At 38.9% G+C, this 144,179-nt stretch overlaps 2 protein-coding genes across 10 annotated transcripts in view; one reads left to right on the top strand and one right to left on the bottom strand.

The window, feature by feature from the left end:
• Window positions 1-7,051, bottom strand: part of ubap2b (ubiquitin associated protein 2b) — a 47,126-nt gene extending 40,075 nt beyond the window's left edge. For 6 of the 7 annotated variants that reach the window (XM_056463180.1, XM_056463182.1, XM_056463183.1 and 3 more), the window contains exons 1-4: window positions 6,973-7,049; window positions 5,899-6,036; window positions 5,740-5,814; window positions 216-326 (exon numbers count right to left, since the gene is read on the bottom strand). In XM_056463180.1, coding sequence (XP_056319155.1) covers window positions 216-326; window positions 5,740-5,814; window positions 5,899-5,994 — 282 coding nt within the window. In that variant the 5' untranslated portion in view covers window positions 5,995-6,036; window positions 6,973-7,049. Of the gene's footprint in view, window positions 1-215; window positions 327-5,739; window positions 5,815-5,898; window positions 6,037-6,972 lie in introns of all 7 variants that reach the window. The other variant, XM_056463181.1, reaches the window with a different exon arrangement.
• Window positions 7,052-33,044: 25,993 nt separating this feature from the next.
• adamts13 (ADAM metallopeptidase with thrombospondin type 1 motif, 13) lies at window positions 33,045-108,837 on the top strand. Of its 3 annotated transcripts, XM_056463176.1 has the most exons (30): window positions 33,045-33,280; window positions 35,775-35,841; window positions 36,013-36,281; window positions 37,609-37,771; window positions 38,654-38,787; window positions 39,868-39,951; window positions 40,028-40,152; window positions 40,622-40,768; window positions 40,880-41,014; window positions 41,366-41,516; window positions 48,692-48,796; window positions 48,940-49,088; window positions 49,849-49,912; window positions 53,005-53,131; window positions 53,212-53,360; window positions 53,485-53,605; window positions 53,698-53,778; window positions 62,983-63,164; window positions 63,263-63,410; window positions 69,431-69,560; window positions 72,964-73,159; window positions 79,662-79,767; window positions 79,865-79,994; window positions 80,066-80,254; window positions 81,650-81,854; window positions 88,559-88,919; window positions 90,421-90,567; window positions 90,652-90,828; window positions 104,453-104,634; window positions 108,391-108,837. In XM_056463176.1, the coding sequence occupies exons 1-30, from the start codon at window positions 33,170-33,172 to the stop codon at window positions 108,553-108,555; spliced, it is 4,500 nt and encodes a 1,499-aa protein (XP_056319151.1). In that variant the 5' UTR covers window positions 33,045-33,169; the 3' UTR covers window positions 108,556-108,837. The 3 variants fall into 3 exon arrangements, with proteins under 3 accessions (XP_056319151.1, XP_056319152.1, XP_056319154.1); XM_056463177.1 differs by lacking the exon at window positions 48,692-48,796; XM_056463179.1 differs by lacking the exon at window positions 104,453-104,634 and having other exon boundaries at window positions 108,391-108,528.
• The last annotated feature ends 35,342 nt before the right edge of the window (window positions 108,838-144,179 follow it).

Below are 144,179 nucleotides of genomic sequence, written 5' to 3'. Positions count from 1 at the left end.
AACTGATTTTGTATGTCTGTTTGACAAGCTCTGCGCTCACTGACGTTGACAAGATTATACCCTTGGGTATCGAAATTTGGTACCGAACAAAAATGATTTTTTCGATACTCGGGAGTATCGAGACGGTTCGGTCGGTGCTTAAAAAGTATCAAACTCGATACCCAGCCCTAATTATTACAATTACAAAAGAACTAAATTGAACTGTATAAACGCACCTTGACAGTGACCTCCTCCAGCAGAAAGTTAATAGCCCTGTTGACGTCCCCATTGCAGTCATGAAGGGCCACCATACACTCATCTTGATTTTTGCCTGTAACCTCCATGAGCTAGGACACACAATACAACACAACCAAATTCAATACAACTCTTGTACCAAAACATAAAATACACAAACTTGTAAGAGATCAAAAATAAAAGAATCTAAGGTATCATGGACGACTTACAGATGATTCAAAACAATAAGCCAAGAATTTTAGGGATTATTGAATTATATTAATTCAATAAAAAAAAGTGATGCAGTTACTGCAGTGCACCAAGAGATCACCATGAGTAACACAATAGCACAAAGTTTATTTATATTAGTAATATTTTCCAATATCCAGATACATGACATCTTGATTCTTAGGGCGTACTCACACCATGCCATCCAAACCGTGCCCAGGCCCGTTTCCTGGATCGTTTGAGAAGTGTGAGTGCTCTTAATCGGGTACGCTTTAGTGTGAGTGCAAAGCACGCTTGAGCCCGAAACTGAAGACGAGACCTGACTTTTAAGGGACTGTTTCATATGCGTTTATTAATCATTCTTACTGTTTAATGAACGCAAACTGTCGTAGTTTATTAAAGATGCAACCCCTCACTGCACGACAGCTGCACCTTCAGCAAACCTCCTAATTCCTGCAGCACGGGGACTTTATGATTGTTTATGAGCATGAAAAGTGGCTGATCTGTTCGGCGAAATCTTTGACTGCGTGTCACTGCATCCCAAACCACTAAAACTATATAACTAAAGAAAGTTCCACTGTGCTGAGTGAGAACGCTTCTGAAAAGTGCATCATCGATGACGCAATCGTGCTCAGGCCCGAATGCCATGAGAGTGCAGGCCGTTGGGGGAGACGGAAGGGGGGACAAGCATGCCTCGGCCTGGTTCAAGGCCACTGGACATAGTGTGAGTATACCCTTAGGGCACACTTACTCAGGTGCATTTCCCGTTTTCCCAGCACAACTTTTACGATCGTTTATGAGAGTCAATATAATTGTCTCCATGTCACCATCTCAAACAATCAAAGCGATTTAACTAAAGCAATCTCCATTGTGCTGAGCGAAAGCGCTACTCTTCCTGTTAAACTGAACAGTCGCATATCATCGATGACGCAAGCGTGCTCATGTTTGGTAGGTAAAGATGTAGTGTAAGCGCAGGCCATCGGGGGAGAGGGGACAACCTTGCTTCAGCACTAGGCATGGGATGATAACCATTTTCAAAGTATACCGCGGTATGGAAAAGTCAAGGTTTTAAAACCATTCATAAGGTATGCATTTACATTTTTCTGGCTTTGATTTCGTTTGTCAGATTAAATTTCAATTAATTTAAATCAAATTGAAAAATGTATGATTTGATTAGATTATTCCTAAAACGATCAATATTGATAAAACAGTTAAAACTGCCCTATGAAATGTATATTGGGGATTTAAAAACCTAATTATGTGTTGGCTATTGTTGTGTTTCTCGATCTGTGTTGACTGACTGTGGTAATAAGATTAAATCAATCAATCCATTACAAATGTAAATAATAAGAACAGCATTGTTTTTGAATGATACATTTAATGAAAGTTTTTCTATATTCTGCCTACTTCTGTATACATTTTATACAGAGAGATGGGCTCTTTTTAAAATACCATGTGTCTGAAAAAAAAAAAAAAAAAAAAAGACCAGTTTAAGCCACATGTGACTCTTATGCTGTGTTCACACCAGACACGGATGAAGCGTCAAGCGCGATTGATTTATATGTTTAGTCAAGGCATAAACGCGAATAGACATCCTGCGGTGCAATACACGCGAATAGACATACTGCAGCGCAATAGGCGAGAATGACGCGATTTCCACAAATGAAGCGGAGTGAGTTGAAGGTTTTGTGCAATTGACACGCTTAAACTCGTTTCGCTCAAGTTGAAAAATCGAAACTTCAGCGGACATTCACACCGCATTAACCAATAAGGAGCCTTCTCTTGTAGGGGTGTGATTATGACATAGCGCCTGTTGTTGGTGTCCCGAGGGGAAATCCTTTTGCAGACACCGGACAGTTCATCAAATTAGGCTCGGCTCAGTCGGAAGCACCGCTAAAAACTTCCATCACCAAAGTACAGTTTATGAAGGAGTTGATGAACTCACAAAGCTGGGTGTACTTCTGAATCTTGTAGACTCCTGCATGGCACCAAAGAATATATATGCAGTTTTTAGCCTTCTTAAAGCACATAGCAATTTTCTTAATAAAATCCATGTTAGCCATTTAGCAATGAAGCTAGAGTCACCGGGCAGACAAAAGCCCTGCCCATGATGCCAATTCGTGTCTATTGTGAAGTGAATTTGACATACAAATTAAACGAATGAAGAGTAAAATGTTCACGCGTCTGTTCAGTGTCTGGTGTAAACACGGTATTACCCTCAGTTTCACGTACAAGGCTAAAGTCCAGGCCCAAACTAAAATTAGACTGATTGCATTTACCCTAATATTTATAAATATATCGATATTTATCTTACGCAAGTTTTCACTGCCGTTTTTTGTGTGCAGTAAAGTTTAGTATGATTTTACATGTAGTGCTTGTTTTATTTTAGTTACACCGTTTCCATTTTAAAAACAATGGTTCAGCAATTAAAGGGTCCCAAAACACCAAAACACATTTTTTGAGATGTTGACAGTTATGTGTCCCACGATGCTATAAACACTATTTGGACACATATTTCACAAAAAAGTAAAAATAGTTTGTTTTTGCGTTATTCCGAACAAATTCGTTCGTCCGGTTTGAAGCAAATTTTTTAAGCTGCGTCACAGCGATTAGATCCTTGCGTGTAATCGAGCATGGAGAGTGGATGTCTACATCTGCGAGTATATCGTGACGTCTCGGAGTGTGCAGCATTAATTCATGAGAAAGACTTGGTTCAAACCAATCAGCGCGCTCTATTGTGAATGAAGTGCTACTTTTATATTATGCATGATAGCTTAGAAGAAAGTCTTTACCTGTTACAGTGTTCAGACGACAGAGAGACGGCACATTGTGTTGCCAAAACAAGTGGGAAAAACAAAAATTTGGAAACAAGGGCTGTCAATGTTTTGTTTAATTGTGCTGCAGCAAAAGGTTTTGTTTTTATTTCCGGCTATGAGAGCGCAGCTGGACTCACGTGTGGATTACAGCGCATGCGAGAGAGATACGTTTGTAAGGAACATCTTTTTACTCGAGAGCTTTTCACATCTGAAAATGGTGAAATGCGGATTTGCCACTCATCTCCTTTTAAAATTGACACGGCTCCAGTTGGTGCTGATTGTCCTGTCTCTACAGATTTGGTAGGTGCGTGTGATTGATGTTCTTTGTTTGTTCATTCAGATGGCAAAGTTAGTTCGTATCGTCAGCAGTACTCTTTCAGTTTTTAAAGACAGACCTTAGCCAAAATGATTTAGTTACTAAGTTAACAGTACATTAATATCACTGCAATATTATAGTACGATATTATAGACTGAAAGATCCTCTGTAAATGCTGCTCTCCGAATGCACCTTAATCAAACTATTACCATAGTGTAGGATTTTTGCTGCATTGTCACAGGATCGTCTATACACACACGGCTTTCTGACGCTACCTACCGAGTGCATCTATGTTACCGAGAAATACGGAGGGTTTTTTTTTCTCCCATTTACCGTGCGGTATCAAACTCTATTAAAACTACACTCTTACAGCAGTTCCTCACATACAATATCTCATTTGTCACGTGGGAGGCAAGCATGAAATGTTCCTGAATGAAAGTGAAAGTGCCAAATTGCAGTTCAAGTCGAAAAATAATTCGGCAAATAATTAAATTACTGTTGTCCATGTAAACAGTCCATGTCTTTCTCCCCTGCATCTGTGAAAATCAGCATGTGCTCAAACTGAAACTGAAAACCATTTTTATGCAAAACCTTTCCTCCCCCTTCACTCCCACCTGAACAGAGCTGGACACACCAACTTTCCTGACTTTTTTCCAAACTATAGGTGTGAAAACACCTGAGATGAGGGTTTATGGCCCGTTTCCACTGAGTGGTACGGTTCGGTTTGGTACGCTTTTATGGCCGTTTCCACTGTCAAAAAGCGTACCGAACCGACACGTACCACTTTTTCGGCACCCTTTCGAAAGGGTACCAAACACGAGAAAGGGTACCAAAAGGCGGAGCCACACGCACAGCTGAACGCTATTGGTTTACAGAGATATGTCATTCGCTTACGCAACAATCCAGAATGAAAACAAAAAAACCGCCATGTTTGAATTACACAGCGAGAGATTATAGCGGAATATAAATACATATAATAACGAGCCATGGTCGATCTGGGCTCAAACAAACCTTGTCGTCGTCTTGATGAACAGCCACAAATCCAAGAAGAAGAGCAGATTTACCCTGTGCCCCGTAGTTTTTTACGAGCCAGTCTGAGGCGCGAGCGGTTTCGCTTTCTTGCTAGCGCTCACGCGCGTCTAACATTATATCTTAAATAACAAACTTCTTGAGCTGATGACGATAATAACCTGCGCTTGATTATTGACGTGCTTTTGAAACCCGATCCTGTCAGACACTGACAAACGCGAGAGTGAAGCGCGAAGAAACAAAGGTGAAGCCGGAAAAAAAGGAGCACATTATTTTTCAGCAAACATGAACACAATGCCATGTATAACTAACTTATTATCTTCACATTTTGGACTAATATGAACCGGGAATGACGGAATTACCCTCTAACAGAGGCTACATGTGCTGCTGAAGCTTACATACACAGATAAGAGGTTTTCACTAACTGTAGGCTATAATTTCTGTTGTTTTGAACCTAAATACGGGCGAAATGTCTGCTGTGTGTAGTTCTTCTGTAGTTGGTAACATATCAGAGACTGTAAGGGTCTGTATGTGCTTATATATGTTCATTTATTTAGTAATTTTATATAATTACAGACGTTACAGTAGGCCGTTTCGCACTGTCTTTGATCTGCAGTTATAATCAACTCATGTTCATTGAAAAGTTAGTAATAAACATTTCTACACAAGTATTTATGTGTATGAAGCATCTGTGTTGTGAGAAGTGCTTCTCATATGATATGTGAACGACCCATACAGCTTTATTGTAGACATTTCCTCGAGCTAGAATGACGTCGACTGAAACTTTCTGTCATACACCACGCCCACCAAAAGGGTACCCTTCTTAGTGGAAACGCAAGCCTGATAAAGGTGACCCGTACCAAACCGAACCGTACCACTCAGTGGAAACGAGCCATTAGTGGCCCTTTAAGGTCCCACCTAGGCTATTGCTAAAATCCAGAATCAGTCAAACTCTAAATCTTTAGCATCATATTGTCTTATACTGAATTGCCCAATCTTGTAATTCGTCTGTTACATTACGTTTTATGTCATATTTAAAGACCGCTCACAAACAAAAACATCTGTTAACAGACCGAATAAGGGAAAAAAGATCAGGTCACAATGTTACAGACTACTGGTGAATTTGGTTTTGTTCACCTGCTGGACTTTTCTCTCAAAATCTGCATCTTTTTTGTCGATCATCTTGGCAAGCCGAATCTGTTCTGCTGTGGCCTAGAGACAGAAAAGACAGTTACATATCTATTCAAGTCAAAGTTCTCAAGCCCGTCCACTCCCATGATGACATGGATTGCTAACCTGAATCTGTTTCTGTGGCTGTGAGGTGTGTGTGGTTTGTGGTAGGGCTCTGTCCCGATTGCCCTTGGCAGCATCAGTGCCCACTGAAGTCATCATAAACGGTATATACAAAATAATGTATGTACAAAATAGAAAAGTCTGGAGGAGAAGGGAAAACAGAGACAAATGATCACACACACACATAACTACAAGAAAGACGTTTGTGTAAGAGGTCAGTAACAGGTGCAACAGGACTGTGGCAAGTTTAACTCTCAGCACAGTGCTTCCCATGTAAGACTATCGCCTCTCTATCTGCCCTGCACTTAAATATAGCCATGCAAATGTAGTCTGGACTGGTGTCCACTTACACGCCCACCCAAAGCCCACTTTTGAAAAAAAAAAATAACAACATATAAACAGCACATCAATCTTAAAAGTCACACACCGCCAACAATACGAAACTAAAAGAAAATGCCAGAAATAATTATCTTTTAACTTTTTAAAGCCCCTATTCTAATCCAAAACTTGGGCGAGTTATTGCGAACGCGCGGTTCGGCCAAAAAAGCTAACTAACATATAGATTATACCTTCAACTGTTTAAAACAACGTAAAAGACTGATGGGAATAGTCAACAATAAAGACTGCGTTAATGATTTGAATTCGACGAGATTATCGTGACGAACTGAAACACATCACGTTAAAGTTAACAGTTACAACATAACGTAAGCAACCGAGAAGTGGCCCATAGCAACATACAAGCAAACTCGAGCGAGTTATACAATTATTGTTGTGTAGTTTTAACGCGAGTTACAGCACAGCTGCGGGATGTTTATACAAACGATGTACGTTTGGCTAGGGCTAAAACATACATAAATGTTTAAACAAGCAGAAGCTAATACACTGGGCTAACTGTTTAGTATACACCACGCCGCGCCACTGCTAATGCTACGAACAACAGACTTCAGCGCATCTGATGCCAATTATGTACCGAAATCAAGTAATGTACAAATGTTGTCACTTGCCAAAATCAAATAACAGATATTTCATGAAGTCGGATGTAACGGCTTTGTTTTATTTTTTCGATATCAGACGTACCCTCTCCGGTCCCTCAACGCTGTGTTTTTACCTGCCCACCGACCGCACGCGTTTCCCCCTCACAGCGGCGTGAAGCCTGCTAGAGAAGGCCAAACTATTTTCAATATAAAAGTTCAGACGCCATTGATAAAACAAAAGTCTTTACTTGTAAACAATAACAACAAATATTGACCACATTTAGATCGTGCTAGTATTTTGTATTTATTTTTTCAATTGTATGTTTTTTTTTTTTTTTTTTTTTTTTTTTTTTTTTTTTTTTTACAATTTATACGTTTAGTATTTATTTTTTAATTCACTGAGGTAAACAAATAATGCGCTTTCATACAGCAGTTAAGTAAATAACGTCACCCCTCATAGTAGTGTCATTATATTAGTCCAATCTTGATAACTGATATTATTTTCTCTAGTACCATACTGATTAATCTTTATTTGCAGATGGAGTTTTACGGAAAATGGAAGGAATGTTGATCACATTAAATTAAAGATACAGGATACAATTAATGTGGTTGAAAATGGTCCTACTCGTGGGTATTTAAGTTATCAGGATAAAAAAAATTAAATACCTAATATTTACCAAAAAATACAATACAATACAACACAAAATCAATAGAATTGAAGTAAGATTGTACAGAAAATAATCAAGCAAGATATGGTTTGGTTTAAAACTTACTTGGACTGAACATATTAATAACAAATGTTGCAAGGTCCTAAATCTTTTATTTAGATCCGAATGGGAAGCGGGTAGAAATGCAATGAAAAATGTGCACATAGTATTAATCCGATCAGTATTTGGAATTGGAGTTTTGTATATGGTTTTGCTGCAAAAAAACAAAAACAAAACATCACTTTAAAAGTTAGAAATAGCTCAAACCCAAGCAGTTAAATTATGTTGATGCCCTGCATGTGGAGATGGGGAAATGCCTATGTGTATCTATTGGAAACAGCTTATAATGAATTATTGGGCAAATTAAAGAGGACATACAAAGGATAACCCATTCACCAAGGTACTAATTCCCATGTCGAAAGAGTTAGAGAGCAAAGAGTAAATGTTTTTCATTGAGCTCATTGAGTTCAGAAATCATTCATTCATACAGTCATAGGGTTGTTATTGCCTCTAGATTCTTCAGTATCTGTTGATTTAAATCTACTGAAAAATATCCACGTATTTAAAGATACAGGATGTAAAGTATTACATCACTATTTCAATCTGGGTGGAGTGCTGGAGCCCTAGCAAAAGGGGGACAGGAGACAGATGATGATGGTTTAATGTTTTATCCCTTCAGAATGTGTCACTTTGCATGCTCCAGTATTATATAGTTCTCATATTAACAGAGGTGGTAATATATGTGGTTTAATTTGGAATTATTCAAGTAAAATAATAGAATCTGTCTGTATAGTAACACATATATTCATCTCAGCATAGGGTACATCTTAAATTAGCATGAATATAAAATATGGTGCTAAATATAGGTGCTAAATATAGGCAGGGGAAACAGCGATGGGTTAGTCCTTCACATTCTTTTAGGGTGCTTTCACACCTAGACTTTTGCTTCGGAACCTGTCTCGTTTCCCCAGTTAGTGCGGTTCGTTTGGCATATGTGAAACCAGCAATCGCGCTCGGATCCGCGCCAAATCAATAGGTCTGAGATCGCCTGAACGAGGTGGTCTCGGCTCGATTGAAATAACGAACTCTGGAGCGGATCGATTGTAGTGAGAAAGCAAAACGATCCAAGCCCGGCTATATCACAGTGTATTATGGATATGTAATAAGCATATTTGGCTATATGAAGAGGGAATTATGAGTAGGGCGAGATGTCATTCCTACCGGTAAATGTACGTTTCATGTCAGATACGAAAGTGAAAGCATGCTGAACTATTAAGAGATCTGTTTATCCGTTAGGAAAATTGACTGAACTCCAGTCTTGATTTATCTGTTATTTCTCTCTATAATGTAAAGGCTATAATGCATAATTCTAGCCAAGGGCTCTGTATGACATGCTCTTACCATTTATACTTGGTGACGATGTCTTTGGGTGTCACCATTCAAAATTAAAGCACAGCTTTCCGCTTACAATGTCTTGTTGCTCATTGCCATAAATTAAAATAAGGATGCATGACAGCTGAGCGGGACTCTGCAAAATAAACTGTGAAACTCTGACCAATGTGAGGAGAGTTTGTTTGTTTGTCAATTTGCTCTTGTTTATTGATTCCTCTTGTCTGCTTTCCTACCAGTTCGTCATACGTTGTACTTCATGTTCTTGCTATGTCTTGTCCTGAGCTTCCCTGCCAGCCCAGCCAAGTCTGTTTTTTGTCTTTTGTCCAAGCCGCCACTCATTTTAATTAAGAAAATATTTGTTTATGACAACTTTTTATTCATATCACACTTTAAATAAAGTCATAGTATACGCAACAATCTCTGGGCTTGCTGCATCACAAATACCAAAATTTTAACAATTTATAAAAAAATGAATCACTTTCTGGCCATCAGATATTAGGCATGAACATACATATTGCGATCGTGATTTTCGAAAGTATTACAGCGCTTAGTAAAAGTTTATTTTTGTGGCAACAGAGTGAGAGAAAAAAGATTCACGTTTGATGTCAAAACAAAAAGACTATAAACTGTATGGAAAGGAAATACCTGATAAAAACAACAAATCTAAAGCAACATCAACATGCCAGAGAATCATCTCGAAATTTACGCAAAGGTAAACTCGATCTTTTTTTATTTACCCAAGTGTGTGCTTTTGCCAGTGTTGGGCAAGCTACTTAGTAATATGTAGTGAGCCAAGCTATCTACATTACTTAAAATGTAGCTTAACTATAAAAGCAACACCCTAGGAAATGTAGCAAGCTAAGCAAAAAGCTACTTTGCAAAAGTAGCTTAGTAACATTTAAGCTATTTTTTTATTCATTCATTCATTTCTGTTGACTCGGAGAACTTCCATTAAACTGATAGAGAAGCAGGGTTCAAACTAATCAGTGTTTAATAACAGCAGGCACAGAAAACACACAGCAGCTTCACTTAGTATCGACGCACATACATACTGAATGACTGTGTGACAGAGTGAGAGCGAGGTAGAGGGGGAGGAGCTACACAGAACAATACAGATCCCATATACGCACTGTCATAAGGATCAATGCACTACATCCCCTTTTCTAAGCATACATATAACACTTTGAGTTTCAAATGCATTTACATCAGAATTCTTTTCAAACTGACATAAATTCACCATGCAATGGAATGTGCACCTTATCGAACAAGTATACCTACTTAAAACGTTGGCAATAACTATAATGAACATTTGTGCATTGTGATTAATAAACTGTGAAACATATTGCACGTTAAACTGACATTGTTGATTAATGTAACAATGAAAAATAATGAATGTACAGTTTATGTGTACTTTGGTGTATAGCGCTTCAGTCTTTGTATTTTGAGTTTGGGCATACGGTGCGTCCTGACCGTGTCCTATAAGGACAGGTTCTCGTTTGTGTGTGTGTTTGAGAAGTTAGTTGACCTGTGGTGGTTTGAGTGTGTGCGACAGGTATCTTTGGGAGTGTAACTTCACTCTTGGTTGGATCTCCAGGTAGTTGGTATCCATCATCATCATGCTGATGTGGTTCTGGCTCTTTCACAGATAGGAGATGTATGCGGTTTCTCCTATATTCCTTTCCTCCAGACATAACAATGTAAGATCTTGGTTCACAGCAGATTTCCTTCACAACTCCTTTGCGATCATATCCATGAGGGGTTTGCATTCTCACTGTTTGTCCTTTTGAGAGTGTGTTTAGTCGTTTAGATGTTTTGTCATAACTGCGTTTCTGACTCATCCTTCTTTTTTTCAGTTGTGCATGAATGTCGTTGGACGAAAGGGGAGAGGGTTTCAACAAAGGACTGTGAAGTGGTAGGGTAGAACGGGTTTGTCTGGACATTAGTCTCTGAGCTGGGGAGCCTAGTTTTGAATCTCTAGGAATATTTCTCAGATTCAACAGGTTGAGACAGACGTCCGTACCATCTCTTTTTGATTTTTCCATGAGCTGTTTGGCACTACGAACATCGCGTTCTGCTAGGCCATTAGATTGAGGATAGTTTGGACTACTGGTTGTATGAGTAAAGTCCCAGGCCAAAGCAAAATCATTGAACTCACTGCTCACAAACTGTCGACCATTATCTGTTATGAGGGTTTGAGGTGACCCATGGACAGAGAAATGTCTCTTCAGCTTTTGTATGACGCATGTTGAGGTCATGTCTCGTAACAGATCGATCTCGTACCAGCCTGAATACGAGTCGACGAGAACCAGGTATGGATGATTGTTCCATTCAAATATATCGGCTGCTACGGTTGACCATGGCAGGCTTGGAACAGTATGCAGTTTCTTAGGTTCTTTTTGCTGGTGGGGTCTGGTACTATTGCAGATGGCACAGGATGTGGTGTAAGCATCAATGTCTTTTGTCATAGTTGGCCAGAAAAAAATGCCACGTGCACGTTGTTTGGTGGCTTCAGCTCCAGGGTGACCCCTATGCACGATTTGAGTGTATTGTAACTGTAGTGTTTCAGGTATTATCACTTTGTGTCCTTTCCACACGAGTGAGTCATCCGTGATCAATTCATGTCTGTATGGGTAAAACGGCCACAGTACTGGTGGAAGACTGTGTAGTTTGTTTGGCCATCCATGTTTAATCGTGTTTGCAAGCAACTGTAGGGTGGCATCACCTGTTGTGTGGAGTTTAAGTTCATCCAGGCGTGATGATGAGATGTTGCAAATGTTCATTACCTCAAATGTGTGTTTGTCCTCTGGATGCTTATGTGCAGATGTTTGTGGGGCTCTAGATAGAGTGTCCGCTATGTACATGTGCTTTCCTTTTTTTGTATTCTTTGGAGTCTGGCAGGAGTGCTGTGGATTGGGCGTTTGGTGATTGTCACCAGAGGTTGGTGGTCAGTTTCAATGGTTACTGGTTTGCCATAGATGTAATCATTAAACTTGGTGCAGGCAAACACCACAGCGAGGAGTTCCTTTTCAATTTGCGCATAGCGCTGTTCAGTATCTGTGAGAACCCGTGAAGCATAAGCTATGGGCTTGTTGTCTTGTAGACACGCTGCACCTAAACCAAATTGCGATGAGTCGCATGTTAAGGTAACAGGGTTGTCAACATTGTAATATGACAAAACAGGAGGGCATGTGAGGCAGTTCTTTAGGATGTTAAAACAATCTTGGTGCTGCTGCAACCAACACCATGTTGTGTCTTTGTGTGTCAGCTGGCGGAGGGGTGCAGATATGTCACTGAGGTTTGGGATAAATTTGCCCATGTAATTAACCATGCCGAGAAATCGCATGAGAGCAGTGGCATTAGCGGGTACTGGCATTTCAGTGATGGCTTTGATTTTGGATGGATCTGCATGTAAACCGTCGCTGCTGAAAATATGGCCTACGTAGCTCACCTCCTTCAGCCTGAATTTGCACTTTTGTGGATTGAGTCTGAGATTGACTTGTCTAGCTCGTGCAAGCACTTTCTCCAGGTTGTCATCGTGTTCCTGTATTGTGCGTCCGCCGACTAGTATATCGTCAACAATCACAGCGCAAGGGTATCCAGCGAAAATTTGCTCCATTGAGCGCTGGAAAACCTCACTAGCCGAGTTAATGCCAAATGGCATTCGGAGGAATCTATATCGGCCAAATGGGGTGCTGAATGTTGTTAGCAGTGATGATTTGTGATCTAAAGATATCTGCCAAAACGAACTCTTTGCATCAAGTACTGAGAAAACAACAGAATTTGACATCTGTGTTGCAACTTCCTCCACTGTTCTCATTGGGTGGTGTAGTCGTTGTATTGCCATATTCAGATCTCTAGGATCTATACAGATTCGGATGCTGTTGGAGTCTTTTTTGTGAGCCGCCACCATGGAGGACACCCAGTCAGTTGGTTCTGTAACTGGTGTGATGACATTAAGATCCGTCATTCGTTGAAGTTCTTTTTTGACCTTATCCTGCATTGCGACTGGAATACGTCTTGCGGGACGAACAGCTGGGGGTACATTAGGGTCGAGCTTTATGGAGTATGTGACAGGTAGTTTACCTACTTCATCCTTGAAAAGATCATCATACTTAGTCAGAATTGTGTCTGTGAATTCATCTTGGCTGTATGTGTTTGGCTGATGAACTTCTTTGTTGAGTGTTAGAAGTTTCATGCATATGCAGTCAGACAGACCCAGTAGTGGCTGTGCAGAATTTTGATGACATAAAACAGTAAGTCATAGGATTAGTTGGCTAGACTGCATGGTAGTATAACTGTACCAAGTGTGTGTAGCTCGTTGCCACCATATGCTATCAGTTTTGCTGTGCTTGACATGCTGAGCTTTTCTTGTTTTCGTAAGTGCTGAAAGGTGTGCAAGTCCATTACATTACATTTAGCTCCCGTATCAACTTTTAGTTCCACTGATTTACCATGAACGTGCACAGTGCTGTACAGTTCACTTTTATGTGCTGCATTAGCTGTGGAATAAACATTCTCATCAGTCACTCCATAAACAAAGAATGATTCACTTTCTTTGCTACTTGACTGCTGTGGTTCAACATTGTGGACTGTTTTTGTGAAACGTCGCTTTGTTGTGTTTGATTGTGTGGACCTGCAGCATTTTTTGAAATGGTTCCACTTTTTGCAACTACTGCACTGTTGGCCAAAGGCTGGACACTTATCTCTTTTAGCTGGGTGATCACCACCACAGTTGTTACAGTTTCTTATGGCTGTTGGGCCTTTGCTGCTTTCTGTGTGCTTTGGTTTATAACGTTTGTTCTTTCCTGTGAATGCCTGGTGCACCGCATGGACAGTGGCAGATGTCCTTTGGAGTGTTGCTAGGTCTTTAGTGTGTTGTTCAGTCTGTTCATATATCTGACATGCTGATATGGCTTTATTTAAAGTCAGTTCTGGATCACGCAGCAGTGATTTTCTCAGGATATCACTTTGTATGCCACAGAGCAGCCTGTCACGAATAAGCTCATCCTGTAATGCTCCAAATTTGCAGCTTTTCGCTTTAATTTTCAAATCGCTAATCTAGGATTCAAAAGTCTCACCATGTCTTTGTGATCGCGTGTTGAACTTGTGTCGTTCCATTGTGATGTTTACATGGGGAGCGCAAAGCTCGCGAAACTTTCTCTTTAAACACTCAGGGTCTTCCCTGGTATTGTAATAATGCTGTCATTTTCACCGGGTACTCTCATCTCTTGTGCATAAACAAAGGACCGTTCGCGTTCAATGGCTTCGGGACCCGCGAGGTTGAGCAAAATGAAAGCTTGTGTACGAGGTGATTTGTCCCCGTGAGCTGCTGCAATGAAGATATCAAACTCTTGTTCGAACATACGCCAGTTTTCAGCAATATTTTCATTGAAAACGAGAGGGTCTGGTCTTTGGAATTCCCCTGCCATTGTTGCTTTGTGCTTAGGTTTCGTTTACGTAGCTTAGCCGCTAGTTAGTTACTCATGATTCAAGAGAAATGTGTGGAAACTTTTCCAGCGTAGACAAAACTCACTTTCGCGTGCAGTTGTACTTCTGACACCATGTTGACTTGGAGAACTTCCATTAAACTGATAGAGAAGCAGGGTTCAAACTAATCAGTGTTTAATAACAGCAGGCACAGAAAACACACAGCAGCTTCACTTAGTATCAACGCACATACATACTGAATGACTGTGTGACAGAGTGAGAGCAAGGTAGAGGGGGAGGAGCTACACAGAACAATACAGATCCCATATACGCACTGTCATTAGGATCAATGCACTACAATTTCCTTTTCAGCTTAGTCCCTTTATTAATCCAAGGTCGCCACAGCGGAATGAACCACCAACTTATCCAGCACATGTTTTACACAGCGGATGCCCTTCCAGCTGCAACCCATCTCTGGGAAACATCCATACACACTCACACTCATACACTACAGACAGTTTAGCCTTCCCAATTCACCTGTACCACATGTCTTTGGACTGTGGGGGAATCTGGAGTATCCGGAGGAAACCCACGCAAACGCAGGGAGAACATGCAAACTCCACACAGAAACGCCAACTGACCCAGCCGAGTCTCAAACCAGCAACCTTCTTGGTGTGAGGTGACAGCACTACCTACTGTGCCACTGCGTAGCCACATACATAGTACAATTACATAATATTTCTACGATTAAGAAAATGACTTTCAACTCAGAATGTGGAACTCATGTTTTATTGATCATGCAAGTTATTATTTTATAAAAACATTTTTTTATATGACTAAACAGGTATGAGGATTACTCCTGTGCATGTGCCAACCCCTCAGCTTCAATTCATCTTTTTTTTCTATAGAGCTTTTACAATGTAGATTGTGTCAAAGCAGTTAACATAGAAGTTCTAGTAAATTGAATTACCAGTCCAGTTTTCAGAGTTCAGTTTTAGTTTAGTTCAGTTCAGTGTAATGTAAATGTCACTGCTGAAATCGAAGAGCAAATCCATTGATGCACAGCTCCACAAATCCCAAACCAAGCAAGCCAGTGGCGACAGCGGTGAGGAAAAAAACTTCACCAATTGACGAAAATGAAGAGAAAAAAAGCCTAGAGAAAAAACAGGCTGAGTTGGGCACGACCATTTCTCCTCTGGCCAAACCTCTTGTTAAGAGCTGCAATCAAGGCACAGGAGACTGGAGAACACTGGACGTCCATCGTGGAGAAGCTGCAGGTGTGAGGTCACTGGCGGGTGTCCAAGGGAGCCCATGGAATGAATGCAGAGACTCGTCTGTCACTGGAGTCTTTCAGGAATCAGTCATACGCTCTCCACTCCTTCATGACCACCACAGCATCTGCTCAGGATACGGCCTGGTCTAGGATTATGGAGACCTCGAGATAAAGAGAAAAAGACTGTCATAAGCGTAGATGCCGTTCAAATTATAATGTCATACTTCAAATAAACAGAAAAAAAAACATAAAAGGCAATTATTTTTAAAGTGCAATTAAAACATTAACATCAAATCTCTTACAAAGCATGCATTATTATGATTAAGCCATCCAAGTACTAATTACAAGTACATTTTCACTTAAAGTGATAAGGGATTTCACTAAAGAAAATATAAACACATTTATTGTGGCACTATAAAGTAAATTTATCAAATGTAAATATAAGATAAACGTTATTTCACTGTAAACATTCAGAGAAGATTACATTAAAGATTGTAAGACATTAAAGACTGTAATCCTTAATATTCTGTTGTTACACTCACCGGCCCAAAAAAATTATATTTTGCAATATTAGTAAACTGTATTTCAGTAAATTACCAGATTGAATTTGATCTATTTTAATGTGCGATTACAGAAAAAGGGAATAACAGTGACATAATCATGATGATGTCGGCCGTAAATTACAAAAAGGCCCTGGCAATTATTTAATTGTTTGGCCGAATGTCGATATTCCGCGTTACGGTGGTCTGTGAATACAGTAAAAGGGAGTTTAGCTCTTTCTAACCATGTCACCATTCTTCAAAAGCTGCCTTTATTTATAATAACTCACAGTTAGATATGTCATAGTTTTACTCAGCTGAATTCAGTTTTCTAGAATAAAAAGCACAGAGGTATAATTTAGCTGGACTACCATGACATTGTGAGAGAACTGCCCCAATACTAGTACTGGATGAGTCGACTTTTACTGGGTGCCGTAAGATAGGGGCTGAGGAAAATCTTTGTTTGAGGTGAGAGAATGCCCTCTCTGCTTTTGGTGTCCAGACAACTTGTCATTGAATCCCCTTTGTCATAGAGGTAAGTGGAGCTGCAATTGTGCTGAAGTTTTGAATAAACCTTCTATGTAAGTTGGTTAATCCGAAAAATCTCTGCATTACTTTTACTTTGGTAGGTCTGGACCAACTGCATACTTCATGAACCTTGTGATCATCTATGGTGACTCCATCAGCGCCAATGACATATCCAAGAAAAGTGATGGATGTTTGGTGAAACTCGCATTTTTCAAGTATATAGCTGATGAGTAATTAGTTGTTCAACTGACCTGATGTGTTTGATATGTGGCTCCAGGGCGTCAGAATAGACCAAGATTTTGTCCATATAAACTATGACTCATCTTCCGAGCATGTCTCAGAAATTATCTTTGATAAATGCTTTGAATATGGAGGGACTGTTGGCCAATGCGAAGGACATGACTCTGTAGGATGAGTGACCAGTGGTGGTGGAGAATGCAGTTTTCCACTCATCCACTTTTATTCTCCTTACACTGGCTGCCTGTTAAGTTTCATATTGATTTTAAAATATTGCTTCTTACATACAAAGCTTTAAATAATCTAGCTCCTGTTTATCCAGCCAACCTTCTGTCTCGCTACAATCCAACCCGATCTTTTAGATCTCAAAACTCAGGGCTTCTGGTAGTACCTCGAACAGCAAAGTCGAGTAAAGGGTGTTGAGCCTTCTCATTTATGGCTCCTAAACTCTGAAATAGCCTTCCTGATAATGCCCGAGGCTCAGACACACTCTCACAGTTCAAAACTAGATTAAAGACCTATCTTTTTAGTAAAGCATCACTTAGCGGTATGATACATGTATGTGCCCCACGCAGGTTTTTGCATCTTGTTTATATACACTATGAACAGCAGCTACGCTAATTATTCTCTTTATTCTCTATTTCCACCTGGGGATACTCATCCCGAGGCCCTAAGAAACTATGCAGCACCACTGATTCGATCCCTGACCAGTGTCGAGATGATCTCAAGGTTTCCATAATCCTGGACCAGGCCGTATCCTGAGCAGCTGCTGTGGTGGTCATGGATGAGTGGAGAGCATGAGACTGATTCCTGTGACGCTCCAGGGACTGACGAGTCTCGCTAACATCCAGCTTCTCCAGCGCAGAGACTGCAGCTCTGCACAAGACGTTTAGCCATAGGAGAAATGGTCGTGCCCAACTGAGCCTGGTTTCTCTCAAGATTTTTTAATTCTTCACTTTCGCCAATTAGTGAAGTTTTTTTCTCGCCGCTCTCGCCACTGGCTTGCATGGTTCGGGATCTATAGAGCTGCGCAGCGATGGATTTGCTCTGGACACTCAGTAGTAATTATTAAACCACACTGAACTGAGCTAAACTGAGCTGAACCTAAACACTGAAAACTGAACTGAAACTGTTTCAATTTACTATGGCCTTCTATGTGAAGCTGCTTTGACACAATCTACATTGTAAAAGTGCTATACAAATAAAGGTGAATTATATTGAATCATCACCCTTACGAATACAATGAGATTATAAGTGCTGTGAAAATATAATTTAGTGAATACCTTGGCAGAAAAGAAGTTGTTCCAAAGCTGAAGGAAAATTAAAGAATGAATGAATGTGTATATATATAAATACTGTAATCTTCATATACATGTTGTGGCGAAGTGTTATGGCTTTCAGTAGTGACATTTACTTTACACGTAACTGAACTGCAACTGTGACAACTGAACTGAAGTCATAGCCATAAATAAAACAGTAGTGGGGACAATTAATATAAAATTCCTCATGAGTATTTTTTGAAGGAGACACAAATAATACAACATGCTCATTGTGGCCATTAATCCAAATGCAATGAGTTTGCTCATTTCTTTACTGATAAGATCAATAATTTCACAAAGGCAATCAGCTCATCCACTTCTGACAGATCGCTGGTGAACTACATGTGTCATGTTTAGGAACTACAAATCCTATCAGGCCATGTCACACACACCAGTTGCTCATCACTGCTGATGAGACAGACATAGCTGAGTCTTGTGATCACTGATCATTCAGACTGTTTATACACCACACATACACCAGTTTAGGATGGGGGAAAACTAGGCCTGGGCGGATGTCCGAGTAGATGGCTTGCGGGGTGGAAAACGCATAGTTTCGGGCTCAAAAACTATATATATATCTGGACTTTATTTGAACTGAAGATTCAGAAAGACAAGCTGGATCGAGACGGAAAGTGGAAAGAAGGAGGCGGTTGGCATGAGCCGGTTAGTGAATGGGACATGATGGCAGGATCTGGGTATGAAGATGAGGACAATGGGGATAGTGATGATTGGGTGGCAGCTGGAAGTGGGAAAGGCAAAGGTAGAGGAACAAAACATAGAGATGGGGGCAATGAAAGGACTAATATAAGCCAAAAGAGGGGTCTGGAAGAAAATAGTAGTGAGGAAAATGAGCGCATGGTTAGAAGGAAAATGGATGAGGAAGACTTCAAAGTGATCATTATGTTTAGAAAGGAAGACGAACACATTCGTGTAAGCCCAGTTGCTCTCACACAAGAACTAAAGAAGAAGCTTGGTGAAATAGCAATGGCAAAATTACTTCGAGATGGAAACATTATGATAAAATGTAAATCTGAAGAACAAAGAAAAAAGGCACTTCTCTTGGGAAACATCTGTAAAAAGAAGGTAGTGGATAAAAAAATATTGAATGGAAGGAAAGGAACTTCAGGAGTGGTATGGGGTATTCCACAGGAAGAGGATTTGGAAAGCTTCAAAAAAACATTCAAGGAGGAAAACTAAAGAATATAAGAAGACTAAATAAAACAGTAAATGGAGAAAGAGTTGCGAGTTTGTCTGTGTTAATTGAGTTTGAAGAAGATAAACTTCCGGAAAGGGTCAAGGTGGGTTATGTCAGTTACCCAGTTAGAGAGTATGTTCAGCCACCACTGAGGTGTTACAAATGCCAAAGATATGGGCATATTGCGGCGGTGTGTAAAAGCAAACAAAGATGCCCAAAATGTGGTGGAGAACATAGATATGAAGAGTGTGGAGACAATGTTAAACCAAAATGCTGTAACTGTGGAGGAGAGCACAATGTAGCGTATGGGGGATGTGAGGTAAGGATAAGAGTAGTGGAAGTTCAAAAAGTCAAAATAAAGAACAATATTAGCTACGCAGAGGCAATTAAAAAAAGTCAGGAACAAGGTAGAAATATTGAAAGGGTGAGTGAAGGAAATATGATGGGTGAACAAAAACAGCCGAGCGACATCTCTGTGAGTGTGGAGAATTTAATTTTGTTCATAGCATATGTCATCAATTGTGCTGATCAGGTGAGGCATAAAACTGAGAAAATTAAAGTGATAGTGAAAGGTGCTGAAAATTTTTTATCAGTCAAACACATTGGACGGGAGCATATCAATAAAAGACTCGAGATGGACAGTAAAGCTGCCAGACAGTGTGGGCAAGGGACATGCTGATTATCCAATGGAATGCCAGAAGCTTAATAGCTAATGGTCAAGAATTCAAAGGATTCATCAATAAATTAAACATTAAACCGAATTTAATTTGCATTCAGGAAACTTGGCTGAAACCATCATTAGATTATGTAATAGCAGGATACGAGAGCATACGTAGAGATAGAGACATTGATAGTGGAGGAGGATGTGCAGTTTTTATTAAACAAAATATACAGTATAGGATATTGGAAAGAGGTAAAGAACTGGAATTCATTTTACTGGAGGTTTGGACGAAGGAAGGTAATTTCAAAATAGCTAATTTTTATAATCCATGACAGAAATTAACTTTAAAAAATCTACAGGAATTTACAGCCCAACTGGAAGGTAAAGTTATTTGTTGTGGAGACTTTATTGGTCATAATACACTATGGGATAATTATAATGATATGAACGGAGAGGTAATAGAGGAATTAATGGATAGAAAAAATTTAGTATGTGTTAATAACGGAGATGGTACCAGAATAAATGTTAGAAATGGGAAAGAATCTGCAGTGGATATTACTCTTGTTTCTGAATCAATAGCTGGGGATTGTTGGTGGGAAGTTAAAAAAGAAAGCACTGTAGGGAGTGATCATTACCCAATTTTTGTGGAAGTAGCAGTGAAAATGAAGTCGGATGAAATAATTAAACCTGGAGGGTGGATATTTAATAAAGCAGATTGGATTAAATTTAGAGAAATTAGTGAGGATTTGATGATGGAAATCAATAGTAGTCAAGAAATAGAAGAAGTTAATCAGTGTATTAGTGAAGCTATAATAGAAGCTGCGATTCAATCAATTCCAAAGAGAGTAGGAAATAAGAAAAGAAGAATTGTTCCGTGGTGGACAGATGAATGTGGAAAAGCAGTTAAAGAAAGAAACAAAGCATTTAAAAGACTTAAAAGAACCCTTAATTTTGAGGAATTAATAAGTTATAGAAAGGCACAAGCATTGGTGAGAAAAACAATTAAGACAGCGAAAAGAGACTATTGAGACTGTTTTGCAATACTGTGGGTAGAGAAACGGATATTCGCAGGGTTTGGGGTATGGTAAGGAAAATGAATGGTGTTAGGAGAGAGTATAATTTCCCAACATTAACTGATAGTGGAAAAGCAGCTGTAACAGAAAAAGAAAAAGCAGAAATGCTAGTGCAATCGTTTGTTAAAATTTATAGTACAGAAAACCTTACTGAAAAGGAAAAAAGAGGACGTGAGGAAACATTATCAAAATACAGAGATTGTAATGATCATGAAAATGTAAATGAGGTATTGAATTTACCTTTTAATATTGATGAGTTAAATTATGTATTAAGGAATAATAGAGTGTCTGCTCCAGGTAAAGATCAGGTTTGCTATACAATGATGTCTAATTTAAGTGAGATATCTAAAGATATTTTACTGGATTTCTATAATAGGGTATGGGAGAGTGGTAAATTACCTAGAATATGGAAAGAAGCAGTAATCATTCCAATGTGTAAAGCAGGGAAAGGAGGTAATAAACCAATTGATTATAGACCAATTGCATTAACCTCTCATATATGTAAAGTTATGGAGAAAATGATTAATAAAAGGTTAACATATTATATGGAAACTAAAGGATATATTGTCAGTTATCAAAATGGATTCAGGAAAGGGAGAAGTACTATAGATTCTACAGTGTGTTTAGAGTATGAAATAAGGAGAGCACAGATTAATAAAGAAAAGGTAGTAGCGGTTTTTCTGGATATCGAGAAAGCTTATGACATGATGTGGAGAGAGGGGTTGATAATTAAATCAAAGAAAGCAGGGATTAATGGAAACATGGTAAGATGGATTAAAGACTTTTTATTTGGAAGAACTATACAAGTTAAGATTGGGGAAAGTGTCTCAAGAAACAAGTGTGTGGAAAATGGTACTCCTCAAGGAAGCATAATTAGCCCTTTGTTATTTTCATTCATGATTAATGATATATTTTCAGATATTGAGAAAGGAATAGGTTGTTCTTTGTTTGCAGATGATGGTGCAATCTGGAAACGGGGAAGAAATGTAGATTTTGTGGTTAAAAAAATGCAAACAGCTATAGAAGCGGTCGAAAAATGGTCATATAAGTGGGGATTTAGATTCTCTGTTGAAAAAACAAAGACAGTATTTTTTTCAAAACAAAAGTATAACAAGGAGTTAATTCTGAAATTATATGGACAAATTATAGAAAGAGTTTCATGTTTTAAGTTTTTAGGGGTGTGGTATGATGAGAAGCTCAATTTTAAAGTACACATTGAGAAAATTGTGGATAAATGCAGGAAAGCACAGAATGTAATGAGATGTTTGCTGGGTAAAGACTGGGGAGCTGAAAGGGTTGCAATGAAAAAAATGTATAATGGTTTAATAAGATCAGTACTGGATTATGGTTGTATAGTATTTCAATCTGCTAATGTAAGTTTATTAAGGGAACTAGATAAAATTCAGTATAAGGCATTGCGATTAATAACAGGGGCTATAAGGTCTACCCCTACAGCAGCTCTTCAGATTGAAACTGGGGAAATGCCACTAGACATTAGGACAGTCCAATTGACAATGAATTACTGGGTCAATATACAGGGACATAAATTTGATCATCCAGTTAAGCAAGTGTTAAAACCTTGTTGGGAAAAAGGAAAGTCAGATATCAAGAGTTTTGGATGGATTGTACCAAAAGAGGCAGAAGAAATGGAACTAAACAAGATGTCCATTAGTCCAACAATACCATGGTCAATTACTCCTGAATGGTTACTACCAAAACCCATTGTTGATACATCACTGGTAAAGAGAAGAGATAAGAGTGCAGAGGGCAATTTTATTATTCAAATAGTGCAAACATATCTTAAAGACAAATATTTTAATCATGTTTTAATATATACAGATGCATCTAAAGATAGTGAAAACAGAGTGGGGGTAGCATACACGGTAATAGATTTTAAAATAAAAGTTATTAAAAGAATCTCAGATTATCTGTCAGTTTATACTGGAGAAATGGTGGCAATACTAATGGCACTTCAATGGGTTGAGGAACACAGACCATTAGGAGCATTGGTATGTTCAGACTCAAATTCCTCATTGATGACATTAGAGAGTGGACATTCTGAAAGCAGAAAGGATATATTGATTGAGATATTGCAAACACTATATCGCATTCAGATGATGGGATTAGAAGTTAAGTTCTGTTGGGTTCCAGCTCATAGTGGAATAACAGGGAATGAGTTGGCAGACGAAGATGCTAAAGAAGCAACAAGAAAATCAATTATAGACATTGAAGTAAAATATAGTAAAAGTGAGATGAAGGTTTTAATCAAGCGACTTTTAAAAAATAGGTGGCAAAAACAATGGGAGGAAGGAAAAAATGGGAGGTGGTTGTTTAATATACAAAGCAATGTGGATAAAGGAAGAAAAACACGTAGAAGTAGGAGGGAAGAGAACATAATTTCAAGAATTAGATTTGGACATACAGGACTCAACAGTACATTGTACAAAATGAAACAACATAAGACTGGAAAATGTGATTATTGTGGGCAAGAAGAAACTGTGGAACATGTTATTATGATATGTCCAAAGTATAATAGTGAAAGGAAACTATTTATTTTAAATTTGAAAAGAATTCATATGAATTTTAATTTGGTTAAAATTTTAAAAAATAAGTCAGATGAGGACTGTATAGAATTTTTAATTCTTTTTTTTAAAAATGACTAAATTAGATAAAAGAATTTAGATATAAGTGGTGTAGGTGGAAATTTTTGTTTAGTTTTCAAATCTTGTGAAGATGGATAGAAAGCGCGATCATAGCCCACACTCCTAACCAGCAGGTGGCCGTAATGCACCAAGAAGTTGTATGCCAACCGCCAATAAAACTCATAAGAAGAAGAAGAAGTTTAGGATGGGTTTTTGATGTTGATGTACATTTGTATTTCTTTGTTTTACCTGGTTTTTAACCTTAGCCTTATTTATTGTTTGTTCCTGTTTGCCAGCTATTATGACTTTATGCCAGTTTTTGACTACGGTTTGGATTGCCCTTTTTGTACCAGCCACTTCTGTTTGTCCCTGTTTTGCTTAAATATAATCTTGTTTTACCTGCTCTTGGATCCTTGTCTCTGTTGTTCCTTGCTTTGATCCCAGTTCATGTCAAGTTGATGGTAAAATCTTGAATCATACAGATTATGAAAACATGCAGTCTTGACACTCCCCACATCGTTCTTTAAAACTGTTGAGAAATTGATCTTCTAAAAGTGGTAAATGCTTACCTTTTTTTTCTGGGACTTTTCCAATCTTCCTTAAAACTGCAGTTGTTAAACCCCTCTTGAAAAAGACCAACCTGAATAACACTCTATCAGGCAACTACAGAGTGATTTCAAATCTCACTTTAGTTGACAAAATTATTGAAAAGGTTGTTTTTAACCAGGTTAATATTTCCTAAATATGGATTTAGGCAAACTAACAGTGTAGCTATTGCTTGATCTCAGTCCGGCATTTGACACCGTTAATCACGGCATACTTCTGGATAGGCAGCAAAACTGGTTTGGGCTTTCTGGGACTGTCCTGAAATGGTTCAAATCTTATGTTGAAGGGAGAGGGTACTATATCAGTGTCAAATCAGCTTAAATCAGTTCTAGTAAATTGAAACTGTGTCAGTCCAGTTTTTAGAGTTGAAGTTCAGCTTAGCTTAGTTCAGTTCAGTGTGGTTTAGTTTTCACTGATGAGCAATTTCATTGATGCGCAGCACTTGGTCCCAAACCAAGCAAGCCAGTGGCAAGGAACAAACTTCACCAATTGACCGAAAGTGAAGGACAAAAAACTTGAGAGAAACCAGGCTCAGTTGTGCACGACCCTTTCTCCTCTGCCCAAACGTCCTGTGCAGAGCTGCTGTCTAGGCGCCGGAGACTGGAGAACCCTGGATGTCCAATGTGGAGAAGCTGCAGGTGTGAGTTCTTTAAGGAATCAGTCTCATGCTCTCCACTCCTCCATGACCACCACAGCATCTGATATGGTCTGGATAAGGCCTGTTGGATGTGAACTGAGTCCCACACTTTCTCGCTCAGCTGGAACCAGTGGAACCTCAGGGTGGTTTCTCCGTCCACGGGAACAGGAGTGGTTGGTAACCGAGCATGCACTGGAACGGTGTTAGTCCTGTTGACTCCTGGCTGAGGGAGTTCTGTGCATACTCGGTCCAGGGGTGGAACTGGCTGTACAGATAGTCTTGGCAGTATGACTGAAAGTAACGTCCGAGCTCCTGGATTTTCTGCTCAGTCTGGCATTTTATCTGGGGGTGGTAGCCTGAGTAGAGGTTGACAGAGACACTAAGGAGTTTAAAGAATGCTTTCCGTACATGTGAGGTAAATTGGGGACCCCGGTCTATCACAACACAATCTCCTCGGAATTTCCCGAAATTTCTAAAACGTGGTGGAACAAATTCTCAGCTGTGTCAAAGGCTGTAGGTAAACCCTTGATAGGAATCAAACGACAGGCCTTGGAGAACTAATGCACCATGACAAGAACACTTGTGTTACCATCCAAGTTGGGGAGATCAGTGACAAAGTCCACACCAATGTGGGACCAGGATCTGTGATGTGCAGAGCTAGACTAGATACAAACACTACCTTTGCAGACATTTTCAGAACGTTCAGGACAGAAAGAACTTATATAAAACTGAGCAACACTTGAAATCACTGGCAGAAAACATACAAAATGCAAACAAATTGTTTGTGCTGAACAAAAGCACAAATAACACTGGCACACTCTCGCTAAAAGTTTCTTGTGGAGAGACTGGACTTTTGGTGACATTTTAAGGATGTCAAGCTCAAGAAACAGCTTCTGAAATACTTCAAACGTATATTTCATTTTCGGTGGGTAACTTAAGTTGACGGCATGGATGACACCCATGAGCAGGAGATTAATGGGATCTTGGTTTTTCTGTACCACATCGGGATGGATGACAATGATCTTCATCATGTGATTACTGCAGTCCTCTTTCAATGCTTCTTGGCTGACGTCCAGTGAAAACAAACAAACCACAATTATAAATAACTAGAATAGATTCCAAGTAAAAGATAAGGTTAAGAGAAAAAAAAATGTGAATTTAGTATACTCAAATCCAACAATATTCATATGGCACTTTACATTAAAAATAAAAAATAAATAAATTGGCCTTCATACCCCCAACAAGAATAGGTGCTGAGGAATGCAGGGAATCCCTGCTTTTCTCTTGAAGTAGATCACAAGACGTGAACCTCTTCTCCATGGATCCTGTATTTGAAAACAGCAAATGTCACAACAAACAGCAACAGCAAACACATAGCATTTGTCATTGATCAAAGGATTGATGTGGTCAGTTTGAGTTCTTCTCAAGCAAAATGCCCATAAATTATTGTAAAAAAAAAAAAAAAGGTCAAGATAAACACAAAATAAAAGCAAACAAGCTCTTTATACAATATCTGGAAACATCAAATTAAATTGCTTTACAACAAAAACAACAATAGCTGGTTAAGAGTATCAGCAAAATATTTAGTGTAACCAAATACAGTGAATTAAATGAATCAGTGTTCAAAGACAATCACAACTGCATTCAAATAGATTGAACACAAAGTGAACGCAAATAACATTTGTTGTAGAGATGTCAATAATGTTACAAAAGCAACAATAATTCAGCATTTTGGATTTAGAATTCCAATTTACATTTTGATAAAACTTGTTGAAACAATAAGTAACTGGTTAAATATTCAAAATAACAAAACAATATGAAATATCCATAGTTATGATAAAGTCTGATTGAAAAGACTTAAATAACATGTAAAATCTAAATGAAGCGGTGTGAGACAAATGTGAATTTGACTATGTGTGTGAAGATTTGTAAGTTGTTCTCTGTGTGGCAGTGTTTCAGCTGAGGTTATGTGTTTGTGTAAACATGCTCCTAGCAAAGGCTGGAAGTTTTTACGACAGTGTTGAAAAATTTGGTCCTGTTGTAAAAGGGAGCCAGAATGAAATTTGAGTATGAGATGTGTGTGTGATCTGGCTCAAAATACTTCCAAATCAATGTTTTTTAGGAGCATAATAAAGTGCAATGTTCAAGGCTGAATCCTGTAGCAAAGCATTTTCATAGTTACTGCAATTATTACACTGGAGCTACAAGGCAATTCTATACTCCTGTTTAAAGTTTAAAATGCAGCTATATTGAAGATAGCACAGTCTTCCACTTTTAGGTGATGAGACTCATCCAACATAGGAACACAAGTACCTTAAAATTAATTAATTTTAGCATACAGTTAATTCCTTTTTCATACATGACATGCGGTCTAGAATGCATCTGTGGCTTCTAAAACCTCAGACCTGAGTGTTTTTACACCTACAGAAAGACAATCATGTTTTAAGGTATTACTCAGTCCAAGTGTACATGTAATATCAAAAAATACCATTGCGTTCTATGGCAATGAAAATGTGTATCACACAAATATAACAAATTTGGAAATGCAAACAGAATCAGCAATTAACTTTTATTGCTATTAGGCTGCTAACTCACCAGCAAAGGAAGTTAACAGTTGCAGGCCCTGTATTAACAATGCAGTTAGTTCACTAAGTGTGTTATTAGCAGATGAGGTTTTGTTACGTGAAGATGTTACGTTATTTTTGCTTTATGTAATTTCCGTTTTCTCGGAAAATATGGTGGAGGTCTTCCCTCTTTCTCGATATCCAAAATGTTTCCTCTCTGTGACCAAACGTTTTACAGGTCATACAAAGCCTGTTTTGTTTGACTGAGGGTTGATTGCTGTGATTATTAGAGGTTTGAGGATTTTTAAGTCACTCTAATGCTTCTACACCATGCATCTTTGCTGCGATATTTTGGTGCTGCATCACCTTAAGTACTGAAACAGACAAACTCTTTTGAGCTACAGCCTCTAAACAAATCATTTCAGATTTATTACACATAACTTTATCTGAGAGGTAAACATGCTTTTCAATCCTATCGCTGTTAAGCATTTTGGGAGACACAAACTTCTGGGCTTTTAGCATAGCTTTTAAATCTGCAAAAGTGTCTTTTTGACTTCTGCATTTTTTCAGCCAGGGCTAACTGTTCAGCTAGTAAATTATCAAGCTGTAACTGGAGAGCTAGAATTTTTGCCTCTGACTTTTCTGCCTCTGATTTGTGAACATCAAATTCTTCACATCCAGCCTTTATAATTGAAAATATTTCTCACGTCATATTACGCAGTCTTGAGTAACACATGTAATTTAGCGGTTCAATTAATCACCACGTTTTGATTTCTTTCCATTTTTGCCAATTACATTCCACCATGCAAACAATGTAGACTCTGAGTCTGTTAGGTCAAGTCCTTCGTTGCTAAGTTTGCACAATGTAGGTTCAACTTTTTTGGTAAAAAGCAAACATCACTTTTTTTAAAAATTAACCCTTCTATCCTTGAGGAGGTGATCTGAAATTTACCAAATTGAACTATTGATACGAATTACAGTCTTGTAATTTCTGTTTCGTGCTATTTAAGCAAATGGAAGAACAATAAAAGCAGACTTACCCACTCTTGTGGTTAGAAGGCCAGTTTTAATCCATTCACAAGGTAAGCTGTGAAATCCAGCTAAGACCGGCTAAAGTAAATTTCAGAAAAACTGCAAAGGATCCTGGGTTTCGGTACCATCTGTAAGAATGGGTTTTAACCCATCGAGTGACTAAAAAGTTGACAGCATGATGGTAAAAAAATTGTATATTTCTAGTCAAACCATTCTTCTGCAATCTTATACCAAAAACGGATATAAGGCCAGTATTAATAGCTAAAAATGTGGGAGAGTGTTGATATTATGTGATTGTATTGTATCACAATATGGAGTAATTAAGTGTTGATGTTAAATCAAAAGTAATTCAAAAATACTTGAAAATTAGATGATTTAATGACAATAATTCTCTATGGTTACAACTGAATTAGTTGCAAAATAAGTGTATAAAATGATAAAATATGAAATGATAAAAACATATGATGATAATTGTACCCAGCTTAAATGTAAAAATAAAGTTATTAGAGGTAGAAGGCGAGACAGTGAGAGGGAGAGACAAAGACAGCAAGTAGGTCTTAAAGAAAGCCTAAGAGTAGAGCCAGAGAAGACAGACTCCAGACCAGGAGAGAAGCAGAGCAGGAACAAAGTTTAACATCTATTTTGTATCTTTCTTGACCATGTGACCAAAGCCCAAATACTGAGACATTCAAACTGACCAATTAACATATACTGTAAAAAATGAATCTTGAGGCTTGTAATTTTCATAAAAAAAATTTGATGTGGTCATTAAAAATAATGTGCATATTTTCTTAAAAAAATTGATATTCTGGATTTATTATAAAATATTGAGAAGACTTTGCTAATAAAATCCAGAGATAAATGTAACTTATTTTTTTAAGGAAACCAGTGCAATTATAAGGCTTACTTTAATAAACCAATTAAGCTAATAATATTGAGGAAAGATGGCTTCACGTTTATTTTAAGAAAATTAAAATTGACTCAATTATGTGGATTTGATTGAGATGTTTGCATTTGAATCTCAACAATGGCAGCGATCAGACGGCATTTTGAAGGAGCAGATCAACAGCGAGCATGTTAAGAGGTAAGCATTAACAGTTTATAATTTTTATTGTCTTAAATAAGCTCTTTCAGGAAAGACGCATGCTTTTCAAGCTTATTCGGGAGCCTAGTTTGATCAGGCAACATTTAACCGGGGTGGACAAACAACAGTGAACTTGTTGGTTAGCCAAGCTAGTATGTTAGCTATATAGCTATTCAATGGGGTTTATGCACAGCTAGTGTTTTTCCATTTCATAAGGTTCCTTTTACAGCATTGGTGATGTAATGTAAATAACTGTGTTTATATATATATAATACTGTATATAAATACTAATATTTGTTTGCTTATTTTTTTCAGACCTCACATTAAATCAGGAACGAGATGAGAGATGTCGTTTTCTGTTGCTGGTGTATTTGTAAGAAAAAGAGGAAGAGCTCATCCAGGAGTGCAATGTAAGTGTCAGAAAACTGCCTTTTATATTTTTGCATTTTTACAAAAAACAAAAATATAACACAAACACTACATTGTTGAATGCACCATTCCTTGTAAATATGGTTTGTTTTTATAAACTTATTTCTTTGTACACTAGTATACATTTTGAAAACAGCTGTCCATTATTAGTCAAAATACTTGTGTACTTATGTTAAACTGTAAGTCAGCAATGTCTACTCAAACATTTTGGAGAATTACTGTTCACAGAGATACAATTGAAATGGTTTATTTCATTAATGTGTTTCCTTAATGTGTTTTAGTAAACCTTAAACATTTGAAATTTACATTTGTATAATTTCATAATAATAAACTTAATGTTTATTTTACAGTGTGGGAATGCAGAGATTTGCTGTCTGCCAGAGAGATGACCAACCATGAGGACTTCTGCATTGTCTTGGAGGATAAGTGAGTCATGGCTGGCTTGGAAAATCTAGATTTGCTGAACTGGATTTATACAAGTATTCCTCAAATTAAAATCACCCAAAAACAAACTTATAATAAGTTTCTGACACAAATTCACTGCTGCAAACTTTTGAGGAATTTTCACTGCATTGATTGGTTGATTATATTGCATATTTTAGGATACAGCGTTTACACTGGTTTTATATGTTGTGCAATACACAAATTCTGTCAGATTGTGTCTAAAATTTGACTATTCCTACAAAGGACAGTTGACAGAATTTTATTTTCCATGACATGGATAAAGGACTTTTTTCAGCGCTTTACATTGCTGTAAATTTTAAATCGAACTGTTTAACATATTGTATGTACCATTTTGTTATTAGTGGAACATGTAATAAAATGATATTTGGCAAAAATGCATTGTGCATGTATTTTATTCTAAATTATATATTTTACATTTTATGAAAGAGTAATTTTCATTAATAAATTTGAGTAAATGGTGATTTATTTGCATATATTATAAAAGCGCATTCCACTAATAATATTAAATTCATTCTCTATCACTCAAAAAAAACCTAGTAATTTTCACATGATTCATTCAAGTGTTTTTTGCTAAAAAAGATAAATATGAGTAAATGGTGGTGGATTTGCTTAAATTATAAAAGCACATTCCACTAATAATATTAAAATCCTCATCTAACACTCAAAAATGATTCATTCAAGTGTTTTTTGCAAAAAAAATAAAGTTTTCAAACTACTTAAAAATAATACGTGCAATAGTGTTACCACAATTTTTTTAGGTAAATAGCACATAAGATTTTTCAGTGTATGACCACATCGTAAAACCCCCAAAGTCCACATACTAGGCCCTGATCTTATCAGTATCTGCCTTTGGAGTCAGTATGGACCTTCTTTGGTGAAAAAGACGTTTTGCCATATAAACAATGATAATGTGCATATGATAATTTTCATTCCTACATTATCTTAAGAAATTTCTTAACTTAAATTAGGTTACCATTGCGCAACCTAATTTAATAACTTAAAAAAGGTTAAATTCATATAGTAAGATACCATGATAATGTTACCTCCCTTTAAGAAATTGGTTTGACTTACCCTGTGTTCCCCTCGTTTCAACATTAACATGCTCGGGTTAAGTTTTCACTTAACCTTGTTTCTGAAATGGGCCTCTGGGATGCTTATTTGTTTGAAGGCACTAGAGCAGAGGTAGGGAACCTATGGCTCGCAAGCCACATGTGGCTCTCCAGCTGTCTCCCTTCAATAATATTTTACAGTTCAAAAAATTATAACCGTCATTAGAAATCAGTTTCCTATTGATAATACAACAAAAATTCCCTTTTATTTGTATTTTTACAGCAAAATTTATAAAAACTCAGTTTCCAATAAAATGAAGTTTGACCAATGCACGTGTGCAGTGCTGTGGATAAACTTGAATTGCAACACCAATGAAGGGCAAACAACTTACGTTTCTGGTTACCAAAGAATTATTTTCTCAATAATAGTAAAATATGATTTTTGTTCTTTAAAACTAGCCTAAATTAAAACATTGCTGTATACTTTATTTTGAATTATATGTGTCATTTTTTTTTTGTAGTAAAATGTTTGTTTATTTTAAATTGTGTTGCTTTTCAGGAAAAAATAAGTTTATTTACCAGAAATGTAAATAAATTGTCCTTTCTTTATTCATGGACTTGTTCAACATGTGATGCTTCATATTTCATATTCATATTTTTGAGTTGTACATGGAAATAAATAAAGGTTTCATTTAAACCTGTATTATTTATAGTAGTGGTAGTAGTAAAAATATAACCCATTGGCTCTTTAAAAAAAATTCATTTGCCAAAAAAACAGAAATGGCTTTTTGCTGAAAAAAGATTCCCGACTGTTGCACTAGAGTATTGCTCAAGATTGCCTGCTGTCAACATATTATTGCTCACTGACAGTCTCTAACTTGGCTTATTCCCTGCTTTGCTCTAATATTTATTATTAATTTTGCCATAAACTAGATCTAGATTTTTATTGATTACATTTCTGATGTTGACAACACTCTTAAGAAATTTAAAACAGATCTTATAAAATATACTTATTATTTCAACAAATGAACAATTCAACTAATAACACTATAATTACTGGATATGTTTATGTTTAGTGTTCCTTAGGTCCTCAGAACATGATAATTACATAGACAGATTACACTGATAGTTTTCCAGCAGTTTCATAAATCAGTAAAACATGCACCAAATGATAAGTCAACCTCATCGAAGCCTGTTACCTTCTACACAGATCATGGTGTGTCAACACACATTGTCTGTAATTCATCAACTCAGGATTTCGGTGAGGCTTCTCTATGTTGATCAATAACCTTTTTTTCTGTTTGTTCATTTTGAGCAGTTTTGTATGTACAGGACACTTTCTACCAACCTTTAACATTTTTCAGTCAGAATTCTCATTCTTTGGTTGGCCAAACATTATTAGTCCAGCTTATTGAGCTTAATTCGGCCGCTCCTGTGCTTCATGCAGCAGCCAAACATGGGAAATTTATTCTGGCTCTTTCTAGTTCCAAGCTTGTTAACAGCTGTATTTAGTAAATCATCTGTATTGATTTCACAATGCACTCTGCAGACGGTAAGTGTTTTTAAGCTTGATATAAAGGCAGATTCATAACCATTTTAGGATGTTTACTGTACAATCATAAAGTAGCTATCAGTGTTGTGTGGGGGGGGGGGGGGGGGTTAACTTTGGAAATGTAATAGATTACAGATTAACCTACTTAAAATCTAATTAGCAGTGTACCTTTTCAATTACTTTATAAAAGTAAAGTAACTGATTATATCTGATTACTTTTTGATTACTTTTAAGTTTCTAATGGATATTTTCAACTAAATTATTTTCAAGCATTTATTCCAAGCAGGTGTGACCTTACAGTAGCACTCTGTTTACTGTTATAATTTCAAAGTCTTTCTTCACTTGAATTAAGATTATAATAGTTTAATTTTAAAGTACAGCTACCACAAAACCAGATCTTATAACAAAAGATTGTTTACTGTTGTTACAAAATCCGAATTTTAGTTAGTTGTTCAGGGTGATTTTTGTGGCATTTGCAATAAAAATACATCTAAGCTATTTTTGCAATTTTTAAATTGAAGCAACTTGAATCCAAGTCAACCATATCTTAGTGATTAATAAAACTGTTAATGACACATGAGGCATAATTGTTCAGTTCAGTTATTTACTGCAATATGCTGTACTAAACCAACAAATTATAATATATAACAGCAAAAACTAGGTCCACATTTAAAATACTATAGTAATTTATAGTAAATAGTGTATATATATATATATATATACAATTGATAATTAACAAATTATACTACATAATGTAGTATTATAAGTAACTATGATTATTATTATCATTAGATAGTTATTTTTGTTTTGTTTTTGAAAAGTCTACTTTTACAATTTGACATGCAAACCACTGCAGAAATGTTCTAACCAACAGGCCCATATCATATACAGTACAGATACTAAATAAATAACCTACTATAAATTAAAAGCATTAACGTATGCTATGTTTTTTGTTTTCCCAAGCTTTGGAGATGTAACATAAATTCCGCTTTTCAATATTAGGTCACCGACAGCTTTTGTCATGAGGCTGTGTTCAAAATGACTTCAATGTTTTCAAAGTGCACTGCGAAGGGAGCGCAATTGTAAACATGAAGATCGCTAAAAGTGAACTGTAAAATACTTTGAAAGCAAATTACACCTAAGAGTGATGACTTTAATCTTTTTTATTTTTAATAATTCCAAGTTTAAATGTTAGAATGTTCTAAAGGAATAGGGCATAGAGGGGATAAGTGGGAATAGAACAAAGCCAGGAACTATGCTTCTAACTACAGCTGAAGAGGTATAGTTGCAACTGCACAAGTTTGCGATGTAGTTTGCGAATGTTCGTTGGAACGATGGATTTGGAATACACCAAATCAACAAACTATGTTTGTGACGACGCAACTTGCGACCTTACTTGGCTAACAATGGTTTTGGGAAATGCACCCCAGGGCTAGAGGTGGCAGTAACGCACCAAAAAGTTTATTGTCGACCACTGAAAAACAAATCGTCATTTTCACCATCATATTGTTTTATTTTGATTGGCTAGACACTGGCATCACAGCTCCGTGAATGTCGGTGCCTTCACTCATTGATTCGAGATCGGTAAATGTAGATTGTGTGGATGTTACTGCGCTACTTGGCTAAAAAAATTGCTTTGCTACTGAAAAGCTATTTGATTTAGAAAGTAGCGACACTACCACCATGCTACTGAAAAATGTAGTTATAGCAGAATAGCAGCGCTTTAATAAATGGCCTTAGCAGAAGGCATCGTACATATCAAAAACAGGCAAAGCAACAGAATAATATAATTCAACATATCCCAGATTTTTTAAGAAAATTGTAACCCCATTTAAAATCTTTAACATTTTCATATATAACTGTAATTTAAATGTTCATTTTTTATCAGTAACTGTAATGAATTACAGTTAAATTTATTTTGTGATTAAATTACGTAATGCTGTTACATGTATTGTTACTCCCCAACACTGGTAACAATACTACTCACAATACAAGGTTTGGGCAGGTAAAATGTAAATGTTTTTTTTTAATCTCTTCTGCCATCCAATTGTTTAATTTATTTGATCAAAATACAGTTTTGAATGCGTAAAACTGAAAAAAATATTACCATGCTTTATTCTGTTAATCAATGTTTTAATACAACCTTTTCATAGTTTTATTACTCTTGTCCTCAGTGTCATATATGACCCTTCAGAATTAACTCGGTCACAGATTACAATAAAGTTTCATTAGTTAAAGTTAGTTTAAATATTTACTAACATTATTTAATGCACGGTAAGTGAATATGACCTAACAGTGAACAACGTTATTTCCATAAACTAATATTAACAAAGACTAAAAATATGTAATAAATGTATTAACGTTTTTTTTTTGAAAACCAAGTAGTAACCAAATATTAAAATAGAAAGTTCAGATAGTAGATGCAAATTATCTATTTATCTATCTGTCTGTCTGTCTGTCTAATTTCAACTATGAATGTGTTTTTCCTTTCCAGGATTTTTTAGATTCATTGAAACCTCAAGACTTATTTTATTATTTTGATACTATTTCTACTAAATCCGGTAAGTCTGATATTCACAGATTCACTTTAAGTAGTGGTCACAAATGAGGAGTCGGGCTAACAGGGTTAAGGTTTACAGATAAACCATTATTTTGTTCATTTTGACTTTATAAAATCAGTATATATAAAGTAAACATGTTACACCTTAACAATAATGGTCAATATTCTTCAGTGCCTCCCTTTGAGGTAGTGTGGGTGAACTGCTCAAGGAATGAGTCTATCAAAGGGCTGTGGAGATGCTTGTTTCAGACCAAAGGAGAGAGCTTCGAGCTGGTCCAACACAGAGCTAAACAAGCAGTATCCTGTCCCACAAGTCTAGAGATGATTATAAATTCAACGGTCAGCATTGTGAAGAAAAGAGAGGATATGTGTTGCGAGCAGCTGAAGTTACTAAGACCAACACATACAAGAACACTTCTACCTGTCTGCTATGGAAAATTAGTAAGCTTATGTTATTATACAGTATATATATATATATATATATATATATATATATATATATATATATATATATATATATATATATATATATATATATATATATATATATATAAACACACAGGGTTGGACAATGACATTGAAATGCCTTGTTTTAGACCACAATAATTTATAATAAAGCATCAGTTATAAGTCCTGCACAATGGCCAAATGGATTCTGAGCCATTTTTCTTGCAGAACAGTGGCAAGGTCACTACTTGATGCTGGTGGAGGAAAACGTTTCCTGTCTCACTGCTCTAAATTACCCCAAAGTAGCTCAATAATATTTAAATCTGGTGACTGTACAGACCATGGGAGATGTTCAACTTTACTTTCATGATCATCAAACACTTTTTCACCAGTCTTACTAAACGTATTGGTGCATTATCATCCTGATACATGGAACCTTCCTTCAGGATACAAGGTTTAAACCATTGAACATGGTCCTCCAAAATGGTTTGGTAGTCCTTGGCAGTGATGTGCCCATCTAGCACAAGTATTGGGCCAAGGGAATGCCATGACATTGCAGCCCAAACCATCACTGATCCACGCCCATGCTTCACTCTGGGCATGTAACTGTCTGGGTGGTAAGCATATTTGGGGCTTCTCCACACTGTAACTTTCCTGGATGTGGGAAGGTCAGTGAAAGTGGACTTATCACAGAACGAGACATGTTTCACATTGTACACAGCCCAGAATTGCTGCTGGCATCACTGAAACTGACATTTGGCATTGGCACAGGTGAGCAAATGTATGAATATGTATATTGACCTTGTGGAGCTCATAACGAACAACACCCAGACATTCCTTTCAGCTTCATCTTGCGACCAGTTAATCCTGTTGGATGTGGTTCGTTCTTCTTGGTGGTCTGCTGACATTACCCTGAACACCATGGGTCTTGATACATCACAAAGACTTGCTATCTTGGTCACAGAAGTACTACAGAGACGGGCACCAACAATTTGTCCTTTTTTGAACTCTGATATCCCACCCATAATGTAGTGTGCACTGCAATTTTATAAGAAAAACTGTGCTGTTATTCTGCTAATTAACACCCCTTCACACTCTGCTCTTACTAGTGGAATGTGTAATCAATGAAGATTGGCCACCAGGCTTGTCAAGTTTAGCCATGAAACCTCCAGCACTAAATTGTCCAATGTTTCAATGTTATTGTCCATCCCTGTTTATTATTATTGTACTGTGTGTGGTGTTAGTCCCAATATACATTTATTTATGTTTTGTAGAGAGATATAAAGGATAATTTCTAATTAAAATCTGTGTTTGTCCTCAGCAAGGTTTAATTCAGTCAGGAGAAATGAGGCTGTATATTCGTCCAGTGCTCGAACAGCACAGAGACAATCTGAAGGACCTTACTATGGATTTACCTCCTGGTGTTCCTCATTTGCTAATAACTCAGACATTGCCAGTGAGGACACGTCTTAAACAGCCCAAGAGTGAGCACACATTTTACTGGTTAATATACACAGGTTACAGTTCAATATCACTAAACATAAAAAATCCACAGAAATACATTTAATCTTAATGATCTTCGCCGTTTCTTTAAGGGGGCATTCAAACCTGATTGTTTTGTCATCTTTACTATTTTTTGGTTGTTAATCCATGTGCATATGCAGACATCTTATGCCACCGCTTCACTTCTCATTGTTTTTCAGAGCCTTTTGTAATCAATTTGAGAATGTACAGACTTTTCTTCATTTTCTATACATTAACATTTTAACACCATTATATGGAGACTACAAAGTCTTTAAGCGTGACTCAATTATTAACTCAAGCAAGTTACTCAAAATACTAATTCAATCAGGAATTAATATTTCTGAGCAAGTCATTGAATTATTATTTAAACAGACTCAGTTATAACACTGGCAGTTTGTTGCTCAGAAACACATTGGTCTGCAGTGCAAGCAGAGCAAAAACTGCTCACCTTTGCATCTTAAATTGCTTATTATTCATTAATTTATTAATTTTCCTCCAGCCACAGTGGAATGAACTGCCAACTTATCCAGTATATGTTTTACCCAGCCGATGCCCTTCCAGCTGCAACCCAGTACTGGGAAACATCCACACTTATTCACACACCAATTTAGTTTATTCAATTCACCTGTGCATGTCATTGTACTGTGGGGGAAACCGAAACTGGGACTCTAACCAACAAGTGTTAACCACTGCTAACCACTGTTGCTGTTTACTTACACTTTACATTAAGTAGAATACAAATCACAAATAAAAAATGTAATACTGATTCCAATATACAGTATGAACACATTTATTATTGATTACTTTTCTGCTGTTTATACAGTGATCTGCATTTGTCCTAGGTCAGTTCAGGTTACGTAGGTCACCTCTGAGGTCTGAAGTCACATATCTGGAGTTAGCAGTGGTTGTTGGTCCTGATGTCTATGAAGTTCATCGGCAAGACACTGAGAGATACATCCTAACCAACCTCAACATTGTATGTGTTTGTTTAATCTACATTATTATTAACAAACTGTCAATGCGTGTGATTATATGCTTATCTAAAATAAATTTGTCATATATAGCATACACTACCTGACAAAGGTCTTGTTGCCTATCCAGGTTTTAGGGACAACAAATCATAACTTGACTTCTAGTTGATCATTTCACATTAGACGTGGCTTATATGAAAGGCAAAGGCCTCTAGATTACGCTTATTTTACCAAAAGATAATATCATCATGCCTTGATTTTTAATCATTTACTTATGACAGTAAGGTCTGTCTTTGCTTAGACTAAAGTCTTGTCACTTAACATAAATAATGTAAAGTATGGAATATAAAGTCATGACGTAGTGAAAACAGAGTTAATATTGTGTTTGACTCCCATGAGCTTGGAGGACTGCATTCATACATCTCTGCAATGACTCAAATAACTTATTAATAAAGTCATCTTGAATGGCAAAAAGCGTTCTTGCAGGACTCCCAGAGCTCATCAAGATTCTTTGGATTCATCTTCAATGCGTTCTCCATCTTACCCCAGACATACTCGATAATGTTCACTTCTGATAACTGGGCTGGCCAATCCTGGAGCACCTTGACCTTCTTTGCTTTTAGGAACTTTGATGTGGAGGCTGAAGTATGAGAAGAAGCACTATCCTGCTGAAGAATTTGCCCTCTCCTATGGTTTGTAATGTAATGGGCAGCACAAATGTCTAGTCAGGCTGTTGATGTTGCCATTCACTTTGCAGATCTCTTGCACACCCCCATACTGAATGTAACCCCAAACCATTATTTTTCCTTCACCAAACTTGACTGATTACTGTAAGAATATTGAGTCCAATATTACGAGTTCCAATAGGTTTTCTGCAGTATTTGTGATGATTGGGATGCAGTTCAACAGATGCAGTTCAACAAATCTACCTTCTGCCACTTTTCCAAATGATCAAATAAAAGTCAAGTTATTATTTGTTGCTCTTACAACTGGGATCGAAGACAAGACTTTTGTCAAATAGTGTATGGTAAAAAACTAGTGCAAAAATACTTTGTGTTTTTTAAATATCTACTGTACACTTGCAGGCCTCTGAGCTTTTGAGAGATGTTACCCTCGGTGCCAATATAAGAGTTCACCTTGTCCGTATGATCATTCTTACAGAGCCGGAGGTATAAGTGACCTAATGTTGTGCACATCAGCTATTATGTTATCCACTAGGAAAATGACGTTTCTTTTAATCCACAGCCAGACATCCAGATCTCTGAAAACATCACGTCATCTCTGAAAAGCGTGTGTGAATGGGGTCAGAAGGTCAATCCTGATGCTGACAGTGACCCTTTACATGCTGATCTGCTGTTATATATTACCAGGTGTAGTCTATAAAAGACACTCACATTATTAAAAAACTATTTTCCCAATATTGTTCAAACCATTTATAAAATTTTGGATATTATATTATATATTTTCTTTTCGGCAACCCATCTCTGGGAAACATCCATACACACTCACTCACACTCATACACTACGGACAATTTAGCCTTCCCAATTCACCTGTACCGCATGTCTTTAGACTGTGGAGGAAACCGGAGCACCCGGAGGAAACCCATGCGAACGCAGGGAGAACATGCAAACTTCACACAGAAACGCCAACTGACCTAGACGAGGCTCGAACCAGTGACCTTCTTGCTCTAAGGCACAGCACTACCTACTCCGCCACTGCGTTGCCTATATTATATTATATTATATTTAAAGAGTGAATCCCTTTCTTCCAAATTATTTTAAAAATAATAAATGTCTCTTCATATTTGCTGTTTAGTAACTCTCTTTAACATCACTAAGGTTTGATCTGGTGTTACCCAATGGGAATAAGCTTGTGAGAGGTGTAACTCAATTCGGTGGAATCTGTTCCACTCAGTGGAACTGTGTTATTACGGAGGATACGGGCTTTGATCTTGGCATCACTATAGCTCATGAGATTGGCCACAGGTGAGCTTGAGAACATTATGTATTTCCAATAACTAAAATGTAAAAAAAAAAAAAAATGTAATTGTCTGAATTATTGTAAACCATGTTTTGCCTCATTGATTGTTTCATCAGTTTTGGCATAAATCATGATGGAATAGATAACACATGCAGCTCTAGTGGCTTTATGATGGCATCTGATGGAGGTTATAACAGCGTCGATCTCACCTGGTCCCAATGCAGCAGGGCTCAACTCTACAGCTTCTTCAGGTGTCACTTGCTAACTTCATCTTTTTATTATAATTTTGTATTATTTTTATAACATAAGATTGTTATTTTATTTTAGCTTTTTTGCAGCATTAAAAATATAAATCATTAGTGGTGCTGCTGAAAATTGGCATCACCTAAATATATTACATAAATTATATTACAATAGAACCATAAAAATATTTTACAATATTGCCGTTTTTACTACACTTTCAAAAATACAGCCTAGGTGTGTATTTGAGACTTCTTTCAATTTCTTTTTGTTTTTAAATCTTACAGACAAAACAATAAATATTTTTTCATAATGAGAATTTTCTTCATCACATGACTGTGTGTTCATTCTCTGCTATGTAGTGCTGGTAAGGCAGAGTGTGTTAAGGACGTGCCAGTGTTGGGTGGTTCAGTGCAGGACTGGAGGCCTGGTCTTTTCTATGGAGTGGACGATCAGTGCCGTATAGCATTTGGCAGCTCAGCAACTGCCTGCTCTTTCACTAATGAAGACATGGTGAGTGAGAATGACCCTCAAACATTTTTTTAAAATTGCAAATCATTAAATACTGCCCTAAAATGTCCACATTTGATGTCTGATTGGTTTGCATTCAGCAGATTATTGTGTGGTAAAAATGTTGAAATTTGGTTGAAAACCACCAATGTTTAGGCAATAAAAGGAAGAAGAGATACTGGTCTGTTATTTTCAACCAATGAGGTGTTGATGTGTGTTAGGGTCAGCACTGTGGCCGTGGAAATGTCCTGCAGGATGTGTGACGGCATTGTGTCAAGAGGTCAGGTTGTGGGATGGGCAGAGTGGAAAGTTTGGATTCTTCTTCCTGAGTAAGGAGGGAGTAGTCACTTATTTGAGTGTTTTTCTGGGAAAAAGGTGGCCCGACCTGTAAAAAATCAGCACCTCAAAAGGAGGTAGTGAGAGCAGGCATGTGCACAGGTAGAGCTCAACCTGCACAGGTAGGGCACATGCCCTTTTTACCTTGAAAAAAAAATACCCCTCAAAAATAAATGAAAGTGCCCCCGCTCTTCAGTACGTGATTGTCCAACCAACCCCACCCCCTGCTCTTCAGTTAGCGGTTGTTCAACCACCCACCACCCCGCTCTTCAGTTGCCGATCGACCAATTCCCCCCTCTCATAACATCTCTGAGATGTCTCTCAGATAATCAGACAGCAAGGGTTTAGAGCACAGGTGTCAAACTCCTATACAGCTCTGCACAGTTTAGTTCCAACCCTAATTAAACACACTTGATCAAACTAATAGAGTCATTCAAGCTTGTTTTCAATGTGTTGAAGCAGGGTTGGAAGTAAACTGTGCAGTGCTGTGGCCCTCCAGGAAGTGAGTTTGACACCCCTGGATTAGAGCAAAAAGAGAGCATTGGCCTGATGGAGGGCGGACAGATCTTATCTACGCAGGATATTGAAGTGGAACAGAATGTTTCTGTTGCACTATTATCATCAAGAAGTGAGAACTGGGTGTGTGAGGGAAGAGAGGATGTGAGGAGGACTGTGAGACTGTGTCTAAAAGAGACTGGTTGGGAGGGTGGCAGTGTGGTTTTGGGGAGCAGTTGTAAGTAATGATGAAATGATCTGACGTGAGCAGTGTTTAACTGTTAATTATCAGAAGTGCAATGTCTTTTGTAGATAAGATCAAGTTGAATGCAAATGATAGATTGAAATTTGCTTTGTTGACAATTCCACAGACCAATTGAAACAGATGAGGGTGTATATGAGGAAATGTGGATAGAGTGTAAGGTTTAAGAGTGTTCCTGGTGTTGTGGTGCTGTTTATGTCTTTTGTGTGCATGGGAATGTAATGATGGTAATATATTGAAAGCACATTGTTTAAAAAGTAGAAAAGCCTACTTAAGTTCCATGTGGGTGCCAGTGCTCAGTGGAGTTATGTAGGTCGAGTTGTATGTCTTTATTCTTGTCAGTCTTCACATGGTGAACCACAGGATGGTTTGCACTTGACATTGGTGGGGACATGTGAATCAATACACCCCCCTCATCTCAAGAATAAACATCATATATATATATATATATATATATATATATATATATATATATATATATATATATATATATATATATATATATATATATATATATATATATATATATATATACCAGTATATATACCATATATATACCAGTGTTGAGGATCAGTGTGGATGAGGTGATGTTGTTCATTCTGACCACCTGGCGTCTGCTTGACAGGAAGTCCAGGATCCAGTTGCACAGAGAGCTGTGTAGACCCAGAGCCTGAAGCTTCACCACCAGCTTGGCAGGCACTATGGTGTTGAATGCTGAGCTGTAGTCCACAAACAGCATTCTCACATATGTGATTTTGTCTTCCAGGTGAGACAGAGCAGTGTGCAAGGTGAAAGCAATTGCATCATTAGTGGAGCAGTTATTCCTGTATGCAAATTGCAGAGGGTCACTGTGAGCGGGCAGTACCAAGCAGATGGTGCTTTTTATTCAGCTTCTCAAAGCACTTGCTGAAGATGGGTGTCAGTGCCACCGGACGCCAGTCATTCAAGCAAGTGGTTTTAGCTGATTTTGGTATGGGCACAATAGTAGAAAGCATGTGGGAACCACAGACCGAGAGAGCTAGAGGTTAAAGATGTCCGTGAAAACCCCCGCTAGCTGGTGTGCGCATGCTTTAAGTACACGTCCAGGGATGCCATCTGGGCCAGTCGCTTTCCGGATGTTCACGCAACGGAAAGATCTCGTTACGTCCGCTACAGAAACAGAGAGTGTGCTGGCGGTTTCGGTATCGGCCGCGGGAGCGTGCAGTGTGTGTGCGCTATTCTGGGCTTCAAAGCGGGCATAGAACGAGTTAAGCTCATCTGGGAGAGACGTAGCAATGTTTACAGTGGCGGATTTGTTACTTTTAAAGTCTGTGATGTAATTAAGTCTCTGTCACATGCTCCTTGCGTTATTTGTGTTAAATTGACCCTCTACCTTGTCTCTGTATTGACGTTTTGCTTCTTTGATAGTTTTTCTGAGGTTGTAATTTGCTTTTGTTCCTCGGCATTCCTGGATTTATAGGCGGAAGCTCGCACTGATAGGGCTGTTCGAACTTCGCCATTGATCCATGTTTTTTGGGTGGGGTAGATATGGACAGTTTTTGTTGGGACCACGTCTTTTATAAATTTTCTGATGAAGCACGTAACTGTGTCTGAGTAAACTTCGATGTCATCATCAGAAGCTGCCCGGAACATCTCCCAGTCCACGTGATCAAAACAGTCTTGAAGTATGGAATCCGATTGGTCTGGCCAGGTGGGTGGTTCCCGTTTCAGTTTCTGCCTGTAAGCAGGCAAGAGCAGAACAGAAGAGTGATCTGATTTGTCAAACGGTGGGCGGGGGAGGGCTTTGTAGGCATCCTGGAACGGAGAGTAGCAATGGTCCAGAATGCGATCACCACGCGTGTTTGTGGTGATATATTGAAAGTATTTTGGAGCGATTTTCCTGAGATTGGCATTGTTAAAGTCCCCTGTAACAATAAACGCTGCCTCCGGGTGTGAGGTTTCCTGCTCACTTATGCTCCCATACAGTTCCCTGAGCGCCTGCTCTGTGTTGGCTTGAGGGGGGATTAGACAGCCATAATTATAACTGCTGTGAACTCCCTTGGTAGCCAGTATGGTCGACACCGAAGCATAAGGTATTCCAGATCAAGAGAAGATCCAAATCCAGATCTTGCTGATCTGTTGCAGATTGATCTTAAGCAGTTAAAGAAGCCAAATCTCTCCTTTGTCCCAAATTAATTCTAGTACTTCTTACTAGATCTTAGACTCACACCTGAGAAACCACGAAAGCAGAGATTTGATCCAAGATGGCGCCGATGACGATGGCAGCCTCCGTGTCGTGCTCTGCAGTAGTGTTTGTGTTTTTGTTAGTTTGTCCTGTCTCGAGTCATATTCCTACAATTAGTTTCACCAGAGACGAATTGTTGGACATTCGGGCACATACACCACCGAATATTTTTCCATACCTGGATTTATCTGATGTTCTGTTGGACATTGCAGTCGGAGGAGCCGCAGTGCTACTCAAACGCTTTCAAGCGCGCAGACGAGGAAAGCGTGCAAGGATTTTGGACCGCGCTGCCTAGCATCCATCTGGAAAATCTCCGCTCTCTACCCAACAAAATAGACGAACTCATTCTGCTCTCTCAGACAAACAGGGATTTTCTGCATTCAGCTGCTCTGTGTTTCACGGAAACCTGGCTGAACGACACCATACCGGACAACACGCTTCACCTACCGGGCTATCAGCTGTTCAGAGCGGATCGCGACGAAGAATCAACGCGGAAATCACATTTTTACATCAATGAAAGGTGGTGTACAGATGTAACAGTTTTAAAGAAGATGTGCTGTCCAGATCTCGAAGCACTGTTTATTAACTGTAAGCCTTTTTACTCCCCGCGCGAGTTCTGCTCGTTCGTCCTTGTCAGTGTTTACATTCCTCCGCACGCGCACACAAGCCTGGCGACACAGAAACTAGCTTATCAGATCACGGTGATTGAGCAACAACACCCGGACTCTGTTTTAATCATTCTCTGAGATTTTAACAAAGCAAAACTACCAAAATATAGACAGCATGTTACATGTCCCACAAGAGACAGCAATATACTGGATCACTGCTATACTACAATAAAGGATGCATACCGCTCCGTCCAACGAGCAGCTTTGGGACACTCTGACCATTGTTTGATTCATCTCATTCCAACCTACAGGCAGAAACTGAAAACAGCCAAACCTGTATTAAGATCTGTGAAAAGATGGACTAACGAAACAGAGCGGGATCTACAAGCCTGTTTCGACCTTACTGACTGGAGTGTTTTTGAAGCTGCTGCAAACGATCTGGATGAGCTCACAGAGACTGTAACATCTTATATCAGTTTCTGTGAAGACGTGTGCATTCCTACCAGGACTCAACTCACATACAACAATGACAAACAATGGTTCACTGTAAAACTCAGACAGCTACGTTAGGACAAGGAGCTTACAGGAATGGGGATAGGGCCTTGTATAAGCAGGCCAAATACACACTGGAAAAGGAGATCAGAGTCCCAAAAAGGAACTATTCTGAGAAACTAAGGAGTCAGTTCTCTTCCAGCGACTCAGCATCTATGTGGAAAAGTCTGAAAAACATCACAAACTACAAGACACCATCCCCCAGCACTGTAGACAATGAACGACTTGCAAACGACCTGAATGAGTTTTACTGCCGGTTTGAGAAAACCCCCCGCACCCACTCTGAACTGCTCTTCACGCCACCATTAACACCTCCACCACCCCCTGCCTCCCCCATACCTGCACTACAGTTTAACGAAGATGAGGTGCGCCAGGTCTTCTGGAAACAGAAGAGGAAAAAAGCACCAGGCTCAGATCTTATAACACCAGCCTGTTTAAAATCCTGTGCTGACCAACTGGCCCCCATCTTCACCCTGATCTTCAACAGATCACTGGAGCTGTGTGAGGTGCCCTCCTGCCTCAAATGCTCCACCATCATCCCCATCCCAAAGAAACCCAAACTTACAGGACTAAATGACTACAGACCGGTGGCGCTTACATCTGTGGTCATGAAGTCCTTTGAAAAACTGATGCTGGCCCACCTGAAGGACATCACTGAACCCTCACTGGACTCTCTTCAGTTTGCCTACAGAGCAAACAGGTCTGTGGATGATGCAGTAAATATGGGACTGCATTATATTCTGCAACACCTAGACAGACCAGGGACCTATGTGAGGATCTTGTTTGTTGACTTCAGCTCGGCGTTTAACACTATCATCCCAAAACTTCTCCTGCCCAAATTAACTCAGCTCTCTGTGCCCACCTCTGTCTGTCAGTGGATCAACAGCTTCCTAACGGACAGGCAGCAGCTGGTGAAGCTGGGAAAATTCTCATCTAGCATCTGCACAATCAGCACTGGCGCCCCCCAGGGTGCTCTCTGCTCTTCTCCCTGTACACGAATGACTGCACATCAAAAGACTCCTCTGAGAAGCTCTTGAAGTTTGCAAACGACACCACACTTATCGGCCTCATTCAGGACGGTGACGAGTCTGCTTACAGACAGGAGGTTAAGGAGTTGGCTGTCTGGTGTAGCCACAACAACATGGAGCTCAACATGCTCAAAACAGTGGAGATGATAGTGGACTTCAGGAGAAACCCCCATGTTCTCCCCCCACTGAGCATCATGGACAGCATTGTGGCAGCAGTGGAGTCATTCAGGTTCCTGGGCACCACCATCTCTCAGGACCTGAAGTGGGACACTCACATTGACTCCATTGTCAAAAAAGCTCAACAGAGGCTGTACTTTCTTCGTCAGCTGAGGAAGTTTAACCTCCCAAAGGAGCTGCTGAAACAGTTCTACACCTCCATCATCGAATCAGTCATCTGCACATCAATAACTGTCTGGTTTAGCTCAGCTACTAAATACGACCTCCAAAGACTACGTCGAATAGTTCGGACTGCTGAGCGAATCACTGGTACAACCCTTCCTACTCCCCAAGAACTGTACTTATCCAGAGCGAGCAAAAGGGCTGCCAAAATCACTCTGGACCCCTTACACCCAGCTCACTGCCTCTTTGAACTTTTACCTTCTGGTCGACGCTACAGAGCACTGCACACCAGAACAGCCCGACACAGAAACAGTTTCTTCCCTCAGGCAATCCATCTCATGAACACTTGATGATAATAATTGTGGAACCAACATCACTACTTGCTATACACTTTTATACACATATACACTTATTTAACAACACACTTTACATGCCAATTTGCACATAACAGCTGCACATATAACGTTGTATATAGTAATAAACATGTACATACACTTGTCAATTTGTATATTTGCATTCACTATTTACTTCAAGATCTTCAAGATCCGATTCATTCTTTTACGTTCTTTTAACGTAGGTTGATCCCCTACACAGGCAACTCCTCTATGACAGTCAACTCCCCATGGTTTCTCCTGACACTTTACTTTCCTTACTGTTGTGACTTATGATATAAGTCAGTGATATATAACAGCAAGAATGACTAATAAATGTTTCATTTTATTGTTTTATTGTCATAATGTGAATTTATTTACCTTGGCACTTATATATGCTGTTTTGCTTTAAGAACAGTTTTCCTATGATACTTAGCGCTACTGAAAGCGCACCTGTAACCATTAGCAATCAGCTAAGTGTGTGTGTTCGGAGTTCGCTCCTGTTTCAGTATACAGCAACGAACTTCAGTAAACAGTTCATTTTCGTTTTAAACAAAGTTTCCAGTCGTCAATATTGCTGCTAAACGGAAAAGACAGAACCCTTACAAAGTGATCTCGTTTAGGTGTCTACAGCCACCTTCTTGGGGCTCTATCTATCAACTACACCTGGCTGTCTCATACTTGTTTTTCATTTTGTTCATTAGTTTGCCTTGTGCACATATCTGTCAATTCTATTAGTCCTTCGCCTGGGGATGTTAGTGCATAGCACACTGTTACATTGACCTGTCTGTGGAATTCTGTTTTGTTTAAGTTATAGTTAAGCTACAAATAGGTCTGCTGTGCTTTATCTTGTCTCCTGCCAAACATAAAGCACAAAACTGATTATTTCTGATTTCATTTGAATTTCCATATTTATTTGATTACGAAAATTGAAAATTACTTTTTTTTTTTACTGGTGTCAAGACAACTTGCCGTGTTCTGTCCTGCCATATCAACCCTCAGGATCTTAGCTCATGCACTCGTCTTCTTGTGCCGCTCCTGGATGGCACAGAGTGTGGGCCCAGTCAGGTGACAAAGCAATGAATTTACAGTAAATCAGTATGAATAAATATTTTTATTCATCTTCACATTGTCTTGCATTTGTAATTTTCTTTTCAATTGACATTTTATTCATGTGCTTGTGTTAACAGTCTCTTTTTGTGTTGTTGTAGTGGTGTTTGAAAGGTCGGTGTGTGTCTCCTACTTCGGGCTCTTCCATGATTGTTCATGGCTCATGGTCTGCATGGTCTGACTTCTCTCCTTGCTCACGAACATGTGGAGGAGGAATTACTTATCACAGGAGGCAGTGCAACAACCCCAGGTGCGAGAGAAACATTATGGGACAATAAAGCTAAGTGTATGAACGAACGACAACTATTCTGGCAATTGTTTTACACAGTGGATGCCCTGCCAGCTGCAACCCTGTACTGGGAAACACCCATTCGCTCTCTCATTCACACACACACTTGTACACTAGTTTATTCAATTCCCCTCTACTGCATGTCTTTGGACTGTGGGGGAAACTGGAGCTCCCGGAGGAAACCCAAGAAAACACAGGGAGAACATGCAAACTACACACAGAAATGCCTCCTGGCTCAGCCGGGACTCGACTCAGTGACCTTTTAATTGTGAGGCAACAGTGCTAACCACTGAGCTACTGAAATAAAATCATATAATACATAACACGCCTATACAATCACAAACTAGAAATTTCATATTTAATGTAGTGCTATGCAGCAACCAGTATGCTGTGAATTCAGTAAATGTACACGCTGTATCTATATATTTAAATAAAGATAAATCAAGTACACACATCATGCAGTTTTGAAATGAAGATAATACAAAACTACATAGCTCTGTGTGGAAAAAGTCTTTGCCCCATAGATCTAATAACTCGTTGGGCCACCCTTAGCAACTGCAATCAAGCATTTTCAATAGTTGCAATGAGTCTGTTACAGCACTGTGGAGGAATTCTGGCTCAACATATCAACACCAACATCATTATATTGCAAATTAATATTAGGAGGAGCACTTTCAACATTTTTCCCTATTGATTTTGGAGTGGTGCTTTTTTGTTTTAGGCCAGCCTTTGGTGGTACCATCTGTAAAGGACAGGACACAGAAGCTGAACTTTGTAATCTTCAGGTAACAGCCACTGGTCATGTTATTCTTGGCATCTGTAAGTTATGTTATTCAAGAGTGTAAGCACTGGTGTCAAAAGTATTCACATTCATTACTCTGTTAGAAGTACAGAGACTATGGTTTAAAAACTTTCAACTCAAGTTTCAATTTAAGATTTTAACTCAAGTAAAAGTACTTGTTTCAAAACTACTTAATGCCAGGATTTCCATATTATATTTACTGCAATTGAGTCCTTGCTCCTTTCCCTAACCCAAACCATGACAGTATTAACTGTTAACAGAGGACTCAGCAGTATGGGTTTATTTTTGAGCCCAGCTCTCTCCCAACATAGAGGACCAACCCCTAGCCAGAGGACTGCCACACTAGCAGAACCATCGCCTCTTTGGCATATTCGCTGAAGGTCTCCTTGAGGCAGTCCGTGGGTTTGGATTCAGTGAAACCACCCACATCTAGGCATGGGCTAGTATAAGATTCTGATGGTATGATAAACTTGGATAAAAATATCAGGGTTTCACAATATCACTGTACTGTGATTACTGCTCTAAAATATGTTCTTTTTAAATGTCTGGGTTAAAAAAAAATCTTTTCCCCCATTAAACACAGTATATTTTATTTTAACTTTTAAAATGTTTTGAAACTATAAACATGTTAGGCTAAATAATTAACACAAGTCATTGGCTTCTGATGTCTCCATTAGTTTCAAAAACACAGATTTCTTTACAACTTGAAAAGGCATCTTTGGATATCTTTCTTTTCTTTGAACATAAAGTAAGCTACTCCACTGTTCAAGTCTATAGCATGCTTGCATGTAGGTTAAGGGATTTGTTTCTCAAATGTTTCCTGAATTATTGACTGACCAGTAGCTTTAGATGTGGAGGGTTATTATCTGCTGGAGATACTGTTGCCCTAAAAAACTAAATAAAATAGTTGTAAAAACCATGTAAAAAAATTACAAAAAATCTTGAAAAGGGTATAACAAAATTTTAATGGTTTTAAAACCTTGATTTTTTTCAAAGCCGTGCTAAACCTTAAAACCTGTTATCATCTCATGCCTACCCTCATCCACTTCTTTCTGACTGGATTGGATGAGCCATTTGATTGGGAGGAGCTCAGCGAACTTGGTAAATGGACTTATTGGGAGGTGGTGGAATATGCCTGCCTGAGGAAGGAGAAGGAGATCCTGCAGGGGGAATGGACCCCTCTCACCACCACCAGCACCACCTCTCAATCCATGCCCAATCCCCAAGGGCTAACCTGCTCTCAGAAGTGGAGGCTGAAGAGAAAGGCCTCTTCAGACAAGGCAGCCCCAGAGCACCCGCCAATGTCGGCTCCAGCCCCAGAGTGCCTGCCAGTGATGACTCCTGCCCTAGAGCACAGCTCAGTGCCTGCCCTGCCTGAACCTCCAAGACTCCCTGCCCTGGTGGCTACCCACAGGCCTCTAGCCCGGCCGGCAGTTCCTGACCCACTGATCCCACCCTGGTTCCCCATATGTACTCCTGTTCCCGCAACCCTGTCCTTCCTGTTAGCCAGGGTCCCTGACCTTCCCTGGTTTTCCCTGGTCCCCTCCCTCTCTTGTTCTCCCCCTCCCCTTCCTCTCTTGTTCTCCCCTCCCTCCCTTGTTCTTGCTGGGTTTGGCGTAGACACAGACTTCTAATTATCATCACCAGCACCAGTTATAAGCAGCACAGACACATTTACAATGACTTATATATTGAGACCAATGTTTGCATGGACTCTGAAATTACCTGCAGTTTTTTTCTATGTTGCTTACTCTCCATCCTGAACTTGTTTAAAGTTGCCATGAAATAAAAAAAAAATATTCTAGTATGTAGTAGTTTTTGGTGGCACAGTGGTTAGCGCTGTCGCCTCACAGCAAGAAGGTTGCTGGTTTGAGCCCCGTCTGGATCAGTTGGCATTTCTCTGAGTAGTTTGCATGGATTTCCTCCAGATGCTCCAGTTTCCAAAAGACAAGGACAAAGACAAGCGCTATAGGTGAACTGGGTGTGCTAGTGTATGTGTGTATGTCCTGGTCCTCCAGGTTGAGGTTGAGCGTTGGGCTAACGACCCACCTCATAAAAATGTTTCGAAACGCTAACATGGTGCGGCTAAGTCTCTTAACTTCAATATAAACAGCCCTGGGAGTAAGTATGTAGTACTTTTTGCAATAAACATATTTAAAAAAATTAGTTTTCCCTCATAAACTTTAATTGAATTACATAACCTTCCCTCCCCCTCAAAATGGTTTTCTTCACTTCCTGGTCACATGGAATTCCTATAGGGCAGGCATATCAGTTTGTTCTAACAAACATCCATTTGTTAATCTTCCTTCATTTTGTTAGCAATGCCCATCCTTTAACAATCTAATTGGCTCCCACAGAACAAAATCATGCACTGCCCTACTTTTTATTATTTCAGGACTGTTTCAAGTGGATGTATGTCATGATAGGGGAAAACATGAAACCTTAATTTCCATTTTATGGCGACTTTAATGATCCTCAGCTAATATTTTGAGAGATTGAATGTGTTTTATTTCAGTTGATTTTATGTAAGTCTGTGACTGAATTCAGTTGTAGTTTTGTGCTTCTCTTCAGTGATTCTGCTTGTTAACGGCAGTTATTCCTCACTAATGTTCAAACAACACAATTTCTTTTGTGCTTTCCAAAAAAAAAAAGAAAGTTTTATACAGTCAAGTGCAAAATTATTAGCCCTCCTGTGAAATACTATACTTTCTTACAAATATTTCTCAATTGATATTTAATGGAGAAAGAACATTTTCACAGTATTTATGATAATATATTTTTCTTCTAGAAAAAAGTTTTATTTGTTTAATTTGGTAAGAATAAAACCTTTTTGTAAAAAAGGGCAATATTATTAACCCCCTTAAGCAATATATATTTAAAAAATTAGCTACAGAACAAAGCACTGCTGTCCAATGACTTGCCTAGTTACCCTAACTATTTGGTTTGAGTAAAGATTTATGCAAAAACAGGAAAAGTAATTAAAAAATGAACTTTAAACAACAATACTGTATATAAATAATAATATAAATCTGGCATATTTATGGTAACATGATATATGTCTTGACATTGTTACAGCCTTGTGATTCAACTCAGCTTGAGTTTATGGCTCAGCAGTGCTCAGCCACAGACCATCAGCCTCTGTCAGTATCTACAGACTCTAAGTCAATGTATACCTGGATCCCTGCTATAAGCTACAGCTCAGGTGCTCAAGATATTTCTATTAAAGTTTTCTTTTTTTGTTGTTTTTATTTGATCTCATCTCTAGCTCTCCCTTCTTTTCAGGTGACTCTCAATGTAAACTGATGTGTCGTTCACATGAACAGGACTTCATGGTAAGTCGTGGGTCTCAGTTCACTGATGGGACGCGGTGTGAATCTGATAATACCATACCACGTGGGTCAATTTCTGCATGTCTAAGTGGAAAATGCCAGGTAATGATGCCACACAAAATCATATTTAAAGTTTAATATTTAAAGTTATTTTTAAAGATGGTTTAAACACTTAAATGTAATTTCATCATACTTTTCTAATTTCATAAATTTCAAAATGGATTAGCTGTTTGGCTGCGATGGAGTAATGCATTCTGGAAAGGTGGACGATGTGTGTGGGGTGTGTGGAGGCAATGGCTCCACCTGTCACTTAATTTCAAACACTTATTCAGGTGGAAAGGCTGGAGGTAAGTTATTTTTAGACATAACCAAAACGTGTACTGTTTTTTTGGAATTAATATAAAGCATATTAACCTCATTTTGGTCTGTTGTCATCTAGAGTATGTGACATTCCTCACCCTTCCCCCGAATGCCTCTCAGGTTTATATTTTTAACACACAGTCAGTTTTTACACATCTTGGTGAGTACACAGTAGTTGTTTACACAATAGCAGAACACAGTTGTCCTGTTAGAATGCTTAAATTCTAATGTTTACACACTCTTCAGAAATAAAAGTAAAAAGCTGTCACTGTTTGTTGCTAGGGCTGCTTGATAATGGAATTTTTTTTTAAATTCTGATTATTTTGGTCAGTACCATAAGGACATTATTTTAAACAATTATTATTATTAGGCTAGGCAATTTGACCAAAACTTTATATATAATATATATTTATGAATTTCAGCAATCATGACAATTCACAATTCACCATACCACAACGGAATTGGTAAATTGTAACATAAGCTGTAAATTTCTAAACACACACAAGCCATTTTTCTTTAAATATAAATGTAACTGCATTGACTATTCAAACACAGAAAGTCTCTAAATAACTGACTGTCCCCTAAGAGCTAGAAATCAAATGAAAAATGCTGAAAAAACAGAAATAAGAGATGCACAAAACAGCTGCTAAGTTGAGAGGTTTAATAGTTTTAGTTTATTGTTCTATAGACAATATACTTTACACATTTTTGTTATCATCATTCAAATGCATTAAGAAATTAAAAGGAAATGTGAAAGATTTAAAATCATAATGATTGACGTGGTAGATTAAAAAGTGAAAGGATGTATTACTAATTGTGCTTTCCATGGTACAACTTAAGTTGTCATGGCTCAGCACGTCTCACCTTATCTCATTTTCGTCTGCTTTTCTGGCGCTGGGTCGCGGGGGCAGCAGTCTTAGCAGAAAACCCCATACTTCCCTCTCCCCAGACACTTTCTCCAGCTCCTCCGGGGGGATCTAGAGACATAGTCCCTCCAGCGTGTCCTGGGTCTTCCCCGAGGCGTTCTCCCGGTGGGACATGCTTGGAACACCTCCCTAGGTAGGCGTCCAGGAGGCATCCGAAACAAATTCCCGAGCCACCTCAGCTGACTTCTCTCGATGTGGAGGAGCAGCGGCACTACTCAAAGCTCCTCCCGGGTGATAGACCTCCTCACCTATCTATAAGGGTGCGGCCTGCCACTCTGCGAAGGAAAATCATTTCGGCGGCTTGTATCTTATGGCCCGTTTCCACTGAGTGGTACGGTACGGTTCGGTTTGGTTTGGTACGCTTTTATAGCCGTTTCCACTGTCAAAAAGCGTACCGAACCGAACCGTACCGTACCACTTTTTCGGCACCCTTTCGAAAGGGTACCAAACACGAGAAAGGGTACCAAAAGGCGGAGCCACACGCGCAGCTGAACTCTATTGGTTTACAGAGATACGTCATTCGCTTACGCAACAAGCCAGAATGAAAACAAAAAACCCGCCATGTTTGAAATACACGCACAGCGAGAGATTACAGCGGAATTATTTCTACATATAATAACGAGCCATGGTCGACCCGGGCTCAAACAAACCTTGTCGTTTTGATAAACAGTCACAAAGCCATGGAGTAGAGCAGATTTACCCTGTGCCGCGAAGTTTTTTTTACGAGGCAGTCTGAGGCGCGAGCGGTTTCGCTTTCTTGCTAGCGCTCGCGCACATCTAACATTATATCTAAAATAACAAACTTCTTGAGCTGATGATAATAACCTGCGCTTGATTATTGACGTGCTTTTGAAACCCGATCCTGTCATACACTGACAAACGCGAGAGTGAAGCGCGAAGAAGAAACAAGAGAGGAGCCGGAAAAAAGGAGCACATTCTTTTTGAGCAGACGTGAACACACTGCCCTATTTAATTATTATTATCACGTTTTGGACTAATATGAACTCAGAATTGTTCTCTAACAGAGGCTACATGTGCTGCTGAAGATTATAGACACAGATGAGAGGTTTTCACTGACTGTAGGCTATATATTGTGCTGTTTTTGAACCAAAATACGGACGAAATGTCTGTTGTGTGTAGTTCTTCTGTAATTGATAACATATCGGAGACTGTAAGGGGCTGTTTGTGTTAATATATGTTCATTTATTTAGTTATTTAATATAATTACAGACGTTACAGTAGGCTGTTTCGCACTGTCATTGATCTGCAGTTATAATCAACTCATGTTCACAGAAAAGTTAGTAATAAACATTTCTACACAAGTATTTATGTGTATGAAGCATCTGTTTTATGAGAAGTGCTTTTCAAATGATATGTAAGTGACCCGTACAGCTTAATTGTAGACATTTCCTCCAGCGAGAATGACGTCGACTGAAACTTTCTGTCGTACACTACGCCCACCAAAAGGGTACCCTTGTTAGTGGAAACGCAAGCTTGATAAAGGTGACCCGTACCAAACCGAACCGTACCGTACCGTACCAGTCAGTGGAAACGAGCCATTAGATCTTGTCCTTTCGGTCATGACCCAAAGCTCATGACCATAGGTGGGAGTAGGAACGTAGATTGGCCAGTTAATCGAGAGCTTTGCCTTTCAGCTCAGCTCTTCCTTTAACAAAATGGACCGGTATATCGACCGCAATACTGCTGCCGCTGCAACAATCCATCTGTCAATCTCATGTTCCATCCTTCCCTCAGTCTTGAACAAAAAAAAAAGATACTTGAACTCCTCCACCTGTGGTAAGGACTTTTCTCCAATCTGGAGATGGCAAACCACCTTTTTCCGGTGGAGCACCATGGCCTTTGACTTGGAGGTGCTGATTCTCATCCCAGTCACCTCACACTCAGCAGCAAACCGCCCCAGTGCATGTTGAAGGTCGATGAAGCCACATAACAACATCGTCTGCGAATAACAGAGATCAAATCCTGTGGGAGCCGAACTGGACCCCCTCCAGCCCAAGGCTGCGCTTTTGAAATTCTGTCCATAAAAATTATGAACAGAAATGGTGACAAAGGACAGCCCTGCGGGAATCCAACATGCACTTGAAACAAGTCTGATTATTGCCGGCAATGCGAACCAAACTCCTACTCTGTTCATACAGGGACGAGACAGCACTTTTTTCCCCCTTTTTTTTTGCTGCCTACAAAAAAAAACCCCAATATCAAATTTACAAATTTTTATATATATTTTTAACAGTAACTAAGGGTAAACAAGAACATCCAAAAACTCTCAGTCCCCCATCTCACCCCCAAGGAGAATAAAAAAATAAAAAAAAACACTACAACGTTAGCACCTACAATTGTCAAAGCAACTGAATAAATATACATAAAATATAAATAGCACGTGCACACATTAATAAAAAGAGCAGAGATCTTTCTTAAAAGAGAAAAGAAAAAAAAACACTTATAAATCAGCGAGGAGGTGTGTGGTATTCCTGACAAAATTAGAGGATCCCAGTTTTTATAACATTTTTCAGTGGAACCTCTTAATGTAAACTTAATTTTTTACAATATATAGAAAAGACATCAAATCTTCTAACCATAAGACAGTGGGAGGAGGTTTAGAAGACTTCCAGTCTAATAAAATCCGTTTCGGGCTATCAGTGATGCAAAGGCTAGATCATTAGCATTCTTATTTGAAAGGTTGTCCAACAAAGCCGATACACCAAAAATAGCAATCAAAGGGCATGGTTCAAGAGAAATGTTGAAAATTGTAGAAAAAGTATCAAAGAAAGAACTCCAAAAAATATCAAACTTTGGACAAGAAAAAAACCTGTGGGTATGATCAGCAGCAGCTAGAGAACACCTATTACAACAAACATCCACGCCTGGGAATATCTTACTTAATTTAACATTCGTTAGATGAATTCTATGGAGAACCTTAAATTGTATCAGTCTCAGTCTGGCACAGGAAGAAGAGGAATTAGCCCTCCCAGCAGCCATTTCCCACCATTCCTGATTCAAACCAAGTCCAAGTTCTTTCTCCCATTGATGCTTAAACTGAGAAAGAGAGGGCAAAGTATAGGGAAGAATCATATTGTATAAACTTGATATAGAGCTGTGATTCTGAATTAAGCACCTCTCGTATACAGAAGGCTCTGACAGGTTAGGAAATGAAAGACAATGGGAACGGACAAAATTACGCACTTGAAAAAAACGAAACAAATTGACTGACGAATATTACATTTTTCTACAAGGTCAGAAAAACTAGCAAAAACTCCATCAATAAATAAATGAAGAATCTAATGTTGAAGGCAGAAATAGATTATTATTACAAATAGGGCCATAAACAGAAGCTGCAGCTAATTTAAAATGTTGTCTGAACTGCCTCCAAATCCTGAGAAGAACAAACAACTGGGTTTGTTGTATATTTAGAGGGGCGAATAGACAGAGGGGTACACACTAAGGCCGACAGTAATAAATCAACAAGTTAGGCAGTCCGAGATCCCCAACTTTTTTTGTGTCTCTGAAGATATGCCTTACTTAACCGAGGGGGCCTTCCCTGCCAAATATATGAAGCAATAGCCCTATCCAACTGTTTGAAAAAAGATTTTGGTAAAAACACTGGGAGTGACTGAAAAAAGAACAAAAACCTCTGCAAAATATTAATTTTAATTGACTGAATTCTACCAATTAGAGTAAGAGGTAATTTATCCCAGCGTTGCAAATCTGATTTAACTTGAGTGAGTAATGTAGAGAAATTATGCTGACATAATAGATCGAAGGAATGCAAAATATTTAGTAGCGATACTAAATATGCAATATAAAGTATATAAGAGTGGAGAAAGGGGACAGCCTTGACGAGTGCCACTTGTAAGGGGGAAATATTGAGAACACAAAAAGTTTGTTCTTACACTGGCAACTGGATCAGTGTACAATAGACGTATCCAAGACAAAAAAGGGGGCCAAAACCAAATCTGTCTAATATAGTGAATAAATAGTTCCATTCGACACGGTCAAAGGCCTTTTCCACATATAATGCAATAACTATTTCACTAGATGAAGAGGGGGATGGGGAAAAATAATATTTTAAAAGACGTCGAATATTTGATGATAATTGTCGACCTCTAATAAAACCAGTCTGATCCTCAGAGATAATTTTTTGGAGACAGGGATCCAGACGGGAAGCCAGCACCTTAGCTAATAATATAACAGACTTATGGGCCTCCAACTGCCACACTTCTCTGGGTTTTTGTCTCATTTGAGTATAAGTGAAATAGAAGCCTGAGTCAAAGTTAAAGGAAGAGAAATATTTGCTAAAGAATCCTTATACATATCTAACAATAAAGGTGCCAGTTGTTTGCCAAACCTTTTGTAGAAATCAATTGGAAAACCATCTGGACCTGCCGCTTTACCATTTTGCATAATCTGAAGTCCTTTTAGAATCTCACTCAATTCTAAAGACTTGTCAAGATCCGCTGCTACATCTGTATCAATGCTAGGAATATCTAAACTATCTAAAAAGGGATGCATAGTGGATTCATCTTCAGGAACTTCTGATTTATAAAGACTGGAATAGTAAGAGAGGAAAATTTTATTAATGTCAGAAGGATTTTTAGTTAATAAGCCAGAGGAGTCATACACTTGAATAATTAGACGAGAGGCAGCTTGTCCCTTAAGCTGGGATGCTAATAGCCGACCAGCTTTATCTTCGTATTCATAATAAGTAGCTTTAGTTCTTCTTAACATAAATTCATCACTCTTTGTACTAAGCAAATCGAATTTTGTCTTTAACTCCAGCTTCTTAGCACATAACTCAGGGGTAGGATTATTAAGAAGCTGTCTATCAGTTTCAACTATGAAGTCAAGCAGATCCTTTAACTTTTGTTTCCTTTGCTTGTACTTATAACCAGTGTATAAAATAATGTGACCTCTGATTACCACTTTAAATGTTTCCCATAATAAAGAAGGGGAAATAGCTTCTGATTTATTTGTCTCAATAAACACATCTATATTATTACTTATATACTCACAAAATTGTTTGTCTGATAATAATCCTAAATCAAACCTCCACTGATTGGCTCGGCCTCTAGAATAAGAAAGATTTAGGTTAAGTGAATGTGGAGTGTGGTCAGAGATGACAATAGTAGAATAATCAGAAGTACTAACTAAAGGTAGGAGAGCTTTATCTAAGAAAAAATTATCAATGCATGAATATGATTGATGAACACTGTAAAAAAGGGAAAAGTCTTTTCTTGATGGGTTGAGAAAGCGCCATGGGTCAACACATCCAGCCTGATCCATGAAAGAAGACACTGCCTTAGCCATCGCAGTTTGCTCTAAAGTTTTAGGATTCGACCGATCAAGCCTTGGTCCATAGCACAATTGAAATCGCCTCCCAGTATAATGTAATGGGAATTCAAGTTCAGGATAGATGAAAAAATAGAAGTAAAAAAAGCTAAATTATCCCAGTTTGGAGCATTAATGTTTACCAACACTATTGACATATGAAAGAGACTACCAACAACAATAACATAATGACCCTCGGGGTCCGAAATAATCTGTGATGGAGAAAAATTAACACATTTATGCATAACAATAGCTGTACTTGTCAAAATATTCTATCAGAATTTAAATTTTTAAGATGAGAAAATACTCTGGAATGTTTAATCGGTACTCCTAAACCTCGAACATTTCAGCTAATCAAATTAACCAAAGACCCTCTGCCACTTAGTCCTGTGTTAAAAACAGTCATTCCTATGGTGCAAAAAGGTAAAATCAATCAGGCAAAAAGACAAAAACAAAGTACAATTATGTGCCTAAACGTTCTGCTTCAAACAAATAACAACCCTGGAACTAACAGAACAAAAGAACAAAAAAGCAAATATCCTACACTCGCCATTAAAACCAGCATGAGTTGCAGGAAAATAATGTTACACAGCCGGAAAACCATGTAGTATAGTCCACTCCGAACATGACCAGTAATAATAATAAAAGTGTCCCTAATAATAAAACAAATAAAATAAATGACTAAATAAATAAATAATAAATGAAAACAATTAATAAAATATAAATTACTGTCCTTTAATGTCAGGGAAACAAAAATAGTCTGACAAGTTGAATGTCCTTGTAAATAAGAGTGAGCACAAGTGAAGTTAACTGTCTGTGAGCCATACTAATCACTGCATACTACACATACAGGAGAAGGCATTAAAAGTGAGTTTATGAAATTTTCCATTATCGCTACCCAGTGTTAAAGGCAAAGGCATTATCTAACTTGAATATTTTCCTGGAAGTTGCATTCAGCCGTCTTCAGGGTGTCGAAAGTATGCTCGCCATTGTAAGTGATGCGCAGACGAGCTGGGTAGATCATACTGAATCTTATTCCCTTCTTGTATAGTTTTGACTTAACTTCATTGAAAGCAGCATGTTTCCTTGCAACTCCCTGCACTAAAGTCCTTGTAGATCTTAATGGAGTGCCCTTGATAGGAGATATCTTTGTGTTCCTTGGCCCATCGTAATACGGTATCTTTGTCCAGAAACCTGTGAAATCTGATGATGAATTGCCACGTCTATTACCTTGGTGGGGCTTGGGTGCTAAACTCCGATGAGCGCGATCAATTTCAGGCAGGACTGACAGGACATCTTTCATGGTGTTAAAAAAAAAGTCTGTCATGAATTTTCTTGGATTTCTAACCCCAATCCCCTCTGGAAAGCTGACCACTCGTAGATTCTGTTGCTTCGATTGAGAGACCAAATCATCAACAACAGACCCCAACGTAGCATTTAAATTCGACGCCGCAGTTAATTCGGCTTTTAACGAAGAAACTTTGTTCTCCAACTCGGTAGTCCTGCCGCTGTGATCCGTAAGGGCCGTCTCCATATGGATAAGAAAGAGTTCAGCAAAGCAGTAAATTCCTCTGTTAAACTTCGCCTTGATTTCTCCAGCTCTGATACGAGTATCTCTGCTGTTGAAGGAACAGGTGCTGCCGCCATATCTGACACCTCGAGGTCCTGGCCTGGGGCTTCGTGGTCTGCAGCACTGCCGGTTTTTTTATTTCTGATCATTTAGTTAAAGACTTGATCATTAAAGACACTATAAATTGTGTCGAGTATAAGAAATGACTGCTGCAAATGAATCAAACTAAGAAAAGAGTCAGAGCACGGACAACCTGCGACCTCTCGCTACATACTTAACAAAGCGTCTCTGACCCCATATTCCCAGAGCATCCTCCACAGAATGCCACAAGGAACACGGTCGAATGCCTTCTCCAAGTCCACAAAACATATGTGGACTGGTTGGGCATACTCCCATGAACCCTCAAGCACCCTGGTGAGGGTATAGAGCTGGTCCAGTGTACCACGGCCTGGACGAAAACCACATTGTTCCTCCTGGATCCTATGTTCAACCATCGGCCGGAATCCTCCTCTCCAGTACCCTGGCATAGACTTTCCCAGGGAGGCTGAGGAGTGTGATCTCCCTATAGTTGGAGCACACCCTCCGGTCCCCCTTCTAAAAAATGGGAACCACCACCCCAGTTGCCCAGTCCAGAAGGGTCACGTTTTATTTGTATTTATAAGAATGTTTATTTCCTTTTGAACCCCACTTTTTCCACATTTTGGACTCGTATACAGTAGTCAAAATTTAAAGTGTTTCAAGAGGGACTTCCGGTGTGGTCGACAACATGTGAAGACATGTTTGACTGACCTCTATACTGAACTGTGCATATTTTTTAATCACAAATCATTCTCGACCAGATTATGTTGAATTCACACAATTAAAACAGCACAGTCTATTTAAAGCCAATTTATGTTTCATAATTTTCCTGTTTCTGGACTTTAAAGTGTTTCAAGACCTTTCATTAAAGTCATCCTAAAACTACTGAACAACACTCATTGTTAGCTTAATACAATTTTGAAAAACTTTTTGATCTACTTCAAATGTTTACTATTAAATATTCGCTGTAAATATATGAGTAATCACCAGTTAAGTGGCTCAGTCCTTTCCCTCTCACTTCATTCCACCTAGGATAATTTTCAATAGCTTGACAGTTGTGACACAAAAAGGAGTATGTTTGTACCTCATCTACTGACTGTGATATGGCCCTGTTAATTTGCTTAATAACAAATTGTGGTTGTTATTGATAATTTATTTAAATCTAGTGACATTGGTGGTGATGATATTCTCTGGCAAATGAGTGAACTGCAATTTTTTTGCATCCATTGTGTCGTTATAAAGTTCTGTTGTTTTTTGTAGACAGTCATACTACATTCATATACAGTAATATTATATAATCTTCCATCTATTTAACATGATCTTATTGAATAAATATATAATTTTTCTTAAATAATGCATTTTTTTAAAAAAGTACAATATATTGTCTTACTAAATAATAAATACCATTTAAAGATTATATGAAAAAAATGCCACTTTTTTGCAGCTGTGTTACTAAATGATAAATATGTTGTGTCTGGAAATGGAAAGCCGGGGATAAGCAATACATATCCCTCACCTCTGGAGAAGAGCCTTTTAACCTATAAACTATACCTCACACCTGACCATCTACCTCAAACCGAAGAGCTCTTTATTTCTGGACCAGTCACAGATAAAATCCACATACAGGTGCAGCATTTGGATTACATCTTTGTTACTGGACCTTTGATGTATGTGAATTTGAATGTTAATAATAACTACTGTTACTTCTAAAATTATCATTTTAGGTGTATCGGAAATATGGACAAGAGTATGGAGACCTCACCAATCCAAATATCTCATACCAGTACTACTCAGAAGATGTTTCAGTGGAAAGAGCTTCAAAGGGCAGGTGGTCCACTAGCATATCTGCCTGCTCAGTAACCTGTGGTACAGGTAATATGCAGTTTCTTTTGAACCACACACAATTAAAATTTAAAGAAAAATATTGCCAGAAATATATGTATATTTATGTAATAATATACCACACACACAGGCAGCAGCCTTTGATATGTCAAGTGAATAACATCAATATGATTATATACAGAAGTAGTATTATTTACAGTAATAACATTACATTACTGCATGGCATTTTAGTGGCACGTGTCAGTTAATACCTTTCAAAATCTGTCTATCAGGAACATTTGATGTGAACATCACATGAAATAGTTACTATATTAAATATTGCTGAAAGACTTAATGCTAATCATGAATGAAAGTTCACTGTAAAAAACGCTGGGTTCCACACAATTGATTTGTGTTGGGACAACATATGGAATAAAGTTAGCTTATTTAGTTTTGACAAATTTGTGGATTGAACATAAACCAATTAGGTTGTCCCAATGAAATTTCAAGAATTGTGTTGTTTCAGCTAATTTTAAATAAGTAGTTTCAACAAGCAACAAAAATATTTTTTTGAGTGTTGACAGTACATTCCATGCATTGAAGTTTCCTGTGTTTGGGGTTTGTAGCCAAAATCCAGTCAGAGACAGATCAGTAGAAGCAGTTGTAGGGATAATTGCATTGGTCTCACGCATTTCAACAAAAATTTAGTGATATTTGGGGTTTGTTCCAAATATTAACATCAATGTTGGTATGGTTCCAGTTTTGCTCACAGTACAATGACATGCGCTATTAGGTGAATTGGATGACCTATGACCTACTGGCCGTAGTGTATGAGTGCATGTGTAAATGCGAGAGTGTATGGGTGTTTCCCAGTACTAGGTTGTGGCTGGAAGGGCATCCACTGAAATTATCTGATTAAATCGGGAGGAAAACTAAATAATTAGGAGCACGCATATTGTAGATTTCTGAAACTCCTGATGTCACACAGACATGTATTTTGGTTGGAGGAAGCTATAAAGTCTATGTTTTCTTTTTCTTAAACATGAATTATGAATCCAGACTACTTTTGAAAATTTCATAAGGACCAAACATTACTTACCCAGGTAGCAAAGAATTCTGGCCCAGATTTGGCATAAATCTGGCACAGCAGGCATTCATCCGGCAGTGGCATACAGCATGTGGGCCAAACATGGGCCTGGTTTGGCAGAGGTGGCACCGTCTTTAAGGCGGCACACAATATTTGGGCCAGATGTAAAATGTAGTATTTGGCCCAGATGTTAATAATTGATATATGGGCCATGTGAGTCTGGTCTATCTTGACCCATAAAAAACACATGTATATTATTTTCAAATAAAAATAAAAAATTCTGAAAAAATTCTATCAGGTCGCTTCGAGGAAAGGCACGCCCATAGCACGCCTAAAGTGCAACGATTCATGGGTTTATCAATTTCATTGCAGTCGTGACACACCAACATATCTGGCCCAGTTCAGGCTCAGTTATGGGTTATTAACTTGGCTAAGACTTGGCCCAGATTTGGTCCATGTTTAGCTCTTGTCTGGAAGCACAGACTTGGTCCAGTCATGTACCGCAATTCACTGTTTGATTCACCAAGCAAAAGCTGATTGTGTGGGCCAGAGCTGGGCCAGAGATATTTTGCTATGTGGGATAGGTTATGTTGAACTTGAGCTAAGCACTCATACTGTATATATAGACATTATTAGCAATATTGCACACAATGGAGTCTATCAAAAAGAGCATATTATATTAAAAAAAAATCCAAAATAACTCTCCGTACATGTTTAGTTCATGATTTTACCATTGATCAATACACAGTGTTATCTCTAGCAAGTTTTTTTTTTTTTGCTGGGAAACTTTGGGTTCTGCCATGTATGTAGATGTTGCTATGACATATATCACCTTTCTAAAGATTGTTGCGGTGATCCCTTCATGGTAATGGTGTTTCCTGATTGCAATGGTCTTTTTATGCCTCATTTTCAATTGGTGGATGTGGTTTTGCCAAGTAGGATGCAATCCTGGATTACTCTTTATGTAGATCTAGGATCTCTACCCCAATGGTAAATTATTCCGTCAGAGGGAATTAATAGATAGGTAACAGTGATGTAGAAGACCATACAGTAACCCTAAATATAAACATATCCATTAAATCTGATTGGCTGATTGGAATGTTGCCCCAGGATCAACAAAGATGTTAGTTCAGGAACATGTTCAACTTGGTGAAATTGCACTAACCTTTCCATGAAGCCGTACAGTTTTGTACAATACAGTTTGGCACGGTTCCCACTGACCAGGGGTTGCGTTTTTTGAAAACCATCGTTAGCCAACTAAGGTCGCAAGTTCTGTTATTATAAACATAGTTCGTTGATTTGCCGTTTCCCAAATCCATCGTTCCAACGAACATTCGCAAACTGCGCCGTAAACTTTTATGCTTGCAACTACACCACTGGAGCTGTAGTTAGAAACATAGTTCGTGGCTGTGTTCTATTCCCAGTTATCCCCCTATGCCCTATTCGTTTAGAACATTCAAACATTTAAACTTGCAATTATTTAAAAAAAAGCATTAAAGTCATCTCTCTTAGGTGTAATTTGCTTTCAAAGTGTTTTTACAGTTCAGTTTTGGCAATCTTCATGTTTACAACTGCGCTCCCTTTGCAGTGCACTTTCAAAACATTGATGTCATTTTGAACACAGCCATGGCTCATGACGAAAGCTATAGGTGACCTATTATTTAAAAGTGGAATTTAGGCTGTGTTATGTCTCCAAAGCTTTTGAAAACAAAAAACATAGCATACGTTAATGCTTTTAATTTGGAAGGGCATCTGCTGCGTAAAACAATATGCTGGATAAGTTGACGGTTCATTCCGCTGTGGCGACCCAAGATTAATAAAGGGACTAAGCCGAAAAAGAAAATGAATGAATGAATAAATATTTGTAAAGGAAACATAGGCCCTATATGTGCTACATATATTTCAATTGATATGGAAGACGAGTGCATGTTTTTGTCAAAACTAATATTGGATTTTTTTAATGCATTTGTGTGTAAAACAATATAATTTGCACAAAGAAATTATGGGGTTCTTCTCTAAAGAAGTTGTTACCACCCTATTTAGAGCACCGTTGTGGGCGTTATACATTATAACGTGGTTCAAATTTGTGGATCTGCGAAAGAGAAACTACAGGTTTTGGGAAACACTTGTCACTACATCGCTCTTTTTCCAAATGATGCATCATACTATGATAGTTCAGCTGCGAGTTACGTCGTTGTTTGGAAAACGCACCCCAGGCTTGCATTTTTTACACTGTTGTTGTGTACACCAGAACGCTATAATCAATGTCATGATCAATGTCACAAGAAGAAAACAAGCTTTGATTGAGCTTGGGCCAATTGTGGTTCATTCAACACAGGCTTATTGTGGATATGTACCCCTGTCTTTCATTTCTGGAGAACGTGAATTTTGCGTTACAGTAGCCAGAGGTACATATGGCTGCATTTTGTCTTTAAAATAAATGCTATGGGGCGGTATGACATCGCCAATGGCTTTTGTTTCTTTTAGCACTACCAGTTGACCACTTACCTCCATATGAACGGCTGTTCCAATGTTACCAGTTTGCCCAGTAGCTCGCAGCGTATGTCAGTGGACTTTTGGACATGGAGCTGAGATGACCACGATGACAGGGTTTAAATCTAGTGAAGAACGGTTCCAATGGGCTGAAAATGTGGTGAAATTGGTGGTCTCGACTGCTTTTCTTTTTCTAGATTGCTTTTGAAAACACTATCAGTTGGGTTTAGGGATGGGGATGGTTGGGTCAGTCGGTACATTTGAACATTTCTCAGAAATTTGAGATCATCAAAAAGTGTACACAGCGGCCTCTGGTGGATTTGCAAAAACAAAAACTGAGAGCAGACATACCTCCAGTTACGTATTTCGCTGCCTCCAGAAATGTAGACCTGAGTACGTATGTGTACTGAGCCTGGGTTGGGTTCATTGCTTTGCACCATCACATTGTTTTATCATGGTGTCCTGTTTTGGCTGTGTAGTCTACATGCAGTTCAGTCTTGCATCCTGTCCTTGAAAGTTCAGACTTCGCAAGTTTGATATGGAAAATAAACTCCTGAGGACACGTCAGGTAAATCTTCAAAGAGTTGTACGTTATAACCTTATTATCATCCTGGCTAAGTTGTTTTACTATCTTAACAATAAAATGAAAACATGATTTAAGGAACTGCTATTTTCATTTTAATATTAACAATTTACAGACAGCAGAAATGTTGAGGCATCGTGTAGCTGCATATTTATAGGAGCGTCATCTTCACTGTATGCATATTTATAACAAAACCGAGCCTATAACATCACAGCCTCCTTTCATTTTCATTGAAAATATGAAACATACCCTCTCTTTTGCTGAATATCAGTTTTAATAATCAATAATGGCCATTATAAAAGTATACTGTACAATAAGTTTATACATTATAGGAAATAAAGGCCAGCAATCAGTCAATATATACAGAATTAACGTGGTTACATTAATATATTAAATCATCTTTGCGGGGAATATTACATTATAGATTTGTTATATCTTATATTTGTCGAATAATATGTCGTTAGATATAGACAACAAGATTAATTAAATATCACATTTAACAAATATAGTGAGATTAGATCCAGCGGTAGATCCTTGATGAACAGTTCGATGAGCTCTCATCTGGGTAGATATGCTGCAGTATATGTCATCACGTGATGTGCGTTTTCAGTGGTGTTGTATAGACGTAGAGTTGTTAAGAAACGCTGGGTGAAACACTAGTGTGGACGCGGATCGTTTTTATTCTAAAAACACCATTTTAAAACTAAGACGTACTAGTGTAAACGGGGCCTAAGGCCCTTCTCCCCGATCACTCAGCTTAGATGGCCGGCCAGCTCTAGGAAGAGTCGTGGTGGTTCTAAACATCTTCCACTTATGGATGATGGAGGCCACTGTGCTCATTGGAACTTTCAGAGCAGCAAAAAATGTTCTGTAACCTTCCCCAGCCTTGTGACAATCCTGTCTCAAAGGCTTGCAGACAATTCCTTTGTTTTCATGCTTGGTTTGTGCTTTGACATGCACTGTCAACCCTGGGACCATATATAGACAGGTGTATGCCTTTTCAAATCATGTCCAATCAACTGAATTTACCACAGGTGAACTCCAATTTAGCTGCTAAAACATCTCAAGATGATCAGTGGAAACAAAATGTACCTGAGGTCAATTTAGAGCTTCACAGCAAAGGCTGTGAATACTTATGTGCATGTGATTTTTCAGTTTTTTTATTTTTAATAAATTTGCAACAATTCCAAAAAATCTTTTTTCACGGTGTCATTATGGGGTATTGTGTTTAGAATTTTGAGGAAATAAACGAATTTAATCCATTTTAGAATAAGGCTGTAACATAAAAGATGTGGAAAAAGTGAAGCGCTATGAATACTTTTCTGATGCACTGTATGCGTGGATTGAACTTAGACGTGAGTTAATTTAACAGAAAGAAATCATGCCTGCATAATTATAATTTTTTAAATAGGAGTTGTCACATACACTAGAAACGATTGAAGCTAATGATATTTGGGATTAAAGCTAATAATATTACTTACTAATAATTGTAAATAATGTTTAATTTCTTGCACAAGCCCAACGTTTTGCATTATAAGACTTCTGTGCATCAATAAGAGCCACAGGTATTAATTTGTAATTGTATGTATTCTTAATAACTTAAAAACTAGTAACTATTGAATACAAATCAACAAAGAACAGATTCATTTAACAGTCTTATTTAATGTTCTACGGAAAAGGAAAAAGTCATTTTTGGGTGAACTATCCATTTAAGATTTGCTGCTAATGATACCACAAGACAGAGATTTAGAAATTTAATGGAATCCATGCCTTGACTCATCAGACTTATTTTGTCAACAAGAGGGGATTTTAAATAAATTCATGATATAAGAACTAAATCAAATTAATTATATTGTCTTTCCAGTATTAATTTTATTGAATTTTCACGAATTGCTCTTTATGTTGTAGGCATCCAGAAAATTAATCAACAATGTATGGATGTGGTCACACTTGAAAACCTGAAAGATGAGTTTTGCAGTTCACTCCCTCGGTCATCTGACCTGCTTCAACCCTGCTTCCTGCCAGACTGCTCACCCAGGTGACTTTCAGAATATTAGCTTCATATTGCAAAGGATCTACTGTTCATCCAAATATAGCAGAAAATGTATTAAACAATGTAAAATGTCCATGTTATAGAATTATATGAATTATCAAGTTAGTTCAGATGTTAAGTAAATACCTTTTTAGATAGTTGCCAAGGAAACATTTCTTATTTTTGTTTGGATAATTAAAATTAAATAAACCAAAATGGCAGGACGGTGGCTCGGTGGTTAGCACTGTTTAATTATCTTAGCTTAAAGCAAAAACGAGGCTCGGTGGTTAGTATTGTTGCCTCACAGCAAGAAGGTCACTGGTTGAGTTTGTTCTCCGTGTTCTTATTGGTTTCCTCCGGGTACTTCAGTTTCTCACACAGTTCAAAGTCTAAATTGGATTAACTAAATTGGCTGTAGTGTATTTGTGTGTGTGAATGAGTCAGTATATGGGTGTTTTCCAGCAGTGGGCGTTTATGAGTTAGTGTACTCTCCATGCTTGGGTTGCAGCTGGATGGGCAGTCACCGTTTAAAACCTTTTCTAGAAAACCCCTGGCAAATTAGAGACTGATCTAAGTTCAGACTGCAGGACTTTCAAAGTGGTCACATCACAGATGTTTTCACACTGCATGACTATCTGGGGTAGCGTATGTTCATAGTGTTATTTTCAATCAGAACACATTTCACACGGCATGATTTGTCGGTGAGTCAAAATCAGGGCTAAAATCATGCAGTTTGAACTCGGCATAAGTTGAAGCAAAGTGAGTGAGTGAGTAAACTGTATTTTTAATATTTATTATCTTGTCTTAGATAGGTGCATCATGAGTGCCATACCCTGGCATATGTATATGTTTTGAGTCTTTAAATAATCACACATCATCACGCAGGAGACCCAGTTAATGGGTGTTCAGGCATCATGTGTACAGGTAGTACACACAGCTCTCGTGTTCTGAATTACAACCACTTTAACGTAATGTATCCTTCCTCAGTGACCAACTTCGTGGCACTTAACCTATTGACTATGCTCAGCATGCTGTAGGCCTACAAATGGACTGGCCTGTGAATTTACTGCATTGAAACATTGACGGGCCAGCAGCTGGCCCAACACTAAGCATAAATTACTTAATTAAACCCAGGTTAGCATCTCCTCTAAGATCTTCAGAATCCACCTGCACTCTGGACAGATGCTATTGACCGATGCTGTCTATAAAGCAATAATGGATGGCTGTCAGATACTAGAGTGGGTGAGGGATCTCTACAATAGATTTTATTAGGAAATTTATAGCAAGTCCAGAAAAAAAAACACAGAAAGAGTTGATTGAGTAATAATCTTTTTATCAAGCATGTGCTACTCTAAAATAGTAGACTCTGCTGAAATTGAACCTGGTCTCTGAACTTGGCTGGTATTCAATTCAATTCAATTCAATTCAATTCATTCAATGGTATATGGTGCCAATTAAGTGAACAGCTTGACAGACAACCAGATAACTCCAGACTTCACTGATCAGCTGGGTGACCACTCCTGTGTGATCTAACCAACCTGGTAGCTTTGAGATCTCTTCTGGACTAGAGTATCAGTTGGGCGTAAGTAATCAGTTATCAGATGGGCGTAAGAGTATCAGTTTAGAGCAAGTTGGGCACCTAGCCAAAATGATGGACAGGCAAAAATGTCCCTCAGCACTGATATGTTCTTCGACATGTTTCTTGACTTATGTTTCTCTCCTGGAATTCACATTCCTTCTACATTTCTCCAATGATGAAGTAGCATTCTCCAAATCTTTAGAACTCCAGATACTTTAGAACTTGTGGAGTAACCTTGAGCTTCAGTGTGGGTTCCTCCTCTAAAACGATGCATGTGTACTGTAGATGCTAACCCTTTTATAAGCAGCTATGTTAACTCTGAATAATAACAAAACATAGTCTCCCATTTGCCAGTTTTATTTTTAGCACATCAGGAGTCCGTTCTTCGTACATGGATTTCTCAATTAGCTGGACTTGGTTATTAATGATCCAGCATCGTTTTGTTTTTCAAAACTCATCTAAGAGTTTTGTCATAGCCAGCTTTAATTTTAGCTCTCAACACATAAACCCACTTCTATCTACTGAACCCAAAATTCTCAGAACACTCACCAAAACAAAACCTATATTGCCCACTAGTGGACACAGAGCAAAAATAACTGAACAGCTGTGTCTTAATGGTTAGAGCTATGGTTCCCAAAGTGGGGGTCGGGACAATGGCAGGGGGTCGCTTTGTGATTTCCAAAAGTCAAATAAATTTTATTAAACTATTAGACTTACCATATTTTATCTATAACCCACAGAAGATAAAAATAGTTTTAATAGTAAAAAACAACAGCATGCGAATGAAAAGCCATCAGCCTTTAACTTATTTTTTTCATGGGATTTGTGTGTTTACATTAGATTAGCAACCCAGCAATAGCGTCAGCTGCAGCAGATTGATTTTATAGCACCAGGTTAAACTTTCTGACCCCTTTATGGCAATCAAGTACATTAAAATAAATACAGGCCACAACTGAATATTGAGAATGATCTCTGAGTGGCGGTCTACAAAATTAAACCAAGAATAGACTTGTGCTGAAAACGTGTCTAGTTAGTTGAGGTTAAGATTAAATTAAACAAATTAATAAATGACTATAAAAATGATAAGGTTGTTAGACCGTTGCATGTCACCTCAGAAGAATTTGGGGGTTGCAAGTCACTGGCATTGTTATTATAGGGGTCGCTGGTTGAAAAGTTTGGGAACCCCTGGGTTAGAGAGTTGGACTTGTGATTGAAAGGTCACAGGTTTGAGTCCCAGCACCTGCATGGATTGTAGGTGGTGGGGGTAAGTAACCAGTGCTCTTAACACCCTCGATTCCACGTCTGAGGTAAGTCCCTTGAGTAAGTCAGCAATCCCCAATTGCTCACAGGGTATCGCAGCAATGGCTGCCCACTGCTGTGTGTGTGTGAAATTAGATGTGTTAAATGAAAAGCACAAATTCCCAGTATGGGTCACCATACTTGGCCCCATGTCATAACTTTCACTTTTCACTCTGTCATATTGACATCTTTCCAGGCTCACTTTCTTGTTGTCACCTATCACCACACTGTTTAACGTCAGCCAACAGCTTTCTAAGACTAGGTTCTACAACTAGAGGTTGTAACATTGATCATTTAATTTTGATGCACTTAGACACATTATCAGTGAAACAACCCAAGGGTCTTTTAACAACCATACACCTTGCACTACACAACCCATGACTCTCGTCTTCTGATCCACACACATGTTGAATCAACTTCTGTGAAACGCGGATGGCTTATAATCATTTGTAGAGTCTGTATGGAGTAATTTTAGGGCTCATGTATGTTTACTAAAATACACATGCATCTTTGTCTATGCAAATGTTGTAGATGGCAGGTATCTGAGCCTGGTGAGTGCTCCACTGTATGTGGACCCGGGGAGGCCCAGAGAAAAGTGTTGTGTGTCCGCTTCCATAATGGATCTTATTTGGAGGTAGACCAAAACCTGTGCTCTCAACCCAAACCCCCAGAAAATGTTCCCTGTGTGGTGGATGTTTGCCCTCTCAAATGGGACACTCAAAATAAGGTACACAAAGTTCAAGTATGTATTTTATTAATCAGGTTATAATCAGGCAATCACATGTTAACACCTGAAATTTAGATGTGTTTTTGTTGATCCAAAAACAAGTGGATATAAGAGACACATTACCGATCACGCCTGGCATTTACAGTAAATGCGCTTGTTTTGTTCACTTTCAACAACTTCTCTGATGAGGGAGAATATATGGGGTGTGTTGGATTCTCTGATCTTCAATAGCTACTGTGAAAGTTCATAAGAAAAATAAAAATCTTATTAAAATTACCACAACAATTGAAATGACTTTATAAATAGGTTACTTTATGCACTGACTAATGGAATTATAGATAATTGATTTATTTTTATTTCCAATCGCTCTCAATAGGCCTAGACACTTTGTTCTTTTTTTTTTTTTAATTTTAACATATGTGTGTTGTTTTTATAAAATTAATTTAGCAAATATTTTAGAACATCAAAAGTAATTTAACCAGGTTTATTAGAATAAAATTATTATGAACATGATCACATGGAATTGATCACATGAAAAGATCATCCAACACATGCATCATAGATGATGGACTTCTTTTATTTCTGATCAACTCCTGCCTGGACACGTTGCTCTTTTTTAAAATAGTTTTAATGTATATGTGCGGTTGTTTTTATAAAATCCATTTAAAAAATATTTTAGAACATCAGAAGAAATTTAAATTAGTTGAATAAAAAACATGATGCAAAGGATCAGGAATTGATAGTGTGGTAAGACTGATTATCCAACATATGCATCATCCTAAGGTTTCAAGGCTTTCTAAGGCTTAGTCTTCCTGAATGTTGCTTTGAATAGAATAAAATAATTAAAAGTATATTGAAGATATTTCACATTAAATTAAATGAAAGTTTGAAAAGCGTTTGAAAAACACTAGTTCACAGGTGTTACATGAGAACTGCTGTTTGAAAAAATGAAGCAGCCATATTTTTAAAAAGTAAATTGCAGTCAAAAATGTAGGCCTATTGAGATTTCATTCTACTTTATACATTTCTTCTCTCTAACACAAAACCTAAAATTCATTCATTAATTTTCCTTCGGCTTAGTTCCTTTATTCATTTGGGGTCCGCCAATGAACCGCCAACTTATCCACCATATGTTTTACATAGCGGATACACTTCCAGCTGCAACCCAGTACTGGGAAAAACCTAAAATTATCAATGACAAATTGTAAATCTCCCAGTGTTGTGTATTCAAGACTTTTACTCGAGACCTTATTTTAATATTCTTGGTCTTGTCATAGACTTGTTAGATCACACTCTTCACACCAGATAAATAAGATCTAGCCCCGTACGCCATGTCTGTTTCTCTGGGTATCCAGAGCCAGGGGAGCCACTCAATACCCAAACCTCTTAACTTGTATTTAACTAAATTAACAGTCTCCTATCAATACAGAGAGGAGCAGAAGCAGGAGACGAAGTAATGATGATAAAGAAAGAGCAGAGTTTATTGATTAATCTGAACTGATCAGGATAAATCCAACAAGTGTTATTATACCGCAAGCAACAGCAATGGAAAATTACTGTTCCACAACATTGTCCAGAGACAATACAGACCTTGAAATGGAGACATTCTCATGATTCTTACTCATGAAAATGTAAAGGTCCATCTATTAGTCCTATGGCAGAACTAACGGCATGGGTGAAGGTTAAATGCATGTAAGCCTTTTTAGCACATGTGAAAAGAAATATTTTTATTTGTTAAAATTTATTTTAGTTTCCAACTCCGAATTTAATCTGACTCCAATTTATAATAATTTAAATTTGGATTCATCCAATTCAAGCTGATTACCTTATAGGTTGTAATTTGGTCTAATTTAGATAGATTAACCTAATAAATCCTTATTTTCAGTAAATGGTTTATTGTTTACCCGAAGTCGCTTAGAGTCAGTATCCTGGCCAGTTACATCTGTTCACGGACACATCCTCGCCAGTTCTGGTTCTTAGATAGAAGATATAACTGTAAACTAATTTCCTTTAAGTAATATTAGGCCGCCTCATGCTTGCTCAAACATAAAGAAACTTTGATTTAGCCACTAGATTATATCATACTAAGTCAGAAATCAACAGGTCTCTAATGCTATGCCTATGCTTCATCCATTGAGCCTGAATGAATGACTATTCCTGGTCGTAGGCTGTGGAAACATCAGCCTAAACAATCTACTAGATTTAAGTGATTTTAGGATATATTAGAGTTAAACAAGAACTTTACATTTATTTGTCAGATAAGGTTTTCCATTCCAATTCACATAATTAAACAAAATAAGCCAATTCAGATTGTACATCAATTGCTCAAAGATACATTTAAGAGTTAGAGATTAATACCTGACCGTGTAGAAGTACATTGCAGTATATAAGCCTTGATGCAGAGCTCAGAGACTTATACACTGCAACGGGGTATCCTGGCTACAGAATCCCACAGACACTTTCGCCTAAATACTCAAATCATTCCATAAATAAATTCAATTTATTAACCATAAATTCAAGACAATAAAAGCTTCACCAAGAACCTTGCCTGGTCATGAGTTTATGTGAAGACCATTTTCTCTGGAATGGAGCATCTGGCAAAGATCTTATCAAAGTCAAAACCCAAATTAACTGATATAAGGGAGATTGTAAAATATTACAGTGAAATAAGGACCACTTTATCAATCACACAGAGACATTTAAAATGACACCAAACATGAATATAGAGCCACAAGATACACCATTAAAAAACTTAGAAATTCTGTGTGGAGCTGCTGTGGTGGAGAAGGGGGCCCAGGAGACAACCTGAACAACTGGTTTCCTATCTTCTTGATTTTGTATCTTTTAATCGCTGTGGTGTTAACGCTACGTGACACTTCGTAAATGATCCACAAGAGAAGAATCACACACTACATGATCGTCATCAGAAAAAGATTATGAACACTATTGGCTGCTTGTGTGCTAATTACATCACTGAAAGTGTTTCAAGCTTTCAAGAGAGCATTTAAAAATATTGTCAATCAGCTGATCGGATCAATCGCTCATCGGCAAGTGGATAGATACACAGAGTTTTTAATTTTTGTAATTTTATTACTCTTTGAAATAAAACTAACACATCTATAACACCCTGATACAGATATATCTTCAAAACAGCATGTTCTGTACCACGAAATAGCTCCTACTTGAAAGTGAAAATGAATGGGAGGCCCACATACTAGTGTTCTTGTATTTTAACTACATATTTATAGGCTGATATATATAGGCTTTATTACCAAAAAAGCTAATATTTTTAGGGCAATGATGTCATAAAATATGATGACAGGCATTTAAAGCTTATTTTTAATATCTCAATAAAAGTTTTGAATGTAAATATAATGACAAATATGGCGTTTTATATGAGAACAGTCAATAGGACCAGTATGGTAATTCTAATAGTTACTGAATTTTAGTTCCACTGTTAATATAGCTTACTCTTGTGTCTGTGTTAACACAGAATGAAGCGAAGGCATCGATGCCCATTCTGGCCAATCACAGACGTTTCTGTTGAGCTCCTGAGCACACTTCCATTCAGCTCATGCTGATATGCTCTTTCATTGGCTGCAGCTTGTCACTACATCTGACCGCACGTAGGGTTGAGTTGGCTGACTGCTCTGGAATATTCAGATAGGAATATTTGTCGGCGACGCCTCAGCAAGTCTCTTTGATGCGTTGTTCAGTAGTTTCACATAAAGGCTGCCAAGCGCAGCCCGATCTGTCGCCAAGCTCATTAACTTCCAAATCGGGCTCAAATCAGGCTTAAAATCCTGTAGTGTAAACTAGGCTTTAGGAAGCCAAGTCTACTCCAAGTCCCATTTAAAATAGCTCATGCTTATTGCTGTATGTTAACATTTTTTAAACTGATGTTGACACAATGTTCAATAGTTGGTGATTTCCTTGTGTGCAACTGAGCATGGCTTGAGACTAACTTTAGCGTGAAGGCAGCAGTTTCTTTCATGACAATCAACTCCCTTCTATTTTACGGCATGGCCACTTTCCTGCCAACTGCCTGATCGCAGCTGTTGAATATATTCAGCCATATGTACATTTGGTCTATAAGAGCAATCTGGTCATATGTGTTTTTGACTACCTCTGGAAGTGTTTGAAAGTGGACAAGCACAAAAGGTTTCACACCCTATTTACACTCGTACTTAGCATTGTCCACTTGTGATTTGATCGATGAAAACACATCCTAATTCTAGGTGTGAACAGGACCTAAATGTGCTACTGTTATAATTATCAGCAACATTTCAAAACTCTATTTTCTCATCTGGCCATCTCACTTTGCATCCATTTCACACCATGCATATTTTCTGATCCAGATTGTCACAGGCTTAGTGCTTTTACTCTAAATATGACATGAAATGGCACCGTATCAGAAGGCCAAGATTATTTTTAACATTGTACACTGCCTGACAAAAGTCTTGTCTCAGTTGTAAGAGCAACAAATAATAACTTGACCCCTAGTTGATCATTTAGAAAAGTGGCAGTAGGTAGACTATTACAATGAATCATCTGTTGAACTGCATCCCAATCACAAATACTGCAGAAGACCTATTGGAGCCCGCATTGACCCAAGATTCACAATTCAATTCAATTCAATTCACCTTTATTTGTATAGCGCTTATACAATGTAGATTGTGTCAAAGCAGCTTCACATAAAAGGTCACAGTAAATGAAATCAGTCAAGGTTCACAAAGAAATCAGTCAAGTTTGGTGGAGGAAAAATCATGGTTTGGGGTTACTTTCAGTATGGGACATGGAGAGATCTGCAGAGTGGAGGAGCTCATGGGAGTCAGACACAATATTAATTCTTTTTCCACTGCACCATGACTTTATATTATATACTGTACATTATTTATGTAAAGTGACAAGACTTTTGTCTAAGCAAAGTCAGACCTTACTGTCCTAATTAGATAATTAAAAATCAAGACATGATCAAATTATATTTTGGTAAAATAAGTGTAATCTAGAGGCATTTGCCTTTTTATATAAGCCACAACATCAGTATAACTGTATCATATTTATGCTTTAGCTTTATACAGTAGTTAAAAAAGTCATTTTATTAAAGTTTTCTTAATTCACTGTGACAATTAAGACTTCTAATTTTACAAAATACAAAAATCTGCACTGTTATGTTTTTTCCAACTTACAAAGAATTCACTAAATGGGATAAACACATAATAGTGACACTACAGGCAGAACTATGCAGAAATTTGCTATTGATACAGTGCAAAACCCTAAACCTCCAACACTAAATTGGCCAGTGTTTCAGTTTCATTGTCCTACCCCTGTATATGATTCTAAAATAAATGCCTGTGGTGAACCTGCTCTCAACAGGGTATGTCAGCAATGAATGGCCACATTGTATAATTGTAACAGTAGTTTTTGCCAAAATTTTGTAAGTTTAGTCATCCAATTTTATTGAGAAATGCTGCTGACTGATATAGTACTGTTACCACTAGAATATTGCATGGTTAGTAAAGGCTATGAGCCGATCAAATTCAAAAACCTTAAAGAACTGTTTTAAACATTAAAAAAAGTGTCTGTGTTTGTGTATGTTTAAGTGAAAGGAGTGTATTAATATGTATTAATAAAACTAAAGTCATGGGAACAGAGATGAGGTTCTCTAGGTGAATAGGGTTATAAGGGTCAAACAATGAAAAATAACATTAGATGCTCTGTTTCCAGTGAGGACTTAGAGAAACTTGTTCATACTTTTATCACCAGCAGGGTGAATTACTGTAATGGACTCTTCACTAGCCTTCCCAAAAAGGCAGTCAGACAGTTGCAGCTCATCCAGAATGCTGCTGCCAGGATTCTCACCAGAACCAGGAAATCAGAGCACATCACACCTGTCCTTGGGTCTTTACACTGGCTCCCAGTTAGACTCAGAATAGATTTTAAAGTATTACTACTGTCTATAAATCACTAAATGGCCTAGGACCTCAATCCATGACAGATATGCTCACTGAATACAAATTTAAGAGTTCCATCAAATCATTAAGATACAGTAAGCTTGAAATTTCAAGAGTTCAGTCAAAGCAGGGTGAATCGGCCTTCAGCTACTGTGCCCTCCACTGCTGGAATCAGCTTCCAGGAATTATCAGATGTGCTCCAACAATAGGCAAATTCAAATCAAGACTGAAAACACATCTGTTTATCTGTGCCTTTACCGAATGAGCCCTGTGCTAGTTTTAACACATTTTAATCTGTTTTTAATAATTTTAAATCTTTGGTGTTTTTATTTTCTTGTTTCTTTTCTTGTTTATGTAAAGCACTTTGAATTACCATTCTGTATGAAATGTGCTATATAAATAAACTTGCCTTGCCTTAATATAATTTTTGACATTTACTTGTGAAGTAATTTATTTTAATGTACACATTGCAGCCAATCAGAATCAAGTTTTCAGACAGACCATGGTATAACTTTATATAATCCAGTTATATGTGATCTTGTCTGAAGACCCAGCTGATCCATAGAGCTGCCCATGTAATGGTTCACTCCAAAAATGTTCCAATTTACGTTTGGAGTCCCATGACAGGCGAGTGCTCCAAGACTTGTGGAAATGGTAAATGAGGAAAATTAATACTAAATGTTAAAATATTATAAATCAACATTAGTTTGTGGTGCCTGTATGTATAATCCATGCATATGCATTTATGCAGGATCTCAGCAGGTTTGGTTCTCTTGTGTTGATCACCAATCACGTCTGGAAGTCCCAGAGGCCCTTTGTGATCAAACCACTAAACCAGCACTGGACACTCAACCTTGTCGTATATCAATATGCCTCCCTGTGTAAGCACTGCATAAATTCTACTTTCAGTTTAGAGAGCTACATTAAAATGAGCACTCTGTTTCTTTTCTAGTTGGCGCTACATACAAGGGCTATGCAGTGTGTCTTGTGGAGGTGGAATAGCAAAGAGAGTCCTGTTTTGTTCACTGAGGATTGAGGAAAGTGATGGAAACAATGATTTGGTGGTGGGAGAAACTGCTTGCAATTCTGTGCCCAGACCTTCAGAGGTAGTGGAATGTAATACTGAAAAATGTCAAGCCAGGTAAACTACCAGATTGTAAACATCACAAATTTACTGAATGTATAAAATGTGTGTAGTTTGTACACAGCCAGTCAGTTGTTGCTGTTATTTTCAGAGTGTGATTTGTTCAAATTCGGAAAAGGAATATTTGAATGAGAATATGATCTCGCCTGTTGAGGATGACATTGGCTAGAAAACATCAGAAAAATTAGAACTTAGAAAAGATTGTCTTAAAATTCTAACATAATATTAATCCTATTATCCACTCTTAAAAATACCAAAAATTAGGTTGTCAATAAATATTTTTAATTTTTTTGGAATTATTCTCATATAGCAGGGCCTCTAAAACTCTGGGCTGGAGGTCCGGTGTCCCGTAGATTTTCGCTCCAAATTGCCTCAACACACCTGCAAAGATCTTTGTAAAAAGCCTAGTAATGCGACAGTCACATTAGAGTTTGAGCTTGCGAAATTCTGTTGTATGGCACTGTGAAAAGGGGCGGGATTAAACAAGACGATTTGAAAAAAAAAAAAAGCGAGCAATTGGTCCATATTTGAAATTTCTGTACAGAGAGGTCATGTTTTGATGTTCGTTCGATTGGTCTCACACAGTCACACGATACTATTTCGCAGGTCAGAAATCACCAAACTTTGCAATGCAGCGAACCAGGGGCGTTGCTAGACCCCATTTACAGGGGCACGTGCCCCAGTATAAATCGCCAGTGCCCCAGCTTTGAGATACGTTTTACTTTATATGCAAGTGTATTTATTAAGAGTGGTAATCCCAGAATAAAGACGTTATTCTCTATGTGCAACCAAAGCAACGCTGATGAAAGCAATGCAGTTTATATATATATATATATATATATATATATATATATATATATATATATATATATATATATATATATATATATATATTTTTTTTTTTTTTTGGAGAGGGTGCTGTGCCCCAGTGGAGCTTCATGTCTAGCAATGCCCCTGCAGCGAACAGTAAAACTTGTTGCATGAGCTTGCATTTCCAGTCTGCAGCATTCGCTTGCGTATCAATGGAAGTCAATAGGGAGAAAAGTGCAGTGTGACCGGGGCTTAAGAGCTTGATTGGCTAGCCCATGTGTGTCTGATTGGGGTTGAAACTAAAATCTGCAGGACACTGGACCTCCAGGATTGAAATTGAAAACCCCGGTCAATTCTTGGAAGTCTTGGTGAAATTTAATGACAAAATTTTAAGATTCACATCATAGCAAACAGTTTTTGGTATTTTGTATCAAAAAGTAATTCAACAAAATAACACTTCAATGAAATTAAATAAAATATTTTAAGTAATATTTATTTATTTATTTATTTATTTCCAGTGTTATATTATATTATATTATATTATAAAAAAAATTTGGCTGTTTTTGTGAAATGATTCTGTAGGTGGCAGGTGGGAGACCAGGGTGACTGCTCAGTGTCTTGTGGGATGGGTGTTGCTGTGAGGAGTGTGCAGTGTGTTCAGTATGAGGGCGGTGTAGAAAGGGTTGTGGAAGAGGAAAAATGTGAATCAGAAACCAAGCCTCCTGTCACTGCACCATGCTTCCCACAAGTCTGTTCTTTCAACTGGGATGTGCACAGCTGGAGTGAGGTAATGTGTCCTACATCAAGTACCACCTTATTTTTTTTCACTTCAAATACCAGCATAATGACCATATTTTAATAAAGTAGTGTAGTTGACCTAATTATTCAGTGACTGCACAATTAAAAAATTGTTTTATTACTAATAAGAATATATATTGTCAGCAAAACATTGTGAATACAGTTTAAACATTAACAATGCACTGTGCTTACAGTGAAGGTAAAATAAAATGTGCTGTACCTTTAAAATTTAATAAAAGCAGCACAGTTCTTAAAGTAAAAATAAACTGCTGTTCTTAAATGTAAAGTATTACCATATAGTATTCTTCAAAACAAATTAACTGTCTATTTTTGAGTAGTTGTAACAGTAACACTTGGAAGTTACCTAAGTACCGATGTCAGTATGTTGCATGTCAATATTTTTATATCTTTGAAATCTAGATAGATTAGTAACTTATTTTTCAGGGTCACCACAGCGGATTGAACCGCTAACTATTCCAGCATTGGAATATTCCAGCATCCAGTTTTTATGCAGCCGATGCCCTTCCAGGCATAACCTAGTACTGGGGATTCACAAATATACTCATACATTATGGCCAGTGTAGTTCATCCAATTTACTTATATATATCTTTGGACTGTGGGGGGAAACCGGAGCCCCTGGAGGAAACTCACGGGAAGAGGAGAGGAGAACTTCTTGCTTTGAGGCATTGCTAACCGCTGAGCCACCGTGCCACCGTGCCACCCAATTTGTATAAAAATTATTTGCAATTATATATTTAAATTAGAAATTATATCTACTTGCAATGTGTCATCTATGTGTGTCCGAATATGAAGTGATTAAATGCATAAATACTAGTGGTGGGCTGTTATCGGCGTTAACGTGCTGCGTTAAAGCGAGACTCTTATCAGGCAATAAAAAATATCGCTGTTAATCTATTCTCTAGGTTGAGATGGGAACTGGGTCTATTCTATGCAAGCTATGATGACTTTCACCTTGATATTTTAGTGCGGATGTATACCTGGCCAAATTGCACTGTAGGTTGCGAGAACGAGTCTTCGACCTGTGTGTATTCCTATTGTGAAATTACCACATCAAACGTGACATGCTAACGTGGATGCAGTTCACTAGAGGGAATCTGATTAATGTTAGCTCTATCAGGCACCTGTAGAGTTTATGCGTTCGAGTTAAACATATACAAATAAAATGAACCAGGAGCTTTTTAAAATGAATGACAATGAATGAAAGTCAAACTGGTGAGCCGTCTGACAAAAAAATGTCCTTCTGAATCAAATCAGCAGGATGCCCTTCTGGATCTTTCACTTACTTCGAAGACACTACTGACTACGTTTACATGGACTTCTGTAATCTAATTATTTGCCTTAATAGACAATAATATAATTAAGGATATAATTAAGGTGTTTACATGAAGTGCTTTTATGTAAGAGTTTCCTGTAATTTTGGGTGACTTTAACTGCAGTTTGACCGTTTCACCTTCACTCATGAACATTTCATTCATGCCCCCATGACAAACGGGTATTAGATGCAAATAAAGAGTAAGGACTGATGAGAGTGTTATGGAATTTAATAACATCGCCGAATAGAAAGAAAAAACTTCCACATTTCGTGACGTGTGTGTGCGGTCCTTTACTAACAGCCGCATGTGTGAATCTTGTTAGAAAATATGGGGAAAAGTCCTACATGCTGGTAATAGTTTGATTGTGGTGTTTACTTCAATAATGCCACTAATATATGCATACTCCACGTCTTAATTCCATTTCTGTTTAGTTCAGTTATGACTTTAGTTGATTAAGGTAATCAAAAAAGAAAAATGGCTTTTTCGACCTCATGTAGGCCAAAAGTTCAAAATTCATGTTTAACTGAATAAACAGTTAGTAAACACAAGTACATCTTAATGAACATAATTTATTTTCATCACCAATTATCATAGTAGAACAGTTTCTCAAGTAGTTTGTTATGCATTTTGGAAACAGGAGATGAGCCCCTGGTCTAATGCGCCACCTGGCTTGAGAAACCCGTTCTAAGAGACTTAATTTTAGTCATTATTTTGGTAGCACACATATTCTGAATGCCTTCGGTAAAATTCAAATGAGCCATTTTGTCTAGATTAATTCCAAAATTACAGTGAGATTAATCTAGATAATTTTTTTTACCTATGCCCACCTATAATAAATACACTATTTGATTCATTAATACGTGATTGACAGATTCATACATGCAGCATTTTCGTGGTTTGGAGCAATTGAGATCACATTTTAAGTGAACCATGCACCAGACCACAATTTCAGCCAGACTTGGGTACATCATTTGCATCATCGTATACATAATAAACATCATCAGGGTGTCAGAGGGGGTCTTAAAAAAATTAAAAGTTGATAAATCAATGTAGAGAAATTTAAGGCCCTTAAAATGTATTTAAAAGTCTTAAATGCTATTTTGCAGGGTATTAAACTAAATAATTTTTGATTATGCAATGTATGGTTGTATGCTAAACTTTGCCTGAATTAAATCTGCGAATATCAGGGTGCTGTGCAGTTTATGAACGCAATAAAATACGGGTAGACTTGACATCATGCTGCTTTGTTTATTGAAGTAACCAAGGCAACACCATTTTTTCTGCAGTTCTATAGGTGCCAATCTGCTGAATTAGCTAGATTTTTTGTAAATGAATAATGTTTTAGTTTTGGATTTGTTTCCAACATTAATATTTAGTAAATATACTGTAAGTTAAAATCTCGCCAGTGTTTTCGGTTGAAACCTAAAGTTGTTTTAAGGTCTTAAAATGTATGGAAAGAGTCTTTAAAACATCTTAAAAGGTAATGAATTTCACTCTCTGATTCCTGTATATACTCTGATCATCTGCTTTACCACCATCATCTCCTCTAACTGTACATCGGCATCTACCACAAACAACGAAATCATGAACAACAAAAATAACACCAATAACAACCTTCAGGAAATTAACCAACAAAAAAACAACCCACAAGACAACCCTGATCTTCTCGAATCTCTTTCTGCAGCTCAACTTCTCCCAACACCACCAGTCTCCCAACTCGAGGCTGCCATGAGAGGTGGGCGTATAACTCGCTCCACAACCAACAGATTTCAGTCACATTTCTCCATCCACTTTAAGACATCAAAATACTTCACTGCCTCATCTTGCATCTCCGCCACCTCCTCCGTCCATCCGCCAAAAAGAATTACCATCATAAAAATCCGGAAACTGCTCGATGACCTCAGAATCCACACACCTAGATCTCTCAATAAACTGGAACTCCTCAAGCTTTACAACAATGCACCATCAGACTCTCATCCTTCCATAAGCCCTCCTGCAAGACCAGCGACCCAGAAAAATAGTTCACGTTTCACTTAATATCCTCAAACTTCCCGCTCACAAGAAAGAGAAAATCAAAACAAAACTGGCCTCCCCAAATGACGTCACGCACTCTTCCGCAACAAGACTTCATTCAGGACAACCCCGCTTCTCACACTCTTCTCCAGTACTACTCCACTCCTTTTTCCTGGCCTCCCGCCCCCTCTAGCTCTCTTATCAGCCCTCATTTCACTTCTACCTCTAATGCTCAATTTCATTCTTTTACTTCTGCTCCTTCTGCCCCTTCCCAAAAACAAATGTTATCTTTTCTTCCCCAACCCTCTGCTTATGGCCCCTGCCTCTTTCCTCCCAAATTCCTCCTGCTAATATTTCACCTTTTTCTTCTTCTCTTCCTACTGTACACACTAGCACTGACCCCGCCCATCTTTTCTCCTTCCATACACCGGTTTCCACTGCACGCCCCTCATTCACTCTGTCCACTGCCATACCCCTCCCTGTCCTCTTCTCTCAAACCTTCCCTTCCAAGCTGTGATATCTGCCAGAATTTTTATATCAGTAGATGTCAATGAATGCCCTGCAGATACCTCCACCTGTGTTCTTACTGTGGAGGCGCCCACGCCAAAATTATCTGCCAAGTCCTCAGAGCAAACAAAAAAAAATCTAAAAAATTACCTGTTGACTCCTGTGAATATTCCTGACCTTGCTCTAGAATTATGTTCTCACCCTGATACTAACTTCTCTGATTTTCTCATTTCAGGTCTAACCCATGGATTCCACCCAGGCGTCTCAGCTCTCCCTTCTCTCAATCTCTTTTGTCCCAATCTGCCGTCTGCTAGCACTCAACCCAAAACTGTCGATTATCTAATTAAAAAAGAAATAAACAATAACTTCATGATTGGACCATTTACTGCCCCTCCCTTCAATGTCTTACGCATTAGCCCTATAGGCATTGCAACACGTACATTTTCTGGCAAAAAAGGCCTAATAATTGATCTTTCATCTGTGCACAATTCCTTTTTTTCCAAGCAATCTCTCTCATCAAAATAGCCGGTCACAACGCCTGGCTAGCCAAAGTAGACATCTCCGCCTTGAAAATCATGCCAATCCATCCAGGTTTCTGGGACCTTTTTGGCATTCATTGGCATTCCCTATTCTATTTTGCAGTTCGACTAACTTTTGGATGTAAAAGTAGCCCAAAAATATTTAAAATGATGTCAGAAGCATTATGCTAGATTTTGTCTAATCACCCGCACCTCATTCACCTTCTAGACAATTTTCTCATAATCTCTCCCCTGTCATCACCTCCGGCTAAACACCTAGCAATCACCCAACAGGTTTTCGCCGATCTAGTAATTCCTCTTGCAGAGGAAAAAACTTCCTGACACAGCACTTCAATCGAATTTCTGGGCATTAACCTAGACTTGCAAAAATTCCATACATCCCTTCCTAAGGAAAAAAATTAAACCGAATCTTTTCTCTATCTCAAATATTCCATGTAAAACAGACATGCACAAAACATGAACTCCTATCTATCTACCTACTCCTATCCGCATCATACCCCAAGGCCGCTCAATCATTACTCACCTCCTTCAACTTTCTCCACAGTTCACGGTTTGAAAGAAACAATGCTTCTCTTTAAACCAGTCACAAAGAAGTCAGCTTATGAATTTCCTTCCTTAAGCAATGGAACGACTTACTTTTTCTACAGCGACTTGATAGCATCCCCCATAGACTTTATTTATTCACAGATGCCGCCCCGTTTTGGAGGTTTCTATAAAGGGCGTTGGTTCACTGCAACATGGCCCCCAATTGATGACTTATCTGGATATCTGCTGAAAAAACTATTTATTATGACTGCTGAACATGTACCAGGTTGCAAAAAAGAAATTGCTGACTTTCTTTCTCATTTTTTTTCCCAGAAATTTTGGTTTGGCTCCGGAGGCAGACCCCCACCCAGTGCCTGTCCCTCCCTATTCAGAAATGATATTGTCATGAACCACCCCCTTTATAACCTCCGCCAAACCTCCCTATCTCTCATCTTACAAGCAGTAGCCCCCAGAACCCTCCATTCATACCTCACAGCATTAAATACATTTAAACACTTTCACACCCTCCATAAACTACATTTCTTAGATTTTTCCCTTCTCTCCATCACTTCCTCTATATCCCACCTTCACACTGCAAAATGCATCCAAGCAGGTTAAATCAAAAGCTATCTCAGTGGGATCCAATTTTTTTCATAAATTAATCCACAGGTCCTCTTCCGACACTATCACTAATGCACAAACCTCTCTCCTTATTTTTAAAGGCATTCAAAAAACCCACCCCACCACTCCCGATTCTAGACAACCCATCACACTCAACATTCTTTCCTCATGCATTCACATCCTACGCAAAGGTTAAATTTCATCCCACACAGCCCACACCTGAATGATATGTTCACCATAGCCTTCTTCAGCTTGTTCAGATGCTCTGAATTAAAAGTTACATCCAAATTTAACCCTTTGCTCCACTCCACTATTTTGGATCTAACTTTGCAAGATAAGGAAACCATTTCTTTTCTAATCAAACGATGTAAAACAGGTCAATTCCATAAAGGATATTTTATTTACATTTTCAACATGTTCTCCCCTACTCTTTGCAAAACCTCCAAGCATATATCTAGGTCTAAAGAGATCACAAGAGGCTAACCCGCAAGCCCTTCTTTTTACTGACGACGCTAACCATCCAATAACTTATTTCTGGTTCCAAAAACACCTTAAATAAGTTCTCCGCCTCTCAGGTTTTTCCCCTGAGCCATTTTTCAACCACTCATTTAGGATTGGCGCCGCCACCTCAGCAGCCCTTAATGGGCTCTCACCAACCACTCAGCCCCCGCCCCAGCACTGTTAGCCCCACAGCAAGAACACTGCCGGCCCTGGTCCTCGCCAGACTGGTGGGTGTTTTTTGTGTGGAGTTTGTATGTTCTCCCAGTGTCCGTGTGGGTTTTCCCCGGGTTGCCCAGTTTCCTTTCACCGTCCAAAGATATGCATCATACGTAACAGACTAAGCAAAACAGGCACTTTGTCTAGCTCCCTTCCTCCTCAAAGTAGTTTACCTTAGCCACTTTAGCCGGGGAGTTTTTGAGATCTACCTGAGCTCAAGCTACCCTCTGGCTCTACAAAAGGGAGGGAGCCCTAAACTCGAGGATCCCTTGAGCTCAGGGCTGTCTCCCAGGACAGCATACCAAACAAGCTTATGATAAATCATCAGCTAAGTGTGAACTCTTGAAACAGTTATTCCATAGATCAAGTCTCATTTTATGCATGTAGAGTCAATGCTTCTCAGTCTCTCATTTTCTTTCTTTGTTTTCCAATATAGTGTTCTGTATCATGTGGTTATGGGATCCAGTCTCGGGCTGTGTCCTGTATGGGCCCATCCAGTCCATTTCCTGTTAGTCCCTTTCTTTGCCTCCACTTGCCAAAACCTATCACCGTTCAGGCCTGTTATAGCCCTGACTGCTCCTCAGTCCATACCTCCACACCAAAGCCCAACAGCACTTATATCCAGTCAACTCTCCAAAGAAAAGAGGGTATGTGGAGAAGTCCAAATGTGATTACAAAAACCACAGCAGCTCCAGCAGTCAGACGTATCAAGATAAAGAAGAGTTTCCCAACCATTGTTCCTACAGCGGACATGATGACGAGCACTATGAACGTGTCAACAGAAACACCACAGACCAGTTAGGTGGCACATATCTGCTAACATTTAACATTAAGTGTCTAAACAGGGCATATTTTATAGTTTTGAAACTGAATATTTGAACTAAATAATAAAGCATGGTATATATTACATGATTTGTATATACATGTAAAAGTATACAAAAGTATATACAGGTTTATAGTATAATATTAATATGGAGTCTGTTCTCCCACTGCAGCTCATAACAGCTTCCACTCTTCTGGGAAGGATTTTCACAGCATTCAAGAGTGTTTTTTTATTGTACCCTTGCCTACATTTTACAAGTACATTTTATCTGATTACTGTATTTTTGGGGATTAGTACTTTACTTGAGTACAATTCGAATTATTGCTTAAACATAATACAATTTTAAAGAAAAAAGTACTTTTTTACCCCTTACAATTTAATTTACAGTCAAAAAGTACTATTTTTTGGAGATCAATGAAGTGCAATGAAAAAATCACGTATTTAGATAAGTACATATTAAGTAAAAATTAATATGTTAATATTAATAAAATTTAATAAAATTTCAGTGTAAGTACATATTACTTAAGGCCACTTAATATAAATTGGGATGTATTCTTCCAATGATAATTGTTTTAACATTTATGAAGTTGGTCAGACATGTTCATCTGTCCTTTAGAAGTGATGTCATGCTGCATCAATTACCACAATGCACAGCACATTGACCTGAATCTGAGAGCAATTATTGATGCATTACAAAAAGGATATATCACACCTCGAAGGGCACTTCAAAATGAAAACATGGCTGCCATATTGGAATGTTGTTCCAAATTGAAGTGCTCAAAATTGGCCACTTTAAAAGCCCTTTGGAATGGAGATTTTCAAGGGTTACAACTTCTTTTCAGTTTCAAAAGAGCTAGACTAGACTCCCACAATTCTAAAAATCAGTTTCTGCTTAAGTTCAATCAGATTTTACCAATTTGAGTTCCATGTTGCATATTGGTATTAGACAGGTCTTGTGGTTTCACAGTTAAATACAATGAAATACAAACAGTTCTAAATGATAAAAAAATTGCACATGGTTCAATCATTTCGTATTGTCAGAGATTAAAAGCATATACAAGAATGTGTACTTTTTAATTTTTTTTTTAACTCAAACGTATGTAAAACCTAAGTACAATATTTATGCTATACTTTTATGGACTTGTACCCAAACATGTTTCTGGCCAGATACTTCTACTTTTAATTGAGTAAAAATGTTATGTAGTATTTGTACTTTCACTTGAAAAACATTTTAGAGTATTAAACTGTTCCCACAAAATGGAAAGCTTAGTATTTTCCATTAAGATTTCTCTTCTCTGTAAGTAAATGTCCAAAACGTAACCTGTCAGCCCCATGTCATTATCCCTAAAAGACCAAAATTTGAGGGATTGCTGCTAAACAGAGAATTTAAATATGCATAGGGGTTGGGGATTGATATATGAACAGACAGATGAATGAATAGGGGGACAAAACTAAGTCATTTTCTCTCGTTTTAGGTTTCTGTGGGCAACTCCTGCTTCAAGACTCAGGAAATATTGATCTCCGCAATGTCACTGAGAGGAGATGCATATTTGCTATTGGCCGACCTCTTGATGAGGTTATTCAAATCAGAATTATTTCCAGTACCCTTAACTGCCAACAGAGTAAGTGCTGATCTTTCATTGCTTACAGTCAGGGGAATCTGTAATAGCATGGTGAATTTTGTGCATATTTATGTGTTCTTTTAGAGGAGAATATAGCCCTGTATGACAGACTTGTCCTAATGCGTCTTTGTGAGAGGATGAGTGGTAAAATGGTCAAATCACGAACAAATGTTCTTTTGGTACGCCAAAACCGTCTGACCTCTGGCAATGGAGTGGTACTATTTTATCAGAGTGTAAAGAAGAATAAAGGCTACAGTGGAGGTAAGTTATTACAATCAAACCATAATATATTACTTTAAAATGCATACTGTAGCCTACTTTAGTTATGTTTTACTATTTGGAGTTACTTTTCAGTTATTTTAGGAAATACACCACATTTTTTGTCAAAAATTATTAGAGAATAATGTCCAAAAATATGAGCCAAAATAATTATGCTCTGCCACAATGATTAGCACAGTGGGTTTATTCTCCCTCCAGATGTTGACAATTGTGCAGCAGATGCATAAAGCACTGCGGAGAGGATATGCCATGGTCAAAGTTTAAAAAATCTTAATATTCTGTCCTATTCTATCTGCTTATGCATGAACGATACTGTAATAAAGTTTAAAGACTCCCTGGCCATGGAGAAGAAATAGATGGAGAATTAAAACCAATAATGATTTTAATAATAAAAATAAACATTAATAAAATGGGTGATGGCAGCTCCCCACAGTGACTACCACCAAACTGAAAGCAAAACGAACATAAAGTGTCCAGGCCTGGTCCTCTCTCATCCTCCACCGCTGTCTCTTCTCCTTTCAAGTTTCCAGACCTCCTCTGTGAGACTGGAGACATGTGGCGCACACAGGTGACAGACATTAACATTAACGCCACCAGCCTCATTTCCCACATCCCACACTCTATACACACTTTCACCATAAAAGCAAAATCGACTCAAATAATGCTATGACAGGACATTTCTATGCAGTATACTTGTTCCTGCTGCTTGCAATAGCAGTACTTTGCTGTCATGGAAACACTGGCAAACTGACTCCACCCTATTGACTCATTCACTGACAATAGGACCACAAAACCAGCAGTATTGTGAGTATACAGTAGTTTATTACTATTTACCAGAGATGGCAAAAGGACACAGATCTTTTACTCAAGTAAAAGTACATAAAATCATGTTTGGAATAACTCTAGAAAAAGTTGAAGTACTGACTATACGTTTGCACTCAAGTAAAAGCAAAAGAAAACAATGACTTAAAGCACACCTATGGTGAAAAATCTACCTTAAAGCTGTTTGGACAGACATGTGTGTAGGTATAGTGTATAGACCGTCATATTGGGGTGATATAAACACACTCAGTCCTTTTTTTTCCCCAAATTTAACAACATAAAAACGGTGGACCAATTGGAGCGGTTTTGAGACCGACCGCAACTTGACTTAGGAGTGTGGTCCCCCCGCCCACCAATATTGATTGACAGCTGCATATTAACATGTCTCCTTAGTAACGCATATAATATCAACAAGACAGGACGTGCGCAAAGCAACCGGGAATAAAAGGTCTGTTCAGTTTGCTAGGATCATCAATCATCATCAAATGTGATCAAGAGTGAGTTTTACAAGTTTAAGATGTTTTAAAACAGGGCATGTGTGTAATAAATTACAGCGATTTACTTCATCAGCACAGCCACGTGTCAGAACAATTATAAAAGAAGGCGCTTCAATCCTGGTTTGTGGACGTTAAATCAGGTTTATTTTGTACATTAACATAACAAACATTCATACAGCAGTGGATATTAACCTGTATCCTGTCACATATGCGTGCAAAAAGTGTGCAAAGCTAAACGCGTGGGCTGTCTGTGTGTGTGTGTGTCAGCGCTGTGTGTGCGTGTTTGTTGTGTGTCTGGGAACTTTGTAACGACATTGTGTATGACTCATCTCTGCAGTTCCACAACAAATGCATCAAATACTCATTGGTAAAGTTCTTACTGTAGTATTTCTCACAAACGTTACGTGAGATCTGCTTCCTGAGGCAGCCGAGGGCGGCGAATGAGGCATGATGACAGGCACGTGGGAACGGTGGGCGGGGAGGACTAGCCTTAAAGGCGCAGAACAAAAAAAATCGCAACAAGCGTTTACCAACTATAAAACAGAAACTTCAGACAACTAGAATAAATAATCTGATGGGTGTTTTGATCTGAAACTTTACAGACACATTCTGGGGACACAAAAGACGTATCTTAAATCTTGAAAAAGGGGTAACCTATGTGCCCTTTAAGTAAAAAGTACCCTTACTACTACCTGGTTTAGTTTCAAGCTTCATAATGATACATTTAATAAGTGCTAGTCAGTTGTCTGTGGCCACTGTGCCCCACTATGCGATTTTCAGAGTTGACTTTGGGTGCTCAGTAGAGCAGTAGAGCAGGTCTTTGTTGCCAATTGAGATGACTGAGAGAGGAAAACAAAGTTTGTCTGGCTACAACTCTTCTCATCAATGTGCAATGGCTGTGACCAAAAGTGGATGAGGTATTAGCTAATATTCGTTATTCGTTATTTTAATGATTGTGATGTTAAGATGTACTTGTGTACATATTATCAATATGTCGACTGCCCTACAAGGAGCGAAAAGACTTTAGATATGTGCTATGGAACTGTTAAAAATGCATATACCTCATCAGTTCTCCCGGCACTGGGAGCGGCTGATCACAGTGTGGTTTACCAATGTCCTGTTTATTTTAGACTACTTGAAAGGCAGAAACCCCAAGAAAAGTCTGTTTAAAGTATGGAACGACGGCGGCTTTGCAGGGGTGTTTTAAATGTACAGAGTGGGATATTTTCAATGCGGATGACAAGTTACTGATTATATTCATTTTTGTATAAATTCTGATATACCCTAATGATAAACCATGGATGTCAAAAAGTTTGAAGACTCTTATATACAAGAGAAGGAATGCACATAGAAATCAGGATGTGGTGGGTCTGAGAGATATACAGAGAAATATTAAAAGACAAATACAATTAGATAAGTATGTATCATACTTATCATACTAAATCATCATGCTGTCCAGTTAGTGTCTAAATCACAGATAATGTGGTCTATGGCAGTTAAAAAAAAATCAGTAAAACACTTTGTCAGCAATGTGCTTCTGACATTCTAAAGGGCCAGGCTTCTCATCAGATAATCTTTTTCTTTTCCTCTCATGGCCCAGCTCCTTATTAAATATAGGGGGCACCTAAATTTAGGAGAGTATCCCAGCTATCTCTGAGATTGTGCATCTCATTTTTATTATCCCTTATATCAGCTGCTTTAGCCTCAAGGGATATTTTCCCTGACTGGAGAATTACATTCCTATCATCACTGCACTGCAAAACTTTAACCCATACTGTCAAAAGCACAATAGTATCAAATGAGCTAAAGTAGTTTCTGAGTCTAAGAGCTTCTGCCCTGGCCTCAATTGGCAGTCTGCATGTGCTTAGAGTGGCATTCAGGGCCACTAATTCTTTCAGCAGGTGTTTTGCCACAGGTTTGACTGCGTCAATTCGAGCACTACATCGAGTGTCAGATAAGCTGTGCAGAAAGCAGCCTACAGTGTCTTTGCACACAGCCAATCACTCTGGACTGGCACCTACAAATCTGTACAGATGATTGATGTAGCCAACAAATGTAGACACTCCAGGGCTTGAGCTTTCAGCTTCCACACCCACAAGAAAGACTGTTTTTTTGTAATATTTGTGCCTGGACTCCCTTGATCTTCCCTGACATGTTTGCCCCATTATCAGAATCAGAATCAGAAAGAGCTTTATTGCCAGGTATGTTCACACATACGAGGAATTTGTTTTCGTGACAGAGCTTCTACAATGCAACAGAGACAGGACAAAAAACAAAATAACAGAGACAGGACAAAAACAGATAATAAATATATTTTTAAAAAAATAGAATTAAGTAGTGAGTGCAAATATACAGATTGACAAGTGTATGTACGTGTTTATTACTATATACAACGTTATATGTGCTGCTGTTATGTGCAAATTGGCATGTAAGTGTGTGGTTAAATAAGTGTATATGTGTATAAAAGTGTATAGCAAGTAGTGATGTTGGTTCCACAATTATTATCATCAAGTGTTCATGAGATGGATTGCCTAAGGGAAGAAACTGTTTCTGTGTCGGGCTGTTCTGGTGCGCAGTGCTCTGTAGCGTCGACCAGAAGGTAAAAGTTTAAAGAGGCAGTGTGCTGGGGGTGAGGGATCCAGAGTGATTTTGGCAGCCCCTCTGCTCGCTCTGGATAAGTACAGTTCTTGGGGAGTAGGAAGGGTTGTATCAGTGATTCGCTCAGCAGTCCGAACTATTTGACGTAGTCTTTGGAGGTCGTATTTAGTAGCTGAGCTAAACCAGACAGTTATTGATGTGCAGATGACTGATTCAATGATGGAGGTGTAGAACTGTTTCAGCAGCTCCTTTGGGAGGTTAAACTTCCTCAGCTGATGAAGAAAGTACAGCCTCTGTTGAGCTTCAGGTCCTGAGAGATGGTGGTGCCCAGGAACCTGAATGACTCCACTGCTGCCACAATGCTGTCAATGATGCTCAGTGGGGGGAGAGCAGGGGGGTTTCTCCTGAAGTCCACTATCATCTCCACTGTTTTGAGCGTGTTGAGCTCCAGGTTGTTGTGACTACACCAGACAGCCAACTCCTTAACCTCCTGTCTGTAAGCAGACTCGTCACCGTCCTGAATGAGGCCGATAAGTGTGGTGTCGTCTGCAAACTTCAAGAGCTTCACAGAGGAGTCTTTTGAAGTGCAGTCATTCGTGTACAGGGAGAAGAGCAGTGGGGAGAGGACACCCCCCTGGGGGGCGCCAGTGCTGATTGTGCGGATACTAGATGAGAATTTTCCCTGTTTCACTAGCTGCTGCCTGTCCGTCAGTAAGCTGTTGATCCACTGACAGACAGAGGTGGGCACAGAGAGCTGAGTTAATTTGGGCAGGAGAAGTTTTGGGGTGATAGTGTTAAACGCCGAGCTGAAGTCAACAAACAAGATCCTCACATAGGTCCCTGGTCTGTCTTGGTGTTGCAGAACATAATGCAGTCCCATATTTACTGCATCATCCACAGACCTGTTTGCTCTGTAGGCAAACTGAAGAGAGTCCAGTGAGGGTTCAGTGATGTCCTTCAGGTGGGCCAGCACCAGTTTTTAAAAGACTTCATGACCTCAGATGTTAGTGCCACCGGTCTGTAGTCATTAAGTCCTGTAAGTTTGGGTTTCTTTGGGATGGGGATGATGGTGGAGCATTTGAGGCAGGAGGGCACTTCACACAGCTCCAGTGATCTGTTGGAGATCAGGGTGAAGATGGGGGCCAGTTGGTCAGCACAGGATTTTAAACAGGCTGGTGTTATAAAATCTGGGCCTGGTGCTTTTTTCCTCTTCTGTTTCCGGAAGACCTGGCGCACCTCCTCTTCACTGAACTGAAGTGCAGGTATGGGGGAGGCGGGGGGTGGTGGAGGTGTTAATGGTGGCGTGAAGAGCAGTTCAGAGTGGGTGTGGGGGGTTTTCTCAAACCGGCAGTAAAACTCATTCAGGTCGTTTGCAAGTCGTTCATTGTCTACAGTGCTGGGGGATGGTGACTTGTAGTTTGTGATGTTTTTCAGACTTTTCCACACAGATGCTGAGTCGCTGGAAGAGAACTGACTCCTTAGTTTCTCAGAATAGTTCCTTTTTGCGACTCTGATCTCCTTTTCCAGTGTGTATTTGGCCTGCTTATACAAGGCCCTATCCCGCTTCCTGTAAGCAACCTCCTTGGCCTGACGTAGCTGTCTGAGTTTAACAGTGAACCATGGTTTGTCATTGTTGTATGTGAGTTGAGTCCTGGTAGGAATGCACACGTCTTCACAGAAACTGATATAAGATGTTACAGTCTCTGTGAGCTCATCCAGATCGTTTGCAGCAGCTTCAAAAACACTCCATTCAGTGAGGTCGAAACAGGCTTGTAGATCCCGCTCTGTTTCGTTAGTCCATCTTTTCACAGATCTTAATACAGGTTTGGCTGTTTTCAGTTTCTGCCTGTAGGTTGGAATGAGATGAATCAAACAATGGTCAGACTGTCCCAAAGCTGCTTGTTGGACGGAGCGGTATGCATCCTTTATTGTGGTATAGCAGTGATCCAATATATTACTGTCTCTTGTGGGACATGTAACATGCTGTCTATATTTTGGCAGTTCACGGGATAGTTTTGCTTTGTTAAAATCCCTGAGAATGATTAAAAGAGAGTCCGGGTGTTGTTGCTCTATCACCGTGATCTGATCAGCTAGTTTCTGTATCGCCAGGCTTGTCATACCCTTGCCCCCTGCAATCACTGATGACTATCCCTCGATCCACAAGCACACTTTCTGTAACCCCTGCTATTTAATTGCTATTTTCCTTGAATTCAGAGAATCTTTCTGTAATCTTCCTGTCATCCATAGTTTTATTGTCATGCACATACCATATGAGCACAATATTCTGCTCAGTGTGGGAAATGTGAGGCGTAGCATCACAAATTACCCTATAATATATGGCATATTCCCGTTCTTTCAAGATTGTTTTGTGTACTCTGTTGCCACACAATTCTATAAACTCATTTTGGAGTTTAAGTGGTCTTTCAACAGTGGACAATAATGAAACAAAAACTCTAAAGAGCCTAAGAAATTTCCATTGTGGACATTGCCTAAATCTTTTGTTTTACCACTGAATGCTAAGTTCCTTGATGCCAAATGCAGAGTTACATCAAGGAGCCTCTTCAAGAGAGCTTTATTTCTCTTGATTTCAGACTGTAACTTACTTTGCATCTGAACGTTGATGCCATTTGGAGCTTTTTCGGTACACTCCCAAGTTTTTCCATTTTAAGTAGCCATCCCTGTGGGCCCTGTTATTCTCGTGGTTTGGGAGTTTATCATACATACAACGCCACTTAACATCACATCTTGTACCCCTGGTTGCTATTCAGAGAACTAAGTGATATTTTCTGCCCATGAGAGAAAAGAACACATGGGATGCAAAACAGTGCATCTGCACTCTCACTATAAATTGACCAGGCCCTTTTTATCTTTTTTCTACCATTTGCTTACTGTATTTCAGGTAGTCTGGAAATGGCTTTCCTTGTGAATCATTAGGCATTTCCCTTTCTTCTCTTTGTGCCAATTTACAATGATAGTTGCTCTGTTTTTGTCACTTAATTTTGTAGGTCAGGTCACAAATCTGAGTCAGCTGACAACCAGTTGCTGCGGCTCATTACCTAAAATCTCTCTCTTATCTTCTCTCTGTTCCTTAAACTGCCAGTTCCTCTCTTCTTCCTCCTTCTCATCTGTGCTGCTGCAACTGATAATCTCTTTAGCCTCAACTGCTGTTTTAAGATCACTTTCTTTTTTTTTTTTTTTTTTCTTTTTTTATTTAAGTAGTCAAAAAACATACATTAATCAACATAACTTACAACACAACATAAATATAAACAGTGCTTTAACATTGTGTACATATAAACAAAGACAAAAAATAAAATACAATAAAATAAAATGAAGACAACATCAGTATAAGCAAAACCTGACAGCATCAGCATCATTTTGTCCAGTTATAGTTACATTTGGCTTTGGAAATAATTTGTGAAAGGACGCCACATGGCAGTGAACTTGGACCTGGAACCATTTAAACTGAGTCTTATTTTTTCCAAACTAATGAAATGCAACACATCATTGGCCCACTGTTTAAAAGAAGGGGGAAATGATTGCTTCCAATTGATTAGGATCAAGCGTCTTGCTAAGAGAGAAGTAAAGGCAATGCAGTCCAATTCACTTTGACAAATTGTTATTTTCATATACAATACCAAAGACAGCAGTTAAGGGATTTGCAAAAACATCTTTACAAAATATTCTGGAGTAAGATAAAAAAATATTTGACCAAAATACAGATAATCTGGGACATGACCAAAACATATGGGCTAATGTAGCAGGGGACTGCTTGCATCTTGTACAGATGGGGTCAACAGAGGAATACATCCTTGCCAACTTGGCCTTGGAAAGATGAAGTCTATGTACCACTTTAAATTGAATAAGGCTATGTCTAGCACAAATAGATGATCTATAGATTCTATATATAGCCTCATTCCAGTCCTCGTCTGTCAAACTAATATTCAGGTCTAGTTGCCAGGACTCTCTTTGTGTAGATCTAGAAGAAGATAATAATGATGTAAGCTTACTATATAAACCAGAAATGGTTCCACTTTGTTCTGGGTTATCAGGAAAAAGTTGATCAATAGGATTTTGTTCAGGGAGGGCAGGAAAAGAGGGAAAATTCTTGCGTGTAAAGCACCTGCAGATATCTGAAAAAGTGGGCTTTGGGAATTTTAAACTGGGATTCTAATTGGGTAAAAGACAAGAAACAGCCATCAACAAAGAGATCTTTAAATTTTAAGATGCCTTTTTCTTGCCAGAGCAAGAATGCCTGGTCATTCAATGGCTGAGAAAATCTATAATTATTGGCAACTGGGGCATAAACTGAAGCTCTCTGCCAACCGAAATATTTGCGAATTTGGGCCCAAATCTGAATACAGTTCCAAACCATTGGGTGCAATGATTGGGAGTCTAGACTTATCGGCAAAGGTGAGAAAAGAAGAGCTGAAAGTGAGGAAGGGAAGCAGGCAGATAATTCTATCTGAACCCAATCAGGCATACGATTAATGTAATATGAACTTTGCCAATAAGTCAGAGCTTTCAAGTTACAAGCCCAGTAGTATAATTCAAAATTTGGGAGTGCCATCCCCCCCTGTTCTTTAGGATTTTGCAGATATTGTAGACGCATTCTGGGGGGTTTCTTATTTCAAAGATAAGATGAAATTATCTTTTTAAATGAGAGAAAAAAGATTTCTTAATGTAAATAGGTATAGTTTGAAATAAATATAAAAATTTAGGAAGCGTATGCATTTTAATTATATTGATCCTGCCAATCAAAGAAGTGGGGAGATTAGACCATTTTTAAGGGATAAGCTAGTTTGTTCCAAGAGAGGGGTAAAGTTAAGCTTGAACAGCTTTGAGATATTTCTCGAAATAATCATACCTAAATATGTAAATTTATCAGAGGCTACTGCAAATGGGTAGTGAGAGAAAGAAGTATTTTAGGCTATGTGATTTATGGGAAGTAATTCACTCTTAGCAAGATTGAGTTTATATCCTGAAATATAACTAAAACGCTCAAGAGCGGTCATAATGTGAGGGAGAGAATTATGAGGATCTGTAATAAATAAAAGCAGGTCGTCTGCATAAAGTGACAGTTTGTGCTCTCTTTGTCCCCTAAAAATGCCCTGGATATCTGAGTTTGACCTCAGCAAAATAGCTAGGGGTTCAATCGCCACTGCAAATAATAAAGGGCACAGGGGGCATCCCTGTCTGGTTCCTCTACCCAGTTTAAAATGCTTTGAACTAGTGTTGTTTGTAATAACAGAAGAGGAGGGAGAAGCATATAGAAGTTTTACCCAATTCAAAAAATTTGGACCCAAACCAAATCTCTCAAGACAGCTGAAAAGATACCTCCTATCCACTCTATCGAAAGCTTTTTCAGCATCTAAAGATATTAAAATTTCCGGTATATGCTTATTTGAGTCAGGAGAATAAATAATATCAAATACTCTACGTATATTAAAAAAAGAAAATCGTTTCTTGATAAAACCAGTCTGATCTGGATCTATGATGGTAGGAAGAACATTCTTCAATCTCCGGGCTAGAACCTTTGCCAATATCTTACAATCAACATTGAGCAAAGATATAGGTCGAAATGAACCACAATTTAAAGGGTCTTTCCCTTTTTTAGGTAGAACAGAGATTGACGCTTGATAAAATGTTTGAGGGAGAGAGCCTATAGAAAATGATTCTTCAAACACAGCAAGTAACAACGGCATTAGTTTATCTTTAAATGTTTAAAAAAATTCTACAGTAAAGCCGTCCGGCCCAGGAGCTTTTGAATTTTGCATGTTTAAGAGCGCTTCATTTAGCTCTTCCAGCTTAAGAAATTTCTCCAGTTCTGTATTATCATCAGATAGAATGTGGGGCATTCGAATAGAATTAAAAAAAGAATCTAGTTCGTGAGAGTCGTGGTCAATTTCAGATGAATACAGAACTGTATAGAATTGTTCAAAGACAGAGTTGATTTCTAACTCGTCATTCGTGAGCTTGCCATCATCCCTACGAATAGATGTTATAATATTTGTTGTAGAATGTTGTCTTATTTGTTGAGCAAGAATTTTCCCTGATTTGTCTGAATGCTCATATAATTTGGAGCGGGATTGGAGCAGAAGTCGTTCTGTTTGTTCAGATGTTATTAGGTCAATTTCTACTTGTATCTTAGCTCTCTCTTTAAAAATTTCAGGAGATGGTTTACTTACACATTTCAGGTCTAATTGTTTAATTTGATTCATAAGATCATTTAATTGCTGGTTTCTTTTTTTCCTATTCCACGATGTATATGAAATTATTTCTCCTCTAATATACGCTTTTAAAGAATCCCAAACTGTAGATTTACTAACATCTGAAGTGTCATTGACAGATAGAAAAAAATCAATCCTACTATTAATTAAGTCTACAAAGGATGAATCAGAAAGAATATAGTTATTCAAGCGCCATGTCTTGCGAATTGGTGACTTGGGAAATGCTAGTTTTAGTACAACTGGGCTATGATCTGAGATTACAATAGATTCATATTTACAATCAGTAACAGAAGTTAGCAGCTTATCATCTAACAAAAAGTTGTCAATTCGAGAGTATGAGAGATGTACGGGAGAGAAAAAAGAGAACTGCTTCAGATTTGGATATAAGAAGCGCCAAGGATCAGAGAATTTATAGGTCTCCAAAAAAGTATTAATAAACATGGCAGATTTAGTTAGATTGAAAGACATTTTTGAAGACCGGTCTAAAGTGGGGTGAAGCACACAGTTAAAATCTCCCCCCAAAATGAATTTATGTGTGGTCAGATTGGAAAAATTGGTAAATAATTTTTTCATAAATGATACTTCATCCCAATTAGGGGCATATATATTGGCCAATATCAAGGGAACATCATATAGTGTACCTGTTATTATTACAGATCTTCCTCCTTTATCACTTTGAACATTGCTCACACAAAACGGGGTGCTTTTACTAATAAGGATTGCAGTTCCTCTGGATCTTGACTGAAAATCTGAGTGATATATTTGTCCTACCCAAGATTTTTTTTAGTTTATAATGGTCAACTGATATTAAATGTGTTTCTTGAAGAAAGGATATATCTGCCTCCAGCCTCTTTAAGTGGGAAAGGACCTTATTGCGCTTAATGATATGATTAACCCCTTTCACATTCCAGCTCACAAAGTTCACTGTAGGTAATCTGCTATGTCCCAGGTTTACCACATTGTTTAACATATGAATAACTGATGTCTTCGTTCTGAGATGTTTCTAGCAACAGTACATGATAGCACAAGTAAACATGAATAAATTTAAATATGAAATAAACACTTTGAACCCAACCCACCCCCCAAAACAGCTTCCCAAACAAGAAGCAAAAGAAAAAGAACATCCCACATGTAACTGACCTTTCGCGTTCCCAAACGCATAGGACTTCTTCCAAACGCTCAACATCTTAAAATGTCTTTTAACACGCAATTGTTGTTTTGTTTGTTTGTTTTTTTTATCTTGAAAAGAGATTTTTGTAAAACCAAACTAGACTCCAAGCCATACAAGTTTCCACTGCCCCGAGAAAAATAAAAAAATAAAATAGTAATTATTAACAAAAATAGGTTGGCTGAGTGAATATAGTGTTCAGTGAAATAAAGAATAAATAAATAAATGTAATGAAATAGTTATTATAATGATAATAAAAAATAAAAAATTAAATGTTCTGCATATAAAAAAGGCACTGTGGTAGATAACAAGAGGGTCCTGAAAAACTATTCTGTGAGGAGTATATTCATTTTTGGTTTGATATGTTGCTCGAAGTAGGCATCCGCCTCCGATGGTGACTTAAAAGAAAGTCTAGTGTTCTCAAAAGTAAACCGTAGATCTGCTGGGTGGTGAACACCGTAAGAAATTCCAGCCTGCTTAAGTTTGATTTTCACAGAGTTAAAGGCTGCTTATCTGCGGCTCAGTTCGGCGCTCATGTCAGGAAAGATATGGACCCGTGCTCCGCGAAATGTGAGCTCACCACGCTTCCTAGAAGCTTGGAGAATTTTGGCCTTATCGGAAAAATAGTGGAGACGGACAATCATTGCTCTGGGTCAGTCACCGGCCCGGGGTTTCGGAGCGAGGGCGTGGTGAGCGCGATCTAATACCACCAGTAAATCCTCACCTAATACCTCTGAGAAGAAACCAGACATGAAGTCAGTAGGCCGGCCCTTCTCCGTGTCTTCAGGTATGCCGATTATTCGCAGATTTTGGCGACGACTCCTATTCTCAAGATCTTGTTGTTGCTCTTGCAGCTTCTGTATTTGGTTTTTTAGAGTTGAAACTGTAGATTCCATTGTTTCGAGCGAGTCATGGTGGGAGTTGAGCACTGTTTCCATCTTCTCCATAGTGTCAGTCATACTGGATTGCTTAGTTTGAACGGAATGGATTTGTCCCGCTATCTCTAACTGTAGAGCATCCATTTTGGTTTTGACTTCCGAACGGAATGTTTCGACAATCAATCCGATCTCAGACCGAAAGCTTGACATTTCAGTTTTAATAGTCACTGCCATCTGGTCGCGTGAGGATATCAGTTCAGTCTTAACCAGCTGGAGAAGTGTGTTGTCCTCTAGCGAGGATTGGTCAGCGCAACTGTTGCTTGTAGCATTAGCAACGGCCTCCATGCTAGCTTGCTTTAGGTTGGGACTATCAAGCCGCGTCTGTCTTATCATCGATTTTTTCACACTTTTGCTTGCCATTTTGATACAAATCAGCTAGCTGTAGATGCAGGATATTAGTGGAGACAAAGTTGACTCTTTTCAAGGTATATTTGCGTGTAATTGGTGTTAATAAAATTAAAGATAGTGAGAGCGTAACAAAACACGACTACCTCCTCATCTTGCCGCCGGAAGTCCCAAGATCACTTTCTGTGTCCTCCCTGAAAGACTGGCTTGAGGAGCATCCTGGCTCTGAAAAATCTAAAAGATACATAATTATTTCAAAACCTGTCTGCATGGATATTGATATACTGTTTTACACTATTCTGCTTCACTATGGTATGAGTTTGACTAATCAGTTATATTACTAGAAATGGTCCCCTGGGCCAAAAAAACAAAAAATACATAGATCATGATCTTTCAAATATAGACGCGCACTCAAGCTCTCTCTCTCTCTCGAGAAAGTAAAACCGCTCACGCTTTAGACAGCCTTGTAAACAATGAGGGTAGATTCTGCTCTTCTTATTAGCTGTGTAGCTGTTCATCAAGACGACGACAAGGTTTGTTTAAGCTCAGGTCAACCATGGCTTGTTATAACATATATATATGTATATATGTGTGTATATAAATTTTTTTTCATTTGTAAATAGTTTTACTTGTAATTCGTAGATTCATTCATAATTTATATTACATTATACTACTGTTATTAACAATAAAGCAGATCTCTGGGGGCCCTTAGTGTGTGGACCCTTAGAATCATTCTAATCCCCTAACACCCCCCCCCCTTTCTAGCAGCACACCCTGTAAGTTAAATTAATTTTTGGGTGAACTATCCGTTTATGACAGGGAAATGTGGTGTTCCATTAGATCTAAGTTGCCCACTACAGTTCTAGAGAAATAAGCCCGGCAGATTTTTGTTCTAACCTAGATGAAAGCTTGCATGCCTCTATGAATAAAAAATTGGTTACAAAATTATTTAAAATTTAAATGATCCAAACCAAAATGATGTGACATAGTATGTCTTTTTCTTTACAGTGTGTAATGTTCAACTGTTTGCTCCTTCCGGACTTATTGAGAATCCGATCAAGAGTCCAGCCACTTACCCCTCTAACACCCAGAGCTGTCGTGTGTTCATTGATGCTCCTCCTGCCTTGAGAGTTCAAATCAGAGCTCTTTCTGTGCTCAACAATACTGATACAAACTCCACATACATATTGGTAAGTTGGTATGTTCCATTTTTTATATGGTTTATTTGAGAGCGTGTAAGAGGAATGTAGTGGAGCAGCGTAATTTTGGCTGGAGTTCAGAGTAGATTTTTTTGAAAGGCAGAGCATCTGGATTTTCTCTCACTCTGAACATTCTCCGGCACCACTCAATCATAAATACCATAATAACATTAAACCAAGTCTTTATGTGTTATTAATAGCTTAACAATCCATTTATAAAATAGGCCTACATAATTTACGAATCAATGAATATAGCCTTTACTGAAGAATAAGCCGAATCCTTTGCTGGATAATGTAAAATAATGTCTGATTTAATATGACATGGTTTGGAATATTTTGTCTATACTTTTAACTATTGCATTTGTTCATTCATGTGCTCATGTGGCTCAGAGAAATCACCTCAGCTGTTGCCATGCCTCACAGTCACACTCTCATCAGTCTTGATTATTAAACAGAGGCAAATGACTAATACTATAGATGGCCAGTCCTATGCTTGCTTATTTAAAAGTATTTTTGATTAGTACTCTTTAAGCTAAAGGTAATATTCATTTTAATCAGAGGTCATGACAGTTATTTTTATAACTGTTCCTCTATAATAATTTTGGTTTAGCCATGCTCATGGATTCTCATGTACACTTGATTAGAATAACATTAATATTAGTCATGGGTGAGACACCCTATCTAGGTTATCCTAGACAGAAATAACTTATTTTCCATCCAAGTACACTTGAATCAATATCAAGGATTAGCCAGATTTCTAAAGATACAGTAATTGTGTCTAAAGCTCCTTTTCAACTGGACTTTAACCTGTTACTAACCTGACGCAGAAGATGCGGTAATGAGGATACAGTCTAATCTACTTAAATGCATAATTACAGAGTAAGCAGAATGAATTCAAACATAAACATTTTTATTAGTCAGGTAAATGAGTATTATACTCTTCGGCTTGTGGGTGTCCGCATTCTTAATTATCTTGATGACTGGCTGTTACCTATTCAGGCTGACATCCATTCAGCCCTTCATCCAATACATCAATCTGCACTTCAGCTACCAACAGAGCCTTCCATTCTGAAGCAACCAGTCACAGCTCTCTTTGGTCATTATGTGGGCTATTCAATGGCCAATGAGGATTCTGCCTTTAGAAGATGCACAGGCCCACCATCCATCATTTCAGATTACAGCACCCATTTTGCTGTAATCCAACTTTTTCCTTCTAAAGCAGTGAGCTGCAGCTCCGTTCAGTAACAGTTTAAGTCCGTCCTCCATCTTTCATTAAATTTTTGACTCTCTGGCTGCTTTTAAAAGCCTATTTGCTTATTTTGGTGGAGCTCAGACTGTGATCAGACTATATGCCGAGCTTGGAGCACACCCTTTGTACTTACTATTAGTTCAATTAGATTTTATGTGAGGGTGAAGTCATGAAATTATATTTACGAACACATTTTGGTGGAGCACAATCAGACAATCAGCCAATTCATCATAGGTCAAACTCTGTTAGATAAGTAAATATCCTAACAGGGCTCGAAATTAATTATTGCATTTAAAATCAACACTACTCAAATCTAACAAGCAAAAATATATATGCATGCGTGAGGAAAACATGTCTCATCGAAATCCTGTTATCACAAGAAAATACATTTTTATAACATAATTGAGTGACCAAAAGATATACAGACCGCTCACCGGCACTGCACGCACTGCTTGACATGAATGAATCGGTTAACAATAACTGAGCTGTGTTCTCACAGGTGCTGTATGATAATGCACAGATGCTTTTGACAAATACCTTATTATTTGCATACGTCATTTTAATAGCAATACTGGCCTGATAATGCACAGATGCTTTTGACAAATACCTTATTATTTGCATCCGTCATTTTAATAGCAATACCGGTCTTTTCATGAGCTGCAATATTAGTTTAATCTTAGTCAGTGCAAGCCCTTTTGCGATGGTGTACGTGGTGTTAATTTTTAACGTTTACATATAGCTGCCACTTTTACGGCTGACAGCATCTGGCGAATAAATGAAGGATTAAACAGAACCTCTTGTGCTTAAAATGTGTAGATGTGGCAGTTACATGAAAATTCCATCCCACCAGCTTTACGGTGAATGCTTAAGTTATTTTCATAACAGACTTGAAGCCAATGGAAGTCTTTTTTCCACTCGTCGAAAAGTGTAAATGGTGGATTAAAATTCAACACATGATCAGTAATCAGATGTGCCATTATTTGTATTTTTAGGTTGTTTCTAAAACAAAATCTGTGTTATTTTTTTATTCTCTCATCTTCAGCGCTTTAGATTTTCGCGATTGTACGTTAGCTCTCCCTGTCATCTGAAGGCAGAAGGCATTGACTGTGTAATTGACGGCTGATTTTAACCAATCCATTCGCGTTCAGTTCTAGAACAGTGGGCCAATAAGAAGAGCGTGAAGGCGGGGCAAGCATTGCGGGTTTTGTTTACTGCAGCAAGTTGACATGACAACAGATTTAAACTGTTCCTGAGCACTGCGTTTCAAGTGCAAAGATGCATTCTGCGTGAATGTCTCCTAATTCCGTGCACACGGTGAACATTTTGCAGTGAAAACTGGTCACACACAATAATTTGACGCACTCGCACAAATGCTCCCAAATATATTTTGAGGTCACATAGATAAAATTTCGGGTGCATATGCGACCAAAACGGTCGCAATTTCAAGTCCTGCCTAATTACCAATTTTCCACAATTTCTACTTCATCCCAACTTCTCACCCTTAACCAATTCTTAACCCTTAACTCAAACACTTAACAAAAATAGCCTTCTTTCACCTTCATAACATTGCGCGGATTAGACCTTTTCTATCATGGCCTAATGCGCAAAGACTTATCCATGCTTTTATCACATCACGTCTTGATTTCTGTAACTGACTCTTCGGGGGCCAACCAACAAGCTCTCTTAGACGTTTACAGTATATTCAAAATTCCGCTGCACGGGTTTTGACACACAATTCCTAGCCCCACCATATCACCCCTTTACTTCAGCAACTTCACTGGCTTCCTGTTAAGTCATGTATTGATTTTAACCCTGATTTTACGTAGTGACTTACCCTGTATCAGCCACGCTTTAAACTTAAGACTAGAGGTTGTAGAGCTTTTTCGTACAGTGTGCTTAAGCTATGCAATGGTCTACCCATCAGCATCTGGAATGCCGCTTCACTGGACTGTTTTAAGAAATTTCTCAAGACTCAGCTTTTTACCGTTGCTTTTAATTTAGGTGGATTTTAGTATTTATGTCAATTTAATTATTCGATTTTATTGTTCATGTTTTATTGTCTTATTGTAGTGTCATTACAGTTTTTTATTGTTCTGCTTTGGTATTGTTTGCCTTGTGTTACTTGTAGCACTTTTGGTCTGAGAAAAGCGCACTATAAATAAAAGTATTATTATTATTATAATCATTATCCCATGCTAGGGATAGAGGAAGGTCTTTGAATTTAGATTATATGCCAAGCTCTAAGCCCATTTCCCATTGGACATCATGGCAAATACTATTGGCTTAATTATGATGTGTGTGGATGAATTAATGAAACAGAGATTAAATTGTAAATACATGTATTTACACATGATAGATATTAAGCTGACATTAATGAAAAAATAATAATAAAATTGTGCAAACACAAATACTAGTAGACATTGTATATGTGATGCCCCATGGGCTGGATACAAGCATCTTTATGCTGTCTTTTTTGTGTATTTATTTTTCTAACCCAGATTCGGGATGTGGATGCTTTAAAGACAACCTTATTTAGAGGAACACAGCTCTTCCTGTGGAGGTCTTCAGGAAGCAGGGCTGAAGTGGAATTTCATGGGGAATATCAGCAAATCAAAGGAATCTTCAGGGCAGAGTATTTGCATATTAACCCTTCTGAAGAATAACTAGTGTAATTTATATGCATGCTAGTTCATAAAGAATTTTGGACATTTAAAAATAAGCATAGTAGTTTAACTAGTATAGAGCAAAAGAATCTAAAAAGAAGACACACAGTCGGAAATGTTCTTTGTTGTTCTGTCATATAACTGATAAACAAAAATCATACAATTTACCAACTGCTTTTCTATATTTATTGTTATGAGTTTTTCACCTTTGTAAACTGACAATAATGTGCCATGTCATCTGTTAATATACCACAATAAAATTAATAACAATAATGAAGTTTATTTTGCTGTTGTTGTGAGTAATCTTAAAGGTTTTTGCCCTTCCACTGCCACTACACAACTACCACTTTAAAGGCCTTATAAAAATTAATGAAAACTATGGCTGCATTTACACAATGTACAACCCTCAGTGCTCAGAAACACCCATATACTCTCTAATTCACAAATAACTGGAAATTTAGTTTATCCAACTGACCCTTCACAATATACCCTTCTGGGAGACTGCTTTCTGCATTGCAAGTCCTATTCGAAATTTTTTTTCACAGTTTTTCATCCTAATTGCTGATGTTACGATACTATGTCTGGCTGTTCTGCTTGTCAGAGAAAGTGGCACACAGAATTTATGCATTATGTTTGTCCATATCACTTTTCAATTAAACTGCCTTTTGAAGGACTGTGGGGGAAACCAGAACACCTGGAGAAAACCCACACAGACATAGGGAGAATATGCAAACTCCACACAGAAATGCCTTCTGGCCCAGGCGGGACTCAAATCAGTGACCTTCTTGCTGCGAGGCAACCGTGCTGCCCCAAACTGCTTGCTTCCACTTTTAAAAGTGGCTCGTATTCAATATCTGCATTTACGTTACACGTCGCAAAGATGTATTGACATGGGAAAAAAAGAGCAGGCACTGACTTATAGATACAAAAAATAAAAGTGTGTTTTCTTCATTCCTGTATTGAATGTCATCACAGGGTTCAAGAGTTCACTTGAGGAGGAAGGGAGCTAGACAAGTGCCTGATTTGCTAAATTTGTTATGCATTATTTATGTCTTTGAATGGTGGGAGGAAACCAGAGAACCCGGGGGAAACCCACGCGGACACGGGGAGAATATATAAACTCCTCACAGAAACTACCACCAGTCTGACGGGGACCAGGGCCGGCATGTTCTTGCTGTGGAGCTAACAGTGCTAACCACTGGACTGCCGTGCCGCCCGATCTATGAAAAAAGGAGGAGAATGGGGAGGAAGGGGGTTTCTTCCAGATGAAGATAAATGTGGACTGAAGACTGCGGTTATTTTTAGTAACTTAGGAATCATTTTTAGTAACATTGGGAGATCATGATTAGCTAATGCGGGTCCGGCTGTGGTAAATCCTAAGCACATGATCCTCTTGAAATTGGATTATAAATAAACTTCACTTCAAGAGTTCACACTTAGCTGATGATCTATCATAAGCTTGTTTGCCATGCTGTCCCAGGAGAGAGCCCCTTAAGCAAGAGAAGAGAGAGAAGTTTGGAGCAGGGTGTTAGAGGCTGAAAGCGTAAGGTGAGCAAAGCATCAGAAGCACTCAATGTTGGAAGGGGGAGGTGAGGAAAAGCTGGAGAAAAAAGGAACACCTACAAACGTTATAAATATGTATATGTATAGTTGAAACTCACAGTGGCTCATGCGGGAGTCGGGGCTGTTGTGGCGTATCACCTTGTGGAGGTCAAGGAGAGGACAATAAACCCCTGCGGGAGGTAGCTGGGATGAGACTCTTGCGAGAATAGGGGGGGAACCTAAGAGGCAGAGAACTTCTTTAAGGTGTTTTTGGAACCAGAAACGGTTACGTCGTCAGTAAAAAGGGGGGCTAATGGGTTAGCTTCATGAGATCTCCTTGAATCTATATATGCTAGGGGGGTTTGGAAAGGGCGGGTGGGGGAGGGCATGTTGAAAATGTAAATAAAGTGTCCTTCATCGAATAGATCTGTTTTGCTTTGTTTGATAAGGAAAGAAATGGTTTCCTTATCTTGCAAAGTTAGATCTAAAATAGTGGGGTGGAGCAAAGGGTTAAATTAGGATGTAACTGTTAATTCGGAGCATCTGAGGAAGCCGAAGTAGGCTAGGGTGAACATAGCATCTAAGGTGCGGGCTGTGTGGGAGGAAATGTAACCTTTGCGTAGGATGTGAATGCATAAGGAAAGAATGTAGACTGTGATGGGTTGTCTAGAATCGGGGGTAGTGGGGTGTTTTTTTTAATGCCATTAATAAAGAGCAAGGTTTGCGAATTAGTCAGAAAAGGACCAGTGGATTAATTTTCTGAAAAAATTGGATCTAAGCAGGTTCAATCAAAATCGGGAAAAATCGGGGAAATGTAGTTGATTGAGGATGTGAAAATGTTTGAATGTATTCCATGCTGTGAGGTATAAATGGAGGGTTCTGGGGGCTACTGCATTTAAGATGAGAGATAGGGAGGTTTGGCGGAGTAGGTAAAGGGAGTGGTTTATGGCAATATCATTTCTGAATAGTGGTTTATGGCAATATCATTTTCTGAATAGGGACAAGCGTTGGGATGGGGGTCCGCCTCCAAGGCCAATAGCCAGAATTTCTGAAAAGAAAAACGAGAAAGACAGTAAGCAATTTTTTATATATATTTTTTGCAATCAGGTACATGTTCAGTAGTAATGATAATTTTTTTTTTAGTTTTTTTTAGCAGATATCCAGATGAGGCGTCTTAAAAATGGAATTAGTGATGGGGAGTGGAAACGCCCTTTATTCATGCAGTGCACAGTAGCTTTGTTATCGCAATGAATAAGAATGCTAAATTTGGATCATTCATCCCCCCACAGGATGGCTGCTGCGACTATTGGGTAAAGTTCGAAGATGGCTGAAGAGCATTGGTTTTTTGGAATGGAAATCAATTGGGGTGGTCATGTAGCGGCAAATCAATGCCCTTAATAGAAATCTCAGAAACCAACTGACGGGGCAGCGAGGGATGCTATGAAGTCGCTGTAGAAAAAGGAACAGCCGTTCCATTGCTTAAGGAAGGAGATCCATAAGCTGAGTTCTTCGCGACTGGATTTAAATCGTGAACTGGTGGAGAGTTGAAGGAGATGAGTAATGAATGGGTGGCCTTGAGGAATGATGCGCATGGCAAAATTAAGATGGCAAAGAATAGATAGGAGTTCTCGTTTTGTGCATGTATGTTTTTCTAGGAATATTTGGGATAGAGAAATGGTTCGGTCGCTTTTCTCTTTAGGACGGGATGCTTTGAATTTATGTGAGTCTAGGTTAATCCACAGAAATTCAATTGAAGTACAGGGTCCCGAAGTTTTTTCCTCTGTGAGAGGAATTCCTTGATTAGCGAAAACCTGTTTGGGTGGTCACTAGGTGTTTAGCCGGAGCTGAAGATGGGGGAGAGATTATGAGAAAATCGTCTAGAAGGTGAATGAGGTGCGGGATTTCGTAATTATTATACAAAATCCAGCATAAGGCTTCTGACATCATGTTGAATATTTTTGGGCTACTTTTGCATCCGAAGGTTAGTCAGACTGCAAAATAGAATTGGGAATGCTAATGAATGCCAAAAAGGTGCCAGAAATCTGCGTGGATTGGCAAGATTTTAAAGGTGGAGGAAATGTCTACTTTGGCTAGTCAGGCGTTGTGACAGGCTATTTTGATGAGAGAGATAGCTTGCTCAATGTCGTGGTAGTTAAGCCACGAATATTTGTCTAATTGGATAGTGCTGTTAATGCTAGGAAAAACAGAATTGTGTGGGGACGAAAGATCAATTATTAGGCATTTTTTGCAAGAAAATTTTTGAGTTGCGATGCCTATGGGGCTAATGCGTGACACATTTAAGGGAGGTGCAGTGAATGGTGCGATCATGAAGTTATTGTCGATATATTTTTTTAATAAGATAATCGATGATTTCAGGTTTAGTGGTAGCAGACTGCAGATTAGGACAAACGAGATTAAGAGAAGGGAGAGCTGAAATGCCTGAGTGGTATCCGTGGGTTAGACCTGAAATGAGAAAATCTGAAAAGTTAGTATCAGGGTGAGAACGTAATTCTAGAGCAAAGTGCAAGGAGCAAGGTGAGGAATATTTACAGGGGTCAACAGGTAATTTAAAAAAAAATTCTTTATTGTTTGCTCTAAGGACTTGGCAGATCATTTTGGCGTGGGCGCCACCACAGTAGGAACACAGGTGGAGGTATCTGCAGGGCATTCTATGCCATCTACTGATATTGAAATTCATGCAGATGTTACGGCTAGGGAGGGAGGGTTTGAGAGAAGCAGACAGAAGACAAGGAATGTTGTGGGGGGGGGGGGGGGGGGGGGGGGGGGTACGTAGCTGGTGGATTTAATCGATGGTTTAGCTAGATCAGAAAGCGGGTGATTAGAGGACAGGTGGTAGTGGATTGCGGCATCCTCAAAAATACCCTGTTGTGGAGCTCAGTGTCCAGAGCCCCCCAGTAAGGACACTCGATCCACTTGGTCACTCATAGGGCACATTTGGCAGAAAATAATTTGTGATATGTGTAGAAGTGAATGCCTCCATAGGAGAGCGCGAGCTCAGCGATGATGGCCATATAATAATTTAACTCAAGTCTCCTATGGGGGAAATGCGGAATAGATTTTATCTGTGAATCTGGCGAAGGCAATGGAAAACTCTGCTAGGGTTAGAATGCGGGACTGGTTACTGGCTGAAGGTTTAAGGGAGATGGAGAATTCACTGCAATCAACCTGGCATTCTGTCGCGGGAGGTGCAATGGGTGATAGGAGTGAAATGAGGTCTATATCGGCACCTGAAAGGATTTGATTGTGATCAGAGTTGGAGATGGGTGGAGGTTCCAAGGCTAGAGCATTTTTCGGCGGAGGGAGGGGCGTGGCAGATGACAGGGTGAATGGGGGGGCGTGCAGAGGAAACTGGTGCAGGGAAGGAGAAATGATAGGCAGGGTCAGTGCTAGTGTGAGCAGTGGGAAGAGAGGAAGAATACTAGCAGGAGGAATTTGAGAGGAAAAGGCAGGTTGGAGGGGATGGGACCAGAGGTAGAGGGTTGGAGAGAAAAAGATAAAGTTTGCTTTTGGGGAGGGGAATTAGAGTTAAAAGGGAAATGAGGGCTGATAAGAGAGCTGGAGGGGGCGGAAGGCCAGGAAAACGGGGTAGGATCGGGGGAGGGTTGTCCTGAATGGAGTCTTGTAGCGGAAGAGTGCATGACGTCATCTGAGGGGAGTGGAGGGGTGGCTGGCTGTGTGTTTTTATCTATTAGGTGTGCAAAGTCTATTAGGTGTTGAGCAAGTTATATGGCAGCCTCCAGCTCGGGTTGGGAGCCTGGCAGTGCTGAGAGAAGTTGAGCTGCGGAAGGAGATTCGAGGAGATCGGGGTTGTCTTGCAGGATGTTGTTTTGTTTGTTGTTCTCCTGAGAGTCGTTGTTTTTGTCTAAGATGTCAATTAATAGTTGGAGGAGATGATGGTGGTAAAGCAGATGATGTTGATGATGGATATGAAGATGAAATATGATGTTCATTTGAAGTAATGCTTGTAATAAGTTGCAGAAGCACAGTCGTAGGCAGAGCCATCTTCCAGACTGAAGACTGTGGTTATTTATAGTAACTTAGGAATCATGTGATTGGGAGATCATGATTAGCTAATGCGAGACCGGCTGTGGTAAATCATAAGCACGTGATCCTCTCGAAATTAGTTTATAAATAAACTTCACCTAATTTTTCCATCTATATATGCATTCTTAAACCGCATATTCCAGGTTAAAAACAATTCCAAAAAAAGGTAGAACCGTGTGCGATAATACCACATAGCATAAAATACCATATTAAAATGTTTTACGATGTGCAAGGGCACAATTTTACATTTACATTTAGTCATTTAGCAGACGCTTTTATCCAAAGCGACTTACAAATGAGGACAAGGAAGCAATTTACACAACTATAAGAGCAGCAGTGAACAAGCGCTATAGACAAGTTTCAGGTGTGTAAAAGTCTAAGAAACAGAGCATTAGTAGAAAATTTTTTTTTTTTTTTTTTTTTTTGAGAGAGAGAGAGAGAGAGAGAGAGGGCACAGTTAGTGGTATAGCCAGAGAGGCAGTTGCAGATTAGGAAGGAAAGTGGAGACTAAACAGTTGCGTTTTTAGTCGTTTCTTGAAGACAGCAAGTGACTCTGCTGTTCTGATGTAGTTAGGGAGTTCATTCCACCAACTGGGCAGATTGAATGTGAGAGTTCGGGAAAGTGATTTCTTCCCTCTTTGGAATGGAACAACGAGGCGACGTTCATTCACAGAACGCAAGTTTCTGGAGGGCACATATATCTGCAGAAGTGAGAGATACGAAGGAGCACAGCTAGAGGTCACTTTTTAAGCAAACATCAGAGCTTTGAATTTGATGCGGGCAGCAACTGGCAGCCAGTGCAAACGGGTGAGTAGCGGAGTGACATGTGCTCTTTTGGGTTCATCAAAGACCACTCGTGCTGCTGCGTTCTGAAGCAGCTGAAGAGGTTTGATAGAACTAGCTGGTAGCCCGGCTAGCAGAGAGTTGCAATAGTCCAGTTTGGAGAGTACAAGAGCTTGAACAATGAGTTGAGCTGTATGTTCAGATAGGAAGGGTCGGACCTTTCTGATGTTGTAGAGTGCGAATCTGCAAGATCGAGCAGTTCTAGAAATGTGGTCAGAGAAGTTCAGTTGGTCATTAATCGTAACTCCAAGGCTTTTTACCATTTTGGATGCAGTGATGGTTGCTCCATCCATCTGGATTGAAAAGTTATGGTGAATAGTCGGGTTGGCAGAAACTTCAAGCATTTCCGTTTTCATGAGGTTAAGCTGGAGATGATGATCTTTCATCCAGTGTGAAATGTCTGACAGGCAGGCTGAAATGCGAGCTGGAACCGAGGGATCATCAGGGTGAAAAGAGAGGTATAGCTGGGTGTCATCAGCATAGCAGTGGTAGGAAAAACCATGTTTCTGGATGACTGTTCCTAAAGATGCCGTGTAGATAGAGAAGAGAAGTGGCCCAAGCACAGAGCCCTGAGGTACCCCAGTGTTTAGATGCTGTAGGTTGGACACCTCTCCCCTCAAGACACCCTGAATGACCTGTCCGAGAGGTAGGAACTGAACCATTGAATAACAGTGCCTGCGACGCCCAGTGACTCAAGCGTAGATAGCAGGATCTAGTGGTTTACAGTGTCAAAAGCAGCTGATAAATCCAGCAAGATGAGGACAGATGATTTAGAGTCTGCTTTAGCCAGTCTGAGATCTTCCACGACCGAGAGCAGGGCAGTCTCAGTTGAGTGGCCTTTCTTAAAGCCAGATTGCTTGTTGTCCATGAGGTTGTTTTGAGTAAGAAAGTCTAGGACTTGATTGAACACTACTTTCTCCAAAATCTTGGCCATGAATGGAAGCAGGGATACCGGTCGGTAGTTTTCAAGTAGCGTTTGATCCAGGTTGTGTTTCTTTAGCAGAGGGGTTACCCTAGCCTGCTTAAATGAAGTAGGGAATAGACCAGAGTCAAGAGATGTGTTAATTATGTGAGTCAGTGTTGGTATGACTGCAGGAGAAATGGCTTGCAGGAGATGAGAGGGAATGGGATCAAGCGGACAGGTGGTTGCATGGCTTGATAGCACGAGATTGGACACCTCAGACTCAGAGAGCTGGGAGAAAGAGGTGAGTGTGTGTGGTGTTGGTGGTGTATCTTGTGTGTTTGTTGTAGGTGCAGCAAATTGAGCACTGATTTTTGCAGTTTTGGTGCAAAAGAATGTAGCAAAGTCATCAGTAGTGAGTGTGGAGGATGCGGGTGGAGGAGGAGGATAGAGGAGGGAGGAAAATGTTTTAAAAAGCAAGCGAGGATTGGTGGCACTGTTGACTTTCTGACGGAAGTATGTCTGCTTTGCAAAAGTAACCTCAGTCGAGAAAGAAGACAGAAGAGTTTGGTATGTTATGAGCTGTTCAAGATTTTTAGTTTTTCGCCAACTTCTCTCAGCAGCCCGAAGTTTTGAGCGATGCTCACGGAGAACATCAGAGAGCCAGGGTGCAGGAGGACTGGCCCGGGTTGGTCTGGATGTAAGAGGGCATAGTCTGTCTAGACATGATGTTAGCGTGGAGCAGAGTGTATCAGTGGCACTGTTCGTATCAAGTGCAGAGAGTTAGCAAGATGGAGGAAGAGAGTTAGAAACAATGGTGGATAGTTTATTGGGTGAGAGAGAGCGTAGGTTTCTGCGAAAGGCAACTAGAGTTGGAGTGTGTGGCGGCTCAGGAGTAATGTGGATGTTGAGAGAGAGAAGGAAATGATCCGATGTTTGTAGTGGAGTTACTAGTGTTTGATCAGCGAGGCAATGTCGAGTGGAAATAAGGTCTAGTTGATTACCTGATTTGTGAGTAGCAGAAGTAGGTGCTCTTTTGAGGTCGAAAGATGCAAGCAGAGTCTGGAAGTCAGCAGCTTGAGGTCTTTCAATGTGGATGTTGAAGTCACCTAGCACCAACAAGGGAGTGTCATAATCAGCAAAAGATGAGAGAAGAACATCCAGTTCATCTAAGAAGTGACCTAATGTACCCGGTGGGCGGTAGATGACAACCACATTTATGCGGAAGGGGTGGATAATGGTGACTGCATGGAATTCAAAAGAGCTGATTTTTGGCAGGGACGGTCTCTGAGTGAATTTCCATTCTTTGGAAATCAGTAGTCCAGTCCCACCCCCTCTCCCTGTCTGACGGGGAGTGTGGGAAAGAGAGAAATTAGTGGAAAGAGCTGCATGTGTAGCAGTGTCCTCCGGTCTCAACCAGGTTTCAGTTAGAGCCATGAGACTAAAGTCAGAATGAGTGGCTATGGAGGTAATAAAATCTGCTTTGTTAACAGCAGATTGACAATTCCAGAGGCCCACAGAGAGAGAGAGTTGTGAAATAGAGGATACATGAATTGATCGAAGGTTGTGAGGGTTGCGCCTGCAGCGTACCTCCCGTGCTCTGCGAGTGTTAGTAACAACAGGAATTAGTAAACACATAATAAAGTGCAAGGAAAACAATAATGAGTGCAGAGATAACGTAAAACAATAAAGTAAAAAGTACTCAAGTGCTTTGTCGGTGTCTTTGCTCGGTGGCGTCGCGCAGGTAGAGTCGATGGTCTTTACACTCGTCGGTCTTAGTCGCGCAGGTAGAGTCGATGGTCTTTGCACTCGTCGGTCTTAGTCGCGCATGTAGAGTCGATGGTCTTTACACTCGTCGGTCTTAGTCGCGCAGGTAGAGTCGATGGTCTTTACACTCGTCGGTCTTAGTCGCGCATGTAGAGTCGATGGTCTTTACACTCGTCGGTCTTCACACGAGGCGGGCTTCACACGAGGCTGCCGCGACCGCTGCCGCGGTGAGACTAGTCGCTTATATACACCCCCGAGCGCTTTGCTAATTGAGTTCAGCTGGACACGCCTCCAAGATAAAAAGACCCGAAATTGCAGCGGCGGGGGCGCGAAAAACCTCCCGCTCGGCACACAAGCTCTTACAGTAAACAAAGGAAACAGTGGCTAAAGCTTGCTAGTACTAAACGCAGATAGCTGAAAACAATTTTAAATGTCCAACAACCAATACACAACCAGCTGAAACAAGTCTAAGTGTTCTCGAACCAAACACAACAACTGAAAACAGGTCTAAATGTACTTACTCGGTGTTGCTCTCGATGCTAACGTGCTTCTCCTGCTAGCTAAACCTAATGTGTTCAAATATATAGTGTTTACCTGGCGTTTGGACACGCCTCCAAGTTAAAAAAGACCCGAAATTGCAGCGGCGGGGGCGCGAAAAACCTCCCGCTCGGCACACAAGCTCTTACAGTAAACAAAGGAAACAGTGGCTAAAGCTTGCTAGTACTAAACGCAGATAGCTGAAAACAATTTTAAATGTCCAACAACCAATACACAACCAGCTGAAACAAGTCTAAGTGTTCTCGAACCAAACACAGCAACTGAAAACAGGTCTAAATGTACTTACTCGGTGTTGCTCTCGATGCTAACGTGCTTCTCCTGCTAACTAAACCTAATGTGTTCAAATATATAGTGTTTACCTGGCGTTTGGACACGCCTCCAAGTTAAAAAAGACCCGAAATTGTAGCGGCGGGGGCGCGAAAAACCTCCCGCTCGGCACACAAGCTCTTACAGTAAACAAAGGAAACAGTGGCTAAAGCTTGCTAGTACTAAACGCAGATAGCTGAAAACAATTTTAAATGTCCAACAACCAATACACAACCAGCTGAAACAATTCTAAGTGTTCTCGAACCAAACACAGCAACTGAAAACAGGTCTAAATGTACTTACTCTGTGTTGCTCTCGATGCTAACGTGCTTCTCCTGCTAGCTAAACCTAATGTGTTCAAATATATAGTGTTTACCTGGCGTTTGGACACGCCTCCAAGTTAAAAAAGACCCGAAATTGCAGCGGCGGGGGTGCGAAAAACCTCCCGCTCGGCACACAGGCTCTTACAGTAAACAAAGGAAACAGTGGCTAAAGCTTGCTAGTACTAAACGCAGATAGCTGAAAACAATTTTAAATGTCCAACAACCAATACACAACCAGCTGAAACAAGTCTAAGTGTTCTCGAACCAAACACAGCAACTGAAAACAGGTCTAAATGTACTTACTCAGTGTTGGTCTCGATGCTAACGTGCTTCCCCTGCTAGCTAAACCTAATGTGTTCAAATATATAGTGTTTACCTGGCGTTTGGACACGCCTCCAAGTTAAAAAAGACCCGAAATTGCAGCGGCGGGGGCGCGAAAAACCTCCCGCTCGGCACACAAGCTCTTACAGTAAACAAAGGAAACAGTGGCTAAAGCTTGCTAGTACTAAACGCAGATAGCTGAAAACAATTTTAAATGTCCAACAACCAATACACAACCAGCTGAAACAAGTCTAAGTGTTCTCGAACCAAACACAGCAACTGAAAACAGGTCTAAATGTACTTACTCGGTGTTGCTCTCGATGCTAACGTGCTTCTCCTGCTAGCTAAACCTAATGTGTTCAAATATATAGTGTTTACCTGGCGTTTGGACACGCCTCCAAGTTAAAAAAGACCCGAAATTGCAGCGGCGGGGGCGCGAAAAACCTCCCGCTCGGCACACAAGCTCTTACAGTAAACAAAGGAAACAGTGGCTAAAGCTTGCTAGTACTAAACGCAGATAGCTGAAAACAATTTTAAATGTCCAACAACCAATACACAACCAGCTGAAACAAGTCTAAGTGTTCTCGAACCAAACACAGCAACTGAAAACAGGTCTAAATGTACTTACTCGGTGTTGCTCTCGATGCTAACGTGCTTCTCCTGCTAGCTAAACCTAATGTGTTCAAATATATAGTGTTTACCTGGCGTTTGGACACGCCTCCAAGTTAAAAAGACCCGAAATTGCAGCGGCGGGGGCGCGAAAAACCTCCCGCTCAGCACACAAGCTCTTACAGTAAACAAAGGAAACAGTGGCTAAAGCTTGCTAGTACTAAACGCAGATAGCTGAAAACAACTTTAAATGTTCAACAACCAATACACAACCAGCTAAAACAAGTCTAAGTGTTCTCGAACCAAACACAGCAACTGAAAACAGGTCTAAATGTACTTACTCGGAAGAAAAAGTCTCTGTTTTTAATAGTGAATGAGACCCATTAATTTTAAAACCTGGAAACATATTAAAAATAATTAAGTCCAGAAATTTTTGCATCATTCTGAGAGATGATAAATTTTTTTTTTACATTTTTGTCATTCATAGCAAGAGTTTACTGGTTGATCAGCTCAGATTGAGGTTTCATATTTATTTATGTGTAATTTAAAGGGTCACGAAACACCAAAACACATTTTTTGAGCGGTTGACAGTCATTTATGTGTCCCATGCTGCTATAAACACTATTAAGACACATATATTTCACAAAAAAAGTGAAAATTGGTTGTTTTAGTGTGATTTTGAGCAAATTCATTCTTCCGGTTTAAAACGAATTTTTGAAGCTGCGTCACACGCTGATTAGATCTTAATGTGTATTCCAGCGTGGAGACTGGCTGTCTGTACCTGAGAGTACTTTGTACCAGATACAGAGTTCAAACGGCAGAGAGACGCCATGTTGTGTTGCCAAAACAAGTGGAAGAAAAACAAGAACATTTTGGAGACACTGGTCATCAGTGTTGTTTATTAATATGCTGCAACAAAGGTTTTGTTTTCATTTTCCCTCTATGAGAGCGCAGCTGGACTCATGTGTGGATTACAGTGCACACGAAACGCGACAAAAAAAAGTGTCTAAGGAAAAATATTTTACCCGAGAGCTTTTCGCATCTGGAAATGATGAAATCCTGAATTGCTGCTTGTCTCCTTTTAATAAAGACATGGCCCCAGTTGGTGTTGACTGTCCTGTCTCTACAGATTTGGTAAGTAAGCGATCAGTGGTCTTTGTTCATTCAGCTGGCAAAGTTAGTTCGTATCATCAGCAGTACTCTTACGGTGTTTAAACTAAGACCTTTGTCAAAATGTTTTAGTTACTAAGTTAACAGTACGTTAATATCACTACAATATTATGGACTGAAAGATCCACTGTAAATGCTGCTCTCCAAGTGTAAACATGTAAACACCACAACCAAACTATTACTGTTGTGTAAGATTTTTGCCACATTTTTTGATAGTCTACACACTCACGGCTTTCTGACACTACCTACCAAGTGCATCTAAGTTACAGAAATGCAGAGGGTTTTAATTTTCTCTTATATGCCGTGCGGTATCAAACATTTCACAGTCACTGTCTCCCCTGCGTCTGTGTGTTTGTTTTGCTGCTGTAAAATAATGTGTGAGACTGATTGGGTGCATAAAATATTGCATATTTGCTATTTAACGTTGGCAGAAAATACCATGTGAAAGAGTTGTGTGTCTCAATCATTTACATTTACATTTAGTCATTTAGCAGACGCTTTTATCCAAAGCAACTTACAAATGAGGACAAGGAAGCAATTTACACAACTATAAGAGCAACAGTGAATAAGTGCTATAGGCAAGTTTCAGATGTGTAAAGTCTAAGAAGCAAAGCATAAGTAATGTTTTTTTTTTTTTGTGAGAGAGTACAGTTAGTGGTATAGCAAGAGAGGCAGTTACAGATTAGGAAGGAAAGTGGAGACTAAATAGTTTAGTTTTTAGTCGTTTCTTGAAGACAGCAGGTGACTGCCGTTCTGATACAGATAGGGAGTTCATTCCACCAACTGGGCAGATTGAATGCGAGAGTTCGGGAAAGTGATTTCTTCCCTCTTAGGGATGGAACCACGAGGCGACATTCATTCACAGAACGCAAGTTTCTGGAGGGCACATAAATCTGCAGAAGTGAGAGCAGATAAGAAGGAGCAAAGCCAGAGGTCGCATTGTAAGCAAACATCAGAGCTTTGAATTTGATGCGAGCAGCAACAGTGCAAACGGGTGAGTAGCAGAGTGACGTGCTCTTTTGGGTTCATCAAAGACCACTCGTGCTGCTGCGTTTTGAAGCAGCTGAAGAGGTTTGATAGAACTAGCAGGTAGCCCGGCTAGTAGAGAGTTGCAATAGTCCAGTTTGGAGAGAACAAGAGCATGAACAAGGAGTTGAGCTGCATGTTCAGATAGGAAGGGTCAGATCTTTATTATATTATGTGAATCTGCAAGATCGAGCAGTTCTAGAAATGTGGTCAGAGAAGTTGAGTGAGTTGGTCATCAATCGTTACTTCAAGGCTTTTTACCATTTTGGATGCAGTAATGGTTGCCCCTTCCATCTGGATTGAAAAGTTATGTTGTAGAGTCGGGTTGGCAGAAACTTCAAGCATTTCCGTTTTCGCGAGGTTAAGCTGAAGATGATGATCTTTCATCCAGTGTGAAATGTCTGACAGGCAGGCTGAGATGCGAGCTGGAACCGAGGGATCATCAGGGTGAAAAGAGAGGTATAGCTGGGTATCATTAGCATAGCAGTGGTAGGAAAATCCATGTTTCTGGATGACTGGTCCTAAAGATGTCGTGTAGATGGAGAAGAGAAGTGGCCCAAGAAAAGAGCCCTGAGGTACCCCAGTGTTTAGATCTTGTAGGTTGGACACCTCTCCCCTCCAAGACACCCTGAATGACCTGTCAGAGAGGTAAGATCTGAACCATTGAATAACAGTGCCTGCAACGCCCAGTGATTCAAGCGTAGATAGCAGGATCTGGTGGTTTACAGTGTCAAAAGCAGCTGATAAATCCAGCAAGATGAGGACAGATGATTTAGAGTCTGCTTTAGCCAGTCTGAGATCCTCCACGACAGAGAGCAGGGCAGTCTCAGTTGAGTGGCCTTTCTTAAAGCCAGATTGCTTGTTGTCCATGAGGTTGTTTTGAGTAAGAAAGTCCAGGACTTGATTGAACACTACTTTCTCCAGATTCTTGGCCATGAATGGAAGCAGGGATACCGTTCTGTAGTTTTTAAGTAGCGTTTGATCCAGGTTGGGTTTCTTTAGCAGTGGGGTTACCCTAGCCTGCTTAAATGAAGTGGGGAATAAACCAGAGTCAAGAGATGTGTTAATTATGTGAGTCAGTGTTGGTATGACTGCAGGAGAAATGGCTTGCATGAGATGAGAGGGAATGGGATCAAGCGAACAGGTGGTTGCATGGCTAGATAGCATGAGTTTGGACACCTCAGACTCAGAGAGCTGAGAAAAAGAGGTGAGTGTGTGTGGTGTTGGTGGTGTATCTTGCGTGTTTGTTGTAGGTGCAGCAAATTGAGCACTGATTTTTGCAGTTTTGGTGCAAGAGAATGTAGCAAACTCGTCAGTAGTGAGTGTGGAGGATGCGGGTGGAGGAGGAGAATAGAGGAGGGAGGAAAATGTTTTAAAAAGTAAGCGAGGATTGGTGGCACTGTTGATTTTCTGACGGAGGTATGTCTGTTTTGCAGATGTAACCTCAGCCGAGAAAGAGGACAGAAGAGTTTGGTATGTTATGAGCTGTTCAGGATTTTTAGTTTTTTGCCAAATTCTCTCTGCAGCCCGAAGTTTTGAGCGATGGAGAACGTCAGAGAGCCAGGGTGCAGGAGGACTGGCTCGGGGTGGCCTGGATGTAAGAGGACATAGTCTGTCTAGACATGATGCTAGTGTGGAGCAAAGTGTATCAGTGGCACTGTTCGTATCAAGTGCAGAGAGTTTGCAAGATGGAGGAAAAGAGTCTGGAACAATGGTGGATAGTCTATTGGGTGAGAGAGAGCGTAGGTTTCTGCGAAAGGCAACTAGAGTTGGAGTGTGTGGTGGCTCAGAAGTAATGTGGATGTTGAGAGACAGAAGGAAATGATCCGATGTTTGTAGTGGAGTTACTAGTGTTTGATCAGCAAAGCAATGTCGAGTGTAAATAAGGTCTAGCTAATTACCTCATTTGTGAGTAGCAGAAGTAGGTGGTCTTTTGAGTCTGGAAGTCAGCAGCTTAAGGTCTTTCAATGTGAATGTTGAAGTCACCTAGCACCAACAAGGGAGTGTCACAATCAGAAAAAGATGAGAGAAGAACATCCAGTTCATCTAAAAAGTGACCTAATGTACCCGGTGGGCGGTAGATGACAACCACATTTATGTAGAAGGGGTGGATAATGGTGACTGCATGGAATTAAAAGGAGCTGATTTTTGGCAGGGACGGTCTCTGAGTGAATTTCCATTCTTTGGAAATCAGTAGTCCAGTCCCACTCCCTCTCCCTGTCTGACGAGGAGTGTGGGAAAAAGAGAAATTAGTAGAAAGAGCTGCATGTGTAGCAGTGTCCTCTGGTCTCAATCAAGTCTCAGTTAGAGCCATGAGATTATAGTCAGAATGAGTAGCTATGGAGGTAATAAAATCTGCCTTGTTTTTTAGTACAAGCAGATTGACAATTCCAGAAGCCCACGGATAAAGAGAGTTGTGAAATAGCAGATACATGTATTGATCGAAGGTTGTGCGCGAAACCTTCCGCGCTCGACACACAAGCTCTTACAGTAACCAAGGAAACAGTGGGTAAACTTTTCTAGTACCATACATAAACATTTGAAAACAAGTTTAAATGCCCTACAACCATACACAACCAGCTGAAAACAAGTCTAAGTGTTCTCTAACCATACACAGCAACTGAAAACAAGTCTAAATGTACTAACACCGTGTTGGTCTCGTAGCTAAAGTGCTTCTCCTCTTTAGCTCCTAAACAGCTAATGTGGGCTTTTAATTACTAATTTAATAATTAATTACATCATCAATGCTGTAAAAGAAACCTTATGAAATTGAAAAACACTAGCTGTGCATAAACCCTATTGAATAGCTATAGCTAACACACTAGCTTAGGCTTACCACTTAACAAGATCACTGTTGTTCGTCCACCGCACTTAAATGTTGACTGATTATTGTTGTTAAATATAACAATGCAAATAATCTGTTCAATATCCATATATAATTCAGAATTAACATAGAAGCAAATCAATTTCAAATAGGAATGGGTGGTTAAAAACACAGATACCTATCATATGGCAAAAACTAAGCTACTGAACAAGCTTGAACAGCATGTCTTGGTTTACCTCTTCACATGCTCACTGTTAAATCCAGCCCGATCTCATTAGAAAACGCAAGTATTTTACGTTTTGTCAGTTTAGTGGCTAATTCGTACAAATTTCTCTGTGGCACCCAACCCCGCCCCTAAACCCAACCGTCATTGGGTGATGAGCAAATTTTACTAAGTTGCATAGGCGGAGGGTGAACAAACTTCAGAGTAAGGCTAAAATATGCGCTTCCCTTTAATGCATCAAAAAAGATTTGCGACAAACCAAGAAGAAACAGCGTACCACCTATCAACAAACGTCTGTACGTTGTATTATTAAAGTAACCCACTGATCTTTATAATAATATAACTAATTTGTGTTATATTATAGATCAATGGTACTACCTAACAATACTGTAGGCTTATGTGACTTGGCATGGCAGCCAATATAAATAATAGCCATTGCCTACCTAATGCAGCAAAATCCTCCTTTTAGACCTGGCATCAATACGCGTTGATGATGTCTTTGTTATTTAGTCCTGTGGTTATGTCACTTTCGATATGCAGCAGACTCAAAGATGACAGTCTCTCCTGGCCCATAGTTGACCGCATCCAGTTCCTTACACGTCACATTGCTGAAAATTATCTTTCGCAGGTTGCGGCCCCCACCGGTAATGTCAGTGCCAATTTGAAAAGTTTTTCAAAGTTTGGATAAAATCCAGTCAGGAGTGCATCCTTCACAAACTCGGGAGATGAGTGCAGTTTAAAAATACAACTTTTGGGCCCATTTCTCTTGTGTGCTTACTCTTTGATATTCTCTTTGTCTAAGGGAACTTGTGACAACACAGGAATCCAATGTAGCGATTCTTTTCACCGCCCGCTTGCGTGTGTGAACGTCATCATCTCCACAGAGTGTTATGTCAAGAGAATTACAGAATGCTTCAACTTCAATCCATAATTTGTCCCATTTTTCAGTGGTCCTCATACTCTCAAGGCCCTTTATTGTAGATTCCATGACACTTGTAGCCTGAGATAATGTTGCGTCCTTCTTTTGTAGTGCCTTGTGCGCAACATTGATCATGCTAAAAACATGGTAAAACACCACAAGACACACAGAGAACGTGGCTTTCTTGAGATGGGTTAATAAACCAGATGCCTCAACAAACCTACGATAAGGCGGCACAGAGAGCTTGGAAAGAGTGGAGAGCAGGTCTTTTTTTGAACTCTTTACAGCTGCAATGTTTTTCCAACGACATGCCCATCTTGTGTCGCTAATTGCTGATAGTTTTGCTTTAACTCCAAGCTCCTATTGGTGCTGCTGGTATGCATGGTGAGTACCAGGTTGTGAGAAAAATGCATACAGCCTCTCAAGGATTTGAAAAAACATAGATGCTGTGCGATTTACCTCACAGGAATCCACCAAAACCAAATTTAGCTTCTGAGCCATACAGTGTATATACACAGCAGATGGATGGTTCTGACGCAGTTTCTGCTAAACTCCGTTCATGTGACCAGACATGATAGCCACTCCGTCATAGCTTTGTGCAACGATGGGTAAATTGTATATTCCACAACCGTCAAGAAAGTGTTTTACGTGTCCATACATTCCTGTAGCATTGGCGCTTTCAGAACAATCAACGAAACCAAGAAATCTTTCCTTTATCTCCATACTCTCTGTGTATCACACACACGGCCATTTGTTCCTCTTTAAAACTGCGTGCTTCGTCCACTAGAACAGTGAAAAAAACATTTGCTTCGATTCTGTGAACTATCTTGTCTTTAACTAAACAAGCAGCTATTTTAAAAAATTCATTTTGTGTGTCAGGGCTCGTTAGATAGAATGGGGCATTTAATCGAGTACAGAAAGCCTTGTCACGCCTGGCAAACCAGTCGCACAGTTCCAAAAAGTTATCACGATTTGCAGAAGTGTCTCTCTCATTGTGCCCTCCCAGTGCAAGTCCTTGTTTTCCTAAATAAAGCAATATGTCAACAATAGATGATGCATATTTCCTTTTCCCCTGGACCGTGGACTTGTGAGATTCACTCAGCTGTGCAGCGACTGAACCAGTAGCTTTGGTTTGCTCAAAGCAGTGCCACTGCTCTGTTCATTGAAGATGTGGTGCTCCGTCTGTGTGTTTTTGTAGCTTTGCTGAAATATTCTTCCAGCCACGCACTCCATTTACAATAAAAGCAGGATCTCTGTATGCACCACTAGAACTACACTGAAACAATCTACAAGGGAAGCAGAATATCACATCTGCCTCTTTGCTGTATTCAATGAATGCATATGCCTTGTAGTAATCCGACGAAAATGAGAGATTCTGCTTACCAAACAGTGTTTTCAGATATTTGTGTAAGTAAGGTTGTGATGGTCCAGAGTCCTTTGTGCCCAAATCTACAGGTGTTGTTGTTTTACTCATAAGGCACTAAAACCGATCTTCTCGTTCATAAAGCCTATCGCTGCCAGACCTACTGGCTGCAGTTTCCGATGAAGAGCTCTCCTCTACATTCTTCTCTGATGTTTTTGGATTCACACTTGCACTGGAGTTAAGGTCTTTGCTGTTTGAATTTTTTTTTTTGAAAAAAGATTGTATATCCATGTCAAAAATTTAAATTGGCTGCCAGCTCAAAATTAGCATGATGTGGCTTTTTGCCTTTAAAACGTAAACCCGCGTTTTTAGTCAGTGCCGGATGTGGGTGTCACAAAATACTTTTTAAAACAATGTTTATTATTATTATTTAATGTGAGCAACACTTAGTAAAAAATTATAATTTATTTATTACACCACATCTAATTATTAAAAATGCTTATTAAAAAAAACTATAAATTTTATCTGCACGACATGCGCGTGGGCAATCCATGCAAATGTTTTTCCACAGCTGTGCTGCCGGTCTAGAGACAGCCATGCTCGTCATCATTTTAAATATCTGTGGAAAATACTGATCCTGGACCAGAGATTATGAAGAGCTTTTCTCTCAATTAGCAGCTACAATTAGCAGCAGGCATGGTTTGAGTGAGAATATACCGAATATAGTATTTTTTACTTTAATGCTATTGTCGTGGTCTCTGGCCAGATGAAGGCTAAGACTTCCCCAGCCTTACACACGCTCCGCCTATGCTAAGTTGAATGAATTAGATTGTACAAATTCATACGAATTAGCCACTAAATCAAAAAGTTACAAATAGCCGTGAGATTGTGTTGGTTGATCTGCTCCTTCAAAATGTCATCTGATCACTGCTGTTGTTGAGACTCAAATGCAAACATCTCAATTAAATCCGCACAATTCAGTAAATTTTCTTAAAATAAATGTAAAGCCATCTTTCCTAAATTTTATTTGCTTAATTGGTTTCTCAAATTAAGCCTAATAATTGCACTGGCTTGCTTAAAAAAATAAGGGGAATTTATCTCTTGATTTTATTAGCAAAATTTTCTGAAGATTTTATAATAAATCCAGAATATAATTTTTTTAAAAGAAAATATGCACATTATTTTTAATGACCACATACATTTTTTAAATGAAAATTACAAGCCTCAAGATTAATTTCTGTTGCCAAAGAAGTAAACCGATGCAGTCAGCACAAAACTGATTAATTATGCAGATTTCTTTGTATATTTAGATAATTGGCGTCAAGAGTATCGATAACGTAATTGCAGCCAGAAAAATCACGATTCAAATTCACATATCAATATTTTGTCCCATCCCGACTATGTAGTCAATTAGCTGATAAAGCATTACCATTGTCATCATGACAAAAGAATCAATTCAGAATGTTGTTCAACAAAAATTATAAATGCATCCCCTGTATACTAATACTAACATGACAAGTTGAATAAACTTTTTTTTTCTTGTTATTCACACACAAGTAATTCTCCCACAGTTAACATTTCAATTGAACAACTTAAAACATCTAGTGAACATCTTTGAAATTGGCCAAAACCATTGTTGTATATCAGGGGTGCCAAACTCAATTCCTAGTGAGCTGCATGTCTACATTGTTGACTTCCTATTCTAAATTAACACACCTGATAAAACTAATTTAAACCTTCCTGCTTGTATGAAAGCTACAAATAACTGTTTTGAAGCATGATTGCAGAGCTCCAGGAACCAAATTTGATACCGCTACTGTATAGGGAACACAAAGCAGCATCAACATGCATCAACAGTGCGACTTCACATTTTCACATGGAAAGATTTTTTTAAACAAAGACAGAAAAAAATACCTGTGTATATGGCCTATTATAGAACTGCTAAAAACATTTATTTTTTTTAGAGAGTTCAGCTGGAACATTGATGAATTGAACCTTTAATTATCAAATACTCTTTCAGATTTAGCCTACTTGGTTTAGTTGTACTGACTAGGTTTGCAGCTCAACTCTGCAAAAAGGAACATCAATAAGAACATAAACACCTCTTGCCTAAAATATCTAACAACAACAACTATATATATATATATATATATATATATATATATATATATATATATATATATATATATATATATATATATTACATACTCAAACTGAACTGTTATTATCTAATAATAAAATTAATAAAATAGAATCTTACCACAACAAATTGGCTTTCACAATAACCTGAAAAACAAAAACAGACAAAAAGATTTATACACCTCGAAAATAATAGCTTTAAACAAATACCAACTTGCTAAACCATTGTTTTAATTGTTATACATTAGTCAAAAAACAAATCTATATTATGAATAAAGCTATACCATAACCAATAGATATTTCTCAATACAATTTATACTGCATATTTTCTATATACTGTAAATCTAACAAAACACCATGCAATTACAAATCCAACACTAATTGAACAAAATACTGTCATGGTCCGTCACCTGCATGTTGTTGTCACAGTCATTTGTGTTTGTTTTTCTCGGTGCACATGGCATTGTTTTGACAGCTCGCCATGTGCTCCGCCGCTTCACTCCACCCACTCGTCAATCTACTCATTAGATCATTATCATTTCATTATTCGCACCTGTCTCTAGTCTTATCCTTATTAGTCTCCCTATTTATTCTTCTCATTCTCATTGTCTTGTACCTGATCGTTGTGTATGTTCTTCTCACGCTGTGGTCTCTTAGATCGTGTCCTGTCCAGTCTCGTTGTCACTTAGACTCCAGTGCCAGTTTTGATTTGTTTGGTTTGGACCTTTTCCTTTTTTTTTTCTTTCGTCAGATCGCTCCTGCTGCTATTAGTCGTGGCAGACGCATCCCTCCTCCGCTTCAGTCTCTCTATTCCGCCCACCAGCAATCTTCTCGCTCCCTCTCTGGTTGTCTTACATCCAGCCTGGGTACTCGTAGTTTGGCCGCTGCTATCTCCTTGACCATCAAGCTGGACCACCGTGCGCCTTTTCTGCTGGAGACATTTAGTATTGTCCTTAGTTTTCTTATTGGCCCGTTATTGACTGGCGAGTTGGATCACCGTGCGCCCCCTGCTGGACTCTGAGTATTGCCCATGAATTTTCACTTGAACTTTTGGTCTTTTGACTGGTGACTTATGACTGATCACTGCACACTCCACTGTTAGACTTTTTGTTTTATTTTTTTCCAGGATTTGGTGCCTTTTTGTGGCATTTACAGCATCCCGTGCTGGGATCTTTTGTCGTGTTCAATCCCCTCTGCAGACCACTGAAATAAATAATTGTTTTACCTGCACTTGATTCTTCCTGAGTTTTTTTTTTTTCCCTGACAGAACCCTGACATACTACTCAGCTTATACATACAAGTACATTTATGCTGAGTTTTACCAAAGCAATTCAAACAACTTTTCCCCTTTTTGTTTAACTAATTAGCATCCTTGACAAACAATGAATATTGACCTGTCTCCTAAACAGCTAGTGTGTAAATGTAAAAAAAAAAAAAAAAAAAAAGCATTATAAACATGCATTTATTTGCACTTAAGTTAAATGGTTGCTAAACCAGCCCTATCTCACGAGAAAACATAAGTATTTTACGTTTTGTCAGTTTAGTTTTGCTAATTCATTTGAGTTCAGATTTTAAAAGGAGGCGTGGCACCTAAACCCAACCGTCATTAGGGGATGAGCAAATCGTACTAAATTGTACGAATTAGCCACTTAATCAAAAAGTTACGAATTGCCGTGAGATTGTGTTGGCTAAACCAATACCACAGAACTCATGATATACTGTTAAGCTACACCACTGATACACCACTGTTAAGTCCTTAGACAAAGATGCTGCTTTATTAACTTCATCTTCAGCTGTCTAAAATCTTGCAGCATTTCCAGATCCACAATTACTAAACTACTTCAATCCATACAAACAAAAAATATAATTTTAAAAAATTAAGCAAAAACATTATGTAATATTTACAGAAGTCACACTGAGTTGGATGAGCATGCCACTTGAAAGAAATGAGTGTGCTACAAGTGACAACCAAACAGCCAATAAGCTTAGGAGACGTGCAACTTCATTATTTCCGAATAGGAAGCATCATGCATGCGGTGTGTAAGCAGCACAATGTGCTTGCATTTTCCGGGCACATATAGCTGAAAACATCTCAAATTTTCATATTGCTGCAAGCGCACTGTGACTTATGTGACTGGAACCAACCAATCAGATTTATACTTTGTATAAAATATATAAATTTCAGTAATAATGGTATACTAACGCAGACAAAGACAAAATACCCAAACAACATACCTCGAGCTTTAATGTGCTTTTTAGAAACAATGGCCAATGGCTTCATGTTGCTTTTTCATAATCGCCACCTCAGGTCAGAATAGCACATCATGATTTTGCCAATTACAATGAAATCCTGGATTAACAGCTATGTTGATTTTGGAACATAATTTTTGTTGGGAAATGTAATCCATACCTATTCCCTACCCCTAAACCCAACCATAACTGTATATTATTTCGAAAATCAAAGAACAATAATAGTTGGATAACAATCACATAGAAGTGTATAAACCTAGCCATAAGCCTAATCTTAACATAAACGGTAAACATATTCATTAATTCTGATTGAAATGTTGTTCCAGGATCAACAAGATGTTAATCCAGGAACACATCCTGTTTGGTAAAATCAAGTTGGCGGGTCAAAATAGCACATGAAAATGAGTGTCTTACCTAACAACAGTAACAACACTGTAGACCAACACGTTTGCCCGTTGTGATATTCTTTAAAACAACAGGGGACGTCAAAAGAAACTCTGAGTTTAAACAAGTTAGTGAAATCTATAATAAAATAACCTTTACATTAAAAATGATGTAGTTTCTAATTTAAGCAGCAAACTTTTTATGAGTTATTTTTTATGAGTTTTTTTTTACAGTACTCCCTAACCATTGAGTTACCTCAATAAAACCGCATTTGCAACTTTATATTTTGCTAAATTATCAAATATATCATAAAACTGCCATTATACTAAGTAACTGAATAGACTTTTATGGATTATTGAAAATCATGGGGAATGTACAATTGCAATCTCTAGAGTGCAAAGGCCACTCCATAATAACATATTATCGTTGAAGGATAAGCATTTTATTAAGCTTTGTTAGTAAATACGTAGTAAATATAGACATGAAGGCTTTTGCTTTAAAGGGTTAACTGCTATATTATGTGCACAAGTATAGAGAAATGTTGCAGGATGCTAGAGAACAGCGCATCCTGTTATCGGTTGGGGGTGGATGGAGAATGCAGAAAGGTCTGAGAATGACAAGACGTATGAGCTGTTTGCACATGCTCTGAAACATCTGCCTTAAAAGGTCAACTGTCAAGAGAAGACACACAGACACCAGGAAGAGGAATATCTGGTTGCTGAATGGTCAAACTGTCAAGACAACACCATATAAGTCAATAGGGTTGAGGGTTAGATAGTGTGCGAGAGACAGTATAAAAGTATGAAGGAGAGCCTAATAGAGGGGGCTGAACTGGTATTACACCTCTCCTGCGCAGAACTTGTATTCTCTAACTTCTTGCATTCAAAATAAAATTTCTTAATTTTCAACTCAGATCTCCGTCAATTTTTGAACATGCAATGGACCATTTGAGTCCTACAATTGGTGACCCGACTACGTGATTGACTGGAGACTGTCAAATAGATGGACGTTTATTTCTGATGCCAAATCCAGAGGCGCCTCTCTAAAGAAAGGTAATCAGAAACCTTTTTCTAAAATTCTGCTATTGAGTATTCTAAATAAGTGGCTTTTGGCATCGGTAAAAACATTGTTCATTTCTTTGATACATTTGATGCATGCAGGAGGTTACAGACTACATAAAAAAAAGAATGAATTGTGATAAGTTGTGATAGAGAAAGTTAGGGTGAATCATTAGGATTTACGGAGAAGTCCTGTTCCCTAAATAGGCAAAAAATTGGAAATTGTTTGTCTTGACGAAGTCACTCATATTTCTAATTATCAGGGTAAATACATCGGTATTTAAAATACATCGGTTTTTAAAGTCCTTTCGCTGAGAAGGCAAAACCCCTGAAGATCCCTCTTATTCTGACAAGAATTTGACATTTTCAGGTAAATTATCAGGGTAAATACATCGGTATTTAACAGGGTAAAAGTACATCGGTACTTAAAAGTACATTGGTACTTAAGAATACATCTTTAAAAGTCCTTTTTCCCTGAGAGAGGCAGACCCTTGAAGATCCCTCTTATCCTGACGAGGATCTGACATCTTCAAGTAAATTTCTCAAGGATAGCAGGTTTAGTGAATTGAGAAATAGTGAGAGTGTAGGGATAGGCATAAACATAAATAAATAAATAAAAAAGGATTTAGAAAAAAAATGGAAGGAGAATTTGATAGAGAGTGCGAGGAATATGGTTGTCTTCCATTAAGACAACATTGGGACCAAATGACAGATATTTTAATGGCACAAACTGATCCTAAAGATAGGAGAAAATTGACAAAAGAACTAGGTGAATGTGAACGTGAAATGATTGAACATTATGGTACTAATTGTATGGACAAAATGGGGTCTCTGTTTCAGAAAGTGGGAATAAAACAGAAAAGAGCACAGGAAGCTGTTTTAAGACACAGAAAAGAGGAAGTAGGGCTGTTGCACAAGCGAGCCCATGCAAAGAAAGGAAAACAGTTAGATAAAATTTTTAGAAGATGGTCTAGAGTCACACTTGCAGCAACTGTGTTGAAACCAAAGAAAAGGGAAGTGAACAGTAAGGATGCTGAAACCAAACTGAGTAAAAAACAGGAAGCTGAGGCTAAGGCAAAGACTGATTCTATGCAGACGCCCACCGCCCAAACCGTGCAGAAGCTGTGTCCAGATCTCCCGCCCCCATACAACCCGCCACAGTCAGATATAAAAGAGAAACAGATGCCAGTGTTTAGTGTAAGGGGAGGTACTCTAAACTTAGACGAGATACAGGAAGGAGCAACAGGGGGAGAACAGTCTGAGGGTGAGGACAGAGAACAGCAGAATAGGATGAAAAATGAACAAAAGGAGGACAGGCATTATGAATTAATGACCCAATGTTCTGCCATCCAAATGGAGGTAAAAGATTTGTTAAAACAACTTATTGCTGAAGAACAAAAAACCAGGAAACAAGGTAATAGACATGATGAGAGCAGCCGCATTCGCTTAGTGACAAGTCCAGTCATGGAAACCGATGAAAGTGATAATGATAGCCAGGCCAGTTCAGATGGAAGAACAAAACCTAGAAAGAAAATAGATGAATGAAAGTCAGGACTACAAGTCAGACTAGATGGAAAACTAACCTTGAAGGAGGATAAGGAAAGAAAGGACGAATATGAGGATAATAGTGAAGGGGACATGGAAGAAGATAAGTGGCCAGTTACCTCCACACCTCAGACACAGTGGCCTAGACTAAGCAAAATGGTTGACAGAGAAGGCCCCTAAACCAACACTTGCTACTATGGGAAGGGTGTGCAACATGCCCCTACTGGCAGGACCAACTGGTAGAAACTATCAGCCATGGTCACTAACAGACCTTGAGACCCTTGTAAAAAAACTACCGGCCATAGCAGAGGGTGGTGGTAGATGGGTGATTAAGTTATTTGCCCTGTCTCATGGCCAGGGTCTGTCAGTGGGAGACCTAAGACAAATAATGAGTAGAGTACTATCAGGCCACCAGATTGTAGACATAGAATGCATGGCTGGCACAAGTTTGGGAAACAGTGCCCCATTGGTGCAAGGAGGGGGTCAGTCACCTCTGTGTCAGGCTATAAGGGACAAGTTTCCCACCCCCGATACCATGTTTGAGAATTTGAAATTTAAACACAAGGATGGGGAAAATGGTGCAGCCTATATAAATAGATGCTGCCAAGAATGGGAAGAGGCATGTGATGAGAACCCAATGTCTAACCCTGTGACAAATAGAATTTTCAGGGCTGCTGTACTACAGGGAGCTCCAGCTGGTGTGAAAGAATTGCAAAAAGAACTGTTAAAGTTACAATTGGAGAAAGAAAAGACAGCAAAGGGTAAAGGCTCAAAACAGATGGCAGCCCAGGCGACCCAGCCCCCTCCACAAACGAATGAGGGTAATTACGAGGGCAACCCTCAATACCCTTATACTAATAGTCAACCACAATGGAACAGGGGGAGGGGAGGAGTTAGGGGTCGAGGAATGACCAGACCTGACACATGTATCAAATGTGGAGGCACTGGACACTGGGCTAAGACATGCTCCAGTGTTAATTGTTACCTGTGTGGACATCCTGGGCACATGGCCAGGAACTGCCACAGTGGACAAGGGGGCCAGCCTCCTCAATATCAGAACAGGGGATGGGTAATACAAAGGGGTAGGGGTCAGCCTCAGAGAGGAGGGTGGGGTGGTAGACCAGTACCACCAAACCAGCCTAGTTTCCAACAACCACTGACTCAACAGTGGGATGGAACAGAGGATGGTTACTATGCATGAAGGTCCCCACAGAGAGCCGAAGAGTGGGCTATGGCCGAGCCCCTCTTGACAATCACTGTTAATAATAATGACATGGAGGCCTTGGTGGACACAGGAGCCACCTATTCCACCGTTACTGACGGTGTAGGTAGACGACAATTATCATCAAAACATGTAGAAGTCATGGGCTTCTCTGGGGATACTGAACGATGGCCACTGACAAAACCACTTCCTGTTACTATCGCAGGACAACAGCTAACACACTCTTTTCTCTAATCAACCAATTCACCTGTTCCCCTACTGGGTAGAGACTTATTAATAAAAGCTGGAGCCAGTATGCTTTGTACCCCTGAAGGAGTTATTGTTTCATTTCCTACGGGACAGACAGTTAACTGCTCACTACAAGGTGACATGGGACACAATCAGTGGTTGCTTGCACCTTCACCAACCCCAGACAGTTGGGTAGACATTTTCTGGGCCTTGCTGTCCCCATCACAAACAGGAGCCTATTCACTGTTCCAAGAATGGAAAGCGTGGATATACACACTAGACATTTTCACTCCACCACCTGATGACTTACACTGCACACTGTTTTATAACAGGCAGGAAGATCACGTGTGTCAGGAGGCGTTCATAGATATTGAAGGATCACAGTGGAGCTTAAAAAGCACAGGTCTGCTTAACAGAGGAACAAGAAACATGGTACAAAATGAGACAGACTGCTGCCCCACACATATCACTGGCATTGCACCCAACACATGAGGCTAGGGAGCTAGGCTTAATGACAAAGAGACTACTAACGGTCACTGACCCACAGGCAACACACAGTTGTATTACTCCCCATCAGCAGACAGTTACAAGGTAGTCAGAGAAACCCTCGACCAGGGCACTCTGGAACACAAATGGATTTCCAGGTGTCATGGCAGAGATAAATCTGATGGGGAGGGGGCAGAGGAATTGATTAACTCCATGCCACAAGAATTATGGTCAACAGGGCCAACTGATGAAGGATACTGTGACATAACACCTGTCACTTTTGACATTTCTGACGGCCAACCAACATGGGTCCCACAGTACAGAAACAGGCCTGAAGCCATAGCTGGCATCAAGCCAACGATTGAGGGCCTACTTAGTTCTGGAGTTTTGACTCCCCACCACTCACAATGGAACACACCTATATTTCCAGTCCCTAAACAGGGAGGCAAGTATAGGATGGTACATGACCTCAGAGAAATTAACAGTAGAGTTACTTCCCCAATAGTTGCTGTCCCTAACCCATATACTGCCCTTTCCATGGTAAACGTATCGCACCAATGGTTCTCCTGCATAGACATGGCAAATGCATTTTTCTGCATACCAATTTCAGATGAATGTAAATATTATTTGGCCTTCATTTTTCAAGGAACCCAATATTCTTACAATAGACTGCCACAGGGATTCATCTTGAGCCCGGGCATTTTTAATCAGGTTTTGAAACAACAATTACAGGACTGTCAGTTACCAGAGGGAGTGGTGACAGTGATGTATGTTGATGATATCTTGATAGCTGCACCTTCGCCAGAGTCATGTTTAAAGGCCACTGAGACTGTCTTGAGGAGACTGGGAGGCAGGGTTGAAAGTCAGCAGAGACAAATTACAGGTTTGTAGACAAATGGCTACCTTTTTAGGAAGTGTGGTAGGAGTAAGTGGAAAGGGGGTATCACCAACACATAAAAAGGACATACTAACATACCCAAAGCCACTCACTGTGAAAGATATGCTTTCTTTCCTAGGTCTAACAGGGTTTAGTAGACATTTCGTCCCACAATATGTAGCTCTGACCAGTCCTCTTAGGGGCATGGTTAAATAATGTGGTATGAGAAACTTGATGACAAAATTGTATTGGACAATGGAGGCTGAGGAAGCATTCCAGAAAATAAAAGCAGAATTGGCTCACTGTAGTAACTTATGTACTCCAGACTATAAAGTGCCATTTCAATTAGACGTGTCAGAAACAATCACAAGTGCAGATGGGGTTTTGTATCAACGACAATTAGGTAACAGGAGAATTTTGTTGTACGTCAGTGTACTTCTAGACCAGGTAGAAGCTAGACAACCACCATGTGCCAGATTTGCTGCAGGTCTAGCTAAGGTAATAGAGAAAACATCACAAATCGTCATGGGCCATCAGTTGTTGATCCGGACCTCTCACTCAGTGGTCAGTTTTGTTAACTCAAGTTCATTCACCTTCTCTGCCCTACAGCAGAGAAGAATGCTAAAAATTTTGACAGCTGCAAATATCACCTACAGCCACAATGGGATCAACATGGCTGACCACATGACTGATGGGGACCATCATGATTGTGCACCATTGACAGATAGATTACAGGTAGCTAGGGAGGGTCTGACAGCCTCCCCACTTCCTGAAACAGACAACCCAATAACACTGTTTATGGATGGTAGTTGCAACATGGTGGATGATGAAACTCTGAAAGCAGGATTTGCTGTGGTTCAATTACAGGGTGACCAATTTGTCACCATACAATCTGGACCCCTAAGTGGCAAACAATCTGCACAAAAGGCAGAACTATTGGCCCTAATCAATGCATTGAGACACTCAAAAGGACAAGCTGTCAACATCTACTCTGATTCTGCATATGCAGTGTCCACAGCCTACGTGGAGCTGCCTGTGTGGATCAGATGTGTATTTACAACTTCTTCTGGCCAGCCTATTACTCATGAGAAAGAAGCAAGAGAGCTCTCTGAAGCCATAATGTTGCCAAACAAAGTGGCTATTATTAAGTGCACTGGTCATTCTCAAGGAACTGACCTGATATCAAGAGGGAATGATGCAGCAGACTTGGCGGCGAAACGTGCCTCAGAATACATAAAAGGTCAGTTTGTTATGACATCTGAGCCAGACGTGACATCCCTCCTACCAGAATTCTCAAGAAAATTCTTATCTGAGCAGCAAGACATGGCTGCTCCTGAAGAAAAGTCTGTGTGTTTCGTTTTTCAATGATTGAAAAATCTTGAGCGTATCTGGCCCGATTCATTCACAAAGTCTTAGCACTCAGTCCATTCATGAAACTGTCAAGAGATGAGGTGGGACCATCTAATGTTTGAAAAGCTCATTGGATGGTGACACTTCTTTCAGCTATTGGCTCCTTTGAGTATCAGAGTGCAACCAAAATCGTTAAAGTGTTTATGCCTGAAAGACTATTCTGCTGCATGCGATCCAGCAGCTGGTTTGAATGATAATAGTGCACCCTTCCATGGACGTTTATCAACGTATGAATAGTTGTGGACTAATGTTTGTGGAATAGATTGCTTGGTCAGTTGCAATCGAACTACTTCAACTGTCAGAAAGTTATGGATCTGTGGACAGGCGGGAGGTTGAGAGGTGAGTTCACGCTGGTCTCGTCTTTCGAAACCTTTATAAAATGTTTAGTCTTTGTTGGAGTGTAGTTATGTAGCGAGGCTTCCCCTTAAAGCATGTAGGTTACCAAAAGTGGACCTCTAGGATATCAGTACGGCTTCATAGAAATGGCTTGGATCGCCGGCGTCTTGAGTTTAGTCAAAGTTGTGGCTTGCGTTGGGTGGGGCAGTTGAAGTAGAAGTTGAGGTGGTGGGCCGGTGTCTTGCTGTAATTCAGGCTCGATTGCTGGCGAGGTAGCGGCTGAAGTTTTAGGGAGAGCGGGGTTCTGGCTGAAGTTGTTTGTTTGTTTGTTCTTCCATGTCTAAAGGTTAAACAATGCTGATGCGTAGGTTAAATGCTGTAGCATTTGTAGCGGGAAGAATTCTTCCAAACGAAAATAGAGCAGTAGGAAGAAAATGATCCATGTATAGTAAACTAGGCTCACTCTGATTGGATTATCACTGATTACAGATGAGCGGCCAGTCGTGCTCAATCATATCACGTGCTCCTCTCGAAATTAGTTTATGAAACTTCACTTAGGAAATATTTAAAAAAAAAAAAAGTTGCATACCGAACATTTCCCTATCTAACACCCATATCAGACCATTATACCAAAACCAAGCATCAAATTAATTTTGTACATAATTATTTTGTAAAAAAAAACTCAATAAAAAACGTAACTTCAACTTCTGTAAACGGTTACAAATATTGACTCATTTTCAAAAAAAACAAAAAAAAAAAAAAAAACTTTTTTGCACTTACCGGTCTTTTTCTGCACTCTGAAAAATGTGGTGTTTCTGCAGATCAAACACCACCACAGGGGTGTTTCTATCTGCCTCCTGCAACAATGCAGTGAAATGTTCACTGCCCTCCAAAATCTCCAAAACACTATGATATATCCTTTATCCTTACTTCATTATCTAACTTGGCCCTTTTCATTTTTTGCACTATACCTTCACTTCTGTAGACAACAAAACACAAATGACATACATCACAACCTTAAATTACACAACACAAGACAGAAATGCATAACATGGCTAACAAATCCATATACATTTCACTTTGATGCTTTTAAAATGTTATTGCTCGAATATTTACTTACATCAGGGCTTACAAAATGCCAGCTTAACATCCTTGTGCTACTGTGTTTTCCAGTAAGGCTATCAAAAATTCATACACCCAAACTAACAGGCTAGCTTATTAACAAACATATTCGCTGCCACAAAAATCAGAAGCAGAAACAACAAACTAAGTTTTAAAATTCATATTTTTATATTTAAAAATCACTTGAATATCCCTGTAGCAGCAGCAAACAACACAATCTTAATCACTCACTTAATCACATGCTACAAATGTTTTGTTTTCTGAGCACCAAATAATGACTTGAGCAAAATTTCTATCTATCTATCTATATATATATATATATATATATATATATATATATATATATATATATATGTGTGTGTGTGTGTGTGCGCGTGCGTGCGTGACGTATGTATGTATGTATGTATATATATATATATATATATATATATATACACACACACATACATACATATATATACATATATATATATATATATATATATATATATATATATATATATATATATATATATATATACATACACACACATACATACATACATATATATATATATATATATATATATATATATATATATATATATATATATACACACACACACAAAGACAAACAAGACAAAAAACAACTCAAGAAACTTAAATTAATTTGGCACTGAATAGTTAACATAAGCCTGTTACACCTATACAAAAATCACAAATATATCTACAAGTAGTTATTCATTGATAAGATCAAAATACAATAGTTAGTCAGATAAACTAAAACAAAATGACTACTTGATTAAATTATGCAAGGGAGTTGCTTTTTATGGAAATTGTGTGCTGGAGAACCATGTGCAAATCAGACAATAAAAGGATAGTTCACCCAAATAATCAAAATTTACTAACTTTATTTCTCACAAAACTGTTTTTCCTGTTAAACACAAAAGATATTCAAAGAATTCTGCAAACCTGTAACAGAGTTAACCTATTTGTTTTTCCTAGTTTGGAAATCAATGCTAACAAATATTCTGTTTTCTTCATAATATGTTCTTTCATAATATTTTCATTTTTTTTCAGTATTATATCCACTTAAGGTTGTAGATAAAGGTTAATGTTGATGATTTCAGTTTATATTTCAGGATTATTACACAGCTTCTGTGACAAATGTCCAACCTATTTTTGTCAGATTTTACAAGTGCTAATATAAATTATAGTATATAACAAATATCCAAAAAAAAAAAAAAAAAAACAGAACATTTGTTTTTTTTTATCTAATTCATTAAAAATGACCCTGCTTTGCATCAGCAAAAAATATTTATATAGGTTATTTTTAAATAACCACTTAAGATCCTGAACTTTTTGATATTTTGGTCATTTAAAAACATAAATACAAATTGGTATTTTAAAATAACATACATGTAGCCTATATGAAAAAGCATTAATTCTATTTATTTAGTTAACATGCTTTTTCTTTTATACTAAATGTATTTTCAATTCAAACCACACACACATTTACTGTGGGCTACCAAAAACACAACCGTGCTTGCTCAATGGGCTACCAGTAATTTAGAAATGTTGCAAACCCTGTACAACTACAACTATACATAAAACATTTCTCTAGATGAAATGATCTGCCTCAAACATATGGCAAACCTACTACTATAAATACCTCAATATTTTAAAATCACATTTACATTACAAAAACATTTTCTTTCATTTCACTATTATCACACTTGTCACAATATACCGGCTAAAACCAGCTTGGCTAGCCTTGTTTAAGCTGAACATAGCTGGTTTTGTCTGGGCTCCCAGCCTGGCTAGGCTGGTCAAACTGGTTTTAGCTGGTCATCTCTCTTGACCAGCTTTCTTAAACACCCCCCATTGGCCTTTGAGTTCACATGCTCAATAGACATTTACAGTATAAATATCTGTTCATGTCATCCCTTTACCTTTATTCAAACCGCTACCCAACAATTGGAAACACAGACACACAGGCTGTACAGCATTAACAAGCCCCCACAAACACACAATCCATCATCAAACCACTCATACTACATGTTAAAAAAAAAGAACCGATTCACAAAAAAAAAAAACAATTCACGTCATGAACATAAATGAATAGTCTCTGCAAACTAGACCAACAGTAAATTGAATACATTGCAAAATAACATCTCAAATCTAATACGAAAATATATCATATTCAAATCTAAATGCTAGCAGACTTAATGGCATATAATGCTAACAAAAAAAAAAAACAGTACCTGTAAACCATAGTTCTCCTTTGGGAGGGGAACGGAAATGCTATGTGGAAACTTCCGCTATGGGGATTTTATCAGAATCCAAAATCCAATCATCTGAAATAGTATATAATCCAAGACAAGATGGCGGCGCGTTCAGTTCGCGAGGCTCAGTGTCTCTCCAGTTTCTGCAATTTTGCAAAATTATTCCTGCTCATTTCGGGTCTGTTCATGCAGAACAGCAGTGCCTTTACATCGTACACCCGACAGGACATCTTGGATATTGGTATGTGCATTCCGGACAGTTTTATTAACAATCTTCGACTCATCCCTGAGATCGCCAGAACACCCGGGCCTGAGACCCTACCCGGCCGGGCGGAAGTGCTCGAAGGCGGCGCAGAGAACGTAAACAAAGACGGGGAAAGCGCGGCGGGCTAAGAGCTAAGCTAAAGCTAACACCACACGGGCTCTCTTTACCCAGCATCTTTCTCGTCAATGTATGGTCACTGGTGAACAAAATGGATGAGATTCGACTGCGCATCAACCACAGCAAATTATTATGGAACTGTAATGTCATGATTTTCACAGAAACATGGCTAAACAGCGGGATACCAGACAACGCTGTATCGCTAACGGAGCATCAAACATTCCGAGCAGACAGAACGGCGTATGACTCCGGTAAGACCAGAGGCGGAGGATTATGCATTTATATTAACAAAGCTTGGTGCGCAAACTCTGTCATCGTTGGGAGACATTGCTCTGTTAACCTGGAATTTCTAATGGTTAAATGTAGACCATTTTATCTGCCATGGGAGTTCACCTCCACCATAATAACTGCTGCTTATATTCCTCCCAACGCTGATGCCAAGCTTGCTATGAATGAACTTCATGCAGCCATCAGCAAACAACAGACTGCTCACCCGGAGGCTGCTTTTATTGTTGCGGGGGATTTTAATCACTCAAACTTAAAGACAGTGCTCCCCAAATTCCATCAAAACATTTTCTGCCACACAAGGGGAAACAAAACTTTAGACCAAGTTAACACAAACATGGCTGAAGCATACGCTGTGACCCCCCTCCCCCACTTGGGTCAATCAGATCACCTTTCTTTGTTTCTCACCCCCAAGTACTCACCCCGCATTAACCGTGTGAAGCCATCAGTAAGGACCATCAAAGTGTGGCCAGCGGGGGTGGACTCCACACTCCAGGACAGGTTTGAACACACAGACTGGAGTGTGTTTGCTTCCCAGGCCACATGTGGCTCTCACACAGACATTGACAGTTACACTTCCTCTGTTCTGTAATATATCAACACCACCTAGACAGTGTTACAACCCAGAAACAGATCACCACATACCCAAATCAAAAGCCATGGATGAACAAGGAGGTGCGCCTCCTGCTGAAGGCACGCAACACTGCATTCAGATCAGGGGATGCACAGGCCTACAGCACTTCCAGGGCTAATCTGAAGAGGGGCATCAAAAAGGCCAAGCACTGCTACAAGCTAAAGCTAGAGGAGCACTTTTCCAACTCTGATCCTCGGCGCATGTGGCAGGGCATCCAGGCCATCAGCAACTACAAACCCAGC

The sequence above is a fragment of the Danio aesculapii genome, chromosome 8 (assembly GCF_903798145.1).
Source record: "Danio aesculapii chromosome 8, fDanAes4.1, whole genome shotgun sequence".
NCBI classification, from domain to species: Eukaryota; Metazoa; Chordata; class Actinopteri; order Cypriniformes; family Danionidae; genus Danio; species Danio aesculapii.
This window is presented reverse-complemented; position numbering and strand designations above follow the sequence as displayed.

What these genes read in the sequence shown, in the direction of transcription:
- adamts13 (XM_056463176.1), top strand. Translation starts at nt 33,170, where the DNA reads ATGCAGCAGCCAAACATGGGAAATTTATTCTGGCTCTTTCTAGTTCCA. An exon ending in AACAGAAACACCACAGACCA is followed by an intron (nt 88,920 to 90,420) that starts GTTAGGTGGCAC and finishes CTCTCGTTTTAG; the next exon opens with GTTTCTGTGGGCAACTCCTG. An exon ending in TACCCTTAACTGCCAACAGA is followed by an intron (nt 90,568 to 90,651) that starts GTAAGTGCTGAT and finishes GTGTTCTTTTAG; the next exon opens with AGGAGAATATAGCCCTGTAT.